This window comes from Ostrea edulis, chromosome 4 (assembly GCF_947568905.1).
Source record: "Ostrea edulis chromosome 4, xbOstEdul1.1, whole genome shotgun sequence".
In the NCBI taxonomy this organism is placed as follows: domain Eukaryota; kingdom Metazoa; phylum Mollusca; class Bivalvia; order Ostreida; family Ostreidae; genus Ostrea; species Ostrea edulis.
Genome location: NC_079167.1, coordinates 23,269,274 through 23,413,452, shown reverse-complemented (window position 1 = coordinate 23,413,452; position 144,179 = coordinate 23,269,274). Strand labels below are relative to the sequence as shown.

Below are 144,179 nucleotides of genomic sequence, written 5' to 3'. Positions count from 1 at the left end.
GGCAGTAGATACCAGGAGAGACTCTGTTGAGAGTTCGGGAGTGAATTCTACTCTGATGTGTTTAATGGAAAAATTACAATTTCATATAGTGCTTTCTGGATTTCTTGAAAACAGAATTGTTGTGCAGTAAAATGGAAACTTTAGTGCATAAACTATCCATGTGTGGTGTAAAGGTTTCTAGAACCGTACTTGCAGGAATGATGAATATATGATATTCTATTTACAAAATGAAAACGTATCCAACAGTTTCAAGTATCAATATATATAAATAACCTTCACAGGGAACATTCGATATCACATAGTTATACATTAAGCCAGAGGTCGAATGGTACTAGTATTCAGATATTTTTGCTCGGAGTAATGAACAGATATTTTAAGAAGTGTTTCATTAGCATTTCTACATTAAAAACGAACACCGTTAGATTGTATGTAAATATTTCGGAGATATTCCGGACGAGTTCAAAGGCAAAGCCACTCACAAAAGCTAGAGTCAATGGAAAATAAAAATAGATTCTCCATGCTTACATTGTAAGCTGGACACATTAACTAAATGAACAAGTGATGATAATGAACAATGATCATCAATCCTCTATAGAATACAGCATTCAAAGAAGGGCAAATACGGACCCATGGATATACCAGAGGTGTGGTCAGGTGTTAAGGGAGAGTAAGTATCCCCTGTTGACCGGTCACACCCGCCGTCATCCCGATATCTTGATAAGGTCAACAGAGTTATCCGTAGTCAAAATCATTGTGCATAGAACGATCTAGCTATTGATCAGATAGTGTCGTTAGTAGATCTTATAACGATCATAGAATGTGCGTAATGTAATTTTAAAAGAAACTGTTGAAACTCTTTTAACATAAACATATTTATCAGTAGCCTGCCTCGATTTTAAAATTGATCATATACAGAACATGCTCTAGCGTTTTGCATCAGTTGAACGACATAAACACCATATTCAAGTGATATTGGAATATTAATACACACATAACTCATCTTGTTTGTCATATAGTTGTGTATTATGATTTATTTCCCCTCCCTAAATTTTCATAAGTCAATGATTCATAGTTAAGATGCTTATTTTGAGGTTTCCATAGAGTAAACTCTCAAGATAAAGGTGTATTCAGATGTTGTAAAACTATCGCTGATTGTATTAATCCGCCTGTTCACTTACTACAATACAACGAAAAGAAAGCTAAGTATAGTGGATTGTTAGTTCGTGTATTTAAAGACCACTCTAAAGAATTTTAAAGGCATGTTTTGATATACTGGGGGGGGGGGGGGGGGAACTTTGGCTAAAATTTTAATGCTACATTATTACTAACAAAATAGTTACTGTGTGCTTCATTAAGGAAATATAGCATACCCACACCTTCACAGCTCAGTGGTATAATGTAAAAAATAATTGATGCACGATTATTATTTTCAGACTATGCGTTTTCACAATTTTAAACTTCGAAGCAATTATGATATTTCTTATTCTTACTCGTAATTTCTTATACATCCCAATTTCTTATCTATCTACAGTTTCATGATATTCCCGAATGCCAAACAGAGCAGTTATGTAATTAAAATAATCATTTATTATTCATACAGTTTCAGTGATTAATGCCTTTGTTAAGAAGAATTGCAGTAATTTTCACTGCCCATTAATCCGCAGAATAAGGTCACAAACTGATTAATCGGATCAGCAAATTCCCTATAACAATTATCGAATAGCAAGGATTAAGAATGTGAATTTAGGCCCATTATTGTGCACTGAATAAATGGTCCCAATTTCAAATATGGATTTATATTCTCGTGAACTTTAATTTAAAAGTAAGTATTGTTTGATTAAACTTTCATATATATCTTTTTTAAATTTAGTTTTATTTTGAACTTGATGGTCTATTGTATGTTTATTTTCAAAGTGGCAATTTCAATTTCATTGACTTAAACACTGGATTAAAACCCTGCATTATGAACTGTAAAAAAGTCTTACTTTCAGCGATTTGTTGTTTTGTAATTACCGAAAAAAGTTGAGTTTGTTTCCCACCCAGTACACGATTATCTGTCAAGGTTGCAGCTGCCTGAGCGAGAATACCGCCAAGCATGCCAAAGAAGGAAAAGTCTAGTTCTTCCAAACCGGTAAGTTTTAATCCACCCACGTAATGATTAAAAAGATGGCATAAAGTCAGGATACATCTATACAAAGAAGGTCTATCGCAGACAATGTGTTATGTTTGGTATAATGAAAGGCAAGCTTACGAGTCCAGACCTCTTTCTTTCATTAATACGCCATATCTTGGAATATGGAAATAGACATGCATTGATAGTATTGTATGTACATTGTAATGATAAAAAGTTTTGTATATGTTTGTAAAACTAAATAAAAAGACTTCCAAGACTGTGGTAAGAGGATCTGCTTCATTCTCCACACATGATGTCTTCAGACAACCCCGACACATTCATGTGTCACCTGCCAATCAAATTCGTGTTCCTCTTTTATTTACCCTAAATGTATTACTTCATTTAGAACATATAAACGCCCCCTGCCCTCTAGCTGTTATCAAATATTAAATGAAATTGAATAAATCACTTAAGCAGCATTCTATCCGTACTACAAGCACTTTGCATCATTGTTGTACTATTTGATCCCCAAGCCCATACCATCCTAACAGAAAACCCATATCGTGTGTAAACTGTGATATTCTGACCTTGCTAATCAATGAATCCATTCTTTAATATGACAGAATTTCCCGTCAGTATTGTTCTTTGATGTTAGCAAATGTTTTATTGGGGAAAAATCTCTTGTTTCAATGTATCATATAAAGTATTGACCTTTTTTCTGATTTACAAATTATACTATCTCCCATTGTGTTTAAATAACCCCATAACACAAAAACCTCGACATCTAATGCAATGATGTGAAACTCTGTAATACATGATAGAAATCAAACATCTATTTTCAAAATTTAAAAAAAAGATTGTTTTATAATAACCATTAATTTATCACTGTATCAAAATAGGAATCGGCGGATGGCCCAGAGAAGACGGTAAGTATACGACCCACCCCCATTCCCCATCTCCCCTCCGTAACAAAACTGTTCATAACACCGTCTGTCATGTTTACAATGGAGTTTATATGCAGCAAAACAAAACAAAAAACAAAACAAAACAAAAAAAACAACCCAAAAACCAACAACAACAAAAACCCAGAGCTCTTCGTATTGTAAAGGATAACAACAAACTTTGAATACTTTATGTAACCTAACTTTGTAATACCCGTGTATGTTATAAAATTGCTGATGTCATCTAATACATGTACACCATCTTATGTACCTTACATCTACAAACATTACATTATCCCTAATAAAACTAATTTTTGTTTATATACTGTACATAAACATTTATGTGATGTATATCATTCCATATGTAATAAAAAATATGATTGATCAATATCACGCGTTTACTTGTATATAATGATTAAAGCAATACAAGCTGTAACTGACGGTATTTTTTCAACTATCCAATTATTCACCAAATAACACCTACCGGTATAACTAATATAATCCCCGAGATCTGAAAGATAATTCTGCAAAATAAACAAGGGAGTATTGTTTGAGAGCACACCTACAATGAGCGTTTCGTATAAACCGCCATTGTGTAGTATACGCGGACATGGGAATTATGATTGCCGAACATAATCGTGTTGCTGAGAACGAGGCCATATACAAAGACGAAAACTGACGCGAGTAACTACACGTGTCGTTTCTTTTAAAATATTATGTTGTTTCATGAATGACTAGAAATACTATGTAAGTGTAAAAAGGTAATAATTACGCAAATGTGCCACTCAAATGAAATTTTGATTGTGAATTTTCTATAAAATTGGCATGTTAAATTGTTTACAAATCTAACACATGCTCAGTGCCTCTCTTTCGCTTTTTCCGAACTGGTGACCTCCAAGGTCAATGCACATCGGAGGTTACGAGCAGGAATTACTGACAGGATGACAATGATTCATGAATTAACATTTTTTGCTAATTTGACGGGTTTATTGCTTCAGATTCATTCTGATTCTATTAAGTTATATATATATTCAATCACATACATGTTGACTATTTGTTCTTTTATTTTTTGATTTATTTACCGACAGTTACAGCTTGTATTGCTTTAATGATATAATATTTATGATGTACACGTTTTAAATTGCAGGAAGAGGAGGGTATACCGGAAGTGAAAACCCCTCAAACGTCAAAGAAGGAACTTTTAAAGGACGTGGATTTCTCGGTCATAGATGACCATGCTCTGAAAGTAAGGAACTAAATAGAAACACAATTGATATGATAATCATACCTAGTTTTACACCATTGACACTACCGCGACCTTGGCCAAGCGCCCGGATGCTTCGCTATATGCTACCATGCAAAACTATTTTGTTCAATGATATCATTTCATTTGTGGTTTCTTATGTGATAAATAAAATTCATTCGTCTAGAAAATATCAACAACTTCTTTCCAATTTTTCGAACAAATTCTGCAACTTTAAGATTTCAGAAATTTTAATGTGTTCATCTGTGCGAGATTTTATCTTAATTCCAGTATTGACTATTACCAATATGTTAATTCAAGTACATTGTACAAACTATTACCAAATTTACACCTGTACGTGTATGTAGAGGGTTTTCCCCCCACTGAAACTAAGCATGTGCAGCTGAAACTGAGCATGTGCAGACAATCCAGCAGAGTTTGTCTTTTTGAATTTCTACTGTTTAGCTTTGGTGATACAAATAATTTTTTACATGGATAAGTGAATATTTTGTTACGTGGATAAGTGAATATTTTGTTACGTGGATAAGTAAATATTTTGTTACATGGATAAGTGAATATTTTGTTACGTGGATAAGTAAATATTTTGTTACATGGATAAGTAAATATTTTGTTACATGGATAAGTGAATATTTTGTTACGTGGATAAGTGAATATTTTGTTACGTGGATAAGTAAATATTTTGTTACATGGATAAGTAAATATTTTGTTACATGGATAAGTGAATATTTTCTTACGTGGATAAGTAAATATTTTGTTTCATGGATAAGTGAATATTTTGTTACGTGGATAAGTAAATATTTTGTTACATTGATAGATAAATATTTTGTTATACGAATAAAGAAATATTTTGTTTCATGGATAGATAAATATTTCCTGGTGATTTGGGGTTACCATATTATGAAAAACATATGTTGATATCTTACATGTACAGAAACGTAAAAAAAAAAAAACAAAAAAAACCCAAAAAAAACAAAAAAACCATAGGATGGTATTTTCTCGGTTTTTGTTATTTTTCTCCTTCAAAACTGGATATAAACTTTTCTTGTAATTGTGGTCGCGATTCACTTTTTTCCCCGCAGTTTAAAGATATTTTTTGTGATGATAATTTCCTATTCAATAATAACATGCAGGAGTGTATTTTGATCTCAGCATGCGCCGGTCTATATTGATCTTAAATCCTTGTTTATTCTAGGCCTCCAACTCCCTGCTGAAGGAGTCGTTCTGGGATCTTACTAAATACCTATCTGATGATGACGCCTGGAATGACGACCTCGTCAAAGTTCGCGTTATTTTCCGCTGGATTACGTCATACAATGTCAAGAAAATGAAGATAACAGAAACCCCGCCCCCTAACACGCCCTTGGAGTACATCAGCAAAATCCAGAGTGGGTTCGGGAACCACGCCCAGCTGTTCTTTATCATGTGCCAGTAAGGGGCATACATTGTCTTTTCTATTCTTTCTGTCATTTTGAAATGTTGAAAATACAAAGATGAGCGGTATGACTGGGTATGATTTTGATCCAACGAGTTGTGTGTTTTCTATCCCCGAATTTGGATTTTCACATATGTGCAACACGTTATGTATCACCTATCCCTAAACCTCTCCTAATATATGTTTAAGTCCCTTCACAAACGTATGGAATATTGATTCACCCAGTTTTCATACTTCGACTTCAGTTAGACTACCCCACTCTTAAATTCATTGCGGCAATCTTTACCCGGCATGAACTATCTTCATTAATAGTACGCCGCTACTGGACAGAGATACACATGTATTTTTCTTTAAAAGAACGATATTTGTATTTTTAGATTGCTAGACATCCCATGTGTGGTTGTGGATGGAATGACAAAAAGCAAAGTGTACACGGTGGGGGATCCGATAAACAGAGAGGAAATGGGCGCTCAGTGGAATGCGGTGTACTTAAAGGACGAGTGGCGCTTGATCGATCTGTTTTGGGCCACTGAATGTGTGGAGGTGGACTCGGGGAAAGACGAAGAATACGACGAAAACGGAGATTTCCTGGAGCAAGAGTCAGTCGACGAGCGCAACGACGAAAGCGCTGATACCATATCGAAGGCCTCTTTTATTCGGTACCAACACAATGAGGAAGTGGACGAGCAATATTTCTTGCCGGATCCCCGCCAGCTGATCTGGACGCACTTTCCAGACGACCCCAAATGGCAACTGATGAGAACCCCAATGTCTGAGAAGGATTGGGAGGATCAGTTGTATGTCAGAGAACGCACTCACGAGCTGGAGCTCAGCATTAAGCGCAATATGTACGGGAAATGTATCGTAGACGCCAAGGAAGGCAAAGCTGACATCACCATCTGGTTTCCAGAGAAAAAAGGACAAGGGTATGAATTCAAACATTCCTTCAAACGCATAGATAAGTCAGAGGGACGAAGATCTATTGATAAAATTCTAAACAGATTTACTATTTTCGAACAACACAAAGACAGAATCCATTTTAAAGGCATGTTACCGGTGGCCGGCAGATTCTACTTGGACTTTTACGGAAGGGACACACATAGTAAAGACCTCAGTGTATTTGATTTGCTTTGCACCTACATCATAGTCAGCACTACTCCAGATAAAGAACCGGAACCACTCCCGGACTATCCTCGTATTGGCTGGGGAGAATGTCCACGCTCAAGAAAACTTAATTTGATCCCCATCTCCCATAAGGAAGCTTTCATCATCACAGAAGATGGAATCCTCGACATAAGAATGCAGGGGAGTGATAGATTACGACTGAAAATCAAAGCGAAGAGTACAATAATCGACGAGGCAAACCTGGTGAAATATGTCATGATGCACTGGCACGCTGGAGAATATCTGATCCAGACCAGACTTCCCAGACCGGGTAAATACGCCCTCAAATTGTACGGCCTCATGGATCCTAACGCTACAGAGATGGTCAATGTTTATAACTACATGATAACGTGTACCGGTCGTAGTGTAAAGAATTACCCCTTTCCATGCTTTGCACAGGACAAGCTTGGTGAAGACTCAAATGCGTACAAAATATGGGTGCGAGGATTTCAAACAGAAACAAGTTTCATAGAAGCTAAGGAAGGGCACAAAAAATTAGAATTCGAAGCAAAGGATGGTATTTTGCTACAGTGTGAACTGAATACAAACAACCCTATAGCAGCAGAGCGCATGCGTGTCATTACCCGAGAAGAAAAAAATCACCAGTGTTATTATTTAGATCTTCCGGTGGAAGGGGAGTATTCATTCAATTTGTACGCCCACAAGAGAAGCAACAACCAAAGACTGCATAATGCCTTTTCTTACCTCGTTCATTCAAATGGACGACCTATTGAGAAGGGACAAACAAATACCACCAAAGGAAACACTATCAGGAATTTCTGGAAAGATTGCAATGAAATAACAACAGAAACCATAGTGACAAAAGAAAACGAAGTCCTTCTTCCAGTTCCGAGATGCATTGATAACCTCTTAGCCTTTCTCGGAAAACGAAAATCGGAGGAAGCACCGAGTACTAAGTCAATAGAACGCACAATAGAGAAAGAAATAGAACTGTATAGAGTGAAGGTCCCCGAGGTGGGGGAATACGTCTTCACTATTTATGAGAAAAAGGAGGCAGGCTTCATGAAGAGCAGGGCTAGATACCTGATCCGCAAGGTTGAAGAAGACGACGAGGTTAATGAGGACCACGACTTCCTGGAGGTGCTGAGTATCATCCGTGACGAGCGGAAGAAAGACGGGAAGAGAGTGACGGAAGCGGAAATACAACTGCAAAACAACAAGAGGATGATGCTAGAGCAACCTACAGGTCAGTAAAGGATACTTAAGGTCGATCGATCCTCATGTGATGTCATATAGGTTTTTGCAAAAATCTTTATTAAACTGTTTGCATGATAGAAATATATCTTTCAAGAATTTTATTCACTGTATAAGATAAAAATATTGGTAAACTATTGATTCTGAATTTTATTTTTATTTTTCATAGATAATCAATTATTTATAATTTAAAAAATGTTGTCATGGGCAATAACTCCTATGCTGTGGTATTTCTTCTACGGCAAGTCTATTATACAATGATTTCCCTAATATCTACAATTAATTCATACATTTATGTACTAGCAGTTTTTTTTCTAAACTGTTTACATCTAAAATTTGTCATTTCCAATTTTTATCTATTCTTATTATTCTGTATAACGAAAATGTGTGATTTTCTGATTTTCTGATGTTCATGTACCGGTATACTTTTGTTTTCGTATGTCTGAAATCTTTAGAAAGGTGACAACATACATATTTTCTTTGGTTATTAAATAAATTTAACTATATTGAGTGGAAATTATTAAAGTTTTTCCACTCTCAACCATTAATATTGATAAGTCACATGAGGATAGAGCTACCTTAAGCTTTAGATAAAGAAACCTGCTAGTCAATGGATATTACAAAACAAAGAGTCGTGCTCCAGTGTTCGTAATTCAATGATGAAAGAGTATTAAGAAATAAGGAGTGTTTAGTTTGGCTACAGCAACACCTAAACAACAGATCAGTGTATTTCATAGAACAATGAATTATAAGCTATAATTCGATTTACTCCGGAGCCGTAGTTAGACTAATACATGGATCAGTTAATGTTTAAAAATAAGTACAAATCCAATAGTCAGTCTATGAAAACAAAACTAAATTCATTAGTCACAGAGTTAGAAAAGAATAGCGTGATTTTAGAAATTCATTCGGAAATAAACTTGGCATCGAAGTGACTTTTTCTAACCTTGCTATCTCTTTTTTACTGATACTTTATAATTCAATGAATAGAAAGATAGACTAATGTGTGTGAAGAATTAGCGCAATAAACGAATAGTTTTAAGTTCTCATCTTTTGAAATATTCACATGAAAATGAAGATATCGTTATTCTTTGTTTCTGGTTTGTTTACATAACAAAACCTTCTGTATACTAACGAAGGCAAGCTTTGACCATCCGAAGTCAGTCCACTGTGTTCCCTAGCCGAGGGTTTCTGTTGCGATGTTTTCACACCCTAGATACGAAGGGTATGGCAAGCCCTTTTACTATTCATACGAAAAAAAGATAACTCCTTAAATTAAAAAGATATCTCTTATTTTAAAGAGGTGTCTCTTTAAAATGAGAGACATCGCTTAATTTTAAGAGATATCTCTCTAAAAAAAGAGATATATCTCTTTCACTTAGAGAGCCGTCTCTTTCACTTAGAGAGATATCTCTTTCATATAGATATATATATATATTTTTACTTTAAGAGATATTTCTTTCAATTAGAGAGATATCTCTTTCGTTTTGAGAGATACATCTTTTACTTAACGATATACTAAAGGAATTCTCCATAAATCGGAAGCCCGCCAAACAAATCTTACCATGATAGCGAAGATTTTGCGTTTACCGCATGTGAAGTGTATACAGGTAACAAAACAAAAATTAAAAAACAACACAACAATGAATTGATAAAATATGTGAGCTAAACTGGATTTACATTTATGTTACCTCAACCACCTCTTCAACCTTTTCCGCCATGTTGACACTAGAAGTATTTTCATTGGTTAAAACAATAGGGTTACATCATATCAATGGTGATGCAACAGGGAGAAGTCATTATGATCACTGGGGAGATCTGTTTGATTTAAAAGGATATCTCTTTAAGTTAAAGAGATATTTCATTTTGATAATTTAAAGAGATGTTTCGCAAACTTAAAGAGATTACATTGATAGAGAAAGATCTCTTTACGCTAGAGAGATATTTCTTTCTCTTTGATAGATATCTCTTTAGCTTTAAGAGATATCTCTCAAAGAGAAAGAGATATCTCCCTAGCGTTAAGAGATATCTCTTTAAACAAAAGAGATATCTCCCTAGCGTAAAACGATATATCTCTAACTTACAGAAATATCTCTATAACCAATAGAGATATATATATAGTGTAAAAAGATATCTCTCTTATTCAAAGAGATATCTTATTTTACAAATAAATAGTAAAAGGGCTTGTCATAGAAAGGATTGTCGTAGAGAACTGAACCTTTGGCTTGTGAAGTCTTACCTTCACCTAACTGAATATCTTTTTTTTTTTGACTCCAACTTTGTGTCAAGTAGAAAGCTGATAATTCATTAAACGGTCAAAATCAACAAGTGATTGCTTCTTTAACATGAATATTCGTTTTCGTTACTTCGATCAATATAGCATGACACCTTTTTAAATTCTCAGAACAAAATGGCAACAGAAATAATTAAATTATCAATATCGTGAGAAAGTCAAGGTCGGTGATTTTATTTGAATGTTTGTAAATCGCTACAAGTTTATTATAAAACCCATGACACTTGGAAAATCTTTGAGATTTTCTGTTTTTCTTCAGACTTAATCGGGAGATCTATCTCCAATGACTGTAATTTATACATAGTATTTAAATATCTACCTGAGATCATAAGCTAACAAATTCAGGGACGCTTGTGGCAGAAATTGAAAAGCAAACACACACTAAAAAGTAATTGCCCCAATGTAAACTTTAAAATTACACCATGTTTAACAGGGCTCTACCTTGAAAACAAATTAAGAATCCGTTGAGAGAAAAAAACACAATCAATAAATACAAGATAAATTTTTGCTCTTGCAGTACACGAGCGAATCGCTCTTTCTCAAAGGCTGAAGTCGGCCATCAATGCTCGGAGACCCGCCCAGTTGAGGAAAGCTCTTAACGAGTATAAATACATTAAACCGGCCCACGGGGACGACCTGTTGGTGGACGGAAGTAGACTCCTCCGAAAACTTGAGGCCCAGGAAGGTAAGTAACCGTGTTTATGTTTTGTTACCTTGATAATCAAGTTGAAAGGTGCGTGTACAAAAAAAGTACCTATATAGCACGGTATTTATTACCTCAAGTGTTAATTCGATTTGTATTCCAATATTTAGAGAGTCATATATATATATGTGTGTGTGTGTGTGTGTGTGTGTGTGTGTGTGTGTGTGTGTGTATACTAGATATTGATGGAAGTTAGATAACAGTTGCTATACACCTTATCACTATGTGAAGGCGGACTAGGTAAAATGGAGGGGATGGGGAAGAAAATGAGGAGGAAGGGGAGAGAGGGAAGAGACCGGCGGGAGAGTAGATATAGGGGAGGGGGATGAGAAAAATGGCGAGAGATCCGGAGAGATTTCCCCACTCCGAGATTTTATAGCTCGAGAAAGTGGAGTTGCAATCTTGTCATGACCCCACTAGAAGAATTTAAAGCTGTTTTAACACCTTAGGATTTTAAAATGAGTATTTAGGTTAAAGATTTAAATCAATGTTTTCTTATATCTTCAACAATTTACTGTTCAAAATCCAGCAACTTAAACATGACATATGAATAAAGAATGCAGCATACATGTATATAGATACAATAAACAGCATATCATGTAATAAAAACATCTCCCACTCACAGGTTTGATCAAGGCGTACGAAGATCAAAATCTAGAGGAACTAGAGAAAGCAATCATCAAGGCCCGGGCAGTAAATGACCCGTCTATGAAACAGCCCCTCAATTTGGCCTCAAGATTAAAGGATCGCCTGGCTGCTAAAAATAACCTAAGAGACATGCTTCTCAACGCAGACGTCAGAACCATATACGAACTCCGAAAGTTGGTTCATCCGCCAGATGGCGTGCATCAGGCCATCAAAGCTGCATTGATTCTTTTGGATTCCCCGCGCAATGAAGTTGAGGTATTCATATTTGTTTAAAATGCTGTCGTATATGGTTGGAGGGACTTTCCAGTCTATCTAATGCGCAAAACAAGATACAAAAGTTGATCTCTATATCTCACAATGAATCATGTCTATTTTATTTTTGCACATCACAAATTCTATCTATCGCCGTGTGATTCATTGTCCATTCGTCCTTACATTTTGGTTCTACAAGACCTTTAAGATATCGCTGCGATTATCAGGTACACGAAAATTGTTATTCTCTTCTACATGTATACATTACTTGATTGTAAAATAGATATTGCACGCTATAGGAAAAGACGCTAATTATCAGAGTAGTTTAACATCACATTGAACAGTCAATAGATCAGGAACTCCCTTCATAAAGAAATTCCGTGTAAAAATAATTTTCAATATTGATGCAAATTAGTTTTGTTTTCATTTTCAATAAAGTATTGCCCTCTTAGGTCGTCACAACGTTTATTCCGTTGAAATAGTGTTTGCTTCATGAAGGGTAGGTTGCAGGTTCAAGTCCAAAACACAAAATAATTTTGAGTCGTTGGAATAGGTAGAATTACCTTTTAGCACGATGAAGATCCCTTGCTGCATTAGCTTGGGTAATTTTATAACACAGATCTTAAGGAATAGGTGCGCCAAGCCCCTATTTTATTCCCATATTTGTCAACATTTCAAAATCCATTAATTCCCAAAGGTTGCTTTACATCCTGACCAGAACAACGTGTATTGATTTCATGAAAGTGTACGTGTATGCTATTTCTGAACTCCTGTTTACGTAATTACATGTGGATTTCCTCAATTTGATTTGGATGGCAGCAAAAACTACAAGTAATCGATAGTTTTTAACGTTATAAATGTAAAAACAGCTCTCTGAAAATAAAGCAATAAATATTTCAAAATGAATTGCTTTTCATGTCTTTAATAGAATTGACTTTAACAATAAATATTCCAAATTCGACGAATTTTAATATTTTCATGACCTGAATATTCTCTCTACCAAAAACTTTAATACATCAACAGATATAAAATATCATGAAATAAAGAACTAAAATATTGAGGGGGGGGGGGATAACGATATTTTGTCTTTCTTAAACATCAATTTAAAAAAATCTAACAAATCGAGAACTATTTCTGATACAAATATTGATGAACAAATTATAAGAATGTATTGATCATATAACGGTAAAAATTGATTGAAAATGCTCAGATACACAAAATACAGAAGATTATGCTTATGTAAAGAACTTCTGAATGTGCTTTGCAGTTTGGTGAATATTTGACAACTAGTCTAAATCATATTGAAAATCAATAATGTAGCTTTGTTTAATGAAATATTTAGCAGCCCTGTGGCATAGATAACCAGGTGATTTTTCTTTGACGGTTTATGTTTAATGCAACACGAGAGTTACCCTGTATAACGCTGAGATGGAATCAGGTATAACTGTAAAACACGAGATTGAAAATATTACATGATCCCCCCCCCCCCCCCCGAAATGAAGTACGTCTGTCATGGGTTTAATCTTTGATGAAATAGCTATTACCCAAGAGACGGCAGACACGTTCATTTATTTGTTTCAGATTTGATAATAATTATTAAAAAAAACATATACATGATAGTGTGATGCCTTTAGAAAGACATTGCTATTTAGTTGAATAAATTAATTGTAATAATTTTCATCTTTTGAAGGACTGGAAGAGATGCATGGCCCTGCTTGGCGACAGAAGTCAGGACGGGTTGCGGTACAAGATGGCGGAACTCAGTCCTAATGACGTCACCAGGAAAAACGCACTGGACGCCAAAATTACAATAGAACCATACACGGCGGAACAACTCAGATATATAAGTCCCGGAGCCGCAGCCTTCTATCTCTGGGTACGGATTAATTTGTAATTCATTATGCCCATTCAGAAATTCTTTCCTATGTTGACTTTAAATAAACAACCTACGAGTACTGTTATTATAGTAACTCATGCCTTTTAACCGCCCCCACTCTGTAGATAACGTTTTCATTTTAAGGGACATAACTCTAATGCTTATGAAATGGACAAAACTACATAGACGTTTCAACGTAAAGAGGCATAACTCGTTTTAAAAGCTGAACAACACGTTTGATATCAATATAAATGTAGAATAAAATGTGGAAAACGAAGTGAAACAGACAGAGCGATGGGCAGTCGTTATCGATAGAACATTGTATTTCCGATTTCACCGTTATGGAATTAAGAATCATAAAAAAGAAATTGGAAAAACCTTAGGTGTATGGATACCAGCAACTGAAATTTACAGGAATCTCTCCTTATGGTTCAGTCGGCGTTTTCAACAACTTTACAGTGTTTTGAATCAATACACACATAATTCACTGTCTCGTACATATCCTACAAATTTTATTTTTCAGAGCGATCAAATGATAAAGGAAGTGGAAGCAAACAGTGGTGTATTGAAGAAAAAGCCTCCAAAGCCCAAAACGCCGCCTCCACCCCCGCCCCCTAAACCATCACCCCCGCCAGAGCCGCCCAAGAAAAAGGAACCATCAAAAAAGTTTGTGACATTAGATAAACTAATGAAAGAGAAATTTCCCATGGATCCGGACCCTAACGCAAAACCGAAACCAAAACCGAAACCCATCACTCCAGCGCCATCGCCCACAAAGACCGACGATGCGACGAGCTCAAATAATTCGTACGTCGGTCGACATCAACAACGAAGTAATTACTATGCTAAGAAAAACAAAACTCCAAGGACAAATTTGAACGGAGTCCAAAGTGACAGTCCAGTTTCCAAAACTCCCGCGAATCCTGCCTCCCCAATTGATAACCAAAACAATCCCAGCAAGTCCGTATCACCGGATAGAAGGCGACCTAAAGATAATAACCGAAAAGATCCGAAAGGATCACGGCCATCAGAAAACCCTGAGGATAACAAACTGAACAAGCCTAAAGAACATAAGAATGCGCAGAATAAACCTGCACCAAATAAAACTGCAACAAATACTCAAAACAAAGGGAAACCGACAAAGCACCCACCTGATGTAAGTCCTGAGAAAGCTGAGCCGCAGGGTATCCAGCAACCCGAATCTCCCGCCAAAAAACCACAAAAAGACGACAGAATCGACAGTCGTGGTTATTACAAAAATTTCAAAGCAGAACAAATTTTGAATCAGACCTTCGAACCCCCGGATATTCTACAGATAAATCACGACACGGATCCGGTGGATGATCCGCCAGAGTCCCCTGATCCAAAAGGATACCAATCTATTTATCAAAAAAGAAAACATTTTAATGAATTCAAAACTTTACCAAAGCAGACGGTGTGATCATGTTGTGGTCTGTATTGTTTTATTGTGTTTGTATTTAAGTGTTCGAATAAAGTGAAACTACGTCTTGTTCTTATTCTAAATTCAATGAAACTTGAAATCGGCCATACAACAATAGCAGAAGATTTAGAACGCCGGATAGACACATGGGAATATACCGTCATTCTTCTCCTGTGTGAGAAATAAATGGAAGGGATTATCACATGCTTGTTTTATTTAAAGTTTTACAACCTCAATATCTATTTTACATAATATATTTTCTGGTGTTACAACATTATTTCAAGACTCGAGTGAAAAATATTTTCATAACGGATAGATATTAATCGCTTTAAATAGTTAGAAAACGAATCATCGTTTTCATGCATAATCTCTGTTTCTATGGCCACAGTGCAAAGGATATATGTTGATATGTATTTCATTGTAATATGATTACAAAGGGGCCGGGCCCTCTCCCGATATACATGACAATAACATAAATACCTGCATTTCATAATGTTTATATAGTGACGTTAAGATCAGAATAGATACGAATGCACGGACTCATTCAATGAACTTTAGATGTAATTTCATATATTCCTATATATTGAGACAGTAGATGACATTCTTAGATCACTTTGTTTAATTGAATGATTGAACATGAAAATTCCTATACCGAGAGAGGTATCACTTCACAACAGAACATGCACGTATACAATATACTCTATTGTCCATTGTATTCTCAACTCAGAACAACTTTGTTTGAAAACACGGGATTTGATCAAATGTCAATGTCAGATGTAGAGGTTCTTCGAATGTTAATTACAAACTACCCAAGACAATTAGCAAAATACTTGTACTCCTCCTTTTCTCTTAGATAATCTATTACATTTGGAAAAATCAACAACTGAGCTATTTATACATTATATACTTATTATACATGTATACACATGCATGTATATATAATTATAGAAAATGTTATTATGCGCAATTATTTGCATTATATATTATTATATCAACGTTTAAAGTGGCATATAGGCCCGACGGGCCGGGTGTTTATTGATTTGTATATTGTGATGAAATTGGATGTATGAATATATGTACACATGCCACTATAATAAATAAAATTACTTACTTACTTACTTATACAATATGATTTGTTTGTTTCACGTCTCTTTGAGAAATTTCAGTTGTAATGAGACGTCACCAGCTGTAAGTGAAATACCACATAGGGCTTAACTGTGAGGGTTCTTTATCATGCCAACGCCTGCCGTGATAGGGTACCTCTGTTCTTAATCAATCATCCAAAAGACCCGCGACTCTCACTTTTTTATAAAAATGCCGACCTTATGGCAAAGGAACAAAATCGTTACCTAATTTTTACATTTTAAATTTAATGTGGCAAAGACACAAGAGTGACTTGAACCTACGACCTCTCAGTCACGCTCTAACCACTAAGCCATCGCAAAAAGTTTGTTCATCGACAATTTTAAAATGGCAACGATATACAAATACTGTACCACTGGTTGGGGGGAAATCCTTGTAGAAACATGAGAAATAACCGTACGCCTCACGCGGAGCGAAAAATAAGGAGTGGATGAAAGGTAAAGATAACGAACAGTGATCAATCTCATAACTCCTATATAAGCAGTACAAAATAGAGAGTTTGGCAAACACCAGAGGTGGGATCAGGTGCCTAGAGGAGTGAGCATTCCCTGTCAACCAGTCACACCCGCCGTGAGCCCTACATCATATATAATACTGCTACTGAAGCAGATTTTAAATGGAGATGAAAGTTAAAAACCCTTTTTCTTGAGGAGTAAAGAGTTCATACATGAATAGTAGTTAGAACTTCTGTAGTGTATAATTTTGAATGCTACATGTACATGTATAGTGTAATCTATAGAATTTCTTGTCGCGTAATTTGATTAGCAGGACTAAGAACTTGTAGATATATTTGAAAGATAATGTGAAGTTAAAATACTAACTAATTTTACAATGCAAATTTTATTTTCTTGTTTTGTAACAAATATGGGCGTTTTTTTTTTTTTTTAATCATAAAACGTATTTTCTCGTTAAATAGGCGTAGTTCAATAAATGTTAAGAAATTCTTATTGTAAGTAATAGAAGGATGACAATGGAAACAATTTGAATTTATGTGCATTATAATCAATCTGGTAAATTGATATGTGAGAGATATGATTTTCCTTATTGATTAAGGAATTCACAATTAGTATTAGGATCCCAATATTCCGTATCATATCCCCTCTCAAGAAGACAGGGATGAGAGGTGAGCCGTCACCAGTGATTATTCTATTTTCATGTACGAGCATTCCTTCTCTGGAAATATTCTTAAAAACAGCCGTGGTACTAATCAAACAGAACCAACAATTGAAGCGGACAATGGAGCGCATTGTGTGTTCTTGTTTTGTTTTCTTTATACATGTTTATCTAATCGAAGTTGATTAATTGGAATTACTTAAATCTGTAAATTCCTTAATAATTGCATAATGTATAATTCTAATTAAACCACTATCCTATCATTTGATTTCCCAAAGAATACAGTAGGAATCAATAATTATCGATAATGATATTAAAAAGCAGCACAGCAATACAGACACCTTTAATCGTCCTTTGCTAAAACAGCGTTGGTGGAAACTATCGAGCATCTCAAAATAAACTGGCAAAAATCTACATATACCGTGCATTTCAACGTGTACAGCTTTTGGTTTTGCCGATTCTATACTGCCTAGCTTAACCGAAAGACAAAAATACCCGAACGTATAACTGACACAATCGCATTCTTACGATTAGAATTATTAACCTAGCTCGGCCTTAACAGAAATAATTGTTCACAGATTATCTTAAGAAAGTATTAGCCCACTTTTTTGTTGCCACTTAATCCTCTCTAAACTTTAAACTTAAAAAGCAATATTTACAATTAAAATACCCTAACAAGAGACTCAATATATGTATTAGATTATATTTTAAATTAAAGAGAATGTAACAAGGGCTTTAACATACCGAATTTGAGTTTGTTAGCAAAAGATAATGTAGATCATTTTCAGATGTCAATTTCGTTACGTGTATGTTTCTTTATGAATATTTCGCTCTCACACAAAAGGAGGCTTTGAAATTTGGACTTTTTCACTGTGTTTTGAGGATTGCCTGTGGACGTTTCAATCTTTTTTTTTAATATGGGGTCCGGCGTCTCGCAACTAGAGGAAGATGAAGACATTGTGGAGGAATTAGATCGACCTAAAAAGAAACAGGAACCTAAGAATGTAGGTATCTAGAATCGTAATGAGATAGCCTTTTCTATTCATTGGCTATGAGGGAGAATTGTAACGGTTTTTTTTTTAAATTATACATCGAATAAATAAATAGCGATATTTTATATTTTTATCATTCACAACAAAGAAATAGTAATATAAAAATAATTTGGCCCTTTCTCCTCATTTTTGCTCAGATATATCGAACCATGGTGTATTTTGTTCCTGTTTGAATTGTTCGGTATATTATTCCGTCAGAAAACCAAACGAAAAAATAGAAAAGGCAATCAGAATCCTAGCACTGAAGTTCCCAAGACAACAAAGGATGAATTTCTAGCGAAAGTAGACTTCAAGTATATTGACGATCACGCCTTTAAGGTAAGCTGTCAATTTCGCACGAGTACAGTACCTGGCCATAAGTATGTTTCCAAAGAAAATTTCCACTTCATATTTCATACAAATCCATATATTTTCAATTAATTTTCCTGAACTCATTTGTTGATCAATTTTGATGAAATAAAAGGCACTGATCTCAGACTTATTTACAGTATCATCTAATAATTTCAGAATTATTATATCATAATATATTGTAAAGATATGACAATTCTAATATAAGTTTCATTTGAGAGTACTTACTCTGTATACATGTATAAGTTTGTGTAATTTTGGAATAAAAAAATCAACATTATGAATAAAATGTTATCTCTCTGCAATATTACATCGTTTTTTTTAAATGATGACAGTTACTTCTGATATTTCTAAACAAAATATTTTCTATTTCATTCAAATAGAGGAAAAATTGGCTACAAGCGAAAATTTTGAAAATATTAATTATTTTTTTTGTATGAAATATATATATAGTGGAAAGTTTCTTCGGGAACATACTTATGGCCAAGTACTGTACATTACAGAATGCAATTTGATTGCGGAGACTAGTAGTCTTTATAATTCTAAGATACAGACTAAAACCGTGAACGATCAGACACATACGACAGTTATAGTGAAATATTATTACATTATGAATGTTCGCAGACAGAAAAATCCAGAAGGCCTCGCTTTCCGAGAATCACAGAGGGGTATTATATTGATAGAGCGGGGATATTTTCTTAGAGAAACTGTTGGATTGATTGATTGAATATTGTTTAACGTCCCTCTCGAGAATATTTCACTCATATGGAGACGTCACTATTGCCGGTGAAGGACTGCAAAATTTCGGCCTATGCTCGGCGCTTATGGCCTTTGAGCAGAGAGGGATCTTTATCGTGACACACCTGCTGTGACACGGGACCTCCGTTTTTGCGGTCTCATCCGAAGGACCGCTTCATTTAGTCGCCTTCTACGACAAGCAAGGGATACTGAGGACCTATTCTAACCCAGATCCCCACTGCTTAAGAAATGTAGTCTGATGCCATGAACCATAATTTATAAGAAATTAGACATTTTTAAAGCAAAAGTTAACTGTATCATAGTTTTGATTTAAATACATGTGTGCTATTCAGTTTGGTTTCGCTGTTTTCACAAAATGTGGTCCGACTTTTCGGATAATCACAATGCACTCTTCTAAATCAGCAAAAATATTCTCAAAAATTGAAATGCCACAGTATGTTAGTTAAACTTAGCTATTCAGGTGCTCTAACAACTGAGCCTTTGTATCTAGTTTGAGATTACCAATCCGCATTGAGCAATACCAACACTCCGATTTCGATCCATCAATGTATGTTGTTTTACATAGCACGCGATAGTTCTTCACTCATGTACTGACGTCACTTGCTATTATAGCTGAACCTATGATAATTATCCCGCATTCGTTCATGTAAGCATATGCGCCTTGAAATATGATTAATCAGATTTTAATCGGAGGCATACTTTTCCATATCATCATTGAAAAGAAAAGATGGAAGCATGGCTCTTTACATATATACTAAATTATTGCTCATCTACAGTAGATTTTCCTGATAAGGAAACACTTTATTCACAAAGAAAAGGGTCAATAATTGTTCAATTTCTTATTACCGAACTCTTCAGGCTCCTCATGAACTTCTGTACATGTCCTTCGTGGAGCTGGCGGACTATCTGACAGACGAGGGTGCCTGGGAGGACGACCTAGTCAAGGTCAGATCAGTGTTCCGTTGGATTACGTCATATAACTTGAAGAAGATGCAGATTGACCCTAACCCTCCTAAGGATACGGTCCTGGAGTACCTCAGCAAGATCCAGTGCAACATCGGAAACCATGCCAACCTCTTCTACATACTTTGTCAGTAAGTAGTGGTGTTGCACGCTGTTCCACTGCGTCTCGGGGTCCACACCCCGCATCTACCTTTCGTCACTAGATTTTCCGTAACTTGTTCAAGAAATATGAACAAAATCTAAACATTTCTTGACACATATAACCTTATAAAATGTAACATTATAGTAATATATCATAGGGGCAAATCCACATTTAGATTAAGCATTGTAATGAAAAGAGTGGAAAATAGATAGCAAGCATTATTTGGAATCAATATGGGTGAGGTCCGATGTCATTTTATTTTAGGATGGTGGACGTACCATGTGTCATAGTGGACGGGATAACGAAGAGTTCTGCCTACAAAATCGGAGAACCAATAAATAAAAAAGCCATCAAAGCCCAATGGAATGCCGTGTACATTAAAGACGAATGGCGCCTGCTTGACGTGTACTGGGCGACTACCTGTGTTGAAATCAACAGCGGAGACTCTCCGGGGATAGTGCAAGTCAAGAAGTACGCCAAGAAAAAGGTGGATAAAAGAATTAAGATGGAGCACAAGGAGCCTGTGGATGAGTGTTACTTCTTCACGGACCCCTACCACCTGGTATGGACACACTTACCCGATGACGAGCAATGGCAGTTGCTGCCCCATCCTCTTAAATGTGCAGAGTTTGAGAAACTCGTTTATGTACGAGAGCGCATGCATGAACTTGAAATAGACTTTCCCGCCAAAAGGAATCGACGAGTGAACGTATTTTTGAAACAAGGTGTTGGACACATTGAACTGGAACTTCCTCCAAAACGAAGTAAGTTTTTGCGATTCAAATTCGCGTTTTACAGATCCAGAGGGTCAATGGACGATGACAAGGACATTGATGTTATGCTTAATAATTGTGTCAAGATGAAGCAGACGGGGACACACTTGTTATTTGACTTTGACGTTCCGGTATGTGGAATTTTCAACTTTGAAATATATGGAAAGGACGCTAACCATCCAGATTTACAAGAATTTGACCTCATGTGTACATACAGCATCAGAGCACCTGCTCCAGAAAGGAAACCACTTCCATTACCGGACAATCCGGAGATTGGTTGGGGTCCAAACATGACGACGCTCAAAAGTGGAATAAAACCAACCACTCACAAAAAGTCGAAGATCATCACTGACGATGGTGTACTGGAAATAAAGATTCAAGCTCCAAAAGAGTCCAATTTAACAATGGAGATAAGGTCTGGAGTAGTTGATGATGCTGCAATTACAAAATACGCCATATTAAGATGGGAAGATGGGCACTACATCATAAATACGAGGCTTCCTAGAGCTGGACATTATATTATGAAAATAAATGCATGCAACCCAAAAAAGGAAAAGAAAGATGTTGAAAATGTGTTAAATTATATCATTAAACATAACGGGAAAGAAGAGATTGATAACCCATATCCACACATTGAGAACGGTGTCATAGGACCAACGGAGAGTGCTGAAAATCTGGGTGTTCGTGCTGTGTTCTCTGAACACATCATCAAAACCAAGAAAGGCAAAACAGTGGTAGAAATAGAAGCCGACGAAGAGAGCAAAATCATGCATGAAATCGACTGCACAAACGAGGATGGTAGGAATACAATTGTGGCTAATGTGTCTCAGGAGGGTCGTATCCACACTTACAGTTTGGATTTACCTGTTGCTGGTGAATACTCACTTAATATCTATAAAAAGCAGGAATCTGGTGTGACCCCTCTGTATGCATTTTTAATTATCTCCTCGGGAAAACTAAAGAAAACCCCTGGAAACAAAAGTGAAAGAACCAAATCGCGAGGTTCATTGTCGAACAAGTCAATTTCTGCATCTATAGATTATTCAAATGCTCCTGTTGCTAATAAATCAAACACACCAAGACTGATCACCAAAACTCTTCGAACAAAAGAAGTTGAGTTATATGTTCCGGCGCCAGATGACGCCAACAATGTAATCGCAATTTTGGCACCAAAGGAAACGCCCAACGATACAATTAACGTAACAGCCCTCCGTAAAGACGGTAGTAACTGGTATAACGTGCCGCTGACGTCAGTAGGAGAGTACAACTTCGACGTCATGTCACAGAACCCTGACTGTTCCATCACCTACATCGCCAAATACAGGATCCGCCGGCTAGATATCAATTCGTCAGAGGCCAACCAACCAGAGCAGCCGTCTTTTGACCCGGATGCACACTTCAAGTTACGAGGTAAGCATGAATTAAGGCTCATGGCGATGAAAAGCGGTTTCTTTGCAGAATTACGTTAAAGTTTGATATAATGAAGATAAGTTTCACTTTTTCATGTTACACTTGTGGTGAGTAAATCTAAGTTAACTTTGCAGCAAAGAAGAAAGAAGAAATAACACTGAATCTAGAGGACGCCATTGAATCGAAAAATGTCGGAAGAATTGAGGGGGCAATGATTACCTACGCCGGGAATGTGAGCAATAATAACCAAGATCGGCTAATGGAGAACGCTGAAAACACACTGAAGGCGTTGTCTGTTCGCCAAGGTAGCAAAGATGATGCACCCACGAGTGACCACTAATCTGCACCTGTGTAACTCTGTTGTACTTTTCGTAACCTCATGTACTATCAAAATATACAGATTGACATTAAGCACATCTATACGTGTATTTTGTTTCTTGTCAATGTAATTTAATGAAGCAGCATACCATTATCCACTACATGTCTAATTCTCTGTACGATAGCTTGGATTTTCTCTGTATGATAGCTTGGATTTTCTCTGTACGATAGCTTGGATTTTCTCTGTACGATAGCTTAGATTTGTCTTTAACTATCTTTGTGTTGTTACTTTTTCACGTTTTGTTGTGGCTCTTCTATTTGCTAATTCGATTTACATGTCAGCGAAACAGATTTAAATATACATATGTACCGTATAAGTTTTACATTATGTATTTCATGAAATCTTTTCCTCATACAAAACGCCTAATAGGAAATTTCCTTACTTAATTGTTTGTAATTTATTAAAATATGCCTATCAATAGATAGGCATAGAAATAGTAACTTTATTTTTATTTTACTCTATTAATAGTAGTAAGTTCTTTGATAATCATTGATAACAACGGTGGAATCAGTGTATTTTCACAAAGCCTGTGATGTGTGAGAAATGAAGCTTGTAGAATATTTGTGATATATTTTCTTCATATATTCTTTAACTAGTATGATGATGGTCGATAAAGATATAGCGATTAGATAGTACTATTCATACCCTTTTAGTTATCGCATTGTGTTGTATGTCACATTTGGTGATGAAACGTTGTAGATTTACTGAGTGCCTACGAAAAAAGACACATCCCGACACTAGAGCGCATGCTAAACAGGGCGAGAGCCAACAATTTCAACAACATCCTAGACTCGGAGATAGTGCTGGCAAACCGTCTGTTAGAACGACTTAACAATCTGAAGAACTTGAGAAAGGAGGTGATGATGACGGATTCAAAAGCCTTAACGGAACTAAAACGCTACGCTAAGCCACCGGCGGGCGTTCATGAAGTCATGTCCTGTACTCTGTTGCTGCTGGGGCATCGACCATGGGATATTGACGTAAGTCGATGAAATTAATTATTTAAAAAAATGAAAATATCGCCTTTAACAAGACTAGGAATCGTATGATATTTTTATTCGTTCAGACGTGGCCAAAATGCAGGGCAATTATCAGTCGAACTGGAAAAGATTCCATCAAATTCAAAATGGCCGACTTTGACCCACGTGACGTTCCACTAGATGTCGCCTTGGATGGTAGAGACCTGATAGAGCCGTATACAGAGAAGCAGATTCATGACGTCAGTCCCACAGCTGCAGCCTTTCACTACTGGGTAACAGCTTATTTTAGATTGCTTTTCATTACAGAGAGAGATGGTATTTCGCTATACTTATGACCAACAGTGTATATGTACACTATGTACTAGAGCAATCAAATTATGACGTTGACAACGACTAGAGGTTGTATGGAAATAGAAGTAAACAGCATTGCAAAGTTACAAAATATTAGATTTTTTTGCGTCTTTTGATTCTGATGTTCATGCGGTCAATACGAAGATTTAACTACCCTCGATGAACAACATTCTCTCTCTGTTGGCTCCGGAAAACTGTCTTTTTGGGGTAGATGATTCTTCACAAACATATCATAAATGTTACAAAAATATTTCCTTTCTTTAATATATAAGTTTTTTTTCAATACCATTAAAAGGTCATCCTTAGCGAGATACCATATGGAATCTTGTACATTTCAACCTTTGGATCACGTGCACAAAATCATAATTATCTAATGACGTCATTTATAGGTGAAAGAGCAAATTTCAGAAATCAGATATTCTGCCGGTAGTCTAGGATACACGTATCTGAGGTTGATATTTTGGCTATTCTGAGTGACTGTCAACTATCTGCACTCTCTGTTCTGATTGTAATACCATTTGGCGCGCCACAGTTTTTAAAATTTTGATCGAATTTTGCCATGGCTTCGTCACCATCAGTGATAGATTTTGTTCTCCACACTTTACACTGAACAATTACGCACACGGCATTGCATGTTTGTCTCCATACATTATATATGAAATACATGATGATCCTATGCACAATTCACACCTTCACATTGTGTATAAACGTGCAAATGTGTAGCAAACTGTAGTATATCGTTAATTTCCACGTCATTATATGTAAATCTGTTACTAAAAAGAACGAAGAATTTAACATTCTTAAAATTCATTCTTAATTAAAGCACAAAATAAAGTCGTAATTTTGGATTTCTTTACCAGATACAAGCCTCATATATATCCTGTGTATTTCTTTACAGGGAACTCGACAGTTAAAGGAGGCAGAATCTACAGCATTGTCTCTGGGTGGAAAGAACTTTGCACCTGACGAGGCACAGGAACTCGAGACTATCGCCGAGAGCGAGAACTCGGAAACCAACAGTAACGAAGTTCTTCCGCTGACAGAGGATAACCTCAATGAATTCGACAAATCTTCCAAACAGAACGGACACGTCCAGTTCGATACTCCTCCAAAAACAAATGGTCACGGTCCGCCTCCTACATTATATAACCTTAGCGACACACATTCACATAAACCAAGCACGGGGTCACGCCCACTGTCTGATAAAACCGCCATGTCTAATGGATACTCCAGAACATCGCCCCTCCCCCCAATCACGCCTCGGGGAACCCATACCAACGGTTCTACAACTCCTTCATCGCTCACGCCACGAGGAAGAAAAATATTTGAATATCGAACTTCCAGAAGAGATGGTTTCAAAAATCGGAGAAAACTCGGAATAATTCCGGACTGGAAAGGATAAATCAAGAGAGAATATTATGTGCACATCAGATCCAAGTGAAAGAAACAAAACCTTCCTTAAAAATTAATGTTATGTATCTATTTTCATATTCAACATAGTCATGTAAATAATCATTTTCATATAATTATTCTGTAAAATCGTTAGTACGTTACAGATTTAATGGAATGTTATACATGTAATGCTGCATATCAAAAATAAGTCAGCTTCCTTGAAAGAGATTTCATATTAGTTTCAATTATCGTTGTGTTATATTTTGGAACTACATGTACTTACCATGCAGAGGCATAAGTGATCTTGTACTCTTCCGGTATCGTGACGTCATATTGTAATTTTCACCTTCTGCATTATTTTACAATGTCGATTCTATCAGAAATGTCATTTTGAAAACAATGTCATTATTTGAATGTTGAAACGTCCCCCACATAAGTCCCTATAGTATTGAAAAGTAAGCAACAAGAGTTTTTAGCTCACCTGAGCTGAAAGCTCAAGTGAGCTTTTCTGGTCGCTTTTTGTCCGTCGTCTGTCTGTCTGTCTGTCCGTCTGTCTGTTAAACATTTACATTTTCAACTTCTTCTCCAAAACCACTTGGCCAATTTTAACCAATGTTGGCACAAATCATCCTTGAGTGAAGGAGATTCAAAATTTTTCAAATGAGGGCTAACCCCCTTATCCAAGGGGAGATAATAGCAAATCAGTAAAAATACACTGACTTTTTTTTTTTAATCTTCTTCTCCAGAACCAGTTAGCCAATTTCATTCAAACTTAATGCAAATCATCCTTAGTTAAAGGGAATTCAAAATTGTTCAAATTAAGGGCCAGGTTCTCTTCAAAGGGGAGATAATCACAAAAGTGTAAAAATAGGGTGGGGTCATTTAAAAATCTTCTTCTCATGAACCACTGTACTAGTATAGTTGAAATTTACGTGGAAGTTTGCTGACATAATGGAAATTTAAGTTTGTTCATATCATGGCCCCCAGGGGTCGGATGGCGCCACAATAGGGGAAACCATATTTTATATGTATTTATATAGGAAAAATCTTTAAAAACTTCTTCTCAAGAACCATTGAGCCAGATGAGTTCAAATTTACATGGAAGCTTCCTGACATAATGCAGATTCAAGTTTGTTCATATCATGGCCCCCGGGGGTCGGGTGGGGCCACACTAGGGGAAACCATATTTTATATGTGTGTATATAGGAAAAATATTTAAAAATCTTCTTCTCAAGAACCATTGAGCCAGAAGAGTTCAAATTTACATGAAAGCTTTATGACATAATGCAGATTCAGATTTGTTCATATCATGGCCCCCAGGGGTCGGGTGGGGCCACACTAAGTGAAATCATATTTTATATGTGTTTATATAGAAAAAATCTTCTTCTCAAGAACCATTGAGCCAGAAGAGTTCAAATTTACATGGAAGCTTTCTGACATAATGCAGATTCAAGTTTGTTCATATCATAGCCCCCGGGGGTCGGGTGGGGCCACAATAGGGGAAACCATATTTTATATGTATTTATATAGGAAAAATCTTTAAAAATCTTCTTCTCAAGAACCATTGAGCCAGAAGAGTTCAAATTTACATGGAAGCTTCCTGACATAATGCAGATTCAAGTTGTTCATATCATGGCCCCCAGGGGTCGGGTGGGGCCACAATCGGGGAAACCATATTTTATATGTGTTTATATAGGAAAAATCTTTTAAAATCTTTTTCTCAAGAACCATTGAGCCAGAAGAGTTCAACTGACATGGATTATTATAAGTTTAGTATGGAATAAGATGGTTTCAGTGGAATTTGCTTGCAGGACAAACATACATGTTTTAGGATGATTCATTTGATATGTAGCCTGAAATAAAATCAAATCTTAGGGCCACTGAACTCTGAGAACTTTCCCATCATGTCATATAGCGCGTGACCAGAAATGAAAGACCAAATATAAATAAGCCTTTTCGTTTCCACAGAAACTAAACTGGAGGATCCAATTATTTTTCTTCAAGTTGTGGTGAATCGAAGAATGATGGAGGGTGTCAAATACCTTGTGCTCTTTTCTCCAAGATGGCAAATTAAAGAGACTTTAAACTTTTTACAATACTTCATTATCATTTGTAGATTTACATATTATCATGACAGGATGATCCAATTATTTTTCTATGAGTTATGGTGGATGTAAAAGGAACGGTAAATGTAAAACTATTTGTGAACGCTTCTCCTACAAATGGCTCATGGAATACTGCATAAATTTGAAACTTTTTATATACAATCATGATTATTCAACAAGCCATATTATTATGACATTGGTCATTAAATCTTCCTGTACGCACAAAGTGCAGTTCATAATGTCTTTGTTACAGCTGTAAGTTTTCTCCAGTTATGCTGTGCATTAAGGGTATGAGACTTAACTTGAGCACGTTCAATTTGTAAAGTTGGGAAGACATTTGTTTTTATTAAAAACACTCTAATTAATTACAACATCGGTCTGTGAACTTGTTGACATGTGTAATACCCAATTACCTGTCGTCATCTCTGTCTGTTACACTTTTAAATTCAAGAAACACTGGACTAAACTTGAATAAAAATCTTGGGTAAAGGGGATTTAAAAATTGTTAAAATGCTCCTTATACAATGGAAGATAACGCAAATCGGAGAAAATACAAAATAAAGTTAGTTAAATCATGAAATGGGGATACAGAGCGGAAAAAACCCATTTAATTTACATGGAAGCTTTCTGATATAGAGCACAATGAAGTTTGTGAAAATGATGGCCATAAAAGTGTGGTCACAATAGGGCAAACCATATTTACATGTCTTTGAATAGAAAATAATCTTTAAAGTTTAATTTTTGTATCAAGAACCACTGGGCCACAAAGTTTGAACTTGCATAGAAGATACCTGACATAATGCAAAATCACGTGTGTAACAGTCATGACACCTGGAGCTCAGATGCAGACATTATCAAAGAAACTATTTTTACATTGGTTTTAACTGTATTATGAAAACCTTTTTTTCTTAAGAACCTCTGAGCCAGAAGTATTTCAATGTACCTGAACCTCCCCAACATAGTGCAGAATCAAGTTTCTTAAAATCTGACATGGCTCCTGAAAAGTCAATGGAATAACAATGGGAAATTCATTTTCCATGTGTTAAAGTGACTCAGGTGAGCAATGTGGCCCATGGGCCTCTTGTTATTCTTAATCTTTATAATCTCAATTTCAAGAATTGAATCTAGTGAATCTTGATATGCGTCGCTTCCGTGCTTTTGTATGGTATAGTGATGCCAAATTGTGTTTACAGGCAAGAAATGTAAACTAGTAACCTACTTTGTTTACATGAATGATGCAAAACAATCTTCAGAGAATTTCCTTGAAACTGAGAAAATGTGAATACTTGTGCCCACATGCAACTTGTGAACATGCGATTTATCTTTGTCAACAAGAGATTTATCTTTGTCAACATGCGTAACTAATTTATGTCAATGTGCAACTTATTTACGTTCACTTGCAAGTTCATTATGTCAATATGTAACCTAATTGATAGAATGACAATACGCAACGTATTGTGAGGACAACACGCATGCTATCATGGGTAAAATACAATATGCTTTCTTAAACAAATCACGTCAAGAGCAAGATGCATGTTGATATGAATAAGTCGCATATCAGCGTAAACAAGATGCATGCAAATATTCATACATAGTATACATTGTATAATCGACATAAATAAATTGCGTTTGCATGTTGAGATAAATGATTAGCATGTGTACATACTCGCTTGTGGACATTTCAATTAGCAATTTTTATAAACAGTGAAAACTGCCTCATCCGATGATATGTGCAACCGGTTTCACTGGGAATTCCGCCCTTATTTTCATTCTCAATTTCATATTTTCATGGGTTTTTCACTGTTTATTCCGACAAATTTTGTATTCTAACAAAACTTGTCTCCCAGTGTATGTCGGATTAAGCAGGTTTCACTGTATTTACAATTACTTTGCATGTTAAAAGATGCATAACAAAAAATGCATTAGTACATATCTACCTTGCATGTAGACATGAATTAGTATATGCAGGATTGATTTTTTTCATCATCAAATAAATCAAATCTTTAAAACAAATAAATCTAAAGAATGAGAAGAATTACATAAACACATTCTGCTATAAAGTCTTCACATTTTCAAAAAAAAATTAAATATGCAAGAACATTAAAGGAAAGGAAAATTTCAGAAATAGTGGGTTTTTTGGGGGGTGGTGGTGGTGCTGTAAATACCATACTCCACCAGCCCCACCCCACTTTGGAATGATGGTCAATTGTACGGGAAATACCAGGGCACAAATAGTACCCGTGTGGGCCCATCTAAAGCTTTTTATACTCTTCGCTCAGATTAGCAGACTATATGTCGAACCCAACCAAGACATGAAACATCCATTCCCCGCTATACAGAAGATCCAGCAGCTAGGAGGTGTTAGGATTACATTCTGCTTTCATTTGTGCCGCCTTCCCAGCCGTTAAAATAGACGTCCTGTATTTATCAATATTCATACGCGCATTGTTTACAACTGCACTGCGTTCATGAGGAAATGGTTATCACTGCAATTTGTAAAGATATCGAAGACAAATATTGTGAAAATGAAAATATGTTTCCGGTCTATATTGCATGGTGAAAGCCATATTACATTGATCATAAGGGTTGTAACGAAAAGTGTAATTTTAATGAGACACAAACTTAGCGATTTTTCCATAATAAATGGGTATATATATTTAGCGAGACCTAATTTTAGCGACTTTATAATTCCAGGAAAGATAACTATTATCTCCGATATGGAATAAATTGTAAGCGATATTCAATTTCAGCGATCTCATCACTCTCGCTAATAATGCCAAAATTAAATCCTCGCTACAAATTCTGCTTGTACCGTATATCACACCTTTGCGCCCTCCCTTGGGGATTTCATCATTTTCCTCACTAGAACCAATAACAGCCCCGTCACAATAATGGACTCTCGGGTTGATAAAGGTTCAATGCGGGGAAAATAATGTGGTGTGATTAGACCACTTTCGCATTTCTTATAATTAAAACAAGGAATGGCCACCACGTGTCGTCCAATTTCTTTTTCATTTATTGCGTAAAAGAAGATCAGAAAACAAGATCACGCTTCTCCATTTATCACACGTACAGAGACGAACACTATTAGAGTAACATATGTAAATATTTATTCCTCGATGTTATAAAAAATCACAGATCTCTTTATCAGTGGGAAAATCAAGTGTTGAAATTCCAGGCTAATTCACAGTCTCATTGATAACGTCCATCCCCATGATAAGTCGGCTCGATATATTCCTTATCCTACCATACAAAAGTATCAAATGTCCGCGCTTTCGGATTTAGCAGCAGACGATCTCATCTTTGAGCTCGGCGATGTATGTTTCCTCATGGATCTTGAACGTACTTTATCTGTGTGGATTAATATTCCTCCTCTCCTTCTGTAGTGTATTGTCTGCCCAGGACGACGATGACAATGACGACATTAGCAACGAATCAGTATACAGACGGACAGACGAGCAAATCGCTTCAAAGAGTAAAGTGGACAAATTGGGCCCAGTGTTGAAGCGACACATCCAGGCTTTACGCCAAGTTAGCAACAAAAAGGTGGACATCGTATTCCTAGTGGACAGTTCAGCCAGTGTGGGACCACGTGATTTCGAATACGAGATCAAATTCGTCCGGAAGCTGCTGGCAGACTTCACGGTCGACTCTAATCACACGAGAGTTTGTGTGATCACATTTTCCTCCAAAAAGCGTGTGCTAAGGCAAATTGATTACGTGGGTCAGCCCTTAGTAGACAAAAACAAGTGCACTTTACTGGAGGAAGATGTTCCTAATATCAGATATGTAGGGGGTGGGACATACACTCTGGGTGCCTTCCTAGAAGCCAAGGTAAATATTTGATGTTTTGGTAATGGTGTGTACAGTTTTGATTACAATTACTATGTACATATATATATATATATATCGCTTTAATCGTTCATAGAATTGATTCTGAATTTATTTGTCATTGCATACTCATCATACATATTTGAGGGGCAATGTACGCTTTGGACCAAATCAGCCCACCCCCTAATGTAACTTCGAAGTTTTTGAAGTAGATTTTATTTAATTTTGTAGAAGAGAATATTCAAAACTTTCTGATTTATGTTAGTCATGATAATGCTGGTGATCAAAAGATATGCCATCATAAATATACAATATTTTCCGAATGAAAACTTGAGATGAAAAACTGCACATTATGATTTGTATCGTTACTACAAACTGAAGTCAATGGGGGAAACATCAGTGTGCTAAAAAAAAAATTGAGATCCAAAACAAAAATAAAAGAAATACTTGAATCATATTTTCCTGAAAATGAAACCTAATTTTTATGCATCATGACGCCACTTTTGACATGACAAACATATTCAGCATATGTGGGGTCGACTTCTCACGAAATTCCTCGCGCACAGATTACACTATTTACCAGAAAGATAACATCAGAAGAAGTAGGTATAAACAAAAGCTGACTTCATACACTTAAAACATCTCGTGCTGCGTGTTCCTCCAAATGTATGGAAATTTTTTGCAAGGAATATTTAAATATCTTAACCTTTTTGATATTTATTTTACATGAAATTAAAAAAGATTGATTTTTTTTTTATAATAGTACTACTTTCTGCTCAATCTAATTAAAATTATACGTTAGATCCGCTCACAGGATCTAACATCTAATTTTAATTAGATTGACTTTCTGCTACATTGCTTATTCATATTTCTTCTCAAACATTTTAGGAATGAAACCTTGCACAAAGATCCGGGTCGTTTTGGTTTTTGATTGTGAAATGCTAAAGTTACTAGTATTTGATGCATGCATTTTGTATTTGATTCCAAATACACTTACATGTACAAGGATGCGATCGTATAAACAGACCTTGGTTTCTAATGGTCTTCAAGTTTTTATTAAAAGTCAAAGTGACCGGAATCAAAATTCCAAAATTTCTCGTCTTTCATATTTCACTTGCAGGAATGGCATCATATGATCGATCTATGTGTTATATTGTGAGAAAATGTCCCACTTTGCGAAACTCGTCTTCACTTCAATATGCTGGTCCTATTAGTTTACACGTATTTGTCCCTTCCCGATGAAACCAAGGAGTCTATAGGATTTCCTCTTCGTTTGTCTGTCGGTCCGTCCGTCTGTCAGTCTGTCTCACTTGCTTTTCCGCACTTTTTGTCACCGTGCTTTGATTTAGGAAGCCGACACTTAGACTCTACTGCATATTTACAGATCAAATTTAAGTTTTGTCACATTTGAGCGATTTTTTTTTTTTTTTTTTTTTTTTTTTTTAGATATATGGGACTTCGTGCCAAATATAGTTTTTCAAACTTTTCCTCCACTGTGCTTTAACTTAGGAATCAGAATTTTGATTTATGGTTACCTAATAAGAAGAAATAAGACAAGTTTCACTTTTATTACGGTTGACCTATTCTAATGAAAATTGTAAGACTTTGTGTAATTGTAAGAGGTAGTTTCATGATTTAATGAACTTATTCATATTTTGTTTCGGGGACTTTTTTCACTATTTTGAAAGTTGTAATTCGGTATGTGATTTACTATTGTATGTATGCAGATCAAGTTTAAATTTCATCACAGTGGGCTGATTTTACGAGATTTATGGGACTTTGTGCTGAGTGTAGTTTTCCAGACTTTTCTCTACAATTTACTTCGGAATCTGAAATATGATACTTAGTTATCAAATGAGTAGACACACATTGAATTTTACTTTCGCTACATTTGAAATATTGTGGCAAAAATTGCAAAGCTTAGTCTCATGGTTAACTGAATTAATTCTTGATTTAGGAAGCTGAAATTTTATATGTATTTTACTACACATGTTTACAAATTATATTTAAGTTTTGTATTGCTTGTAGGAGTTATGAGATTGATCACTGTTCGTTATCTTCACCTTTCATTTGAGTGATTTTTACGAAATATACGGGTTGTAATCAAGTTCGTTTGATTCCCTCCTACATTTATTTACAAGATAATTTCTGTTGTTCGCCCGCTCGACCAAATACATCCAATTGTGACAGAGACAAAGGTAGAAAGTTATGAATGTTGAATATTGTAGATAGAAGCTAACATACCGATCTTTATATGCTTTATTGTTTGGAATATTGGAGAAGAGATTGTTCCTAACACATCAATAGAAATCGGGGCCGAGGATACGATCTAATCGTTAAAATGAAAGAAAATGCAAAAAAGCAATACACTTGAAATTTTAAGACAAGACATAGTCCCGGGACTATTTATAGACAAGTCAAATTCTATTTCCTTATATCTTTTATTATTATTATTTTTACTTTATCGTGCATGAACTGTTGACGTACATGTAAGATTATTCACGCAGAATATCAAACACACTTACACTGTATGAACTTGGGACCGTTATAGAGAGAATATTTAGCTATGTTCTAATTCGTTACACTCAACCGAACATAAATACTTTATAATATAAATAAACACAGTGTGTAGGTACAGAAGCGCTCTCAAGAGTGCAGTTTATTGACGTCTATAATAACATCTTAGGGGGAAAATACATCTTCTGTTCTCTACAATGAGAAAATGAGATCAGTAATAAAACAATTCATAAATGCTTTGTGGGTGGGTGGGTGGGTGCCATGTCAAAACGCACAGGAAGAGAGCCTTCGAATGGGGCCAATTCCTTACTTGCAAAATCACGAGAAGCCGTGCTTCTCTAATTTAAATACCTGTATAACAGGTAACAGAAACTTAAATAGAAACCAATGAAATTTAGTTTCCAGTATAAATATATAAACAAAACACGTGTTCGATAGACACCCAGGTAACTATAACTACAATAAATACATTGATATGCAATACATATAGAATGCTTGTTTCAGTAAATGTTTACTTTGGTTTGTTATTGATGTCTTCTTCCATAGGATGTGTTGAGAACCTCCAGAAAAGATTCAGAAAAAGCCGTTTTCTTGGTAACAGATGGATTTTCTAATGGTGGGGATCCGAGACCGGAAGCCAAGTACCTGCGTGATCAAGGCGTTAAAGTTTTTACATTTGGCATACGCAATGGCAATGTTCGGGAGTTGTTGGATATGTCGTCAGAACCTAAAAACGAGACCTGTTACGTACTGGACAGCTTCGAGGAATTCGAAGCGCTTGCGCGACGAGCCCTTCATGAAGGCAAGTAAAATTGATACAAAAGAGGGGAGTGTCAATATTCATTTATTTGTATATCATCCAAAGGAGAGAAAGATCTAACGTTTAGAAGGTGCAACCAATCCTTTTGTCTAATTAGCAATAAAATATGTTGAAATCCACTAAGAATGCATTGAACACCATCTCTCTCTCTCTCTCTCTCTCTCTCCCTCTCTCTCTCTCTCTCTCTCTCTCTCTCTCTCTCTCTCTCTCTGATACATGTATCTTCGACAGATTTAGGAACAGGGTCGTATGTGACGCAGCCGTCAGACAAATGTCGACATCTCTGCATTAATCGGTCGCCATGCTGTGACAAGAAAGCAAGCTGTCGCTGTGGAACCCATTCGGGTAACTTTGAGTGCGTCTGTCGGGAGGGGTATTACGGCACAGGGCTTCATGGAGAATGCTATCGTAAGTTGATTCAACTTTAAGCTTACAGTGATGATGTATGGTAATCATAATTTGCATTTAAACAAAAGTTGAATAAATCATAATCATTTTTGTTCCAATGAGGTTAAACGTTTGATTTGTGTTTGTTTGCTAACAGGATAACAAAAGCACAATCAGAATTAAAAAAAAAAAAAAAATCAACAATGATATGTACATGTACATATAGGTACTGCATGAAGGTAAAGATAACAATCAGTGATCAATCTCATAACTTCAATAAAGGTAAAGATAACAATCAGTGATCAATCTCATAACTCCTATAAAGGTAAAGATAACGAACAGTGATCAATCTCATAACTCCTATAAAGGTGAAGATAACGAACAGTGATCAATCTCATAACTTCAATAAAGGTGTAGATAACGATCAGTGATCAATCTCATAACTTCAATAAAGGTAAAGATAACGAACAGTGATCAATCTCATAACTTCAATAAAGGTGAAGATACGATCAGTGATCAATCTCATAACTTCAATAAAGGTGAAGATAACGATCAGTGATCAATCTCATAACTTCAATAAAGGTGAAGATAACGAACAGTGATCAATCTCATAACTTCAATAAAGGTGAAGATAACGATCAGTGATCAATCTCATAACTCCTATAAAGGTGAAGAAAACGAACAGTGATCAATATCATAACTCCTATAAGCTATACAAAGTAGAGAGTTGGGCAATCACGGACGCATGTGTTTTAGTGGCAACACGCATGAATGAAGTTTTTGGAGAAATCTGGTAAATGAATCAAGAAGTTTTTGAGGCGGGCAGATTCCTCGATACCCGATGGCGAACCTTGAGTTAAAATTATTAATTTAATGCCCGCAGGGAAAATATCAGGGGACAATAGTATTTATCGTCCAATGAAATGGATTAATATAAGTTTTGTAAAACATTAATGTTTTGTCATTTTATTTAGTTTCATTTTGCATAATGCTTTGTTAATTTCATGCCGACTTGGAATTAGAAAAATACTGAACATTATGCCATTTAAGGTATGGAAAGATCGTAGCAAATTTCATTTTTATTTTCCACCAAATTTGGGAAAGTGATATTTTTTTCTGTTATGGATAAATTTATTTCATGTGGCATTCAGAAAAATAAGTTTATAAAGAAAATCATATACATTTTTAGTTAAATTGCATATTGCTAGCTAATTCAACATTGAAAACGCTAATCTGCTATAATATGTAATATCTACAATCTGTATTTTAATTATAATATATTGCACTTTGATTTATTTTTCAAAAGAGAAGTACGTTGATTTTATTAAATTTTCGTCTGAAAAATTGATTCAGAATATTTGTAATTTAGGATCTTTTCTATGTTTTGTTCAATATGTTCCTACATGTACTTCTGAATTGGCTGGACTACATTTTTTCAATATATTCCTACTCCTGAATTAGTTGTACTACATAGAGAGACGTATATAGTCTCTGAATGCTACTTTTCAGTTTTCAGAAATATATACATGGTTATGAAAATACGCGTTCGGAGGCAGGAGTGGGGGTGAAATAATTCATAGAAATTAATTGAATGAATTAGGTATACTTAATGATTGATAAATAAATATTAATACTATAAAACTCGATATAGGGTTATGTATGTTCATGATAGTTTTAAAACTGTAGCTTGTCCATCTGGAACATATAAAGATGAACGTATCCTTGGCGACGAATCCACGTGCAAGAAATGCCCTGATGAGAATCAGTCAACGGACCTCGGATCTACTCACTTGAGCCAGTGCTCGTGTAAAAAAGGATTCAGGACCTTCAACGGGACGGGATGCTCTGGTGAGTTGAGTATCACTGAAATAAAATACGAACGGAAGGTTTTGAATTCATATTTTTCCTATCTCCATCAAAGGGCTCTAGTAAAATAATCCTGAAAAAATTCAGGTTTACCACGAATTAGCCCAGGTTACCTTGTACTTAGTAATATTCTTTGCATCAGTCTCGCCCATGTACACCATTTGTGATTTCCTCGGGTGGGCGTTACTGGGTACGTGGGCCTCGTGTTGTTTTGGTGTCCATTTCATCTTCTTGATCACTCAGGTCCTCAAGTGTCCCAACGTTCGTCTGAGGGACCAGGATGAAATTTGTAATAGTTACGCAGGTTTTGTGTTTGTCTTTCATTTTTTCTTTTTATATATATATATATATATATATATATATATATATATATATATATATATAGTAATCATTTATCAGTGAAAAAATGTGGTTCATGATATATATTGTAGACAAGCCAGGTAATATGGCCTAGTTTTTCATATCTAAAAGATAGATTACGAAAATGTGTAACTTCAACATTGAAGGGGGGCTATTGCCCAATGCACGAGTGAGCATCAATTAAGAATATGTCATCTCTCAATGAATTTATGATTTTTTTAATAAAATACACTTCCTGGAGGAATGACAACCGTTTAATGACTTAAAGGAAGGACATTAACATGAGGTTGACGTGTCTGTTGCAGTTCTCCGCTGTCCTGAGCTTCAGAGACCGAATAACGGCTACTTTGTCAATGACTACTGTGATAGCGTGTTTAACGCAGCTTGTGGCATCAAGTGTAAACCTGGGTATGACCTGAGGGGCAACAGTCTGAGAATATGTCAGGAAAATGGACAGTGGTCAGGGGAGACAGCAGAGTGTGTCAGTAAGCACAAAGCACAGTTTTCTGCATGTTGTAAGAAAGGACAAAGCACCGTTTCCTGCATAATGTCAGTAAGGACAAAGCACAGTTTCCTGCATAATGTAAGAAAGGACAAAGCACAGTTTCCTGCATGATGTTAGTTAGCACAATGTAGTTTCCAGCACGTTGTAAGAAAGGAAAAACACAGTTTCCTGCATGCTGTAAGAAAGGACTAAGCACAGTTTCCTGCATGCTGTAAGAAAGGAAAAAGCAGTTTTCTGTATGATGTCAGTTAGCACAATATAGTGTCCAGCATGTTGTAAGAAAGGACAGAGCACAGTTTCCTGCATGATATCAATAGTCAAAAAGTGCAGTTTCTTTTAAGATACTCGTTTTACCGAGAGGTAATTTTTCAATGAACCTGTATTTGTTCAGCGTTAAATATGCTATGGAATGATAAGAATTTTTTGCACTTTTGAATAAAAGAATATTTTAGAATTACGTTTATTTAGCATAGTTTAGTTTTATGTGTCGGAAAAACACATTTCAACAATCAAAATATTTATATGCTAGCAAATGTCTACCAAAAACCATTACGCTATTTATTGTGATGGCATTTTCGGCAAAAAGTAACGGAAAAAGGAAAGTGGTACGTCTAACTACCAATATTAACAAATATGATGTTTGATATTATATATTCTATCTATGACAGATGATTTATTATTCTAATGCTCATGTAATCTAATATACCGATTATGTGAAGTAAAAAAGAATTGGCGAGTTTTGTAGGTTAGTGAATTTTCTGGGTCTTACAAATGTCTTGTTTCTGTAGATTAAACTTTCCCGACTGCAGGCAGAAAAATCACTACAACACATGCATGTATTTAGAACTGAAGAGTGACATTTGATATTTTCTTTTTACCAGCAAACTTTAAAGATAGTAAAATATTGTCGTTACATGACATGATATAATTGGCCTTTACCCACCGTGACTGTCATGTCTCGTCAAAATCAGTTTGGAATTCCCTATAGGTCATAACGAGTACTTTTTCTTTCTGTTGAGCTTGCTTTTCCCCACCATTTGCTAGGGGTCCACACCTCTGTGCTCGAATGAGTCTGTGTGAGGTTAAGATACTGTACCCGTGCTATAAACATTGCGAGATACACGAACACCTACAGCACGCTACAAAGCCTACCAAATAAAACTTCGCTACCTACAGCATGCTACAGAGCCTACCAAATAAAACTTCGCTACCTACAGCATGCTACAGAGCCTACCAAATAAAACTTCGCTACCTACAGCATGCTACAGAGCCTACCAAATAAAACTTCGCTACGTACAACATGCTACAGAGCCTACCAAATAAAACTTCGCTACGTACAACATGCTACAGAACTTCGCTACGTACAGCACGCTACAAAGCCTACCAAATAAAACTTCGCTACCTACAGCATGCTACTAAGCCTACTAAATAAAACTTCGCTACGTACAGCATGCTACTAAGCCTACTAAAAAAAACTTCGCTACCAAATGCAACTTATCATCGCACAATAATTGTTTTCCAGTGAAAACGTGTCCGCCGCTTCCTAAACCCAAACACGGGAACATGATCTGTGACCATGACGATTTTTCATTCTCCACCGTGTGTCGCTTCACGTGTGACACGGGATACAAACTGGTGGGGTCACGGAAGAGAGAATGTCTGGCCATAGCTTACTGGACAGGGATTCCCACGCGCTGTAAAGGCAAGTCTGCTGTAAAATCCAACAGTTCTTCTGTAGAAATCATCCACTGCATTAGAAGAAATCGGCTAATACAGTAAATACGACTAGATTCTGTAGAAATCAATGATGGGTCAGTAGTTTCTGTTTAAACTGGAAATACAGTCTACTCCATTTATACTGAAGTCACTTACATTGAACTATCTGTTATATTGAAGTAAAAATAATTCCCCAGTAACATTTTCTTTATAGTTCAACATCGGTTATATTGAACTTTGGATATAATGAAAAGTTGAGGTCTGTCCCGGAACTTCAATAAATCAGGGATACACTGTATGTTGTTGAACCGGAATACATTCTGTAGAAATGAATATTGGATCTGAAGTACCTGTAAAATTAAGAATAGGAAGTTGAAACTGGGTAATAATTTTGATCTTCAAATCAACACTCATTTATGATGATTTCTAGTAGTTGTCTTCATTTACAGAGATCACGTGTCAACCACTGCCACAAGTACGGGACGGGGTGGTCAAACCTTTGGCCTGCACCGCGGGGGAGGTGTCATTCGGAACCATCTGTCAGGTGGAGTGTCTCTCCGGATACTCTCTGGTGGGACCGGAGAGGAGACAGTGTACACCAGAGGGAATGTGGGCCCCGGAATCTTACGGAGAGATGAGCCGTTGTGAAGGTAGGGCATTAACTGTAACCAGGCATTGCTATTTAGGGGCGAATATAAATCACAGAGGTGTGGGGGCCATATTGCGTTTAGAATGAAAACCTTATAAATGTCCACCGACAGAAACCCCCTTGCAAGCTCCTGTGAATTATTTTTGTGCATCATCAGTGTGTGTGTGTGTGCTTATGGTTAGGGGAGAGGGGGTAATGACTGAGTTTGTCCATCTCTATATTTTAATTACAAAAGAATGAAATTTCTTATGAGTTTACATTGCGATATCGAATCCTTCTCTGGTCTTACATTGGGTGTAATATCATTAAACTGATAATAGTACCCTACTTTGGATAAAAATCATATTTCAATACAAACCTTTATTAATCTAATTGGCTTTTACCCTGATACAGACCCTCTATAAACTAATGTGATTATTCCTTGCAGATAAGTCCCCGCCCTACTTACTTTGTCCTCCAGATGTCCAGTTCATTGCTCCAGATGACGACAATACGGTAGAGGTCATGTGGCAGGTCCCACTGGCGCTAGATAATTCCGGATTGATACCGATCATGACGGTAGTGCCTGCAGTGGAGCCACCAAAACGTTTTCCTATAGGTCTGACGTACGTGAAGTACATGGCGGAGGATCTCAGTGGAAATAGGGAGAAGTGCAGATTCTCTGTCGTCATCACAGGTATATAAAGCTAGATTCACATTTCCTTTTCCTTAGATGTTTCTACAAATTGTAGTGACAGCCATTTCCTCATGAATGAGTTGCAGTTGTGAGCAATGCGCGTATGAATCTTGATAAATATAGTACGTCTGTTGTAACAGTCGAGAGTTACGATATAAATGAAAGTAGAATGTAAATATGAGAAATAAACTGAAATACATGAGGATATGAACTGCAACGCTTCACTGCAGCATACTTTTCATAAAGTATTCCTGGATTTTGAATTCAAAGTTGTGGGTCTTACTTCCTTATAGCAAATGTACCGAAACACCAACAGAATTACCACAGCATTCATTCAAACTAAATCCATAGCACGAGTCCAGATTAGATTATGTTAGCTATTATCTTTACCACCTGATTATAATTAACGTTTGATACTAGGATGTAAAATCTAAACAATCAATCAATCGATCAGGTTTGTTTTGGAGGAGGGACCATTTATTTATTTCTCTTGCAGACATAACACCACCCAGAGTAGACAGTTGCTTTTCTCCCAATCCATTTGTGTCCTCAACCTTCTATGCAGAAGTCATCTGGGATGAACCTCAGTTTAGCGATAACTCAGGAGAGACTCCGAGAATAGAGAGAACACATGCGCCGGGGCTGTTTCCTCGGGGTCTTACCATAGTGACATACATGGCCTTTGATGAGAGTGGAAATAATAATACGTGTGAATTAGAAGTACAAGTTATACGTAAGGCATCACTGTAAACCATGAAATAGAATAAAACCCAGCATTGTTTTAATTATATTGAGTCCCAAACTGAATTGTCTATTTTAGCTCATCCCTGTCAGTACCCACTGGAGCCAGTGAACGGACATCGTTATTGCTACGAGACTGCTGAGGGGGTTTACTGCAATATTTCCTGCAATGATGGGTTTGCGTTCGCTATTCCGCCCGCTGATGTGTACTTTTGTGCTTATGACAACATGTGGACTCCTACAAACAAATTGCCTATTCCTGACTGCTCAGGTTTACATATATGGAAACAATACAACACAATTTATGAACCTTTAGGATCACAAGAATGTGTAAATGTAATGTACATGGGTCATCTGTTTCATTGCAGTCCAAACGGCGACCAATAGCATAGAACTTCCGGCGTCCATTACTTATATTGCTAGTGTACCCTGTCGAGACCACTTGGTGTTGAACCAGATCCAAAACAACTTCCATATCAGAATTTCTGGTGTTGTAAGTATATTTTGTTTGAAACCTTACTTATCTTCGAGATGGGCTGTCATTGAGAACAATGTAGACTATCCAATAAATTTGATCACTTTTGTTTTAATTTGGCCGTGTGTATGTTGGATTCATTGGTCTCTTCTCTCTTACTGTGCAAACCATCCGTATTACTGGTGTATTCTTCAGATAAATGGTTTGTGCGCCGAAAACATGATCTGCGACGTGGATGAAATGGAGGCGACATGTGAAGAAGAGGTCGAAGGTCAAGGATGTTTCGGATTCTATTTCCGCTATAATTTTGTGTTTTACTTTGTTCAGTGTGAATTATCCCATGCCTAAATTCTTTTAGATTTCAACCGAATAAAGATTATTCTTGGACGAAAGCGTCGTGATATCGTTCGAATTGTCTCTCAAGATTCTGGAGAAGATGCAGCTATTTCTGAGAGAGAAGTAGACAGTTCTATCACATTTGAATTTGTGGTCAGAGGTAAAATTATTTCAAAACAATTTTCATGTAGTTTTTTTTTCGCTTTTAAAATCTTCATTGCAAAACAAAACAGAAACCTAAATTCACTGTGGTACAATCCATTGCCGTTTAAATAGCTCAGTCAGTAGAGCTTTCGATTCACAGCGAGGATTTACAAATCCTCGACATTCCGTATCCGGTCAGTTAAGACCTAATTCTATAAGGTAAGAGTATGTTCTTTTGCCTAGCTCTCGACTTCAGAAGTTAAAGACACGGTTCTTTGGAAAGAGATCCGTGATACCGAAGTCACAGTATAGGCGTCAGGCCCATTACTACATTAGGGAGAGGGCTTAAATAGAATGTGTCTGCTGCCCAATCCTATTAATTTTGAATAAAATATTGTTTAAATACTGTCGGATCTGAATGTGGCACCACAAACAAAGTTGATGCCCCTCTATATCAGTGAAATTATATTGTCCTTGATGGGACATAAAACAACATAGTCCATCATTCAATTATCCGTTATTTAGGTCAGTACAGACAACCCGTGACCCCCGGGGAGACCGTGAAACAGAGCCAGAAGAAGGTGACGGAACACCTTAATGGAATGCTGAATATAGTGAACAGCGAGGGAAGCGGGGGGACCCTAGACTTGGAGGTAGGGGGCAGCAATGCCAAGTTTGCCAATCTGACGGTCAGTAAATCCGGTCCACGGTACAAATGTAAGGAAGGAGGCGTTTTAGTCAACACGTCTTGTGGTAAGTATATACATTGTACAGTTAAACGCTTTTATAACAAATCCACGCTTAATGCGAAGTGAAATGTATTCCCCTATGAGGGGAAAATAACGAAAATGTTATTGAATATCACGAAATCTAGTTATAATGAACTGTTTTTCGCTTACTCTTGAGGTTCACTATAACTGTATTTTACCGTATAAGTATGAAGAACGGTTAGAGATTTGCATTCAAATGAAATTTTTTGAGGGAAACTACCTGTTATATATCTTTAGTGAAAATTTTATAGATTTTAAAAATCCTTTGCAAATCATGAAATTACTATATAAAATGGATATTGCAAGAATCGGAAATAGCTCGCCTGTTCATTTGTGTTTTCGTTTGTTTGACCTTGAGTACAAGGATTAAGCCAAGCCTCTTACCGGATTATTATCGAACTTGTAGTGTCATTGGTATAAGTATAGATCAAGGTCATTGGAGTGAGAATTGCTGAATTTACTCTTAGTTAAACTACATGTATCTATCCCAGTGTTTTATCAAACTGCCATCTTACACTACGGGCTGAATATCTTTGTTCTTACTGGGGTTTTTAATTGAAAAAATAATTATAAGGTTCCATGGAAGATACTACATATAACATTAATAGATAAAAATTCCGCAATTTCTTGTGTTTCTTTTATCAATAGCACTTGCAAGAATGCTGTCTTACGATATACAATGATGCGAGAAGATGCCTTGTTATTGAATGGATAATACAATATGTATGTATTTACTTTTTCAGTGAAGTGTCCCGTGGGAACTTTCTTTAATGTGGTGTCAGAGTCGTGTTCCGGATGTGCGATAGGAACCTATCAACCGCAAGAGGGCAGTGTTTCGTGTTTAGTTTGTCCTGTCAACACCACCACCGATCACAATAATTCCAAAACCGAAGACGAATGTAAAGGTAGTCCGATTTTCATCAGTATTCAGTATTTCCAAGTAATTTTGCACTTGAGAAAACCATTTCAGTGTAATGTCACTCAATGCAATCATGCCATGTTCTTAATTGTAATGAGGAATTCGAGCAATGAATCCAGGAAGAGGGAGATGGGGATCTGAACAACCTGTGGCAATTGAGAGAAATGTATAAATTGTAAATTCATGTGTACATTATAAAAGGCTAGAAAAACTGCAGTTTTGCATCCTCTCGGAAAGTCCCGTGACGATCCGGACTAAAATAGGTCTTCAGTGCCCCTTGCTTGTCGTAAATGGGGCAGTCCTTAGGTTAAAACCGCAATAACGGAGGCCCCATGTCACAGCAAGTGTAGCACGATAAAGAATCCTCCCTGCTCAAAGGCCTTAAACGCGGGACATAGGCCTAAATTTTGCAGCCCTTCGCCGACAATGGCGATGTCTCCATATGAGTGAAAAACCAACCTCACAGAAATATTTCTGGATATGCTCATGGAAAAGAATCGTAATAATATATTTTACTTTTTGATACACAGAGGTTTTTGCAGAAGTGAATACAAGTATCTCTCGATGGATCAAACTTCAATCTATCGAAATAATCGCCAGGTCTTTATTATTTGTGGTACATATGTACCATTTGCATCTGGTCGGGTCTTTCCGAGAAAATCTTGGAAAACGAAACAGGTGTAAAAACCGGACTATTTGAAAATAATAAACATGATATGATGAAGTGTTTTGAAAATTTCTGCCGGAATGAACCAAACTCATCTAAACTACGGGAACACGTCTTTTTAACTGGTACAAGTAATATCGACTAAACTACTTGGAATATTTTCATTTGGTAAAGTTTCCATCATCTACATATCCATGCCTTCCAGAAAGTTTTTAAAATAATGGAACATGATACAGATGAATATTAGAAAATCCTGCAGGAATTAAGAAAAGTGTAAATTTTAACAAAATATATGAGCAGCCGTTCTCGAATAAACTACAATATCTCATTTGTATTTATATATTTTTATTCGGGAAAGTGTTCATTCATCTGTGATTTATCTACTATATAGGTATATATAAGAATATATATAGTTTAGTTTATAGATTCTTTCTTAATCTATGGATAAAAACCCTGCAGGAATGGGAAAATTGGGCTAATTTTCGGTAAAATCATAGGATGTTCTGTACACGGGTAACATCCCCTAATTCTATAGATTAAATCTCGAAATTGTGAAAAGCAAGGTGAAAAGAGACTGAAACCCGGTGTGACATACGCCATATCTACCGATAGATAGGTTGATTGCACCTTGTTTAACGTCTCTCTCGAGAATTTTCACTCATATGGAGACGTCGCGAAGACCGGTGAAGGGCTTCAAATTTAGGCCAATACTCAGCGCTTACGGCCATTGAGCAGTGAGTGTTCTTAAGCGTGACATACCTCCTGGGACACGCGACATCCGTTTTTAAGGTCATCTCCGAGGACCCTTGACATTCACACCTGATGCCGAGCGTTTGGCGATGGAAGTGTCACTACCTGTTTTACGACTCTGGTCTGTCGCAGCCGGGATTCGAACCACGGCCTTCCGCATGCGGGGCGAACGCTCTAAACTCTAGACCACCGCGGTGGTTCAGCCGATAGAGTTAATTCGATTGACTCCCTTACAATAACACCAGCTTAACGATCTGAAACTTTTACAAATTTTAATTATACAAAATTAGTCACAAATATGATTATATAAAATAACACACAAGTACACTACACAGATCGATTCTACTCAGCTTGTTTACACCTCAGGTCCCTGTGTTTACATTTGTGTCAGTCCAATCCAGTTATCTTTGTCAACAATCACAATGCGCACACACGTTATACACACTGACGGAACGAATTACAGATGCGCGATCAATGATAATTTGGACAAGGTAGCAGGGGACAGTTTCGCACTATAGGCCCGGTCAACTTTTTCAAAAAATGGAATTACCCCGTATTTGAAGTGATATTACATGTGTAAAAATGTGTACAATAATTTTAGGATGCATGTCAAATGTAGCTGAGTGCTTAGTAAAAATGTTGATATACAACATGTAGGTGTCACCATGATTCCTAGCATATAGATGGGTGCAAATACGAAACTAAGACACGTGGTCAGTTGCTGAAGAAATTCCGGTGAAAACATGCAGGGTCTAGCAAAAGGTCTGTAGCTGTGAGGGAAGGTGGATGGCCCCATATGAGAGGTAGATTTTTGAGAAGGGCAGATAGGGTTCTTGATTGTGCACAGTGTCTAAATCCCCATGTTTGGTACTGTGATGGTGTGGGGGTGGTGCGGATTAGCCCAAATGAGGGAAAATCAAAGCAAAAAAGGGGAACCTGCTCAGAGCATGTTTTGTGCACCAGCACCAGTATTTATAGATTACATGTAAGTTAGGGTCATAATTTATTAACTACACTAATATGAAATACAAGTATGGACATAAAAGGGAAATATGATTTTTCATTAGTCTGTCATAATCTGACTTTGGTGTATACCCCCTATCCACATGTTTCAAAACCAAAGAAACTGTCCCCTGCCACCCAAGCACTTACACGGGCCAGCGGGTTACAAAGTGCCTCTATGTCAAAGTTCTCCAAACACCACATCACTACTGCAGACGATCACGTGCTCCTCGCCACGTTATCCAATCACACACGAAGTTTTCCAAGTGACGTCACAAATACACAAAACAAAAACAAAAACAGCCGATGCGACAACTCATTAATACAGACCCTGAAGCGTACTACTACACCAGTGGAACGGTGAACGAACACTGGATGGTTTGAGAACGAACGGTTTTATTTGGGGAACGAACACTGAACGGTTTGAACGAAATGGTTCTCAGTGAGAACGGAACGGTTCTTATCAGTTGATTGATTGATTGTTTGTTTTACGTCCCATCAAAAATTTTCCACTCATATTGAGACTTCACAAACTGTAAGTGAAGTACCTATGTTTAGCGCCCAGAGCCGTAGCGGTGAGGGTTATTTATTGTGCCAACGCCTGCCGTGACACGGGACCTCCGTTTTTAAGGTCATACCCAAAAGAACTGTGATTCTTACTTCTAAATGCCGGGCATTTGGCGAAGGAGCAATCACGACCTAGCGTCTTAGGTTTGTCGCGGCCTTGAAACGAGCAGGGCTCGAACTCACAACCTATCGGTTACGAAGTGAACGCTCTACCACTGAACTACGGCGACCAGTTAGTTCTTATCGGGAACGGGAGGCTTTGAGATTGGGAACGAACTGTTCTCATCGAGAACGGAACGGTTCTCATCGAGAAAGGAACGCTTTTATCCAAGATGGGAACGAACGGTTTGTCTTCAATTTCAAATTCTGCGTTTCAGACACTTTTGGTACATTTTATTCATACACATACATTGTGGGAAAGAGAGATATTACCGAAATAAAAGTAACAATCCAGTTACAAAATAATTCATTTTTGGCTTAATCCCGATAGGAGAATGCCCGCTGGTGAAGTATCATGTTGATTGATGGTTCAAGTAATGATACTCATTCGATACACGTACATTAAAAAGGTTTTGAAGACACCTGCCAAAATTTAAAGAGGGATATGAAGGAAGCCCACGTTACCTGAGACGGGGACCTATAATGTGTACCCCGTGTCCTCTCTCCCATAAACTAGTACATGTACACCGTTACTCTAGCAACTTTAAGTGTCTCGATCACTTCATACCATCTTTTGAAGATGACACCTCACCATTCGGCAGGATTGTCAACCATATCTTGTTTCTTAAATTCCATACGTACTAAGTTGTATATCTTATGAAAAATACAATATCAATGATTGGTGAAAGCTTTTCCAAATAAAGGGAAAGAAAACATACAAAAGAGATATCGTATCTTAGTTTTAGAAAAAAAAAACCATCTACTTATATTTCTTGTATACAGTCCTCTTTGTTTTCTTATACAAATTCGAAGAAAATCTCATAAATTTTCATAAATAGTTACTCAATTTTTTGGTCAATAGACGGGTGGAAACGTACGTTAGAATGATTGAGATCCATTGCATCATTCTAAATATTGTATACAGGGAAATACCCCCCTTTTGTTTTCTCCCTATTTGCCCTCGTTGTATAAGAGCAGCGAATTTGAGGTTGGACGAATTCAAAATCTCTGGGTTATAGTTTCTCAAGTTAGCCTTTTCATTTAGGAAAAATGAGGCAAAAATAGTCATATATACATTCCACTTTTTGAAAGGCCCGTCCAGTCCGACAAGGTTTATCAAATATGCTTTTTCAATCCATTTTAAATATTTTATACTTCCTGGTATCCCTAGTTCCGCAGATATGATAGAAGGTTTTCGGAATGAAATTCTAGGAAGTATTTTCGGAGATATTGTGGTTTTTTTTTTATTCATGCCACTACCTCCATTCCAGCCTTTACATCAACCCAGAGGAACTCGAATTTATTACGTTCATCGGATATACCAACTTTGTACAAAATGGATGCATCCAATCACTATGTTAGTCACTATTTAGTAACCATTAATATGTTTTAAACTTATTATGGAGAGAGTTCATCGTTACTAATTATCTTTATTGGAAAAATGCTGCGACAAAAAAGGGTAAGTTGATCCGATTGGTTAAATCTGCTAAGCGCAAAACTGATAGCCGATCGATGGAAGCGCCGATTTCCAGACTCACAAAAGTTTAATGGTCCTATGGAAATTTCTCGAGTCACTTGTACTCCCGTATTATAGGAGATTAACAGAACTTTATTTTCAAAACAGTGCAAAAACTAGTCACGATCAGATTATTACATTCAAAGTAGATTTACCATAAGAATTCACTTACAGCCCAGTGTTTACCGGGAACGTATTCTAAAGATGGTCTGGAAAGATGTGCCACCTGTGAAATTGGATTCTATCAGCCGAAGTATGGACAAACGTCATGCAGGAAATGTCCTCCGGGCACTACCACAAAACGACGGGGGTCAAGGATCATAGAGAAGTGTGAAGGTAAGAAAGTGTTCCACAATACCCGATTATGTAAAATGCCATGGAGAATTTAAACGAAGGTAAACTTAGATATCCTTCATTTTGGAAAGTTTATAACTGATATATTTACAGAGCCTTGTGAGCCCGGATACGTATCCTCATCCGGTCTGAAACCATGTTTTCCGTGTCCCAAGGGGACATACCAGTCAGATCCGGGCCAGACCGCGTGTTTTGAGTGCCCCAAGAAAACGTTAACCCCTTTCATAGCATCTACTAATGTCGTCGACTGCCAAGGTACGTCACATACTGACATTCATATAAATAAAAAAAAAACCCGAGTACGCGAATTTAGAGTCTTTGTCAAATATCTCTTCGTAATACCTCTGAGGATGTTATACCATATTGTATATTTTTAAATATATATACATGTATACTGTACATGTACATACATATATGTATATACATATAGATCCAATTAATAATCAGGGTGTATAGTACATACATACATACATATGTGATTTCTTGGTTCAGGTTCGCCAAGCGGGAAGCAGCGTCATGTTTTTGTTCTTTTTTGTTCAGGTTCGAAGGAGCCGAGTGGAAACCAGCTACAGGCGGACGAACCAGCTGACGTGCTTGTGTTCAATGAGTGTTTCGAGGACAAATGTCAGAACGGAGCCACTTGTCGCCCTAAACCAATTGGGTTCACGTGCGATTGTCTTCCGGGATATAAAGGTAGACATCTCAATTAGCACATGTTCTTTTGCAGTACATACTTATATTTAACATAGATATTCAGCAAACAAAGGTGTGTAGAAATTTTGTTTTCTGTTGATAATATTAGTTGTCCAGGTCCAGTCAAGGGCCAGGGGGTATATGGAATACAACCCGGGGGAAATCACTGTATACCCTTGATCGTTATTATAATTATGCTTCACATATAATAAGATATTGTATAAACAAACCCTTGACTTGATCTAGGTAGCTTTATTTCTTATGAAACCATTCCCGTGGGTATCCGGGTTAGAATAAGTCCTCAGTACCCCTTGTTTGTCGTAAAAGGCGACTAAATAGGGCGGTCCTTTGGATGAGACAGCAAGACCGAGGCTCCGTGTCACGGCAGGTGTGGCACAATGAAGATCCCTCCCTGCTCAAACCAAAGGTTACTGATAGCAATGGGTCATTTGGACAGTTTTTATTTAAATGCATTGCATTTTAAAGAGAAATTTAATACCTATTTCAAGCTGCTTTGAAGTATAAATGATAGGTTGCTGCTTTTGATTTCAAAAGTAACAATTTCAAATCTGAAAAGTGAAAGTATGAAATTTCATAGGGATCCACTGTGAATCCAGAATTGACCACTGCGAGGGTACGCCGTGCTTGAACGGAGGAACCTGCACCAATCACGTAACTAACTACAGTTGTACATGTCCCACGGGCTTCACAGGTGAGTGAATTGTTTCAGTGATGTGTTTTTGGGAGACACTTGAACAATAGGTAAGATCTCTGAAAATCTTGCAGGTGATAAGTGTGAGGTAAATGTAGATGACTGCGCCTATGAGCCGTGTGAAAACAACGGGACATGTCAAGATCTTGCGAATGCTTTCACCTGTAGCTGTCCAGAATACTTCAAAGGTCTGAAAACTTTAAAATTCTTTTCGTTCAAAACTATGAAGACTGTCGTAGTGTGTTGGTGCACGTACACGAAAAATATACTGTACATGTATGTGGACTGCACAAATAGTCATATCTGGATTTCATGCAAAGATTTTTTTTTCTGTTCCAGGAACAACGTGCAACGTAACTGTTGACTTTTGTAGAACTTCGCCCTGTCTCAATAATGGTACTTGCCATCAGGAATTAGGGGGATACAATTGTACCTGTCCTAGAGGTTTTCGGGGGACAAACTGTGAAATTAATCACGACGACTGCGACAGTGGTCCGTGTCAAAATGGTGGGTCGTGTGAAGACGGAATAGCGACATACAGGTAAACCCCATGAGACTTGGATAGGTACATGATCCATAATATTGTGACAGGTGACAGATGTGTTTGATCTACATGTATTTTCTAATTTACGAAAATCTTTCATTTGAAAAGATATGTATGACCTGTAACAGTTCCGTAATAATGTTTGATGTTTCTACAGATGTCAGTGTTTGGTTGGTTTTACCGGACACCAGTGTGACATTAACATAAATGACTGCGACCCGAATCCGTGTGTGAACGCCACCAGATGCGAAGACAGTGTCAACGGTTTCATTTGTCACTGCTCAAAGGGCTTTTCAGGAGAACGATGTGAAAGAGGTAATGAATGTTTCGAAATCGGCAAGATTTTCTTGAAAAACGTAATTCTAAAAAATATGTTCTTTCTTTGTAGAGCTTGAAATGAACTACTTGCTTGAGTTCCCGTATGCTGGGACGTTCAATTACACGGCAACTACGATTGAACGAGACCTATCTGCAGTGACCGTCTCCTTTTGGATGAAAACAAATGACACCATTAACCAAGGAACTCCGTTTTCCTACTCTTCCAGTTCCGATATGGACAATGCACTCACCATTACGAGCTACGACGGGTAATCACTAGAAACAGTAACTAAATATTTCATATTTCAACATTCTCTTGACACGTTTCTTTAATTAGGTCTTATATATATCAGAAGTATTAAGCGTTTTAACAACGTCTCGGAGCACTTTCTTTTAATGATAAACTGGTCGTGTTGTAGATTTGTTGTATACGTCAATAACCAACAAAAGACGACAGACGTTGTAGCAAATGACGGGAAGTGGCATCATATCCTATTCACATGGTCCTCTATTCGGGGAGCGTGGAAAATCTACATAGACGGCGTGTCGTTCGATACCGGTTACTGGCTAGCAAATGGACAAACCATCAAAGGTAGCGAGATCTTTGGTGTATTCATAGATAAAATTGAATCAATATACAATAATATCACTTGATCCGATATGTCAGGGGTAACACCATGGCTTTTTTTTTTTTTACTGAATTCAGTGTCGTTATTGCTAACCAGCTAAGTAATTAAATTAAAAACATTTTTGTTACGCAATCCTTAGTTTGTCTTTTTAGGCTTTTATATAGAAGAAAGTCCACTTGTAGTGAAAAGATTACCTGTAGGTGTCCAATAAGTTGATAATTACTGTCCATTATTTTTAAGAATGGACAGATACTGTCCGTTCTTCAAAATAATGGACAGTAATTGTCAACTTATTGGACAGTGCCAGGTAAACCCAATAACTTATTAGACATCTACAGGTAGACTGAAAATAAGAGAAAGACAATACATTTGTCAAAGAGATACAACTTTAATTTTAAATTCCCTACAAGTAAGAATCAACACAGATATCGGTAAAATCACTGAAACACTTAAAAAAACGATATTTCCCTTTAGTAGAATTCTCTGCTTCAACTCGTAAGATTCACAATTTTTTAAAATTCCATTGGCCATTACTATATCGCATCAAAACTTAAATTTGAAAGACATATTTCCATACTGTTTTGAATTTCGCAGGATTCAGAAGCACATTCCGAAACTTCTTCACAACGCTATTTTATGTTTTCTTTATTAGCATATCCTAATTCTGAATTATTATTTTCGCTTTCATGAATAATTTCATTTCACGAGATAGGCGTATTGGGCTCTTTTGGCTGGCGTTAATTATTTCTTCATCCAAATATTCGAAATAACAATGCTTTTCAGATCAAACTTTGGCTCCATAAATTTCTCACCCTCCATATCCAGAATACAACACATAATTGCAGTACTTTAACTAAAATCCTTAAATTTTGATTGTGCAATGAAAATTATCTCCCCATCAGAGGAAGACATGTTGATATGGCTCAGTACTATAGAAAGAGTGAATATAAAGCCTGCAGTAGAAGGCTACTATCCTGACACTGTCCAATAAGTGAACAAAAGAAACAGAATTCTACGCAAGACTGGTTATATTGTCAGACTATTCAAAATAGATTTATTCATAATTATCATTGTCATTGGGTTTACCTGAGTCTGCCCATTCTTAGAACAAAAGATGTGATGTTTTAAGTAGGATATAAGCCTCAAACTGTCCATTCTGCGAGAGAAAGAACTGATCTGGGCCCTACGGGCCTCGATCAGTTATTTCTCTCACAGAATGGAGTTTTTGGCTTATATCCTTTACATAGATAGATTGCTTGGTCACCTTTAGTCCACGTGCCGTCGATGTCTGATACCAATGCATATAATTTGTAAAACATATGTCAGCATACTACGTAAAATTTTCCTATAAAATACTTCTGAAATTTGATTTTATGTCTCCCAACTGATATGGTAATTAAGATATGGAAAACAAAAAAACCCAACAACAAAAAAGCCAGACACTTTCTAAGTAACATTTCAAGTGACCCAAAAGACAGTCATACTACAATGATTAAAGTGCAAGATACCTTTCCAGTTCACCTCTTCGCACGATCACTGTTTAATTATATATCTATCTGACCAGAGGGAAACTTTGCCTCAACAATGCATTAATATTTTTAAGGTGGCGGAAAGTTTGTGATCGGTCAAGAGCAGGATAAAGACGGGTCATACACCAGTGTAGAGTCCTTCGTTGGTCAAATCACCTACCTTAATGTCTGGGACCACGAGCTTACTTTCAACGAGATCGATGCCATGAAAACTTCTTGTGAGAGATTTGTAGGCAATGTGATTGCGTGGCCCGACATACAGAAAGGGCTACACGGCACCTTGAAACCGGAACCGTCTAATTTCTGTCGAGGTAACGGCTGACAGGGAGCGCTTCTTGTATACAATATACTGCTAACACTTTGCTTTGCAATCCCAGAAAGTGTATGATATCAATGTAATCAAACTGTAATATCATAACATTTCGCAACAATTAGCGGCCAGATCATGAGCGATGATGTATATCCATTTAACGCATTCATATATATTGCCCAAATGATTATACTTGTATATGGTGAGTGTAATTTATTGTAAGCATGATTAGTTATAAAAGCCATGATGTCAAATGGACATGTAGCATATATTTTTATTCATTCTTTGATACTTTTCTACGTGGCATAAGATAGAAATATTGTCCATTCTTCAGTGTTTCTCCCATCTGTTATTTATTGACTCATTGTTCAACGTACTCTATTTTAGGAAATGTGACTGTGATAATCAGAAATATCGGACGTCACAATATGTTTAGGAATTAGAGAAGCATTGTAAGTCATGTATCCCCAGATAATTAGAAGTGTTTTTTGACGTCAGTATAGGACAAAATAATTGGATACGTTCATGAGCAGTGTACGCTCATATTCTTAGAGAAACAGTCTAACTCATTGTATCACCTATAATTAGAGTTCTTTTATGACGTCAGTATATGAGGTGTTTGTGGTGTTAGCGTTGACCAGATAGAAATAACAATGTTCACGATGTCTCTTTATCATGAGTCATTGTTTTTTTATTTAGATAAACTGTATATACATATTTGGTGGTGAAAGAGTTACTCAGTTTCCTTTAACAAGATGTGTATATTAAATGTGAAAGATTCGTTTGTAATGTAATATTCATTGTGTATATTTAATGGCGATAATAATCGTTTTTCATCAGAAATAAATGTTGGGAAAATTATGGTTTATCAGGCTTAATAACAGTAAAGAATTGTTAGCTTAAATAAGAGAAGTATGCTTGACTCATAGAATGACGAGCATCTTTGTTGTGTATAACCAGCTACACTACAGGCTGCTAATAAAAATCCAATTAATGCTTCTAGCTTTAGCAGAGAACGTTTGTTATTAAACCAAAGGACACTGCAAACACGGTAAGAGTATCAACAATAAAATGGAATTGGCATTCGCTTGATTTAAATACCATTCTTCCTTAACGTAATGTTACTGTAGTTTTCTGGAAGGGCGATTATGTCCTCTGATTCATTGGATCCACTATTTTTCTTTAACACTCACAGGTTGTCCAGTGCCCGTGAGTCCTATTTATGGGCATGCCGAGTTCTCATCCACTGAGCCCGGGGCCACCGTCAAGTACTCTTGTCTGAAGGGATTTTCGTTCTTGGGTCGAGACGCCAGGCAGTGTCTGGTTACGGGAGAATGGAGTGGGGTGGAACTTCAGTGTCAACGTAAGCAAAACGCAGAAGAATTATTAAAGAAATAGTCTGAAGATATTTTCCATGAACAGTTACGCTTGAAGAAATTTCGACATTATATTTTGCTACAATTATTTGATTTAAATAAACATACACCATTAAATACAACTCAAAACATAAACATGCTTCCAAATAATTTAACATAAAAATAATTAGAAACCTGACTAAAAGTATTGTAAGAAATGAAGATAATGAGTGATCAGTTTTATGATCTTGTATGGCAGGTGTATACTGCGGTTTTCCAAACATGTTAACAAACGGCTACATAGACGGGAGGGACTATTACTACGAGAGTACCATCAGATACAGATGTGACAATAACTACAGACTCAAAGGGCTTGCAAGGCGCTACTGTAACGAAAACGGCACGTGGGAAGGGGACCCGCCAATTTGTGAAGGTATTATTACCTCAAAAGATTACCCATATAAGTTTGTGTATGAAAACTATTTTCTAATTCTCTGACTTTGTTTTTAGAGATCACATGCGAATTACCACAGCTTTCAGAGAACACTATTCCGTCCAAAAGTAAACAAAATTTTAGAACCAGGGAAGAAGTATCTTTCAGTTGTAACGTAGGATACAAGCTTTTAACGGATCATGACTTCGTGTCATGTCAGAAAGATGGCACATGGGATAGAAGTGTCCCCACGTGTGACCCAGAGACCTGCAAACATGTTCCCACAATAAACAACGGAATAGTGTCCGTCACACAAGAGGAGTACTCTGTCGGTTTCATCCTGACTTACACATGTGATCCTGGTTTCCGTCTGTCTGATACCAATCCTACAGGACAGGTAACTTGTTTACCTAATGGTCAGTGGGGAAACAACATTCCGCGGTGTGAAATCGTCACATGCCCACAACCACCAACAGTGCTGAATTCCGTCGCTGACGTGCAGGGTCTGACATATCTCAGTCCTGTTATTTACAGATGTGACACTGGTTATGAACTTGTTGGTCAGACAAATATAATAGAATGTATAGAAGACGGGACTTGGGACCCCTTGCCTCCCGAATGTCATCCAGTAGAATGTGGAGACCCTGGCCTAATTGACAACGGACTTATTAGTGTCCCAATGAATACATACAACAGTGTTGCTTCCTATAGGTGTAAGTCTGGTTACATCATTAGTGGAAACACCACACGAAGATGTCAGTCAAATAAGAAATGGAGCGGCAAAGCACCTACCTGTTATCCTGTATCCTGTGGTCAGCCAGACGATATTGAAAATGGTCTTTTTGAGCAAAATGGGAATGTGTTCGGTAGTATTGCTACATACGGATGTTTCTCTGGGTATGATATACAAGGAACGGCAGAACGCACTTGTGAAGCAAATGGTGCGTGGTCTGGTTCGCCTCCTGGATGTACCAAGAAGGAATGCGGTGCCCCTCCAATCGTTAGACACGGTCAGCAAAGTTCAAGCGGCGTGTACTACCAGGACACTGTTACTTACACATGTGAAATAGGGTACAGATTGAGCGGTTCTGGTACACTGCTGTGTGGAACAAGTGGACGATGGGAGCCATCTCCCCCAGTATGCGAGGCGATAACGTGCCCAGCACCATTGACTATACAAAATGGTAACTATACTATAACTGGCAACTTGTTTGGTTCCAGAGTTGAGTACTTTTGTACACAGGGTTATAAACTTGCAACGGAATCAACAAGAGTTTGTCAACCGGACGGCACATGGTCAAGTATATTGCCATCTTGCGTTGCTGACAAATGTCCTCTTCCATCACCGATTCAAAATGGAAAATTTGATTTCAAGGACAGATCACTTGGATCTGTAGTGCTTTATTCCTGTAATCCGGGATACAAATTAGTTGGCAGTGATGTTCGCCGTTGTGAAAATACATTATCATGGAGCGGTGATGAACCGGTATGTGCGCCGAAGTCTTGTGTGGAGGCAAATGATATTTCGAATGGTAGAAAAAATATTTCCGGTTTAATGTACAATTCCATTGTCTCATATGAATGTGAAATTGGATATGTCTTGAAGGGTTCTTCTCAACGCACGTGTCAGGCATCAGGAACGTGGTCAGGAACAGACCCCTCTTGTGATATAGTGGTTTGCAATACACCATCAAAAGTTATCTCCAATGGCAGGAGTTTTGGAAGCTTATCAACTTACCAATCCGTTGTATCATACGAATGCGACATCGGGTACAATTTGAATGGGGCTACGAAAAGACGATGTCTTGCGAACGGTCAGTGGGATTTCAAGATACCAATTTGCGAAGTAGTTCAATGTCCTCGCCCTCACCTTGCCAATGGAATATTTTCAAATTTCGAGACCGAGTACTTATCTAACGTTACATTTCGGTGCCGCAGACAATATGTATTATTTGGTGCTGCAGAAAGAACTTGTTTGGAAAGTGGTTTGTGGAGTGGGATGAATCCTATCTGTGTGAAATGGAAAGAACCACCAGCTGTGGAATATGCTTCAGTTTTAAGTAACGGTAACTCGGTCACTTATTCATGTCTGTATGGCTACAAATTAGTTGGAAACACGAGTCTAGAATTTCAATCAGATGGACATTGGCATGGAGTTAGGCCTAAATGTGTAGCAATAGAATGCGATACATCTGGCCTCAACATTGTTAATGGACATGTTGAAATCGGGAATGTTACTGTAGGAAGTTTGACGATCTTTCAATGTGATAGAGGATATACGCTACTTGGAGATGCAACACGCACTTGCCTGACAGATGGGATATGGAGTGGATCAAATCCCATCTGTAATATTGTCTTTTGTCCCGGTAACTTTGAAATACAACATGGAAATATTTCAGGAACAGCTAATCATTTCAACGCGTCTCTCCGATTTGCATGTGTGCCTGGATATCAGCTAATCGGTGACGAGATTATAACTTGTCTCGCAAACGCAACCTGGAGCGGCTCTAACCCGAGGTGTGAAAGAATAAATTGTCCAATACCTAAAGGAACAGGAGATCTTTCTGTCTCGTTCACCACACTTAATGTTGGAAGTAAAGTTGAATACAATTGCCCTGAAAAATACAAAATAATTGGAGAATCCTCTAGGACTTGTCTTTCATCCGGGGAATGGTCGGGAGATGAACCAACGTGTCAAGCGATGCAGTGCCAAATTCCATCTTTGTTGAATGGCCGAATAGATGTGAAATCAAATAATGTAGGAGGCGCTATTACATACATATGTGATGAAGGGTATCAACTGAACGGATATAGTTGGAGAATTTGTACCACCAACGAAACATGGACTGGAACAGACCCAAAATGTGTAGCCATCCAGTGTTCCCCTCCTGGAACCATAAGCAACGGGATAATTCTTGATAATGACCGGACTGAATTCTTTTACGGTGATATGGTGCGATATAAATGTAACAAGGGTTACTTGATGCAAGATGGAGACACAGACCACATCTGTCAAGGTTCCGGATCATGGTCTGGTCGTCTGCCTACATGTGTTTCTCTGGTATGTGGATCTTTATCAACAGTTCCTAATTCGAAAACTATACCGTTGAACCGCACCTTTACCTTCAATTCCGTCGTGCAGTATATATGTGCTGACGGATACCGTAATCAAAATAATGAGAAGGTCCTAAGCAGATGTCAGTCTAATGGTGTATGGTCAGCGGTGACAATAACATGTTCTATAATTGAATGTCCAGAATTCCCCACCATAGCACACGGAATCGTAGTAGGAAAGTCTGTGAATTTTGGAAGTCGTATATCGATCAGTTGTGAAAATGGATTTAAACTCATTGGTGATGCTCAAATTACCTGCCTTTCAAATGGAAATTGGAGTATGAGAGAGATACCTACCTGTCACCAAATTGTTTGTCCGACACCGGAATCGATTGTGAATGGAAACGTTTATTTCAATGATTTAGCTGCTGGTGTAAAGATACGCTACATATGTAATACCGGTTTTGAATTGATAGGCGACAGCGAGAGAGCGTGCTCTTTTTCTGGAGAATGGAGCGGAGTACCTCCTGTATGTCAGCAACAGTTATGCACAAACCCTCCCACCTACCCTAATGCTGTTATCTCCATTGACCGTACACAGTATACAGTGCAAGAACCTGCTCTCTACTCGTGTCTTCCTGGATACACAATGTCCATTCAAAGCACAGTTCGCTGCAATAATGTCGGCATTTGGGAAGGGTCAGGTCCAACATGCACAAAAATCAAATGTGAACAACCAAGGTTCCTAACGAATGGAAAAGCTGACTTTGACGACGTGTCTTATGGCGATAATGTAACCTTTACTTGTCTCGAAGGCTACATACTCTCTGGATCTAGAATTGTTACTTGTCTTGAAACAGGTTTTTGGAGTGGTACAACTCCAATTTGCAAACCGGTAAATTGTGGAAGTCCTGATTATGTGGAAAATGGTATGGTAATAGGAGATGTCCATACATATGGACATATGGTAACATACATTTGTAAGGAAGGATATGAGCAAATTGGATCAAAGAATTCAATATGTCAGTTGGACGGAACTTGGTCTGGCACTCCTCCTGAATGTCGCAAAGTTCGCTGTGGTCCACCCCCAGCCGTAACGGATGCTAGAGTAAATGGAAACGACTTTTCTTTCCAAGGCAGGGTCTCATACGAATGCCAGAAAGGGTACACTTTGATAGGCAATTCGACCCTCGAGTGTGGTTCTAATTCTCGTTGGTACGGTCTCATACCTCGTTGCGAAATTGTATCTTGTGGTGACCCACCTGAAATAGCACATGCGACAGTACAAAGTACTGGACGGACATACAATGAAATAGCGACTTACACCTGCGAGTATGGGTATTCAAGAATTGGAGATCACATTCTTACTTGCACCGAAAATGCGACGTGGACATTGAGTGTAGATTTGAGCTGCATTCCAGTTGACTGTGGGCTTCCTCCAAATGTTTCCAATGCAGTAGCTGATGTTACATCTACTACATTCCAATCATATGTCGTGTACCACTGCAATCAGGGATATTCTCTTCATGGAAACAGTCGTGTTCAGTGTGAGGGATTCGGATTATGGGATACATCACTTCCTGTGTGCACAATAGATCATTGTGACCCTCCAGTTATTTCTAATAATGTGAGCATAATCAGCGGGAGTTACCGTGTTGGAGATTCTGTGGTATTTGCCTGTCCTGATGGTTACATAATATCTGGAAGTGTTACTAGTACATGTACCGCCAGCGGTGTGTGGAGTTCCAGCGTGCCTGATTGCAACCGTATGTAATATAGCAAAGCTGATTAAACTCGATTCTTTTTATATCATTTTCAAATTGTTAGTTACATGTACATTAAATCACAGATGGGTTAAGGTGTCCCGAGTAATAGAACAAGTAATAACAGCATATTCAAATTAAAGTAAAATTATTTCAATCGACGCATATTTTTACTAAATATCGTTTATCAATACTTAAACATCGTGTCACATAGGGAAATCCATCATACAAATGACGTATACGCTAGACATTCCGTTGTGTATCACCTCGGCACATGTGAAAGATGCACTCAAATAATTTGCAGTTTGGGCTTCATATGTCGGCATTGATATGAAAAATTAAAAATTGTGATCCGGACCAGTACAATATCCTCGCATATTTAGCAATTTCCATAATCTCGACTCAAATGTTGGGCATTCCCACATTTACTGCCTAATCTTATGTAAACGAAGCAAAAACCCTACCATCCTATCAAAATCCTAAATCTGCAACTGGTTATCTTTAGGAATATGCCTGTATCGAAATAAACTAATGTCATCTTTCACCTGTGTCCAGTCGATATGTACACACTATTGGCTTTCTTTATTCTAAATGACTATGCATGGGGTAATTTAAAGATTACTTTAGTGCACAATATGTATAAACATCTGAGACTTATATTTTATCCAAAAAAACTTTGAAAAATCATCTGACAGTCAGACTTTCAACCCATACAGCTTGAACACTGGATAACGGTAGTAAATAGCGGGAAAATATTAGGCACCTGATCCCACCTCTGGTGTGTCCAGGGGTCCGTGTTTGCCCAACTATCTATTTTGTATTGCTTGTAGGAGTTATGAGATTGATCACTGTCGTTATCTTCACCTTGCATTATGACATTTTTCCTGCAATACAACTATAGACCTGTACGTCTTGACGTACTTTTATATTTTGACGTCATATAGTATGAAGTGTATTAAGGTGATTACTAGTTTTACCCCCACTGCGTTGTTTAAAGAATATATTTCTGTTATTTATTTTATGGGGACTTAATTGGGTAAATTGTCCAGTTAAGCCAATACAAATATTCCAACATGGTTCACTTATATGTATTAGTTCCTTACCGGTGAAACTAAAGGGCACTACGGGTTTCCTCGATGTCTTTTTCTTCCTCTGTCCTCAGTCAGTGTGACCACAGGCAAATGTCTCGCTTGCAGTCGAATAAACTATTAAAGAGTAAAGGTATATAACTCTAAATAAAGGATACCCAGTCAGCCGATGGATGTGATAAGTGAAAGTGCAGACTGTTTTAAAATTTTTACTCACTTGGAACTATGATGGACTTCTGTTTATGAATTGGGGTAAGAAATTCATTTTAGAAATGTTATCTTATGCTACACTTTCTATGTAAGCGCTTGTTGTAATACGCAAACATTCGTTTTAGTCGTATAGTGTCAGGGCCCAGGTAAAAGTCGACTAAAAATAATAGACATTTTTCCGAATCCATTTCTTCATATCCTGGGAAGTTTACGGAATTTCGGGATGAACTTTTGTAGTAATATAGATTGATTATGTATGAATATATTGGAATACAGAGTAGAATTTTATACCAATTGGTTTATTGTTTTCACATCAGCTTTTGAGTTCTATACCTTTAATAGTAAATTCGAACCCAAGTCATATACTTGCCTGTGAGTGTGACCCATTTCTTTTTCCGCACTTTTTAATATGTTTTGTTTTAGGAAGCTGAATTTGGTATTCGGCTTACCACTGTATATTTGCAGATCTTGTTTAAATTTGATAACAGTTGAGTGATTTTAAGAGATTTATGGGACATTATGCCGAAAGTAGTTTTCCGGACTTTTTCGACAATGCCTTAACTTAGGAATCTGGATTTTATGTTGTTATTAGATACTCATTAAGTGTAACTTTCGTTACAGTTGATTTATTCTAACAAGATTGTATAGTCGAAGGTCCTGAATTGTACGTTTCGTACATACACATTTCCTTTGTTCTCGCGAGAGCTGACATAATTTTGAAAGCAAATTGCACTAAGGTAAACTTGCAATCGTATCACTTGATTTCAATCAAAATGAACTTCAAACGGGTAAGCGACTTATTTTATAAAGTTTCAGCATGGAAAATGGTCTAATAACGTTAACTCGCTTTCTTATATATAATTGAAATCACATTATTGATTTAATCATGCCCCACATAACCCTACATGTCGTCTTTTTAGTCTGAAAGTTCATTGATGATGTTTTGGGGAAATCGGCCTTTCTCATTCTTTGTCTATCGATAGATGAGATAACCGTCGAAATTAGGACACGGTAATGGTGGCGCCCATTGTTTACATCGTCATTTTCAATGCATCGGTAATGTAAATAGAGAAATATCATGGGCTGAATTCCTATATTGAAAAGATTAAGCTTTGAATAAAAAGGTGAAGATAACGAACAGTGATCAATCCCATAACTCCTATATGGAATACAAAATTATGAGTTGGGCAAACACGGACCTCTGGACATACCAGATTTTCGATCAGGTGCCTAGGAGGAGTAAACATCCTCTGTCGACCATTCACACCCGTTGTGAGCGATATATATGGTCAACGATAGTTTTTTTTCCTCATGCATAAGGTTTTGTACGGTACAGCTATATGTTGTAAAGAATTGCTCAACTCATGCATAAAATTGATAGATGTTGATACACTGCCGAAATATGGGCACATGAGGATAGAAATTAGCCTCTTCTACTCTGTCTATTACTCTGAAGTTTGTATTATGCGAGACCTACACAATTTAAGGCATATCAATTTGTAATCGAATTCCTCAGGTTTGCCACATTTATTTACGAGAGATCAAAATCGTAGTATTGGTCGATTTTAGAAAATAATATCCGCCCGCTTGTTTAAATATTCATGGTCTGACATCCCTTAACTACATAGGGGTGCCAGTAGGGGACATGTATCGCTTTTGCAATACTCCCAGAATGGTTGCATTTTGTAGCATATAGCTTGTTGCGTTAAGTTCAAAGGTCAGTGCTTTCAATGAGAAATCAATAACGTCAATATAGCACAACGGTAGATTTATTACGGCCTAAACATTACAAAATGTTAATATTGTGATTTGCAGAGAGACATTGCCCTCCTTTGAATACATCGGATTTAGTGTTGATTCCCACTGTTGATAAAAACGACTTTGTGTTCGGTGATCACGTGTCATTCACATGTACAGAAGGATATGTTATTGTGGGAAGTACCAGGGTTAATTGTCGATCTGATGGTACCTGGAGCGGATCTATACCCACATGTTCTCTACAAGGTACACAATTATATGTTGCCTTACACCATGTATGTTATCCAGTGAATCCCTTACCTGCAATTTATAGTAATATGAAGCGAAAGAACACATTAATCAACAAATTCTTCTTGTAAATTTGCATATTAGTTTTCCTTCGAGTTTTGAGAATACTAGTCAGTATTTTAGATGTAAACACTTTAGTTTCTACTCATAGCTGCATTATCTTGTCCTACTGCAACCGGGATCTCCAACTCACAAGACTTCAATCAACAATTTCCCGTTGGTTTCACAAGAACTGCTGTATGCACACTTGGCTATGAAGCTGCGGGAAGTTTAGAGATCACGTGTCAGGCGAACCAAAAGTGGTCGTCTGCCAGTGGGTATTGTAGAAGTAAGTAGATCTTTTGTGTACTCCAGTATATATATATATATATAGTTTGTAAAAAAGAATTCAGTATTTGATACAGTAAATACATGCAATAATAAAAGTCAAGAAACACAAAACTCGAATACATTTCACTGTTAGCGCTATCGGCTTTAATGCCTCTTCAGACAGTTATAAAATGAAATAATATTGCTAAGTAACGTCAACATATCACGACGTAAGTAATTGTCCTTTGTGACGTCATAATAAATTACACTGGTAGCGATATAATACACACAATATTAGACAATACTTGGAGATCAATTACAGAGTTCAGTTCAATGTAGTTTCAATTTTACACAGTTATTTTCTATTAAGTTTGGGATTAAACAATTTTATAAAGTATTCCTCCTTTGTAACTCTGGAAATTTCGCAGTCATTATACATTTCATAAAATGGAAATATGTTGAAATCTCCATGACCACAATTGGCAAAATGTTCGGAATATGGCGAATTTCTGATACTTGGATCGCGAATTTCCTGCTTGTGGACGCGCACACGGGCGTTCAGTTTATTGGTTTGTCCGATGTAGTTTTCATTACAGGTACCATATATATATATATATATAAACTCTAAACACTTTTTGTACCTATGTATAGGCCTGGTGCAATATACAAACCCAATATCCGCATTTCAACCCAAATCAAAGTCTCTTGTGTCACAAAAAGACTTGACATCTGCTCAGTATTTATTCATTTATGTATATTTTTGTAACGGTAGTCGAAACCATACTTTATTTGAGCATACGTACCATTTTACAAAAACCTTGTAAAACCCTCGAGACGTTGACAGAGGTGTATGTGAGAGCAAGGAAATACAACTCTGGGTAGCGATTGCCTCTTAAATGTACATCAAATAACTGTATCCCATTTCCATTCTCAATGTATAACATTGTCAATGACCGTATAGCATGTGACAGCATAGCGAGAATTCCATCGTCATCGAAAGAAACTTTTCTAACTTGTCTAGATGGTCGAGCGGTCTAGCGCGCTGTTTTCATGCTGATAGGAGATTTGGTTCCGCAGGTTGTGAGTTCAACCGCAAGGTAGGGGCGGAAGTGGGTATCCAAATAAAGTGACATTTTCTGTGCTTTATATTAAATATTTCAAATGCAATGTGTATATTTTATGATCCTCTTAAATGTACATCGAATACCTGGGTTTTTGACTTGATCCAGCAGAGGACTGATTAGTTCAGTTTAGTCTTGACGCTCGATGGGAACAAACTTCTCTGTTGCCACATATTGCACTCAATAATTTTAATATGTAGACGTTTTGTTTGTTATAAGCCTTTGTAGTTTAGTTGTAGTTTTAGTTTCCTTACTTTTCTAAGTAAATATCCTGTCGTCCCGAAGAAGGGACAGGTCGTCCCAAAAATTTGACAACTCACAGTTGTTCGTGTCGTTGGTCATTTTTAGTGCTTTTTATATCCTTTTTTCTTTGACCTCGTATCTACTATTAGATCCGACACCTTGAATGTTCAGTGTTGTTGGATTTTAGTGATATATATATATATATATATATATATATATATATATATATATTATATATATTTGTAAATCAGTAATGAAAATCAGAATGATACATTCCATAAAAAGCAATCATTTACTGCTAGCGCTTTCCCCATGTATACATGGTTCATCAAGCAGTTCAAATATACAAAAATTGTTTAGAAACGTCTTTGTTATGACGTCAATTAAACGAGCCATGTTATGGAATTACCCTCTTCTATGTGTTCGTACGTCTCGCAGGGTGGGTCACCACATTTTTTACGCATTGGACCTTATTTTCTTTTTATCAATAAGAGCCAGTCATATATTACAATAAGTCTGTAAACCAACTTCTATTCGCGACATTATTTCGCAATTTACCAGTAATTGACTGGTTCTCGACGAATAGTTTTCACGACATTATCGTAAACATAAAAGAAATATTAAAGGACTGGTTTCCGACAAGAAATGTTCGCCATGAAAGGTTCTCGCGAACCTTGCAACATTTTCTTGCACACAAATAAAAGTTGGTGTACAGTATTCGTATATTATCTTCCAATATATTTGCAGTAAACCTCTTCATGGCTATTATTCTTTTTAGAGTTATTCTGTGGGAAACCTCGTGTGACAGATATGGTTAATGTTATCAGAATTCAAGGAGGGTCGTACTTTTATAAAGATCAAATCCGATATCAATGCAGAGCTGGCATTCCTCCAATGAAGAATCCCCCAGTCATCACGTGTAATGCAACAGGCCAATGGGATGACGCAATAGCCTGTAACAGTATGTAAAATGAACCTTACATGGTGTTTTCTGGAACTTTTTCTCGTTGGTACTATTTTCGTAAAACCGTAACCGATACACTATAACTTTACATCGAATCTGACGTGAAATGAGATTTAAATCGGCATATATTGATTCTTAAAGAGGTTCGCACCTGACATTTGGAGTAATGTCAATTTTTTGGGAACTGTATTTTTAATTTCTACGTTGAAGGAGGATTAGGAAATTGAAAAGAAAAACTGGGGTCGCAATGCTTGTTATTGAACTACAGTGTTCTAAACATGACCTTTTTGCCCTAAAATTCATTCAATTAAATTTAATTTATCTGTTGGTGTCAACAACATTAAAGCAACACAAATCAATTATTACATAAAATAGATACATAATCATGTCTTCTAACAATATAGATTTTAAAATGTTTAATACAAGTAAAGGAAATAAATAATAACCTTTTTGCACTTGATATACAAAAAATTCATGATATCAAATTTGAGAGTTTAAAAAGGCATATAAGGAGTAATGTAAATTTCTAAAATTTCACATAAGTTTAAAGGTCCTGTCTTAACATTTAGAATGCACCTTTAAAAGGGGGGGGGGGACTAAAGTTTTAAATCATTGTCGAAAATCCTTAATTTTTATACGAAATTTCGAGTAGATTATTTTAACTTTTTTAAGAATCGGTGTTCTGTTTGGAAAACTAAGTCAACCAAATTAATAAATGTCAACATTTGATCTAGTTCCAAGTATCAACTACATGTATCATAAATTATAAAACTGAAATACACGTATAGGAGTATAAAAATACAAGATATATTAGATGAAACAGAAACTGCAATATCACGCAGATTTAGAACTTTTTGATTACTATAGTAATCAATCCTTCCGCCACAAAATATAGTCCCTGCAAAACCCCATCAAAATTTGAATTAACACATTTTTTTCAACTCGATAAGGTTCAGTAATGTGTTGTATGTTTGCACCAATGGGATCAGTATTGAACCAGTAAATACTTAGTTGTAGCATCCTGCGCAATTGTGCTCAAAAGCCTAGGAGCCAACTTTCTTAGATACATTATTTAAACTCCATATCTGAACTCCAATGTCAATTATCGAATATAAAGTCAATTAAATTATCTAAACATTGAGATATTGCATGATTTCGGACAGTGCCATGTAAAGGCGGGTGCAGGAACGGGGGAATATGCCTTGGATACCTTGGATGTAAGTGTCCCCCAGGATATGGCGGGAAAAGGTGTGAAAGAGGTATGTTCTCTCATTTCTTAATGAAACACTATCTACACTATCTAAATTTCCTGCATATTCTATGAACCATATACAGAAATCTGTATGCATGTTTATATGTTTCGTAGCAATCTGCATTTTGCCATGTCTTCACCGTGGCCGCTGCATTGCTCCGTACCAGTGTGCCTGCACAACTGGATACACAGGATCCCGATGTCAGTCTGGTGAGAACTATTAATACTGTTATACCATAACTGGGATCAGTGCTGTTGTATGTATTGTACATACAGTAAGAACTTATAAGGCAATTACATCCTGGTTGAAATATCGTAGAAGAAGGTCCCACTTGGATGGTAATAAATATTGAACTTGAATAGGTGCAGAGAATACGCTTATAAATTAAGATCTTCCAACGGTCCATGTCACAGTAGACATTGTCACGCTCAATGAATGTTTGTCTGAGTGCTATAGTACTGGCACTACAAATAAAAACCGGAAACACCAGAGGTAGAATCACGTGTCTAGAAGTAAGTATCCGCTGATGAACGGTCACACACACACTGTGAGCCTATATCTTAATCAGGTAAACGGAGTAACCCGTGGAAAAGAACGGTCTAACATTAGTATGAAACACGTACAGCAACACTCAACGAATGATAGGTTGTATTTGCAAATACGATCGTTATAACGACTATATGGTTTGAAAATATGAAAGGGATAACTTTTGTTAAGAGATTTAAGGACATATGCGATGTTTCTCAATGCTATATAATATTTTTCTTGACATTTCACTTACAATTCACTTGCATTCTATCTCTTTTCTACAAAACACTTATATTACCACGTCTGTTTTAGAGCTCTTTTGATAGTTTCTGGTTGTTGCAAGTGAAATGTAGAGTCAGCTCTCACGTATTACAGTAAGTTGCATAAATGAGCATTACTGTAGCAAAGAAGGAGAGAAAAATTTATAGAACGTTAAGGGTTTCAAACCCGGAGCCCTTGTACTACTGGTAAGGTGAGCTAACCACTGAGATACCCAGGTCGATATAAAAATTATGGTAATATCACTACAATATGAATTGAAACCTATTTCGAAAATCATACAAGAACTCTTTATAACGAGATGAAAAAAATACTTTTAGAGAAAATGTCAGACACGGTATGTCCTTAACCATATGGAATGAACCATAGTCATTTTATCACAATATTTGCTATGAATGGTTACAATGTTATAAAATTGTTATATCAATAGCTGTATGTGACCCACCTTGTGAAAACAGAGGCATATGTGAAAAACCAAACGTCTGTCATTGTCAGCATGGATTTAAGGGTCATCTTTGTGAAAGGTATTTATGATTTATTACCTTGTACAGGAAATATACCTGTGTTAATTTGTTATTAATTTGGTATTTTAGTTTCCATGGTAGTTATGTGAAACTTCTTTTTTCTAGCTCTGATCTTCGGACGTTTGAGCGGGCAGAACGAGCACGAGAATCTACCACCAGTTCTACAACTGTGTCTCCGGGCTGGTCCTGGAGTTAAAGCGACATTTAGTGATGTCATGCAACAGTTACCCGGGGCTGGTCTCGGAAGTAAAGCGTCTACAATTACATACGTATAAAACTCTTAAATGTATGATCTTACAACACTGGCATGCTGTGACTGAATTTTAGAAAGAAGTGAACTCTTTCAAGAAAGCTTGGATAATCATGATTTGTAACAACCAGTCCGCGTTGATGTGTGTTCTACCTGTAAATCAATATATGCTTGATATGCAGAGGAATGATGTTACAAATAAACGTTGTCTTTATAAAGGTTTAGAATTCCATGTTGGTTAGAATAAGGGATCAAATTTCTTTTTCCCATAAGTTATGCATGTTCAATAAAATTGCATTTATCGTTTTAATTCATTTTAGCTCGATCTACAACAAATGGTATGCTATTTGCGTGAAAACTTAAAACTGGTTGTGCAAATGCTGCGATTGAATGTCAGACACAAGTTGTTTTCATGATTCCTAGTATATAAATTGGTGCAAACTATTATCCACCCATGTCTTTCAGAGCCCAAAAAACCTGTCCCCTGCCACCGTAGTCCAACGCATCTAATAAACAACACTGTATGGAGAAGATATTAAAGACTACGGATTCCGGCCTCCAGCACGTTAGTGAAATTGTCCTTATGGACTAACATATTATTTCTCACAATTTCATCATGTTTCACGGGGAAATATGACCGTATGTCGGGTCAGGGATGACCTGTATGTTGGTTTCTTTCTTTGTGACGTCATATAGAGATTCATCTTTGTCACCATCTCGCTGCGTGGAATGATCATAAATGTTTTCTGATTGATGATCGGACGCAACGACCTCCCTAAGATGACTATATATGTCGTCTCTGACAGTTAATTTTATTTCAGTCGTTTCTACTCCGTCCTCCTGTTCCAAAATCCTTCTTCCGACATCAGCTTTGTCCGTGTTGATGCTTTCAGCCACAGAATACAACAGGATCATTTTCGAGTTATCAGCAAGTTCATAAATGTCAGTTTTAGCCACAAGGTTTGCGTGACACGTGTTGGATGGATCTGCATTCCCTCCTATAGTTTCTTTTCCCTGGCGTTTCTTCCTATTTGAAATATATAGTGTGAAATATCTTTGTAGTATTCATATTAATGTGAAAATAGATAAAACTTCAAACCGAACAATTTTACATCATTTTTAAAACGCATCTGCAACAATACCCGCCTATACCTCTCACATCCAAATGGTTGCTACAATTTATAGATAGAAAACGGTTTCAATAAATCAAAAAAGCAAGCGAAAAGGACGAAAAGTGGAGATCCATACTTGAAGTAAATGCATGATGAAAACATTACTATCACAATGGCTACCAGCACTGCTGATGTAATGTAAATGATCGTTGTATGTTTATTTCCAAATAGATCTACAATTATAATGCATGAAAATCATTGAAATTTCTCGTTAACATTTCTTAAACACGATGGTTAAGTTGTGACGTGTGTGTATCTTTATCTTACCTTTGGATGTATTGCCTTCAGTGATTTTCGTTGCTATAGACGTATAGTGTGGATCAGTGCGTGGCGAATTACTCTCCTCAGTTGTAGACCGATAACGGCTGTCAGTACTAGGGGTCAGGGAATTCTTTTTGTTAGTTGGTTTTGTCTTAGGTGTGCTTTGGGGTTTTGTTGGAACGTTTGACATCGTGCTTTGGTAGTTTGTACTGACAAGAAGATTTGTATTGTCTGTTACACGTTTCGATAGTTTCTACAATAAAATTAAACAAACAATGAACATAATCACTAAAGAGCATTAAACTATTCTTTTGAGTCAAATAGGACATATTACACTATGAAATACAATTTGTTTGAATTTTTATTTACCCTCTTTATTAGATACTCACAGACTCGCATACAGCTAGTCTGAATTCACTGCATTTGATATAGTTGCACTCTTCTCCACAACTCAGACAACTTATTGCCTCTTTAATATCAAACATCTCTGGAAATGAGTGTACAGATTTGATGTATTTGTACTATTGCATAGTTAGTAATTATATTTCAAATGCAAAATTTCATCCAGATAAGAATATACATGTAACAGTATCGTTCAGAGAGGATCCTAATCACCTTCATTCTCATATTCAGCGTCATACTGAGAATTTCGAATACCTAGCCACACCGGTTGGTAGACTGAAATGTTATTGCTGGTACAGACATTCCATGGATTCGAGCTTAAATCGATGTCAGCTTTCAGAGTCTCAGCAGAAATTTTAGTTGATTCCTCCACACACTTTTTAAAAGCGGCCCCCCAAGTAAAGTCTCCTGGGATAACTTTGAATAAAAGGATAAGAACATTGAATGCAAAAGCGATGTTGCCTTCTCCATACCAATTAAAGAACACTATGTGCAAAAGCAATGATATCATTCCAAATGTAATCATACCAATCAAAGAAAACAATAAAAGAACCGATGTAATTATTCCTAATAAATATAAAGAATTTTACCGAGAACATTGCTAGAAAAAGCAATGCAGACATTTCAAATGTATGTGTTCCATTTAAAGAATACGCAATTTAATCTTTGAAAATGAATAGAAGTATAGTACCTCCATTTGTACACAGTGCATCTCCCTTGGATTTGCAGCTAACTTTACCGAATTTGGTTGTGTTGTGTTTGTCACAAAGAAGTTGAATACAGATATCCTCATCATTTTTCGCTGTGATCAAAACATTTTCACAAATATACCATGACGCCAGATTTCATGATAACAAAATTATTGAAATGAAGAAATCGATATCAATAGAATGAAAAACATACGATTTCCTGACTTTGAATGATCGACGTCGCCCTCTGAAATAGCACAATGTGGAAAAGAACGCAAATTAAGAAGCTTCACATGACTTCTAATAAAATCAAATGCCCTTCAAGATTCTGATTCTATAAAGTAGAGTTTTATCAAATATGCGTCACTTGCCATTTAGAACTACTTATAAAGTATTTTCCAGATTCTCTTTGCCTAGAGTATTTGTCTGTGATATGCCATTGGCCCTACAAGGTATCTTCAGGCCGTTTCGAAGTGCGTAAATGTACTGTAAATGTATTACATTTGGCTGTGTATTCTATTTAGCGCCTTTGGCGGAACGCAGCTTCCGCTAAATCAAGTACATCGCTAAATGCCATCCGTAAATCTAGATGTTTAAAGTAATTCAGGAATGCGCTAAATCAAATCTACGCTAACTTATTGAAAAAACGATTTCCGCCAAATATCGTACACGCCAAATATAATACGTTTACAGTATATATGGCAACCTATCTCTGACGTCTGTGGTTTGGACTATCATTTTCAAATGGCATGACTAACTTCATTATCACGATGTGTGGAGGAAATGCATATACGTGTATATTTACATTTTCAACGGTATTCTCCTACATAACACTATTACGAGCAATACGTATTTATCACTGCATAAATCCACTACGGGGTCAACAGAGGTTACGGCTGTGCGTATGAACATTTGTTAAAAGTAGGTAACAGGTACTACTTTTACTAAGGCAATACACATCTAGCAATCGCTCTCACTTACTACAGAAGTCTATCAATAGATGAAATCAACACCACAAAATGTATTTATGGTTTTATTTGTATTCCGAGCAGTGGACTTTCATCCATAATTGATAAAAGCATTTCTGTAAACAATGTCTTACTATTGCATGTCTAAATTTTGTCTGCTACAACTTCACCATGGTCATCGGTGATGCAGAATTGTACCTACTGCTAGACGATGGCATTAGGCTTTAGCAAAAAGGTCATTCACAGGATATATGGCCGATAAGTCGTCAAAGTGCATTAAGACCTACACATCGCACTGCCTCCGTGCCACAGCAGCCATAGGTGATTGATGTCGGTTTCCAAATTTATTTCTGGACATGGAAGCGAGGCGTCGTTAAAAACCTATTACAGAAATTTATCGGGTCAAAAGAAGCGTTCTGTGAGCTCAAGTTTGTCAACAATCACATATCCAAATCCAAACTGTCCCTTACCTTCGTGCAGTTCCACATTATCTGCGATGTTCAGCTCTTTCCGGAGATTCATCTGAGTTGCGTCCTATGTCCTGTCTATAAATGGTTTGCCTACACCTGACGACTGCCGCCCTGTTCTTCATGTTCCTCCACCTCAGTCTTCTGTTAACACCGTAATATCCACAGAATATCTTTCAAAGTCGGTCTTCAACGTCTTCAGTTTTCAAAAGTTTACAACTAAGTGTAACCTTGCGCACCTCCGTTTAAATCATAATTCCCCCACCCCCTAAAATTAGACATGTGGAAGAGTTTTCCATTATATACTCCCGAGTTAATGTATAAGTATATGTTGATATACTTGTTTTCTAGCGTCTTAGTAATTAAAACAGTTCTTCATTTGATGGAACTTTGTTTTGTGTTGTCGTCATTTTGAACATCTATGACGCTTCGTTGTGGACGTCAACAATTTGAAATGTATGGAAACGTGTTGTTAACACAATGTTACCGATCAAAAATGTAAATATAAGTAATAAGGTATCATTTTAAAATATTTATCGGGATATAAATACGGGTTGGTCACGTGATCAAATTCCATAAAGCCCTCTTCGGGCTTTATGGAATTTGATCACGTGACCAACCCGTATTTATATCCCGATAAATATTTTAAAATGATACCTTATTTCTTAAATATCCATTTAAGGGATAGACGGAGGAGAACATTGCAAGAAATAATTTATGATTAAAAATGATGGAGACTCTAAATAAAATGTATATTCTCATAGATGGTGTTGTTAAATATGATGTATTAGATGGAATAGTTTTATCTAATTTTAACATGAAAAACTGAAGATAACGAACAGTGACCAATCCCAATAAATGTATGATGCTGTAATAAGACAGTAATACCCGCAGTCGAGTGTTTGCCTTTAGATATACTATCCGTCGTATATGCGGAAGTAGTAAAGAAACCACAATAAGTTATTTTATAATTCACTTTAATATACATTTTGGAAACATTAAATCAGTGAAACTGTATGGAACATGATATGTAGATATTCCCGCAATTGATTGATTTAAAGATATTACCGGTAACATCTACATCCCCCCCACCCACACACACACCGAATTCTACATACAGGAAATGACGCTGTAACAAGTATGAATGGTTAATGGACATTCGTCTGTAGTTTGTCATCCTTATGGGTATAGTTTTACTGGACCGTTCGTTTGTATGTGAGTAACACTGAACTTGTAGACACTCTGGAAGCCAAATTTTTGCTCGACTTATTTGTTATTTCAGAAGTATTTTTCTCTTCAAGAGAGGAATAATCCTATCAATTTTGGAGTCCGAAAGTCAAGATCACTATGAGACTTCATTGCAAAGGCTTGTAGATACTCTTCAGCCCACATTTGTTTCTCGATTGATCTGATACCTCACACATATCTTTGAAATCAAGAGAGGATGGACCCTACTTAGTTTGGGATCCAAAGGGGAAGGTCAATATGGGACTTCATAAAAAAAAACCTTGTAGACTATCATTGCGAGGAATTATGCCCCTCTTGTGAAGCGCTTGTATAAAAATTTAGAATTACTTTAAGTATTCAGGCAAATCTGCTTTGCTTTCCACGATGGCCGATATCGGCCGACAGTTTACACCAATGTTTTGAGCATAGCGTGTACACCGTTTCCTGATAACTCGTTGACATGTTACATTCATAAATCAAGTGTAGAGTGTCAGGGAAAATAGTGTACTCTCTACACCAAAAAGTCGTTTGCAAAGCGTCCGAAGTGAAACTCATATACACTCTATACTAAAGTTTTAATCTACATCCTGATATCACTCCCGACACACACACACACACACACACACACACACACACACACATATGGTATCCGTATTTTTATTTGGAATTATTGTGTTTACGGAATGCAACAATAAAATCTGTCACAAATAGTTTGTTGCATATTTCATCTTGTAATGCTGACACTTGTCTTTTTCTCAAATCTTTTAAACAAGTGTTGAACTTGGTGATGAGGACATTGGGTACTGTTTTTCTAGGAAGTTTGGATCTATCAGCTGACATAGTTGCTCGTATGATAGGTTCAGTTTCAGATTCCTTATAACCTCTTTTTCTTCCTTCAAAATGTGCTGAAAGCTGTCGGTAGGTTTGATACGGAAGCAGATGTTTGATTTGTCATTTAAGAATGAAACAATTTACTTATATCGAACGATGCAGGGATGGTTGTTAAATGTTCAGCCGATGTAAGAAGCACTTCGAATAACGATTAACTGCGTTTCATTGCAAAACATCACCTTCTAGACTAAAAATTCCCCTTTGTTTACGAAGTATCAAATACAGAATGCGCATGCGCAGTCTGCAAGCATGTAAATAGGGATGCTATAAATACCACATAACAGTTCGGGCCATGTGCATAAACACAAGACAATAGATATAAATAATTTATTGACATAAATCATTTTTAAAATACCATCATTGTTACCAATACAGGGAAAAGGGGGAAATAAATCAATGTATTTCCAGTGAGATCTGATACCACTTTTAAATGTAGAACGTTCATGTAACTTTAACTGATGTTTTACACACATAACGTTGTTGAAAAGTGTACATTTAATATTGCAATGACACGATGACTTACTTATAGGTGTAAACTGTCAGGGAAATTTCAGTGAAATATTGTACACACTATACTTAAAACATTGTTGTAAACTGACGCCCGCAGTCGGCCATCGTAGCTTTCTCACATCGGTTCAAGCTTTAGAATCAAACTATGTAATTGTTTTCATTAACATAGAAAATAGTTTTTAGATAATAAAATAATATGTATAAAGTCAATACGCTTACCATCACTTGTCCAGTAAACGTAGAAGGATTGGTTAACACCACAAAAGCCTATCTTTTTAGTACAAAAATCACATTTGTAAATTGGTAGTCGTAGAGCAGAAACGGGAGGTCCGTCCAGACATGCGCACGTGTTCTCCTGGAGAAATGTACAGTATTCCAATATCTCAGTCAGTAATATTTTCTTTTGTATTAATGTTTGAATTTTGCTAATCTCTACTTGCATATGTAGTAGAATGTGCTGGAACTTGTTTTTCCGTCACTATGGATTTTCATTTAAAATATTGTAGTCCGATGTTATGACTGCACCATGTTTACCACTTGTTTAGCTACAGATCTGGTAAAAAATGATGTTATAATATACCTGTATGTACTAGAGTACAGTGAGTATTTATCCATTTTGTTAGACACATTATTATAGGTCATAAAGTGGATAATTATTTTAGGGACGGTCGCCGTGATATCAGTCACCTTGCATTGTCGCATAAGTATACCCTGTGTTTGATATGTACATTTCGTGGACAAGTGCAGTCCCAAGTAGGTATCAGTGTTTTTAATGATATTTAGTTATATTTCTATTTGTCAAATTGTGATGTATGGCTTGGTTCAGCTCTCCGAGCATCAAATTGAGTATTGTACAATCCGTAATGGTAGGTCCTAATGTTTAGTGTAGATCATGTTTCTCTAGTCTTCACAATCATATTTCCGTTCGCACACTCTCTACAATATAGAGCAGAATTGTGGGAAGGAGACCAGACTATTGTTTTTCATACCCTGCAAGGCACAGTATCAAATTCACACAGCGATAATTTGAGAATTTTTTGTACTAGCCATGGTAAGTTGTAAGCGAAAAAAAAATGTGGATTTCTAGTAAATATACTTGTTAGCAATAGTTACGAGTAAATTGCTACGTGTACATACATGTATAAAGTGACTGCATTTTGTAGTATAATATATCAATACTGTATTGGTAGAAATCAATACACAAAGGTCAGTAGTCTACTCAATGTACCATATGAAAGGTGAAGATAACGAACAGTGATCAATCTCATAACTACTATAAGCAATACAAAATAGATAGTTGGGCAAACATGGACCCCTGGACACACCAGAGGTGGGATCAGGTGCCTAGGAGGAGTAAGCATCCTCTGTAGACCGGTCACACCCGCCGTGAGCCATATATCCAATTGAAAGTCGGGTCTGTGGAGCGTCAAAAATATAAACTCAAGTAATTAAAGATATCCTTAATTATTTGAAGGTATATCACAAATTCTATGGTCGTCATACCTGTCCTGATAAGAAATGCAAAATATAAAGTTGGGCAAACACGGACCCCTTGACATACCAGAAGTGGTATCAAGTGTCTAAGAGGCGTAAGCATATCCGTCGACCGGTCACCCACCGTGAGCCCTATATCTTGATCAGGTAAACGGAGTTATCCGTAGTCAAAATCAATGTGCCAAGAACGGCCTAACAATCGGTATAGAACATATCAGACAGCATTTGCCCCAATAAGAAGGTTGCATTGGTAAACTAGATCATGATAACGACCACAGAATTTGCAAAATGCTGACTTTAAACAAGAATGTTGAAAACCCTTTAACATCCACTTGTTTGTCAGTAGCTTGCCTCGAATTAAAAACTGATAATGCGCAGAACAAGCTTTTGTCACGAGATATCTTCAATTCAACATATCAACAATTGAACTAATCATTTGATTGAATCGTTGCTCTATCTAAAAGAATTGATGCGTGCATTATAATTAATTCCTTGTACAAAATCGTTCTAAATGATTAAAAATATCTTCAACTGAATTGAAGAGATCATCAAATCATTCATATCGAGCTTCAAATTGAACTTTGCAAGCAGTATATACATTGTAATTTCACCACTTTGATGCACGCATCAAAATAATTCATGAAACCATCAGTGTAATTGATGCGTGCATCAATTTCAGTTGATGAGAGCAATAATTGATTTGATGCGCGGATAAATTAAAATATTGTGCATAATAACTGAATTAATGAAATCTTAATTATTTGCTTTTATGTTAATTTGGTGACCCATACAGGTCTTGCTTATGAACAGGTGAAGATAACGAACAGTGATCAATCTCAGTTCCTATAAGGAAGCCTAAATTAAGTGTTTGGCAAACACGGGCCCTTGGATATACCAGAAGTGGGATCAGGTGCCAAGATTGATTGTATCTTGCTTAACGTCTCGCTCGAGAATTTTTCACTCATATGGAGACGTCACCAAGACCGGTGAAGGGCTTCAAATTGAGGCCTATGCTCGGTGCTTATGGCCATTGAGCAGTGAGGGTTCTTTAGCGTGACACACCTACTGTGACACGGGTCATCCGTTTTTAAGGTCATCTCCGAGGACCCGTGACATTCACACTTGGTGCCGAGCGTTTGGCGATGGAACTGTCTCTACGTGTTTTAACGACTTCGGTCTGTCGCGGCCGGGATTCGAACCTCGGCCTTTCGCATGCGGGGCGAACGCTCTAACCTCTCGGCCACCGCGGCGGTCAGGTGCCGAGAAGGAGTAAATATTCCCTGTTGACCGGTCACACCTGCCGTGAGTCCTATATCTTGATCACGTAAACGGAGCAATCCGCAGTTAACACCTCAGTGTAAAACAAACGGTCTAACATGTACAATTGGTATGAAATACGTCATAGAGCAATTGACCCAATGACAGGCTGTGTTGGCAATCTAGATTGTTATGACGACCATAGAATATGCGAAATACTTACTTTATATGAGGTTGCTGAAGCACTTGTAACGTCAACTTGTCTGTCAGTAGTCTACCTCGATTTAAAAGCTGATCATACGCAGTACAAGCTCTGCAGTATAGAATCAGTTGAGTGACATAAACACCATATACAGGTGATAATGGAATATTGCTACATAAATATGGGAACTTGACTATGGAGAAGCTGAAGTCATCCCGTTTGTCAAAAAGTAGGAAGCAGATATGGAAGACTGTGTGGTGTCTTTTATTTCGAGTTCACTGGGATATATCGAATCGACATATGGATGAAAATTAATATTACATTAAACAAATAAAATCTCAGTAAATCATATGGAGGCGTCATCATTGCCGGTGAAGGGGCTGTAAAAAGGTATTTGCTCCACTCTTACGGTATTTGAGCAAGGAGGGATCTTTATCGCGCCACATCTGCTATGACACGGGACCTCGGGTTTTGTGGTTTCATCCGGAGGACCGCCCCCATTTAGTCATTTTTACGACAAGCGAGGGGTGTGGGAACCTATTCTAACTAGGATCCCCACGAGATCCTTCTCATGAAGACGCTTTTGAATAGATTAAACATATTTTAAGATTATGTATGTTTCAAGTCTGTTATACATGTATATGTAATTGGATTTTTAAGTCATATATGCATTTTAGTACCTGGTAGCACCCGTATTGTATTTCTCTAGATTTTCATAATTCTCAACTTGTTCAACATGTTTGTACATTTCATCGCATTCTTATTTCACAGACTTTCATCTTCACTGCCAACTTTTTTGATACGACATAAAACATTAAATTGGTCCAATTTCCCTTGTCTACACATCAGTTGTAAAAAAAAAATTAAAATTTTTCCTCTGCAATTTATGTATGTATCAATAACTATCTTTACTGTAGAGATAGCCTAGGCACCTGATACCACCTCTGGTGTGTCCAGGGGTCCGTGTTTGCCCAACTATCTATTTTGTATTGCTTGTAGGAGTTATGAGATTGATCACTGTTCGTTATATTCACCTTGCATATGCGAAGTATCTAATCTAGTCATTTCAACTAAGAAAGTGATTCGCGTTGTGCATAAAATATCTATTCTAGTCATTTACCTCTGTTGTGTATAGAATACATTCAAAATATCAAAATGCAATGCATGATTATCGTAATTGACAAAACGCGATTCTAATTGATGTAACGAAGTGTGAAAACTTCGATATCGATATCACAAAACATTAAATTTATGCTAGATCAATTCTTAACTGTGTCTGCTATGAAAATTGCCTCACCCATGCAATATTACTAGGTGCATGTGGCTTAATGATAAAATAGCTAAATTGAAAACAAATCGTAAATTTCAGCAATACAATTTTTGAATAAAATACATTCTATTAGGTAGGCTCCCAGCTAGCCAAGATTTTAGAGTGGTGCACCAGACACTTTCACAAAGATGGTTAACTGCTGGTTTACGGATGTAAAACTTATAAGGTACCAATTTTGATGCACCAGATGCGCATTTCGACAAATAATGTATCTTCAGTGATGCTCAAGCCGAAATTATATGTAAATGCTGTAACATTTGGATTTTATTCCAAGTCCAGTATGTTTGTTTACTCCTTTCCCATCCCCAAACGTAACGTATGGGTTTTCATGGTCAAAACACTTTTTTAATTTCATTCCCAAGTCAGTACAAATAGCTTCAGCAGAAAGAAAGCATTTACCCAGATGAAAACACTAACACATCAATGATATTTTTTCAATCCATCTAGATTTACAAAAACATAAAAAATAGTAAACTGTATCAATGGTTCCTTGGTTTGAACTTTTCGGCTCCTGTATTTATCTCTCAGGTACAATCAACGTATATTGAAATAAAGCAACACAAACTATCATTGTTATATACCTTCATTTTTTCCTGTATAAAACTAACGCAATCGAGAGCCAACATTTTAACTGTTAAATCAACTCTCACACCAATGGTTTATTGACTGGTCAACAGTTGTGAGTTTGTGAACTGTTGAGCGGGCAATAGTCTGTTCCAGTTCTATTGGCTACGCAAATCACGTGATCTTGTCGATCTGCTGCTTTGTTTACGTAATGGTGAGACTGATTAATTTGACAGATGATGATTTACAGAATTTATCAGATGTGACACAGAACAGCAACACAAAAAATGTAGCTATTGTTTATTAATTATGATATTAGGTATGTTTTCTTTTCAACTAGTAGATACGTTGATAATTTTTTCTCAATCACTCTGAATCATTTCAAAAGTTCAAAGTCAACAAACCATACATGTGTAATCATAGGTGGCTGGGTCAAGGATATTGCACTATAACCTACATTTGTATGCAAACAATGAAGGAAATTCGAACCATTAATAAATATTTCTCTCCGATCTGTGGTGTCTCTTCACATTTTTTCATGTTTCAGGAAGTTTAACTACATGTGTCATTACCACAGAACACTAATTCATCCACGTTCTAAAAAACGGAAAGGAATTTATTGAGTTGCAATCCTTACTACATGTATATGTAAAACTTATACGGTATCAATTTTGATGCACCAGATGCGCAAATCGACAAATAATGTCTCTTCAGTGATGCTCAACCGTAATTATATATATAGAATATCACACTCTAATGTTGATCTCGGACCTGGGATTGGCCCTCGAGTGATCTCGGCCCTCGCCAAGATAGGTGTATCAGCCATCAGGGATGATACACTACTAGGTATATGAAATATTATGAATCAGTGGGATGAAACATTTTTTGAAATTTGGATAAATTAGTATAAGCTTTTTGAAACATAAGAAAGTTAAAAGAGACACCATAGATCGGAGAGAAATATTTATTCATGGTTCGAATGTCCTCCATTGTTTACATATAGGTTATAGTGCAATATCCTTGACCCAGGCGCCTATGAAAACAACCTGAAAATAAAGGTGTATAACACAACAGTTTTAAACTGTGTCCTCGGACAACACTTAATTTGTTTGACCCTCGAACGGACCTGTTGCCCTCAGCCTACGGCTTCTGGAAAAATATCTTTTCTCGGGTCAAACAAAACAGATGTCGTCCTCGGACGTAGTGAATAATTGTATACTATTGTATTGCTAGCATTTCCACTTTTACAGCACAGGGCGGTCCTTTTAATGACGGTAATAATGGGAACTGGTGCGTTAAGATAATCAATCATCACTATAACATAGTTTGTGTACTTACCTGTATTGCAAATGTATCATATCCGGCTGTTTCATCCAGACAAATATCTTGACATTTGCCTAGTGATATTTTTTCCGTTGTTTGATTAACGATAGTAAGATTTTTCACTGCGTCTTCATGAAAACATCCTAAAATATATATATATATATAAGGTGCATTGGATAATAGTTCTTAATCTTAACTACAGAAACCTGAACAAAGTGTGGGTCAATTTACTATTTGTAATGAAGATAGCCTTTCTATTTGGACGATTTGTACAAATTATATGAATATAAGATTACCCCGCGTCAAATCTAAGACGTAAAAATAGACAGCGGCGGTTCGTTCCTTGGCAATAAGGAGTGATATTTTACGGTATTTCAGACGAGACGTTAGAACAGAGGTATCGCGTTGCGACAGGCTTTGACATGATACAGAACCCTTACTGTTACAACCGTGAGCAGCATGCATCGTCAAAATTTGTGTCGCCTCAGCTACAGCTAGCAACGTCTTAATGTGAGTGAAAATCTCAAATGGACTTAAAACAAATAAAAAAGCATACAAAACAACGACAAAAATTATTTATGAAACTTCAAATTCGTACAAAGTGTTGAATGTAACGTTTTCTCGCATACCAAAGACTACATCTACCAACCGATTGTCGAAAGTGAACGTGGAAGCTTACGTACTGTGATGTCATTTATTTTTAGAGGATAGTATCACAGACACAAATAGTGTGGTGTGTTGATTTCAATGCACGTAAACAATAGTGTAGTCGTCCATTTCACTGTTAGTCAACACTGGATGCACAATCACAACGATAACTTTATATACATACATGTAATCAACAATTTGCCTGGGAATATATTTCAAAGTGCAGGATCAGAAACACACAAGCGAGATATTTTGAGATATAACCTAAGTTCTATCAATATGATCAAGGAAATGACATGAAAAAGGAAGACCTCGTAAATTTATTTTTAGTTCACAAATGTTGCTTTCTCGTGTAACCTTTGTTATAAATTATCCTACGGTGTGCATTAAACGACCATGGGCAGATGTTTGTCATTAATTCAATTCGAAATTATCATGTTAATATCAAATTAAAGTAGACCTATACTATCAAATGTAAATGCGGAACTACGCGTGCGTTTTCCGAAATGTGGTATTTTAACGATATCGGTTTGATTTTTACATGGCGAAATGAAAGTCCGATATCGAGGTCCTTCCAGGGAGTTATCAGCTGCGTTCAAATTTTGTATTTAAAAGGGGGAGGACTAACGATGATTAAAGGTTTAGAAAAAAAATGGTTGGAGAACACAGATTTTGGCGGATGAGGGCGAGCCAATTGCATTGTACACAATTGCATTATACATGTCCGTGAGATACATTGTCTATTCATGTAGGTAAAAGTTTTACAATGATCCATGTTCAACATATGGAATTACGGGGGCATCAGAAAGTTGGGGAGACGGATGGGGAAAAGGGGACCAATTCATATTTCCACCAGCATCATAATAATAAATTTCTTTTATGAGGATCCGGGTTAAAAAAAAAAAGGTCCTCAGTGTCCCTTGCTTGTCGTAAGAGGCGACAAAATGGGGCGGTCCATTGGATGAGACTGCAAAAACCGAGACCCTGTGTCACAGCAGGTGTGGCACGATAAAGATCCCTACTCAAAGACCGTCATCGTCGAGTATAGGCCTAAATTTTGCAGCCCTTCACCGGCAATGGTGACGTCTCCATATGAGTAAAATATTCTCGAGTGTAATAATTACTAATTTAAAAATACTACGCAACTGTTGAATCCAAATTATCATGAACAAATACATGGTAAGCTTGTGTAAAAATAAAAGTTCACACTTAGCTACTCCAGTGAACACATATATAATCGCTGCTCCAATGTTGCAGATATTGACGCAAGTTTCAAAGAACGGCTGCTAATAATTTGTTTTATTCCTTCATTAAATTAATCCAATGAAAGTACTAATTGTTTTAAAAGTCTCTCTCTCTCTCTCTCTCTCTCTCTCTCTCTCTCTCATTTCAGCCTGATTATATATAGACTACAAATTACAAAACCATATCAAAGAGGAAGGACGGATTAATTCATCAAATCAGGAAATGCAATAGAATAGACTTTTTCACAGATTCCGGTACCAGTATGGATTAAGGTTGATCGATCCTCATGTGATGTCATAGCTTTTTGCAAAACGTTTAATCAATCAAATTTTGCACATGGTAGAAATATATCTCTCAGCGGAATTTTGTTCACTGAACATAATAAAAAAAAAAGGTAAACTTTTGATACTGAAAAAGTTTTTTTTATTTTCCAAAGATAATCAATTATTTATAATTTTAAAAATGTTGTCAAGGGCAATAACTCCTATGCTGGAATTTCCTCTACTGCAGTCAATGACACAATGATTTCCCTAATATCCACAATTAATTTTGATATATCTATGAATTAGCAGTTTTCTTGAACTGTTGACATATAAAATAAGTAATTTCAACAAGTTTTAATCAATTTTCATTATTCTGTTTAACGAAAATGTGTGATTTTTTTATGTTGATATATACTTCTGTTTTTTGTATGTCTGACATCTTTAAAAAGGTGGCAACATACACATTTTCTTTGGTTATTGATTAAATTAAACTATATTGAGTGGAAATTAATACAGTTTTTCCACTTTCAACCATTAATATTGATAAGTCACATGAGGATCGATCCACCTTAACATTATTCTATGGCATTGGCTTTTACCCAAAGTTCGTTTCTAATAATTGATTGAATTATAAACAAACCATATGAGTGAATCAAACGACTTCTCTTTCTATACACTCGTGTCCAGTAGTTACCAGTAAAACTTCCCCCAGAGTGAAGTTTTGTGTTCCTTGATATCGTTCCTTTATCTTGACAAAATCTTTGAGCCTCTATCCAATTCATTGCGTCTTTGTACATTAGCTCGTCTGAATTTCCTAGAACACAAATCAATTCAAATACTTCTATTGATGAGAAAAAACTCTAATCATATTCTAAGCGTACAAAGCACTTTAAAATACTTATAAAAGGCTAATGTTCATAAGAATCATTGATAATATTTCCATACTGTTTTTGATTGATATGAGAAAAACAAGAAAACTGAATACTTTCATTTTTCTTGTTCCTCCCCTCCTGGTGCGAGGAATAGTTTAAATATCCAGCTATAACTATACTTATAGTATACGTGCTAAACAAGGAAGTCCAACATACGCTGTGTATTTAGTCCTTCTCGTGAATTGTACTACACATGATGTATAAACATTTTTTCAAATCAAAAACCCTTCACTTTGTGAACGCGACACAATGATTCTGCAAACGTTCATTATCAATTGGCGATAACGGAATTTACAAAACAAGTTTTCCTATTGGACATGAATCAGTGTGGTAAATCTATTTGGATATTTCAAATTAACGTATCATTATTTGAAAATGTTAATCCCTGAAAATGTATAAATTCATTTCACTTAATAATTATACTGGTTTTCTTGCGCTAATTTTGCTTTCAAAAGGCAGTAGATTTAACAGACTTTTTAAAAAATCTACAACCATCATGTCAAGGTGTACTATCATATTTTACATATGATATGGCATTTGTACTACAATTATCAAGAAAAAAATCTATTGGCAAGTTACACACATGTATACATAAAAACAGTTTATTCCTGTAATATATTGCCAATTTCACCGTCAAATTACCTCCCTTGAAAACTCTTAAGATTCAGGAGGTAAAAACGGTATTGTTTACATGATCTCAAAATTCAAAACTTCCTTCATATATTTGCATTTTTTCGTTTTATTACGGTGAATGGAAACTATTACAGATCATCTATATTCAGATATTGTTTTGACAATTGGTGAATTCATTCAATATACTTTTAGAATACAACTTAATTAATTAGGCCTAGTTTATTGTACAGTGACAGTCATGAGTTGTGAACAGATTGAAGTGAGCTAGTTAGTATTTTGCAATGAAAATTATCATGTAGACCTATTCTAAATGTATGCAAGATATATAGTGAATTCACATGCTGTAGTACATGAAAAGGATGCGTATTGGGGGGGGGGGGGGGTTACAATTTTAAACAATACTGCAGCTGACCTAAAACGGTGAGTGCATGTACATATACAATCTTTTCCTGGGGGAGGGGTAGGAGTTGTCACAACATGCAATTTTCTCATTCCATTCTTGCAAATAATGCTTAGTATCTTACATCTGAAAGTGTATAAGAATAGGTAAGTATACTTATTTCCTACCAAGGGGGAGGAGGAGGGTCGGACTCCTTCCCTGTGCGTCTAACATAGCCTCTTCCAATGAAATAAGGCTGCTTAAAAGAACAACAATGGGGAAATTTTGCACTTTTATGAAGATCGCACAATAGAATAAAAAAAATCTTCATATGCACAATGTCGGTAAGGTGGTAATATTCTTGATTTTATGTAGTAACCCCCATGTATTGTACGTAGCACTGACATTATTCATATATAGAGCAAATTAGAACAATATCATATTGTACAAAATCCCTGTATTTAACTAAGGATTAATATATCAGCGCCTTGTAAATAAAATATTTAATGTAGCAAGTTTGCTACACGTTACACACCTCCCCCCCCCCTTTTTTTAAAATCTAAATTGATAACTATACATTGCATGACATCCATTCAAAAGCTGATCATAATCATTTGATATCAAGCATACTACTGTATCTTTTCATAAACATAAGTACAATTTAACTGTCCTTGTGAGCAAAGTTGCATTAATTAGCTAGTTGATTTATTATACATTATATACTAAACTAACCCTAAAACGGGACAGGGGGTATCACCAGGATTCACATCACTGGGTGGGGTATATCAAGTACCTAGGAATGGAAACGTGGCTTTTTAAATTCCAAAAAACCAGAAGTTTGTACGCCACTGCTTCAGTTGTAGACTATGACATCAAACATAGACCGTGACGTCTTACATGTCATTTTTGTCATTTTAGAACAGGTACTTTCCAAAAATGCATTATAAACATGATACATGACAACATTTACAAGTTTTGTTTTGTGTTTTAACAAACGTTCAGTTGGGTGTTCTTACTTTTCGCTGAGCACAACGATTCAAGGAAGCTAAAAATCTTAATTTTCCAAATTTTGCTGTATTTTACCAAAGCACACAGGACACATAGCCTATACATGTATCTATACAACATCTTAATTGGTAAACATTTTAAGTGTCAAGCCATAATGACTTGCAATTATTCATCCTACTCCGTGAACATATGTGCAAAATATGTACCCGGTAGGCCGGGAAATTGCACACAATGTCGAATAAAGAAAAATGTCTTATTTGAAGTACACATTTTCATTATCGCTAAGATTCCAAGGACAGATTTTCTTTATACAAATATTGTAAATATGAGTGTTCTCTAATAATTGAAAACAAATTTGATTGAATTTTAAGTACAACGCTTAGACTGATTGATGTTTAGAAATCAGTGATTTTGCCAATTTCTTCAAATTCGGGAAATTTGTTACATCTATATATACTTTTTAAGACAGTTGTACAATGAGGGGGGGGGGGGGGGGTAACCAAATGAAAAACTAGTTGCTTCTTTAGCTGATTGAGAAATTTCCATTTCTTTTCCTTATTATAAAATAACAAATAGATTTTAGTAGGAAAATTGGTTGGTTATTTTCAATACGCAACATCATTTCAAAACACAAAAATTATACTTTAAGCTACACTGGAATTACCCTGAATACATTATCATCATAATATCTGAACAATACATCAAATGTCGGTGAATTTTCCAATTAACAATAAGTACAAAACAGATATGTAATTATCAGAACAAATATGAAATATAGGCTGTCCATTCTGTATGCCAACAAACGAATGGCTTGTGTTTTTAAGGAACCACCGATGGCATCCTTCAGACGCCCCAGAAACCTGAAGGGCATGATAGTAGGGGATAAACTGGATAACCCTTTACTCAATGGAGGTTTCAATACATGACCAGATCTCAGATGCCAATTATGCAAATATAGCTCAGACACTGAGTGTTTTAGCAGTCCTGTCACAGGTCGGAGTTATAAGATATTGGGAAACGTTTCCTACAAAATCAATAGCCACATCTATCTCATGAGGTGCGATGCTTGTCAGAAGCAGTATGTAGGAGAAACAACAGACCTTCGCAGACGGGTCAACAATCACCGGTCCTCTGTCAGAACCAATAAAGATTTGCCAGTAGCTACACATATCAATGGCAATAACCACCGATGAGAGGAAGTGACAGTAGTGGTTATTGATCATGACCCAAGTTGGTCAGATACCGAAAGAAAGCAGAAGGAAAAATTCTGAATGTACAAGTTGAAGTCTTTCGAACCGCATGATATCAACAGACCTACTGACTTCACCAGCATAAATACGGGCTAAACCCTTACTAGATATTAAGCTTCATCTAGGCCTACTCGTCTGATCATGTCCCTAACTGTGGTACTATAACCATTTTTAAACATTTTTTTAAAGATTTTTTTTTACTATTTTTTTTAATTCTCTGTTTACAGAATCACACCCCCCCCCCCCTTTGTTTTTTGCTATGAGCTTCGTAATCAATTGCTTATATGTAAAACCCATTTATCAGTTTCCGTGATTCTATGCTTTTTACACGTCTACCCTAGACGTGATCAGTACGGGAATGTCTGATGTTGATTCGATTTCCTAGGCTGCTTAATCTTGTTTTTCAGTTGGTCCACATTGTTTGATAATTTAAACTGGTTCTTTTTCTTTTAAATGTTTGTATACTTTATTTTTATAGTGTTAATTTATATTATCTTTATCATCAGTTGGTTTTGTTTTTTGTTTTTTTACTATTTATGAATTATTTATTCTTAATGCCGCCATTTTAGACTTCCAAAGCTTTTGATACTGTTTCACATACAAACTACCCCATAAGCTCTGCCAGTATGGTATACAAGATAATACTTTATCATGGTTAACCTCGTTCCTGACAAAAAGAACAATGCGGACAGTAGTGGAAGGTGAAAATTCAAAGGAAGTAGCAGTAGAATCTGGTGTACCGCAAAGGACAGTCCTCGGACCTCTGCTCTTTCTGTGCCACACCAACGACCTTCCTGGCTAAGTAACATCCCAAATCAGACTATTCGCAGACGACTGTCTCCTATACCGTCCCATCAATTGCTATGGAGACCAATATGTATTCTTTCAGCAAATAGAAACATGAAATGCAGTTATTATCGGTGACAGAGAATGGGTGTGTTTCATATATAAATCACTAGAACAGTTGCAGGCTATATCTTTTTACCATCAACAATTAAGTTATGGAACGATGTCTATAGATCAGAGAAAATGTTGGCGGGGGGGGTTACCAAAAATTAACACAATTTTAAAAAAAAAACACTAAAAGATCTAATTCAATTCATACTGACCTGACATCGTTGGTTTTCTCTTCAAGACTTTCTTCAGAAATGGGGTGTGAAGCCTTCATTGTGTATCAGGGGCTCTACATTATATTTTACAATTTACACATTCAATGGAGGGCCCATTTAAATTCCATTGTTATACACCCCCAAAAGATTTTCAATTATCGAAACGTCTTGGTGCCGAAACATCTTGCTGCCGAAACGTCTTAATAATAAGGTGCCGAAACGTCTTAATAATAAAGTGCCGAAACGTCTTGGTGCCGAAAAGTCCTGCACCCGTTTTATTATCTGATTCGATACGCAAGAGCTTGTTCTGCGTATAGTCAGCTTTTTAAATCGAGGCAAGCTACTGACAAACAAGTTGATGGTACAGGGGTTTCAACAGTCTCGATTGAAGTCAGCATTTCGCAAATTCTATGGTTGTTATAACGATCTAGTTCGTCAATACAACCTATCATTGGGTCAAATGCTGTCTGACATGTTTCATACCGATTGTTAGGCCGTTCTTGGCTCACTGATTTTGACTACGAATAACTCCGTTTACCTCATTAGGATATAGGGCTCACGACGGATGTGACCGGTCGACAGGGAATGCTTACTCCTCCTAGGCACCTGATCCCACCTCTGGTGTGTCCAGGGGTCCGTGTTTGTCCAACTATCTATTTTGTATTGCTTGCAGGAGTTATGAGATTGATCACTGTTCGTTATCTTCACCTTTCATTATTCTATAAAAAACGTATTCTTTTCTTTTCATCAGTTCTTTTCACGACAACTTTATTTCGCGATTTTCCAGTAATGAACTGGTTCGCGACGACGAGTTTTCACGACGTGACCGACATTATCTTAAGCATACACGAAACAATATTGGAACGGTTTGCAGTGAGAAATGTTCGCGATGATGAGGTTCGCAAATAAAAGTTGGTGTACGGTATTTGTATATTATCTTTCAATATATTTGCAGTAAACCTCTTCATGGCTATTATTCTTTTTAGAGTTATTCTGTGGAAAACCTCGTGTGACAGATATGGTTAATGTTATCATAATTCAAGGAGGGTCGTACTTTTATAAAGATCATGTCTGAACTCCAAACTCGATAATTCAATATCAAGTCAATTGTGTCCTCTATTCTAGAGGAGATAAAAAAGGAAATGAAAGAGGAAATCATTGCAGTTGTGACAGATATGGTTAATGTTATCATAATTCAAGGAGGGTCGTACTTTTATAAAGATCATGTCTGAACTCCAAACTCGATAATTCAATATCAAGTCAATTGTGTCCTCTATTCTAGAGGAGATAAAAAAATGGAAATGAAAGAGGAAATCATTGCAGTCGTGAAAAGTACAATTCTGACAGAAATGAAAGAAAACACCACAAAAGAAATCAAAGTATACTATCATCAATAGAAATCAAAGTCGATGTAAAGAAAGAATTTGAACAAAAACTAGAGAACAATACGAAAGAACTTAAAGGACACGTTAGAGAGATCTCAGACGGCTTCAACCTTGACTTTGAGACGCTACGTGAGAAGTTCTCTGACCAAGCACGGGAGCTACGAGGTATGAAATAAAATCTTAAACTACTGTAGAGTAGAGCAGACAGTGCGATTAGACTTGCAAATCAAAATCAGCAATACTCTCAAAAAAGTAACATAAAGTTCCTGCGGTGGGAGGAAAAACAGGGTGAAAACTTGCGTGAGGACTTGTACAAAAATCCTCAGAGAGTCGGTCAATATCGATTTGGCACCTGCAGATATTGTGGCCATTCATCGGGTACCAGGTGGAGTGAGGGACGGTCCAAGACCGGTAATAGCCAAATTTCGTGACCCAGAGACAAAAATAAGAGTGATAAAGAATCGGTCACAGGAAAGAGTAAAGAAACACTTCATTATGCACGACCATATTACACCCATGAACGCCAAACTCATACGCGACCTAAACGAAGACTCTAGGATTCATTCAGCATGGTACTTCAATGGTAAAGTGTTTGCCATCGATAGTAGCGGAAGCAGACATAAATTCGACATTTTGGATGATGTGAATGAGAAACTTAAACACCGGCGCTAGTGTGTTTATTCTTGCGGAGATAACCCTAAAATCCGCGCCTGTATTTTGTCATCGGGATCGGGACTCAAACTAAATACATTCGGGATCAATGTTAAGGTTTTGTTTACAAGTGTGGAAGATGTGTGAAAGTGGTCGAGAGTATTTTTTGTTTACAAATAAAGATGCTATTTTTTTTTTTATATGTATATGTCAGTAAATGTCTTCTTACAATATCCATTAGCAATTATGCAATGCTTTATGTTATATATTAGTCTTTTTACTTTAGAAAATGGTTGATTCCATAAAAATTGCTACTGTGAATTGCCAGGGCTTGGCTACATTATCAAAACGTCAAGATGTGTTAAATTTTTATAGATCGAAAGGTTATTCTATAATATGTTTTCAAGATACCCACTTCACTCCTGAAGCAGAACCATATATTGAAGCCATGTGGGGCTACAAATGTTTCTTCAACTCTTATAAATCAAATTCAAGAGGGGTAGCCTTATTTTTTAACAATAATATTGAATTCAAGGTACACCAAGAAAAGAGGGACAAAGAGGGAAATTTAATTCCCCTATACTTAACAATAGAGGATAATAGGGTCACTCTTATTAACATTTATGGTCCAAACATTGATAGTTCTGAGTTTTATGAATATGTTCGTGAGGTATGTTTAGAACTGGATAATGAGTATTATATACTTTTAGGAGATTTTAATCTTGCACTAAGCCCAGATATTGATACAAATAATTATACTTCAATAAATAACCCAAAAGCAAGGAAGAAATTATTAGAAATTATGGATGACTGACAACTTCTAGATTATTTTAGAATTTTGAATTCTGATAGACGGGTTTATACATGGCATAAAAAGACACCCTTAAAAGAGGGTCGTCTAGATTACATTTTAATCTCTGAAAGTTTGTCCAATTCTGTGGAAACATACTTAATTAAACCTGGTTATGGATCAGATCACTCCATAGTTGTTGTAGAATTAAAATTTAACTCTTTTAAAAGGGGATGTGGACTTTGGAAATTCAATGATAGTCTTCTTTCAGATAAAGAATATGTACAGAAAGTCAAAGAAACTATTCATAAAGTCTGTAGACAATATAGTAAAAGTGACACGGATAACACAAGATCTATTGATGATAGTATACTATTGGAGGTTTTACTTATGGAAATAAGGGGTGTTACTATTTCATACTCTTCCTACAAGAAAAAACAAAGGGAAAAGCAAGAAATATCTCTACTTGAAGAAATAGGTCACTTAGAAACTGAGGAAAAAATAGATTTGCATCTTATAGAACAAAAGAGGTTGATTTTAGAAAACTTCAGAAAAGAAAAAATGGAAGGTCATATCATAAGATCTAAAGCTAGATGGATAGAGGAAGGGGAAAACCCACAAGGTATTTCTGCAATCTGGAAAAACGCAATTATTTGAATAAAACTATTAAAAAATTAGAAGTTGAAGGAAATGGTATGATCTATGAACAGGCGGATATACTTAATGAAGTTAAATGTTTTTACCAAACTCTATATACAAATAAAGATTCAGAACTTTTAGATTTAGATCTTAACAAAATTATTCAAAATTGTGTTCCAAAGTTGGACAAAAATATTTCAGTCTTTGGAAAGAACAATATCTGAAAAAGAAGTGTCTGAAGTATTAAAAAATATGAAAAACAATAAATCTCCAGGTAGTGATGGATATAGTGTAGAATTTTTCAATTTTTTTTGGACAGATCTGAAAGAACTCATATTAAAGTCTGTTAACTGTATTTTCTCCAAAAAAGAGCTTCCCATCTCTCAGCAATTGGGGATTATTTCATGTTTGCCTAAAGGTGATAAATCTAGACAATTTTTAAAAAAACTGGCGACCTATTACATTGTTAAATGTCTTGTATAAACTTATTTCAGGTTGTCTTAGTAACAGAATCAAGTCTACTTTAGATCATCTTATTTCAGACACCGAGTCTGGATTTATAAAGGAAAGATACATTGGAGAAAATACCAGATTTATCTATGATCTTATGCATTATACAGAAAGTAAAAATATACCAGGACTATTGGTTTTAATTGATTTTGAAAAAGCTTTTGACTCCATTTCATGGTCATTTATATATAAAGTATTAAGATATTTCGGTTTTGGTGAATACATTATTGAATGAGTGAAGATTCTTAATACAAATTTTAGGACTGCAGTGTTACAGAGTGGGTTTTTATCTACTCAATTCAATATTGAGAGGGGCTGTAGACAAGGCGACCCTGTTGCACCTTATTTGTTCCTCCTTTGTGCAGAAATTCTTGCAATTTTAATTAAACAAAATAAGGATATAAAAGGTATTGTGATATGTGATAAGGAACACAAATTAAGTCAATATGCAGATGACACATCACTTGCTCTTGATGGGACACCTAAGTCACTTTTTACAGCATTAGATACCTTAGATTTTTTCTCTAAACTTTCTGGTTTAAAGGTAAACAACTCAAAAACTAAAATTGTTTGGATCGGATCTAAAAAGTTTTCAAATCAGGTCTTTCATCACACTAGATGGAAACTTGACTGGGGTTCAACAACTTTCAATTTATTAGGTATTAACTTTTCAGTAGACTTACAACAAATTACAGATTTAAACTACAACATACAGATTCCTAAAACAAAGAGCATGCTACAACATTGGAAAAGGCGAGTTCTAACACCAATTGGTCGGGTTACAGTGGTTAAAACATTAATTATTCCAAAAATAAACCATTTATTTCTATCACTACCAACACCGAAAAAGGAGATAATTAATTCATTGAGTAAAGATATTTTTGAATTTATTGGAATGGAAAATGTAACAAAGTAAAACGTTCTATTGTAACTCAAGACCACCATCATGGGGGTCTAAAAAGGGTGGACATCAACAATTTTATCATGTCTTTAAAATGTTCATGGTTGAAAAGGTTATTGATGGGAAATAAATCCTGGGTAGATATTTTTGAAGCAATTAATGGTAATGATTTTGTTCACAAATTACTTGATTTTGGAGATGCATTTATCTCTGAATGTGTTATTCCAGCAAACAATGTTTTTTGGCAAGATGTTTTTAATTCTATGTTCCATGTAATAAAATCCTTTGACAAAAATTTCTACAAGGAATCCAATCCCAGCATTCCTGTGTGGTATAATTCAAATATTAGAGTGGGTATGAAAACACTGTTTATCAAAAGCTGGTATAAAAAAGTTGTAAAACTCATAGACGATTTCCTAGATGACAAAGGGAATCTTTTATCACATAACCTTTTTCAACATAAATTTGATATCCAAGTTTGTATATTACAATATAACAGTGTATTGAGTGCAATATCAACTCATCTGAAATTGTTTGAAAACAAAGGTTTATTCAATAGATCTTTTACACCTTATATTCCATTATATTATAAACCTTTGATTTTGCAAACTAAATGTACTAAATCTGTTTACAAACAGTTAAATGTAAACCATGATATACCTACTTCTGTTTCAAAGTGGAATTTAGATCTGGTAGCTTATAGAATAGAAATATGTGTTAAGGATGCTTTTACTGTATGTTTTAAGACTACCAAGGACTCTACTATCCAATGGTTACAATATAGATTACTTCATAGAATTCTGCCTGTCAATTATTATCTTTAAAAAATCAATGTTGTGAATTTTGATTGTTGTACCTTTTGTAATGGTGAAGTTGAGACAATTCAACACGTGTTCATTGGCTTTGAAAAAGTATCTATATTATGGAGCAATCTGATCATGCACATTTATAAAACAACTTCCAAAAGAATAGGCTTTAATGTACTTAATATTTTATTAGGTGAACTCCCATTGTCGAAAGGCAACAGAATTGTAAACTTCCTTATCCTTTATACAAAAGAATATATTTTTTCTTGTTTGAAAAAAACCAAATTGCCAAGATTCTTGGAATTATTGTTCTATCTATACAACAAATATAAGGTTGAAAAATGTATTGCGTATCAGAATTTAGAAATACAAAAATTTGAAAATACCTGGCATGTGTGGAAAACACTTTTTGACAACATAAAAAAAATCATAATTTTACTATTTCAAGCAATGTTTTTTTCCCCTACTTTTGAAGCCACGTGTACTTTTATCTATTTACTCGAGCTCTGTATTGTCTTTTCTCTTACAATTATATTAAAAATGCAAGCACTTACCAACAAATGTATGAGTGTGAGTATGAAAGTGTGTGAAAGTGGTTAGAAAAAAATGGCAAATGTTCTTCTGTCTTATGTCAATATTTGTGAAATAAAAAATTAATAAATAAAAAAAAAGTCAATTGAATTATCTAAACATTGAGATATTGCATGATTTCGGACAGTGTCATGTAAAGGCGGGTGCAGGAACAGGGGAATATGCCTTGGATACATTGGATGTAAGTGTTCCCCAGGATATGGCGGGTAAAGGTGTGAAAGAGGTATGTTCTCTCATTTCTAAATGAAACACTATCTAAATTTCCTGCATATTCTATGAACCATATGCGGAAATCTGTGTGCATGTTTATATGTTTCGTAGCAATCTGTATTTTGCCATGTCTTCACCGTGGGCGCTGCATTGCTCTGTACCAGTGTGCCTGCACACGTGGATACACGGGATCCCGATGTCAATCTGGTGGGAACTATTAATACTGTTATACCATAACTGGGATCCGTGCTGTTGTATGTATTGTACATACAGTAAGAACTTATAAGGTAATTACTTCCTGGTTGAAATATCGTAGAAGAAGGTCCAACTTGGATGGTAATATATATTGAAATTGAATAGGTGAAGAGAATACGCTTATAAATTCAGATCTTCCAACGGCCCATGTCACAGTAGACATTGTCACGCTCAATGAATGTTTGTCTGAGTGCTATAGTACTGGCACAACAAATAAAAACCGGAAACACCAGAGGTAGAATCAGGTGTCTAGGAGTAAGTATCCGCTGATGAACGGTCACACACACACTGTGAGCCTATATCTTAATCAGGTAAACGGAGTAACCCGTGGAAAAGAACGGTCTAACATTAGTATAAAACACGTACAGCAACACTCAACGAATGATAGGTTGTATTTGCATATACGATCGTTATAACGACCATATGTTTTGAAAATATCAAAGGGATAACTTTTGTTAAGAGATTTAAGGACATATGCGATGTTTCTCAATGCTATATAATATTTTTCTTGACATTTCACGTACGATTCACTTGCATTCTATCTCTTTTCTACAAAAAATCTTATATTACCACGTCTGTTTTAGAGCTATTTTGATAGTTTCTGGTTGTTGCAAGTAAAATGTAGAGTCAGCTCTCACGTATTACAGCAACTTGCATAAATGAGCATTACCGTAGCAAAGAAAGAAAAATCTATAGAACGTTAAGAGTTTCAAACCCGGAACCCTTGTACTACTGGTTAGGTGAGCTAACCACTGAGATACCCAGGTGAATATAAACATCATGGTAATATCACTACAATATGAATTGAAACCTATTTCGAAAATCATACAAGAACTCTTTATAACGAGATAATAAAATACTTTTACAGAAAATGTCAGACACGTTATGTCCTTAACCATATGGAATGAACCATAGTCATTTTATCACAATATTTGCTATGAATGGTTACAATGGTATACAATTGTTATATCAATAGCTGTATGTGACCCACCTTGTGAAAACAGAGGCATATGTGAAAAACCAAACGTCTGTCATTGTCAGCATGGATTCAAGGGTAATCTTTGTGAAAGGTATTTATGATTTATTACCTTGTACAGGAAATATACCTGTGTTAATTTGTTACTGGACTTTTGCGAGAAGGGCTAACTTTCACAATCAACGCTGACTTGGACATTTAAACCTGCATATGGTATGGAAGCACGATATCGTTAAATATATGTAATATCGACTTGTTGGCATTTATACAGGGACCTTCTACTGCCTCGATCTTGAATTAGCTTTTTTGGTGATTTTTCTTGATCACGCAAAAGCAAAGGCGTGCATGTTCAAACCGCTGCACGTTACAAAATCGTGGCAGGGTAGTGCCTGATGTTGGTGGGAGGCCTGCTTCTGATCTGATAGAGTATCTTTGGGACTTTGTGTCCATGTACGGACGGGTTTTCGTCCCGGGACGACGGCAGTTGTCGTCGTGAACGGCGGACGCCTTTGCCGAAGAGGTGCTAAACAATCAGAGAAGATCCATGCTAAGCTTCGGAACGAAGCTTCCCTGAGCGTAGGAAGTGTAGCGAACAGTATGTAGGGAATTTCTACTGCTTCGCTAGAGAGCTACATGTAGCCTTTTTAGTGATATGGTAGTATTTCTCTAAGCAACGGTGAGCGTGTTCGGATCACTGTACGTTACAATATTATTATAGTACGACTGTTAGGTTTTAAACCACATGAACTTCTTTCATTTATCTGACAATTATTAAAAAATAAAAACAATTCAATTCATTTTTGCATACATACATTGTAGATGTAAAATCTTAACTCGAATATATACTTTGATTCATGTTCAAACTTTACAAAAAGTCATCGCAACATGATGAATCGGATGTACATGTAAGTGTATTATGCAGGAGGTTTGCGTTTTCTTTTATCATAAACTGTGAAGTTGTTATACAGGTTTATTCAATCAAACACAGATACAACACAGTGCGTGCTAAGCGTATCGACAATTTGGAATTACATGTGCATCTGCACCAATGCAGATCTGTAGCTCTCTTGGAAAATAGTTGGTCATACCAGAGAGCTACAGATCCACCCCTTATAGAAACCTTCGATTTACGGTGCAGGTCGCTGTATTCTGGCATCATAATATCAAAAAATTCCTTGCATATTTTCCTAGTATGTTTTTGTCCAAACATTTATCAAATTCCCATGTGAACTGAATTGTCGCAACTTCAAATGATTTCGTTTTTAAAGATAGCCATGTTATGTAGCAGTCAATTCGAACCCCGTTGATTTTTATATCTATTCACTCTATCCAATATGAAGTACGTATTCGGTCTTCATTCATAATAAACACGAATATTGGACGTAAATATTGAAAAGTAATCCTAGTACGTTATGAAAGACATCAGTCTGGCCCCTGTCGCCGATGAATTTTTTTTTCAATACTGACATATAAAAACAGAACTTAGCGGAGATGGATCCGGAATTATTTCATCTAAAGTATTTAACTAACAAGAGGCCAACGGCATACCATTAAAGAAGATCTATGCTATCAATAACATTTTAAAAGACATTCAGAAATGGTTTACACATGAACATATATATATATACCAAGTTTGGCCCCGCCCTGGAGTCAGTACGTTTACCCCAGAGATCATTTTCAATTTACAATTTCGGTAGAGGCCTAGATCTTTATTACAGATGTGAGGTTGTAGGGAAGATGATTTAACATTGATCAATTTTTGTTCCATCCTTAAAGGGAAAGGCAACCCTAACCACATAGTTACTTTTATGAATAAAGTATTACTTACTGATATCGTAATTAACAGTCTTTAACAACAAAAATCCTTGCTTAACAATTAAATCAATATTGATATATCATGTATTTTGAATTACCCGCCGCTAAGAGAGTGGCCATTGAAGTTTAATTTATGACGTCACATCGTCTATTCCGGTTTATTTCATCAGTAGTGCGAACTGTAAACATGACAAGTCACGAACAGGTAAGTTTGGAGCCGTATAGATTTGAGCCCACTCTTTCGCAAGAAGAAATTAAGGAAAGAAGACATTCAGTCAAGTCGTAGAGCGGGCAGACGGTTAACGTTTCTTCATACAAATGTCGTCATTACGCAAATGATGGATCCACAGTTTACGTAGTCTTTTCAATTCAAATGACTTGGTTGAGTCGGGAATTTCGAAAAAAAAAACCTTTTTTTCCACATCTACCTTTCGCATTAGTGTAATTAATTGCTTGCCAGGAAGGCATCATCCTATTTATTCGTAAGATCTACCACATGCACATCTTTGATGATCTCACAGGTTCTTGGGTTCAGGACCCCCCCCCCCCCCCCCTCCGAATAAGCTACATGAGTTGATTTAATTAATTTTTTGTTGGAAATATTTCTAATGCATGTCAACAACGTCTTGCATACCCATAAAGTCCAAAATACATGTAATTTAAAAGAAACCCTTTCAAAAAATACCCTCACTGGTTATTATAAGTTCTGTTATAATAACCAGTGAGGGTATTTTTTAAAGAAAAGGGGGGGGGGGCTTATTTTGAATTATTTTGGACTTTATGGGTCTGCAAGACGTTGTCGATATGCATTAGAAATATTTTCAACAAAAAAATAATTAAATCAACTCAGGTAGCTTATTCGGAGAGGGGTGGGGGGGGGGGGGGGGGGGGGAGTCCTGAACCTAATCACCTGTGGATGATCTTAGAATCTCATCAAAACCGGAACAGACGGTGTGACGTCAAACTTATTGATTTTTGTGGTCTTGAATACAAAATAATTACACATCATGGCAGCCTCTTTAGATTGCGGGAATTTCAATTTTTGACGTTTTCAAATTAGTCCTGAAGCTTATCTAGGCCATATATCAACAGAATTGTATAACAAATCTTTATCATATGATTAATCCTATCATTTATCATGTAAAAATATTTTGGGTTGCCTTTCGTTTAAGGCTCCGGGAGTGCAGGATTGATTGATTGAATATTGTTTTACGTCCCTCGAGAGAAAACGTCACCATTGCCGGTGAAGGGCTGCGAAATTTAGGCCTATGCTCGGCGCTTATGGCCTTTGAGCAGGGACGGATATTTCTCGTGCCACACCTGCTGCGACATGGGACCTCGGTTTTTGCGGTCTCATCCAAAGGACCGCCCTATTTAATCGCCTTCTACGACAAGCAAGGGGTACTGAGGACCTATTGAAACCCTGATCCCCATGGGAGCGGGGGTACAGGAGGAATATATGGGGATATTAGGTCACATAGACTTTACTGTAACAGAAATAGCACAGACACGCGACGTTTTAATTAAATATTTATAATTTAAAAAATTGTCTTCCTGTAAACATAATATTCACAAGGTATATCACGTCGCCATCTTGGTTTTCTGTTTTGCCAGCTGCATCGTTTGAAAATTTCGGCGAAAAGTTCGATTTAATATGATAATTAGACCCCTACCATTTAGATGCAACTATGTCAAGGTCCTTACTCGCATCGTCATTGTGAACTGGAAATAAAGTCCATTTATCAGCTATAATCAACCGTCAAATATCGTCTACTGGTTCCAAAATGCCTGCGAGAAATAGTACGAGCATGGAAAGGAACCGGAACAACCCGATACTCTATGGACAACTAACATTTCTGTACATTGCCTCAGTTCATCGCTTATTCATGTATGTACAAATTTGTCACGAAAAGGTTTCCGTATATTAAGCATGTGTCAAAGTCAGCCGTAAATTGTAAAAGTCAGCCCTTCTCGCAAAAGTCCATTAGCCGAGTTGCAACGAAGTTGAACTCGGCTATTGGTTTGGTGATGCGGGCGGACGGGTGGTGATAACTCAAAAAGTTTACAATCTAATCAAATGAAACTTTGATATATTGTTGGGTACCAGGGAAGGAAGATCCCTATTGATTTTGGAGAAAATAGATCAAAGGTCAAGGTCACAGTGACCGAATATAGAATGAAAATTTCAGAAAATTTTTCTTTCCGAATGATAACTCAGAAAGTTTAAATCTGAATCAAATGAAACTTTGATATATTGTTGGGTACTAGGTAAGGAAGACCCTTATTGATTTTGGAGAACAAAGGTCAAAGGTCAAGGTCACAGTGACCGAATATAGAATGAAAATTTCAGAAATATTTGGTTTCCGGATGATAACTCAGAAAGTTTGAATCCGAATCAAACGATACTTAAAGATATTGTTATGTACCATGTAAGGATGACCCCTATTGATTTTGGAGAAAAAAGGTCAAAGGGCAATGTCATAGTGACCGAAAATAGATTTAAAATTCAAAAAAAAAATTGGTTTCCGGAGGATAACTCGAAATTTTTTAATTTGAATCAAATGAAACTTGAATATATTGTTAAAGGTCAAGGTCCAAGTGACCGAAAATAGATTGAAAACTTCAGACAAATATGGTTCCTGGACGGTAACTCGAAAAGTTTAAAACTGAAATTAGTTCTTCACAATTACAAATATGCCACATCATTCTTGACTTTACAATGTATCCCATGCAACTCGGCTCATGCACCCCTGGGTGCATACATTGATTTTTAATTTGTTACTTTAGTTACCATGGTAGTTATGTGAAACTTCTTTTTTCTAACTCTGATCTTCGGACGTTTGAGCGGGCAGAACGAGCACGAGAATCTACCACCAGTTCTACAACTGTGTCTCCGGGCTGGTCCTGGAGTTGAAGCGACATTTAGTGATGTCATACAACAGTTACCCGGGGCTAGTCTCGGAAGTAAAGCGTCTACAATTACATACGTATAAAACTCTTAAATGTATGATCTTACAACACTGGCATGCAGTGACTGAATTTTAGAAAGAAATGAACCCTTTCAAGAAATCTTGGATAATTATGATTTGTAACAACCAGTCCGCGTTGATGTGTGTTCTACCTGTAAATCAATATATGCTTGATATGCAGAGGAATGATGTTACAAATAAACGTTGTCTTTATAAAGGTATAGAATTCCATGTTGGTTGGAATAAGGGATCAAATTTCTTTTTCCCACAAGTTATATATGTTCAATGAAATTGCATTTATCGTTTTAATTCATTTTAGCTCGATCTGTTCTCTACAACAAATGATATGCTATTTGCATGAAAACTTAAATCTGGTTGTGCAAATGCTGCAATTTAATGTCAGACACAAGTTCTTTTCATGATTCCTAGTATATAGATTGGTGCAAACTATTATCCACCCATGTCTTTCAGAGCCCAAAAACCTGTCCCCTGTCACCGTAGTCAAACACATCTAATAAACAACACTGTATGGAGAAGATATTAAAGACTACGGATTCCGGCCTCCAGCACGTTAGTGAAATTGTCCTTATGAACTAACATGTTATTTCTCACAATTTCGTCATGTTTCACGGGGAAATATGACCGTATGTCGGGTCAGGGATGACCTGTATGTTGGTTTCTTTCTTTGTGACGTCATAGAGAGATTCATCTCTGTCAACATCTCGCTGCGTGGAATGATCATAAATGTTTTCTGATTGATGATCGGACGTAGCGACCTCCCCAAGATGATTATATATGTCGTCTCTGACAGTTAATTTTATTTCAGTCGTTTCTACTCCGTCCTCCTGTTCCAAAATTCTTCTTCCGACATCAGCTTTGCCCGTGTTGATGCTTTCAGCCACAGAATACAACGGGATCATTTTCGAGTTATCAGCAAGTTCATAAATGTCAGTTTTAGCCACAAGGTTTGCGTGACACGTGTTGGATGGATCTGCATTCCCTCCCATAGTTTCTTTTCCCTGGCGTTTCTTCCTTATTGAAATATATAGTATGAAATATCTCTGTAGTATTCATATTAATGTGAAAATAGATAAACTTCAAACCGAACAATTTTACACCAGTTTTAAAAAATCTGCAACAATACCCGCCTATACCCCTCACATGCAAATGGTCGATACAATCTATAGATAGAAAACTTCCAAATTTTATTCAAAATTAGATACGGTTGCAATAAATCAAAAAAGCAAGCAAAAAGACGAAAAGTGAAGAGATCCATACCTGAAGTAAATGCATGATGAACACATTACTATCGCAATGGCTACCAGCACTGCTGATATAATGTAAATGATCGTTGTATATTTATTTCCAAATAGATCTACAATTAAATGTACGAAAATCATTGAAATTTCTCCTTAACATTTCTTAAACACGACGGTTAAGTCGTGACATGTGTGTTTTTTTTATCTTACCTTTGAAGGCATTGGCTTCAGTGATTTCCGTAGCTATAGACGTATAGTGTGGATCAGTGCGTGGCGAATTACTCTCCTCAGTTGTAGACCGATAACGGCTGTCAGTACTAGGGGTCAGGGAATTCTTTTTGTGAGTTGGTTTTGTCTTAGGTGTGCTTTGGGGTTTTGTTGGAACGTTGGAACGAGTTGGTTTTGTCTTAGGTGTGCTTTGGGGTTTTGTTGGAACGTTGGAACGAGTTGGGTTTGTCTTAGGTGTGCTTTGGGGTTTTGTTGGAACGTTGGAACGAGTTGGTTTTGTCTTAGGTGTGCTTTGGGGTTTTGTTGGAACGTTGGAACGAGTTGGGTTTGTCTTAGGTGTGCTTTGGGGTTTTGTTGGAACGTTGGAACGAGTTGGTTTTGTCTTAGGTGTGCTTTGGGGTTTTGTTGGAACATTTGACATCTTGCTTTGGTAGTTTGCACTGACTGGAACATTTGTATTGTCCGTTACACGTTTCAATAACTTCTACGATAAAATTAAACAAAAGGAATGAACATAATCACTAAAGAGCATCTAAAGATTCTTTTGAGTCATATAGGACATATTACACAATGAAATACAACTTGTTCGAATTTTATTTACCCGTTTTTAATTAGATACTCACAGGTTCACATGCAGCTAGTCGAAATTCACCGCAGTTTTCAAATTTGCAATCATTTTTGCAACTTTGACAACGTGTTGCCTCTTCTATATCAGACTCCTCTGAAAATGAGTCCAGAGTTTTATTGAATTGGTACTATTGCATGATCGATAATAATGTTTCAAATGCAAAAGTTTAACTAAATAAATATTCAAAGTATCGTTCAAACAGGATCATTGTCACCTTCATTTTCATATTCAGCGTCATACTCGATAGTTCGAATACCAAGCCACACCGCTTGGTTGACTGAAATGTTATTGCTGGTACAGACATTCCATGGATTCGAGCTTAAATCGATGTCAGCTTTCAGAGTCTCAGCAGAAGTGTTAGTTGATTCCTCCACACACTTTTTAAAAGCGGCTTCCCATGTCAAGTTTCCTTTGATAACTTCAAATGAAAGGATAAGAACATCGAATGCAAAAACGATATTGTCTTTCCCAATCAATATAATTTTACCTATCAAAGAACAGTGTATGGAAGAAGAGATGTAATTATTCCTAATGAATATCTATAGTTATGTCACTCGAGAAACAGAATTGAAAAGTAATTATACCAAGAACATTGCAAGAAAAATCAATGTTGTCATTCCAAATACGTGTATGTCATTTAAAGAATGCGAAATGTAATCTTTGAAAATGAATATAATTATAGAAAAAAAACTTTGAAAATTTAGGGTGTTGCAATTGTGAAACTAAAATTTTCTTTACAGGACAGGCACCAATAATGAAAATATTTTTATCATTCTAACACTGGTCGCGGTGCCGTAATGTTGAGGGTGCTCACGATTTGCGATCCAGAGCCGCATAATCTTCAAATGTTTAACTTTGGAGGTGATTGTTCCTTCGCGAAGTGTTCGGCTTTATAAGTGAAAGTTGCGGTGTTTTGAATATGGCCCTAAAAACGAAGGTCCCGTGCCATGATAGGAGAAGCTATGATAAATATATCACTGATATGCCTTTTAAGTGGTATGCATAGGTTAAAGTTTGTTGCACGTCACCTAAAGCTGGGGATATATCTAGACATCTAATTTTCATCGTTTTTGCCTTTGATACCTTTACCAATTCTAATATGTGATAGATATTTCCTCATGAATGCAATGCAGGTATGAACAATGTGTGTATGAATCTTGATACATTTTTACATTTATATTTTAATGGCTGGGAATTCCAACAGAAATGAAAGTATATTGTAAATATAAAATGCTAACACCCTTTATGAAGTGTGCTGGTGTTAAGCGTCGCAGTTAATGTCCTCATGTATTTTCAAAAATGAAATCATTTGTTATATATCTTACGAAATTCTTGATTGGCACGTTTTAGCTATTGCAACGGACGTAATTTTGCGACATGTAATACAGATGATATATCACAGATGAACATAATTATACTACCTCTATTTGTACAGAGTGCATGTCCCATGGATTCACAGCTAACTCTACTAAATCTGGTTGTATTGTGTTTGTCACAAAGAAGTTGAACACATACATCCTCATCGTTTTTCGATATGCCTACATTATGATCAAAATACTTTCATAAAAATACTATGATAGCAGATATCATAATAGCAGAATTATGGAAATGATGGAATCGATTTTTAAAAAATGAAATACGTACGATGTTCTGACTTTGATTGATAGAAGTCACCGTCTAAAATAAACAGAATATGGAAGAAACGCAAATTATGTAGGTTCACATGCCACAGAATAATATTATATGCACTTCCAGATTCTGATTTTATGTCAGATTCTTTTGTATTCTCTTTATTCGTTTGAGCCAATTGACTCATCGGTGTAATGATTAAGTACAATAATTACATACAGGTAATTCGGAGAGAGAGAGAGAGAGAGAGAGAGAGAGAATGTACAATGCAAACAAGTAGATATGTAAAAATTAAACATCAATATGACTTTTATCCCGTAGGGACCCATGTTATAATATGTCCTCAGTACCCCTTGCTTGTTGTAAGAGACGACAAAATGGGGCAGTCCTTCGGATGAGACCGCATAAACCGAGTAACAATGTCACAGCAGGTTTGGCACGATAAAAATCCCTCCCTGTTCAAAGGCCGTAAGCGCCGAGCATAGGCCTAAATTTCGCACTTTTCACTGGAAATGGTAACGTTTCTATATGAGTGAAAGATTCTCGAGAGGGACGTTAAACAATATTCAATCTTTCATTCAATGTGACTTTTTCTTAACAGAAAGAGTAAAGTTTTCTTAAATATGCACCATTTGCCCTTGAAATCTACATATCAGATATTTTCCAGATTTTCGTCCCTGAAATAAATCTTTTTGATCTGCTATTGGTCCTACAATGTATCTTCAGGCCGTTTGGAAATGCTTAATTCATGACTATCATTTTCAAAGGGCATGACTAACTTCATTATTACGATGAGTTGAGGAAATGCATGTATATCCATTTAAGAAATAGATGAAGGAGAACATTGCAAGAAATAATTAATGATTCGATACTTTGGTGATGCTAAACAAAATGTCTATTCTCAATGATGGTGTTGTTAAATATAATTTTTTTTTTTTTTTTTTTTTTTTTACATATAATAGTTTATTTCATTTTAACAAATATGTTGATCACGTCATTTCTATTAATCAATATATTCCAGCCTTTTAGTATTTGATTTGTTCTTGGTTTATGTTTGAAACATTAAATCAGTGAAACTCCATGAAATATGATATAAATATAGGCCTAAATTGCAATGATTAAAAGATGTAGGAAATGAGACTGTAAAGATATGAATGATTATTGGACATTCGTCGTTATCCTAATGGGTACATGTATATAGCTTTAATAATCTTTCTTCGATCATAATCCCCTCGCAATTAATTGCAAATAAAAGTAAAGGGACCGGTTGTGCGCACGCGCGCGCGCGTGCGTGCGTGCGTGCGTGCGTGTGTGTGTGTGTGTGTGTGTGACACTGAACTTGTAGACACTCTACAGGCCATATTTTGCTTGATTGATTTGATACTAATGATAATTTTCATTCATCTGTTGATTCGATATATCCCTGTGAACTCGAAATAAAAGACACCACAGAGTAATCCACTTCTGCTTCATACTGAGATATTTTATTGAAAAAAGATATTAACGGCAAACTAACAACTCAACTTTATGATAGACGGGATGATCTCAGCTTCTCCATCATAATTACTATAAGTATTCTGGCAAATCTATTTTGCTTTCTATGATGGCTGATAGCGGGCAAAGGTTTACACACGTTTTGCTCATAGCGTGTACACCGTTTCCTGATAAATCGTTGACATCTTGCAGTCATAACTCAAGTATAGAATGGTTGAGCAAAATGTTGTTTGTAAAGTGTCCGAAGTAAACATGTGTTTACTGTATGCGACAATAAAAGCTGTCGTAAATAGTTTCTTGCATATTTCATTTTGTTGTAATGCAAATACCTGAGGAGTAATTTCAAGCCTTTCAAACAACGGTTGAACTTGGTAGTGAGGACAATGGTATCCATGGCTTTGATTATAGGTGGTTTTTCCGCATTTCCAAGAAGATTTTATCTATTAACTGACATAGTTACTAATTTCACATTCCATATACCTCTATTTCTTCCTTTCCTGGAATTTGGTGGTAGGTTTGATACAGGAACAGACATATATTTGTGCACTTTAGAGAATTTGTTCTCTTTGCAGACGGTAGTGTATAAGAAGGTAATTGAAGTGTAAGATATATCATAGGTGAACCACGGCAACTTGTGGCAAAAATTACCAATATCAACAAATTTCTTATTTGAGCTGGAGATTTTTTAAATGATAAGAAGATATCATCTCTAAATCTACAGCTATAAGATATTTGAGTAGAGGTAATTTCATCAGTATTACCAAGAAAGGGGAAGAAAAGGGAGAATGAAACAAAAAAATTCTATATTGAAATCTGATACCACTTTTAAAAGTAGAATGTAAATGAAGCTTTCACGAACGTTTTACACTGATAGTTTTGTTGTAAAGTGTACATGGAATTTTGCAATGACACGAAGACTTTACTTATACATGTAAATTGTCAGGACATTTTCAATGTAATATTGTACACGCTACACTTAAAACATTGATGTAAACTGACGGCCGCTATCGGCCATCGTAGCTTTTTCATATCGATTAAAGCTTTGCCATCAAAATATGTAACCGTTTTCAATAATATAAAAAGAAAAAGTTTCAATTCACCTGGTGTCCCCTTAGCAACATTTCTAACTTCAGAACATAAAAGTATTTAAAGATAAAATATATGCATGAAGTCATTTAGCTTACCATCAGTTCGGTAAACGTAGAAGGATTGCTTATAATCACAGAATCTCTTCTTTGTAACATCGGGTAATCGTTTAGTGGTAAAAGCCGGAGGTTCAGACAGACATGCACACGTCTTCTCCTGGACAAATAGGCAAGTATGATATTCAAGTATGAAAGGTAAAGATAACGAACAATGATCAATCTCATAACTCCTATAAGCAATACAAAATACAGAGTTGGGCAAACACGGACCCCTGGATATATCAGAAGTGGGATCAGGTGCCTAGGAGGAGGAAGCATTCCCTGTCGACCATTCACACCCGCCATGAGCCCTATACCTTGATCAGGTAAATATGGTTATCCGTAGTACATGTAAGTATCAAAATATATTTCTGATAATTAGACATTGTTTATCAATGTGCCAAGAACGGCCTGACAATCGGTATGAAACACGTCAGACAGCCTTTCACCCAATGATAGGTTGTATTGGCAAACTAGATCGTTATAACGACCATATAATTTGCGAAATACTGATTTTAAACGAGACTGTTCAAACCCCTGCACCATCATCGTGTTTGTCAGTAGCCTGCTTCGATTTAGAAACTGACCATAAGCAGAACAAGATCTTGTGTATCGAATCAGTTGAGACATATAAAAACCAAATGCAGCTGATTATGGAATATTGCTACATAAATATGGGAAGTTGATGATGGAGAAGCTTAAGGCCACAACAAAAATAAATTTCTTCTGCAGTTGATGTTTTTGAATAAATTCTGCTTCATAGGAATATAAAAATAAGTCAGCTAACAAAGGAGCATAATTCGTGTCCATGGGAATTCCAGCAGACTGTTGGAAGAGCGGATCACCAAAGAAAGGTGAAGATAACCAACAGTGATCAATGTAAAACTTATACGGTACCAATTTTGATGCACCAGATGCACATTTCGACAAATAATGTCTCTTCAGTGATGCTCAACCGAAATGTTTGAAATCCGAAATAACAATGAATTTTTAGAGCTATAATAGGGAAAAACAGTGTTGCAAAAAAGTGGAGTCATATTCGTCTGAGAATAAGAGCTATGCGTGAGGGAAATAATCCCTAATTTTGAAATGAACTTCTAAATTTTATCACGGCAATTAAATATGCATCCGTATTTTCAAGCTAGTAACGAAGTACTTAGCTACTGGGCTGTAGAGACCCTCGGAGACTAACAGTCCACCAGCAGAGGCCTCGACGCAGGGGTCATAATCTCACAAATATATTGACCACGAATATATTGGCAATGAGGAACTCCAGCATATTTTTACTTCAGCTTCAGAGTACTTGTGTGTGGAATCAGATTGGCATTTAACAAAGTAAATTTTGGATGACTAATCTCTAGATAGGAATATTTGCGTTTTCCATTTTTTGTTGAAGAAGCAGCTGTATATGATGTCAAAAAGTCTAGTCTTTAATTCATCGTGAGGAATGGTGTTGAAAAGTCATACGTTTTGATGTTGTTGATTTGAGAACAGTTTTGTGATTTCAAATTTACTAAAAGTTCTTAAGAATCGACATTTGATTTACACCACTTCTGGCAGAAGTAGTAGCACAGTACGTTTGAAGTTTCGCCTTCACCGCTGTTGATATTTTCGTGAGGATCAAAGATAACGTTTTGGTAGAACATTTACTGGATCCAGTAATGTATCTTTGTGAGGGTATTTATGAAGTTTAGGAATCCAGTATAGGTACGGTAACTCATATTCATTCGACCCATTGACTAGGATATTAAATGTGTCTAAAGCTGAAGTATGTAAGTGAAATTATCGTTATTTAAAAAATGTGTTTATACTTCACGCATAAAGAAATGGGATGATTTTGATATCGATATAAAAACGCAGAGGAAATTTATGCTACATCAAGTCTTAACTGTGTAAGCTATGAAGATTGCCTCACCAGCGTATCGTTATTAAGTGCAATTACTTAATGATAGAATAGCTAAAATATAAAGAAGTTCATAAATTCAGTAATACACCTTCTCAATCGAATACATTTATCAGGTAGACTCCCGGCTAGCAATGATTTTATGCAAAGAGTGGTTTATAATATATTTAGATATATCGACGACGTTTTGTCTATCAATAATAACTTTCATTCATATGTCGATTCGATATATCCCTGTGAGTTCGAAATAAAAGACACCACAAAGTCGTCAACTTCTGCTTCATACTTAAATATTTTATAAAAAATAGACAATAACGGCAAACTGACAACTCAACTGTCTGACAAACGGGATGATTTCAGCTTCTCCATCGTCTACTTCCCATATTTATGTAGCAATATTCCATTATCACCTGCCTATGGTGTTTATATCTCTCAACTGATTCGATACGCAAGAGCTTCTTCTGCGTATGGTTAGGTTTTAAATCGAGCCAAGCTACTGCCACACAAGTTGAAGGTACAAGGGTTTCAACAAACTCGATTGAAGTCAGCATTTCGCAAATTCCATGGTCGTTATAACGATCTAGTTCGTCAATACAACCTATCATTGGTTCACATGCTGTCTGAAGCTATGCCCCTGATGCCACCTCTGGTGTGTCCAGGGGTCTGTGTTTGCCCAACTATGTATTTTCTATTTCTTCTAGGAGTTATGAGATTGATCACTGTTCGTTATCTTCACTTTTCATATACTCGTACCTTGACAAAGATGGTAAACTGCTGGTTTCCAGAAATTATATTAATTAAGAGCTTGTTCTGCGTATGGTAGGTTATTAAATCGAAGCAGGCTACTGACAAACACGATGATGGTGCAGGGGTTTCAACAGTCTCGTTTAAAATCAGCATTTCGTAAATTATATGGTCGTTATAACCATCTAGTTTGCCAATACAACCTATTATTGGGTGAAATGCTATCTGACGTGTTTCATGCAGATTGTTAGGCCGTTCTTGACACCCTGATTTTGACTACGGACTACTCCGTTTACCTGATTAAGCTATAGGGCTCACGGCGGGTGTGACCGTTCGACAGGGTATACTTACTCATCCTAGGCACCTGATCCCACATCTGGTATATACAGGGGTCCGTGTTTGCCCAACTCTCTATTTTGTATTGCTTTTAGGAGTTTATCACTGTTCGTTATCTTCACCTTTCTTTCATGCAAATGAAAAAAGTGAAGATAAAGAACAGTGATCAATCTCATAACTCCTGTAAGAAATACAAAATTAAGAGTTGGGCAAACACGGACCTCTGGACACATGCAAATGCTATGATATACGGAATTCAATCCAAGTCTAGTAGTTTTGCTTACCCCTTTCCCCTTTCCCATCTCCAAACGTAACCTATGGATTTCTATGGTCAAAACACTTTTTATTTCAGTACAAGTTGCTTCAGAAAAAAGGCATATTCTTCCCGATGAAAACAATAAAACAGCAATAATGATACATTTTTCAATCCATCTACATTGATAAAAACCTAAATCAAATATGATCTCAGTAAACATTCGAGTAAACAGTATCATTCCTTCTCTCTACCATCAACGTGTATTGAAATAAATCAACATAACTACTATGATATAGTTAGCATTTTTCAGCACATGGTGGTCCTTACAATGACGGTAATAATGGGAACTGGTGCGTTAAGATAATCATTCTTAACTATAACATAGTTTGTGTACTTACCTTTATTGCAAATGTATCATATCCGACTGTTTCACCCAGACAAATATCTTGACATTTGCCTGGTGATATTTTTTCTTTCGTTGTTTGATTAAGCTTAGTAAGATTTTTCACCGCTTCTTCGTGAAAACATCCTAAAATATACATTAGGTGTATTGGATGATATTTCTTATTCATAACTACAGAAACCTAAACAAAGTTTGGGTCAATTTGCTATTGTAATGAAGATAGACTTTCTTATTTAGACGATTTGTAAAAGTTATATAAATATAAGCTTACATTTTAATTGTGACCGGGGCGGGGGCTAGAGGTCCCATCGTACCTTGACCGCGTCAAATCCAAGATGGAAAAATAGACAGCGGCGACTCCTTCGCCGAACGTTTGGCATTAAGAAGTGATAGTCGTTGTATTTCAAACGAGACGTTTAGACAGAGGTCTCGTGTTGCGATTGGCTTTGACATGATACAGAACTCTTACTGTTACAACCGTGAGCATCATGCATGGTCAGAATTTGTGTCGCTTTACCTACAGCTGGTAACGTCTTGATATGAGTGAAAATTCTTAAATGGACGTTAAACAAATAAAGAAGCATACAAAACATAAATAAAAAAATTATTTATGAAACTTCAAATTCGTACAAAATGTAAAACATAGCATTTTCTAAGATCCTAAGGTCTTCATCTACAGTTTACCAACCGACTGTTGAAACTGAACTTGAAAGCTTACGTAGTGTGATTTTACTGTAAGTCAAGACTAGATGCACGATCACAACAATAACTTTATATACATAATCAACTTTTTTCCTGAGAATATCTTTTAAAATAAAGTGAGAGATTTGTTAGTTCCATCAAGGAAGGAAGACCTCGCTTTATTTTTAGTTCACGAAGTTTGTTTCCTGGTGTACCCATTGTTATACAGTATTCCACCGTGTACATTAACGACCATAGACATATTTTTGTCATAAATTCAATTCGTAATTATCATGTTAAAGAGGTTCACACCTGACTTTGGAGTAATGTCAATTGTTTGGGAAATGTATTTTTTATTTCTACATTGAAGGAGAATTACGAAATTAAAAAGAAAAACTGGGGTCGCAACGCTTGTTATTGAGCTATAGTGTTCTGAATATGACCTTTTTGCACTTAAAATTTATTCAATTAAACTTGATTTTTCTGTTAATGTCAACACAACATAAGCAACACAAATCAATCATTACATAAGATAGATACATAATCATGTCCTCTAACAGCACAGATGAAATAAGAAATTAATGCTAGTAAAGGATATAAATAATGACCTTTTTGCACTTGATATACGAAAAACTTCATGATATCAAAATTGAGAGTTTAAAAGGACATATTAGGAGTAATGTCAATTTCTAAAATTTTACACAATTTTCAAGGTCTGATCTTCCAATTTAAATTGCAACTCTAAAAAGTGGGGGTTGGAGATCAAATTTTTGAATTATTGGCGAAAATACTGAATTTGTATACAAAATTTTGAGTAAATTAATTACAACTTTTTTAAGAATCGGTGTTCTGTTTGGAAAAATATATCAACCAAGTTAATAAATTCCAATATTTCAATAGTTCCAAGTCTCAACTACCTGTATCATGAATTATAAAACTGAAATACACGTATAGGGGTATAAAAATAGACGATACATTGGATGAAAAAAAAACTGTAATATCATGGAGAATTAGAAAGTTTTGATTAGTGAATCTTTCCGCCATAAAATATAGTCCTTGTCAAACTCTTTCAAAATTTGAATTGACACAAAATTTTTCAACTGGATAGGGTTCAGCAATAGATGTGTAATATATTTGCACCAATGGTATCAGTATTGAACCAGTGCATACTTAGCTGTAGCATCCTGCGCAGTTATACTCAAAAGCTTAGGAGCTAACTTCCTTAATATGAAATTAGATTATACAACATAACATAACGAATTTATAGACGTTTACTCCTTCATTGAATTAATTTCCATATATACCACTAATTGTTTAAAAAGTCCATCTCTCTCATCTTTTTCGTTAGTCTTAACATTCCTTATTTCGTCACGTGAGTAAAAAAAAGTGTTTCCCCCTGATTATATATAGACTACAGAGTACAAAACCATATCAAAGAGGAAGGATGGATTAATTCATCAAATCAGGAAATCCAATACAATAGACTTTTTTCTCAGATTCCGGTACCAGTATGAATTAACATTATTCTACAGATCTGACAGTTACCCAACGTTTCTTATAATTGATAGAATTATAACCAAACCATATGAGTGAATCAAGCGACTTCTCTTTGTATACACTCGAGTCCAGTATTTGCCGGTTTTACTGGCGGTTGGACGTTCATTTAAGTCCAGTTTTGTCTTCCTTGATATCGTTCCTTTATCTTGACAAAACCTTTGAGCCTCAATCCAGTTCATTGTAGCATTAGACATTAACTTGTCTGGATTTCCTAGAAAACAAATGTTGATTTAGATACTCCCATTGATGAAAAAACCTTTATTTGTATTCTAAACGTACAAAACACTTTAAAATACTTACAAAAGGTTAATTTTCGTAACAATTATTGATAATATTTTCATACCTTTTTTTATTGCCATGAGAAAAACAAGATAACTGAATAATTTCATTTTTCTTGTTCCTTCCTTCCTTGTTAACGATTAGTTTAAATATCCTGCTCTAAATACGAAGTCCAACATACGCTATATACACTACGAAAGTCCATTATACATGCTTTTAGTCATTCTCATGTCTTGTAATTCACATAATGTTTAAATATTATTTCAAATCAAAAACTCTCGAGATTATTTGATTTTATATCAAATAGTCCGTATTAATTATCGTGCGAGGCATTTTTCTCTCACTTTACCTTGACCTGTTGTTATGTCTGTGTGGAGTAATGGCTGTTTTTGATCTAATTTTACTCTTCTCCTTACTTACTGTATTTCATCCAATCAAATATAACGTATTCGTCACGTGGTCATTTTCTGTTTGTTTACTCAAACTTCCGCCAGAGTTCGTTTGCTTACAAACCAAACTTTTCCACTTAGGCATTATGGGATAGCGATTTCTTAGGCCGCGTATACTGTGACGTCACTGTAGAATGACGAGAAAACATAACGTCAAACGTAAACAACTTTCAAAACAAGAACGTAAACATCAAGTTCATTACTTTACACAATAATTTGAACAGAGTCTCCCTACTTTTTAATGATATTGTGATCATTTTATGATTAAAATAAAATCCATACTTTTATATTAATGCTCTTAATATTAATATCTTCAAACTTTTAACTGCGAACTACTTCTTTAGTGTTATTTGACTGCGTGATAATCGCGGGCTCACAATATACAAATCTGTATATTGTGCTGCGTCACATAGGAGAGGTCTATTCGAGGTGACGTAATGAGGCCTCGACGGGGAGTTTGTTTGTTTACTATGTACCAGGAGCCACGCTAGTTCAGAGCAGCAATTTTTGTAGTAAAACATTCCGTATAGCTAGAATTCATTGTCACAGTTTGAGGATTGACTTACGGAAGGATTATTTTTGTTTGCAGAATATTCCATTCTCACTCAACGGTGAGTGTTTGTGTATCTTTGATGGGATTTTTGCTCTGATCTTATGGTACACAGATAGCGTGGGTTGAGAAAATCCGGTTCTAACTAGTATGGAGATGGACCGCAACATGGACAGCTCGAATTTGTTCAGTGTTTGTTTGATTGAACATTCTTTTATTACACGTCTACATCACTACATGCAATCGAATGGAACATTACGGAATTTAAACTTAGATGTGGAGAAATTTCGCGTATCTGTGCGCGCTCGAGGAGGGTTGCATGTGTCACAGCTGGGGTCTTCGAACTTTTTGAACTTCTCTAACATACCTTGTATGTGTTTTATTCAAATAGGATAAAATGACATTGCGCAATCCGACTGCACCACTTTGGTCCGTGATATTCTATCGTTAGCTGCTTTTATGCACGAGGGACTTCGAATATCGGTGGTGGTTATTGGTCAACTACTGCGCCGTCAGCCGTGGGCATCTTCGAGGGTTTTCAATCACAAGATTGTCATTACCAATCAGCTGTTGAAGGAGGGATGTTCCAATCAAAATGGAGTACATTTCTGGCATCACAGAGGGTTTTAGTCTGACCTCAATTTTTTAAGTCGTCATGGTGATCATCTCCAATGTCCACTCCAATCAGTCCATGTTGTGTCGTCCTCTCCAATGCACAGATATTGGCGAAGCATTCGTTCGGCCATTCTTCATTACCACAATTTACTCAGGCCAGTATAAGTGCATTTGTTCCTTTATATGTTATACATGTACATGTTATCTGGTTGTTACTATTATACCAGGTGTCAGTTTACAGTCTTTGTTTAGTTCATGTACAGTGTATATCTTTAAACACCATTTCCTTGTCTATGGTTGATATCAGAACCATGTATAGAGATCTCTCTCATATTTGTTAACCACCTTTGACATGTGATACTTGTTTTTGATTTTGACAATTTTTTGTATATTTGCTTTGGTAGAAGGTGTATTTATACTGCACTTTTCATAATGAACAAGGGATTATGTCCCAGTTCATACATGTGACTTCTTGTGGAAGTTGTTTGCAAACGAACAGTGGATTATGTCCTGGTTCATTCTTTACGCTGTTTTTGTGGTGTTTGCACAGGCTTGTCACTTACAGCCTGTTTTCTGATCATGAGGAGCAAAATTGCATTATTGTGTCAATACTTTTGACTGACCATGTCGCTCATTTGTGAGTCGATGGTCATACTTGTCTTACATATGCAGCATATGTACCTACTTCATGTGATAGTATCTATTTGCTTGTTGGTGGAGCTTTGCACACCTTGATTTTATATTTTACAGAAAAGGAAAGTTGCTCTGTTTATATGATATGGAGATGTTAATATTGGGTGCTTTCTTGCCAATGTTGGTAGTATATGATGTAACAATTTGATGGATGCAAGGTGAAGATAACGAACAGTGATCAATCTTATAACTCCTACAAGCAATACAAAATAGATAGTTGGGCAAACACGGATCCCTTGACACACCAGAGGTGGACCAGGTGCCTAGGAGGAGTAAGCATCCCCTGTTGACCGGTCACACCCGCCCTGAGCCCTATATCCTGATCAGGTAAGCGGAGTTATCCGCAGTCAAAATTAGTGTGCCAAGAACGGCTTAACAATCGGTATGAAACACGTCAGACAGCATTTGACCCAATGCGAGGTTGTATTGACGAACTAGATCGTTATAACGACCATAGAATTTGCGAAATGCTGACTTCAATCGAGACTGTTGACATCCCTGTACCATCAACTTGTTTGTCAGTAGCTTACCTCGATTTAAAAACTGACTATACCCAGAACAAACTCTTGAATATCGAATCAATTGAGATATATAAACACCATATGCAGGTGATAATGGGATATTGCTACACAAATATGGGAAGTTGACGATGGAGAAGCTGAAATCATCCCGTTTGTCATACAGTTGAGTTGTCAGTTTGCCGTTAATGTCTACTTTCAATAAAATATCTAAGTATGAAGCAGAAGTGTACGACTCTGTGGTGTCCTTTATTTCGAGCTCACAGGGATATATCAAATCGACATATGAATGAAAGCTATCATTGTTAATAGACAAAACGTCATCGATATATCTTAAATCCGAATTGAAGGTCACAGCGAGAAATTTTTTCTTCTCACGTAGAAGTTTTTGAATAAATACTAGATATAGATAGTACTACATCAATACATTAAATATGTTTTCAAGTAATATAACTCTATTTTTCGTAGATCATGCCTCCCAAAAGGAAGGCAGTGGGCACAAGATCGGCCTCGAAAAAATAAAGGCCTCCGGGAGTTTCCTCGACAGTGGTTGACACGAACACCACCATTTCATCTTCCGAGAGCCCGAGTCAGAGTCTCCCTCAGCAACTACGATCAGCTGGCGGCGGCCATCATTAGGCAATCAAGGCCTATTGAAACACCACAGACTTGCATGGAGAATCCACAGTTTCCTTCTGTCAGTCCAACAGTAGCAGCAGATCAACAACAGACAGGTTACTTTTCTGTACCCGGTGGTCAACAATCCACCAGTGCTACAGGAATCGGGGCGTTGTTGGACCAGGGTTTTTTTTAGGTGAGCCAGCAAGGTCAGTCCAACCTGTAGTTGATCTTAAGGAGTGCATCGCTTTAGGGGCCTCTGTTTCATCCAAATTAAAAACAAAAATTTGGAACAATGAATTTATTGATCTTAAATCATTGCTTGACACTACAGAGGAACCTCTGTCGGTAATCATTTCTACGGGTGTAATCAATTTACACCAGGGTCAGAAAACTAAATACCCCATTTCCCTCAGTCAATGGACTGATTCATTTCTAACCTTCTCCGCCATATATATGGAAAAGTTACACCATGAGGGTCCAAATTCATTAAAGTATTGTCATATGATTAGAGAAATGCAATACTTGCATGGGAACAATGCTTTCCGTTTGTATGACGAGCAATTCAGAAAGTTCAAAAAATCCATCAACATCCCTTGGCAAAATCCAGTTAAGGAGTTGCGCCTTAAAGCAGCAACATCAAAATTCCACAGCCCGAAACCCCAACAAACCCAGCCCTTTCGGGCTAGAATATGTTATCAATTCAACAAAGGGGAAAGATGTAACAGAAGCCCATGCCCCTTCAAACACTGTTGCCTGCAATGTAGGGCAAATCATCCTAAGGCCAAATGCCCAGACATGCAAAAATATCAGTCCACCAAACCTGCCCACTCCAGTCAACCCGGTAAAGCTTAATAATATTTTGTTAGGATACGATCCATAAAAACTTTCACATCTCATTCAGGGTTTTCAACAAGTTTTTCGATTAGGTTACGCAGCCGCCCCCCCCCCCTTTATTTTTGTTCATCTATTTCCAAAAACCACAAAAGTACAGTCGATTTTGCATCAGTCATTGACGATTTTATATCTGATGGCATCATAAGCAATCGCATAGCAGGTCCATTCCCTTCTTCCCCCTTTTAACATTTTGTTTCATCTCCCTTAGGAGTTGTTCCAAAATCAGAACAAGGAAAGTACAAGGTCATTCATGATCTTTCCTTTCCAAAACATCATTCTGTCAATGATCTCATCCCTAAGGAGAATTCAACAGTTCAGTATGAATCTATTGATAATGTCACAGCTCTTTTGAACCAATTTGGAAAAGAGTCTCTCATGGCTAAGACCGATATTAAGGATGCATTTCGCATTATCCCTATACATCCTGAGGATTATAAACTTTTAGGTTTTCCATGGCAGGGTTCTTTTTACCATGATAGATGTCTCCCCATGGGAGCTAGCAGTTCCTGTAAAATTTTTGAATCGCTTAGCCAAAGTCTTCAGTGGGCCATGTACACCAATTTTAATGCGGCAGGTATGTCTCACATGCTTGATGACTTCTTCTTTATCGGGCCAAGGCATTCAAATAAATGTTTGCAGGATTTAAATCAGTTTATAGTCATATGTCAGGATAGTGGTATTCCCATCAAGATGGAAAAAACTCATTTTCCAACAACTGTATTAAGCATGTATGGTATTGAGGTGGATTCTAATGCCATGATATGCAGGTTACCAGAACCAAAGCTTGTCAAAATACGTGCCAAGTTACATGAAGTTAAGCATAAGAAAAAAGCAACTCCAATCTCTCATAGGCCTTTTGAATTATGCTTGTTCAGTGGTTGTTCCAGGTAGGGCTTTTCTTCGACGCATTATAGATCTTACTTGTGGCATGTCAAATCCATCTCATTTTATTCGTCTTACATGCGAAGCTAGGGCGGACTTGCAAATGTGGGCTCATTTTATTGAACATTACAATGGTAGGTCAGTAATCTTGCCAGAGTTCTTCACTTCATCTAATCAAACAATGTTGTTTACGGATGCATCGGGCTCCATTGGTTTTGCGGGGGTTCTTGGCACAGAATGGTTTGCTTTATGTTGGGACACAGTACCAGACTTAGACCAATGTCAAATTGCCATTAAAGAATTGTTTCCAATTGTGCTAGCACTTGAAATTAGGGGAGCAAATCTTGCAAATAGAAAAAATTTGTTTATGTCAGATAATGAAGCTGTTGTTTATGTGGTCAATAAGCAATCCTGTAAGGAAAAAACTCTTATGAAACCTGTCCAGCGTCTTGTGCTCACATCTTTGACATATAATATATTTTTAAGGCTAAACATATTCTGGACAAGAACAATATCTTGGCAGATAAACTATCTCGTTTTCAATTACAGGACGCCTTCAGGGTAGCCCCTCACTTGAATCAAAACCAAACTGTGGTCCCGGTGGAACTGTTGAGAATTTAAGCCCAGTTTCCAGACATTTACTATCTTCAGCATTATCTCAATTTTCAGTTCAAGCCTATAGGCATACATGAGATATGCTCAGAACATGGAAACCCACCCTCTCCTTGCCTGTTTCAGTGGTAGATGTGTGCAATTTCATTGGTCATCTGTTTCTGAATAATTATTCACCTAGCAGCATAGCTTCTCATATATCAGCGATTAGTTATGTTCACAAAGTTCTGGATCTGTATGACCCAACTCAAGCTTTTATTACAAAGAAGATTCTAAGAGGATGTCAAGCTTCATCTCCTACAAGAGACCCACGTCTACCTATTACGCCTAACATATTACGGCAATTACTTAATGCACTTGTTCACACTGTACCTCAATATTCCCTTCGAATTCTTTCTTATTAGCTTTTCATGCATTCTTGAGATTAGGAGAAATTGCAGTAAAATTCTTCCAAAAGCCTCATCAGGTTCCCCAGCCCCCAGATGTCACTTTGGAATATAATGACTCACAGTTGTCAGCAGTTCAAATAATTATGCGGGAATACAAAACCAACAAACACCATTCCCCTTTGGTTATCTCACTTCGGGCTATTCCTAGTTCCCCATATTGTCCAGTCAATGCCCTGTTCGAATATTTGAATTAATCTAAACACACAAGTGGTCCTTTATTTCAGACACTTGATTCTCTGCCAATTTCATATTCAAAAGTCTCAGCTCATTTAAAAGCTGCAGTTCAGTTTATTGGTCTTGATCCCAACAATTTTAAGGGCCATAGTTTTCGAAATGGTGCTGCTACCTATGCAGCCTCCCTGGGTTTCTCAGACAATCTTATTCAAAAGTTAGGAAGATGGAATTCTGATGCATTCCGTCGTTATATCCGTATAAACTCTTAGGTTTTAGGGATTTTCATGACAGGTCAGCATATGGCTGCTGTTCATGTAATCTCAATTTTTTGATGCTGCAATTTTCACCCATCCATTTTTAGATGTGTTTCAATTTTCTGCTTCTTTTTATTAGGCAAATATGTAATGACAGGTCAGATGTTGTCTGCTGTCATTTCTGTTCAAAAACCATTGTTATGTTTTGCATACATTATTGTTCTGGTTTCCGCACTTCATTTTGTTTTCTTAACAGTTCAGAAGTTGTCTGCTGTTGATATCTGCATAACCAGAACTGTGTGTCTGTAATTTATATATATATATATATATATATATATATATATATATATATATATAATATGTCTTCCGGCGTGACCGTGTTTGAGGGCTAAGCAAACAATATTGGGATTAGTATCTAGATCCATAACAGGGCAAAAATATCTCGAAATATTAGCAGCTAATATGTGAGGACAGAGCTCAATCAAAGTATTCTAACTTTAGACATTTTTGATCCGCCTATTCATTGAACGCGGGAAACGCTATGCAACTGATGTAAACAGTGCATTATGACGTCATATTCAGCGTCGGTGTTTAGCAAATACACAAACATAGGAGACATTGCATTGTACAATCTCGTTTTAAATCGAAGAGTGATTATATATGTTTAAGAAAATAAGATTTACATGTTTTTACGAATTTCATGTAACATCTCAGAACGACGTTAACTTGGGTACACGAGATTCAAAATGGAGAAATACATGTCCACGCGCTAGTATTCGAATCGACGCCATTGGGACAAAACTTTTCAAGTTCCATAGGTATGGTTTAATTTTTCATTGGTTTTTTATATTTTTCTTTTAAACATATATATACGTGTTACCTATAGATAGAGTTCCGCTCTCATGGACCTTCGGGCCATGAGAGGGTTTCGTCCTCTATTATAGACTAGCTATGTAAATAAGATTAAAAGTTCTGAAAGCGTAAATTTTGTTTATATCATCCGTTGGTATACATTAAATTGACCATATGAAGAATAATATTATTTTGAATTAGGTCATTAAATTAATTATTAATTCAATTTTTATTTCCTCTTCTGCATGAGTCATACTTTAAATCAAAGAAAGATGGTAATTATCGACTTTTGTTTGAGCTATTTTATTATCAAATAATCATAAACTTACTAAAATTGTAAGGCAGTATATAAAGGCAGCGATAAGCATTTGTACCCACCTGATAGGACACAGACTACCAATTATTTTGCTATACATTCCTTTATAACATGAAAATTGATATGAAAAATTTATCCGCCTCAACTTACCTGAAACTTGGTACAGACTTAGAGCAATTCAAGTCCAAAAATATTTGTGAATCTCAGGAAAATCCACAGCACACAAGTCCTGTTATGACACCGCAAGTAACCCCTACCCTGCATATTTCCCTTTCCCTTTGAGAAGCAGGTAAACAATAGCCTATTTACACCCTTCCTACTACACACTTAAGAGCAGAATTTCCCATTGTTATAAGTTTTTAATTTTTTTCAGACCCTCTTCTTTCCATCTATGCCCTATAATAACACAAATCCACCCCACATACATCCCCAAGAATTTTTAAGAAAAAACCTCTATTTATAAACAGGCACTACTTGCGTGGTCAATGAAATAGGGGTCAAATTAGTAGTCTGTAACCTAATAAAGACACAAACCTTGTTTGATTTTCATGAAACTCGGCACAGAAACTCCTGCAGTCATACTAAACATCCCTATGAAGTTTCATTGGATTGGTACTCTCAACAGCAGAGTTATGGCCCTTTGAAGTGATGAGCTGGATCTCCTAAAACAGAGGATGGAATAAGCATGAGACACACAATACACCATTTTGAAATGCTCACATATGACATATTCTGCAATATGTTTCTTACCAATTATTTTTATATATTGTATACATATCCCCTTTACTTAATTAGGATAACATCTTTGATCGATAATGTAGATAAATATTATTAAGATATTTTTGAAAAGTCAACCCCAAATATGGTAAAGTTCCTTAAAAAATGTCTAAAATAAAATATTTAACGGTGAAAATTTACATAAGAAAAAATATTTAGAAAATCTGCATTATATTGGCTGTAAAAAACAACAGTAAAGGTCAATGAAAATACAGTAAAATATCTCTATCTCGAAGTCCGAGGGACCTCGAAAAACTTCGAAATATCCGGGGGTTCGAGATATCCAAAATCGATCTTGAATTTTTTTTTTTTGAAGGAGGATATTTGATGCATAGTATGAGATTTGCTGTTTCTTATAGTTTAATGCAAGTTGATAAATTGATATGGCGGAATTTCGAAGACAAATATTTCGGTTTTTTGAAATATATCTAGGGCTCTCGGCGGGTGTGACCGGTCATGGGGGATGCTTACTCCTCCTAGGCACCTGATCCCACTTCTGGTGTGTCCAGGGGTCCGTGCTTGCCCAACTATCTATTTTGTATTGCTTATAGGACAACAGAGCGTCTAGCTGACCCCGTCCACCTTGGGCAGTCACAGTTCCGTGCCAGCAACCGAGCAGTCTATAGCGAAGCAATGTTCCATACCAAGATAAAGAACAGAAGAAAGAGCTACAGAGAGTATTCAGCAATGTTCTTAAGTCAAGATGTGCTTTCATAGTCAAGAAACTGTTTACCAAGTTTGACAGAGACCTGCAGAAGATGAGTGATTTCTTACCTAAAGTCCTTGAGGCCACTGTTCTGTACCATACTGGAGACTGTTCAATGTGTGCAACATATTCTCTTGTTTGTGATGGAGAACTTGTTTCCAAATGGTGGAACTTCAGTCGTAATCTTGCTGCATATAAGAACAAAGAGGAACTTCCGACTACTGCAAAGACCAATTTGACTTTAACTCAGTTGCCGCCCATGATCACCCATACCATAAGAGGGGAGGATTGTGGTATCATCTCAGGCCACGTCATTGAAGAGAGTGACTGATTGAGTTGCTACGAACTCTAATTAGCAATTAATAGGATAATAACTTAATCTAACTTTATGAGGAGTGACACATGCCTCTCCCATCTTCAGAGGTGTAACATAGTAATAAATGTGATAAACTTACCAAGATTGTTGTTATCCATATGTAGTTCCAGGCGACAGATATGATAAGGAGGTGGGTGCCCCAGACAGGTGCCCCCGAATTTGCAGGTCTATCACTGGTTATTGATACCGTGCGGCTCCATAGCAATATGCTCTGGCACAACACACAGTGTGTTGTGGCACAAGTGGGATGCAACAATTGCATCTAAATCATGGTGACGATGATGTAACATGACACTGAGTCTATGCTATGTACGTGCATTGTCTTCCAGCTGTCCTTGTAGTACACAACACCATACTTGTTGTTGCTGCTTAGAACTAGCCCCCGCCCAAATACGACAATGGCCATTCAAACCAGGAGCAGAGACCAAGTGCACCTTCTCCAAATACTTGACAAGAAAAGCTTCCATGTTCAGAAAATGAAAGTAAACCGCTGACGAAAATACACTAGACCAAGCCTAAACCTTACGTCAACTTTTGAACGACCTATCTCATTTGCATAAATCAGGTCAAACAGTTTGTGTATTGAAAACAGTACCTACCCCCCCCCCCTCCTTTTTTCTTAACTTTTCTCCTAGGTATTGTTCAAAATTAATTTTTTAGACTTGAAATTCTCATCGTTAATCCTTATTAGTCCCCTCCTATACAAAAATGTTCGAAAAGTTGATTAATGCGAGTTTTGACCTTTGACCTGATAGGACACAGACTACCAATTATTTTGCTATACATTCCTTTATAACATAAAAATTAATATAAAAAATTCCACCGCCTCAACTTACCTGAAACTTGGTACAGACTTAGAGCAATTCAAGTCCAAAAATATTTGTGAATCTCAGGAAAATCCACAGCACACAAGTCCTGTTATGACACCGCAAGTAACCCCTACCCTGCATATTTCCCTTTCCCTTTGAGAAGCAGGTAAACAATAGCCTATTTACACCCTTCCTACTACACACTTAAGAGCAGAATTTCCCATTATTATAAGTTTTTAACTTTTTTCAGACCCTCTTCTTTCCATCTATGCCCTATAATAACACAAATCCACCCCACATACATCCCCAAGAATTTTTAAGAAAAAACCTCTATTTATAAACAGGCACTACTTGCGTGGTCAATGAAATAGGGGTCAAATTAGTAGTCTGTAACCAAATATCGTGTGGACGAAAGTATGTTTTGTGTCTCACTGTGCGTAAGAGTTCCACAAAGGGAAATAACTATTGGGGAACTCGGAAATTGCGTATTGACTGTATTATTCTGAAGGATATTAATAAACTTTACCAGTCTGTATCGTGCGTTCCATTCTTCGCGCTGAAGGCGACAATTGCGATATTGCTAGGTAAACGGAAAGAATCCTAAATGTAGGTACATTACTTCGATTTGATATGAACCAAGCGTGCTAAGGTATCGTGTGAATACATAAAGGAAGATGACTCCAAACTATATATGAGCCATGCGAAGTCACCTGTTGGACGATTCAAATTGAAAACGACAATACATTTATCATAATTGAGATTCTTACATATGTAGTTATCGAAATTCTGTGGCGTTCGGGCTGGTCAGAAATTGTTATGAAATTCCTCTGTGAAAATTAAACTGATGATTATCAGCATGTCATTCAATTGGAATTTTGTTGATGAAAACAGATCAACCTTTTTTTCTTATTTTAAATAATCAAAAATAAGTACCTTAAATCTTGCTCATAAATTCTTAACTGTACTGTGAGCTTTCTAATTCACAGATGTCGTTTTATGATATGTAATATAAGTCTAACTCGTTAACAATTTGATTTCGCTGGGAACGAATTCTGAGGTTTTGAATTTATAGGCAAATATCTGTAATTAGAAGTTAGAAACATCAAATTATTTTCCAGAGCAGCTGGTGTTGTCATTCTTTATCATATTATCGAATGATTCCGAACTTTCCGATTGACTGACATCCAATAACCTTTGAAAAACAGAAGGTTATGATACACCATGCAACGAAGTTGCGGAGGGTATAATGTTTTTGACCCGTCCGTTGATCTGTGAGTTATGCCCCTTTTGAACTTAGAATTTCGAGCCCGTCTGTCCTGTTCTTATCAACGCAACTCCTCTGAGACCGCTCAACAGAATTTCGGGAAACTTTGTAGATAATATGGGCCCACTGTGTATATGTGCATATTCCCAGAAAATTCTGATTCAATCATTTTTCTGGGAGTTATGCCCGTTTTGAACTTAAAATCCTGTTCTTGCAGTAATACATGTACATAGCATTACCATTCATTATGTGAGGCATTGTCAGGCAATATTGGAGCGTGGGGTATGTTTTGCTTTCTTTCATGTTCGCCTGCATGTGTCCTTGAGGTGAATATAATATTTGATTTTTCCAACATTGGGTCAAACATAAATTGTGAATTTCAAAACTGATGTAATTGATTATTATTTCTTTGAGTAGTTAGAAGAGGTTATGATTTTTTAAATTGGCCACTTACCAAAGCAACCATACGTTTTAGTCCTTCTGCTCCTTGCTGTGGAGTCATTAATTTCAGGTCGTTGGTAGAATAATGCATGCCGACAAAATCTGGAGTTTTCTCGTGTATTTATATGTAGTGTGTAGTATTTCCTGAGGTGTGTCGCACTACCTTGTTGATATGGTTCAATTATTTCTTCAGGTTTTCATGAATGAAATTGTTTAGTGTTTAAAATGTCAAATGAGTGTGTCCTGTGTTTTCTCAGGGTTTTTTCACAATTGTTTACCGTATAATGATGAGCAGCAGACCACTAGAGCGACGATGTGAAGTTTGAGTTCAACTTTTTTCATTCCTAGGTAGTCTTAGTTGTCAAAATGACTGTGATGAATTACGTCTAGATTTCATCATCCTAGGTTTATAATTTCTCAAGATGATATTTCAATTCAACTTCAGCGATTGTTGTTGTACTGTTGAATGTCTAATGATGATTTCTCCATCAGTGCTTCAATGTTTAGCTTGAATGGAGGTTTCCATTGCAGACAAAATTGTGGCGAATTATCATTTATTTGAAGTGTTTGGAGGCAAAGTAATCCCTAGCATATTAAGTTCTTATCTTCTGATTTTTATTATTACATGTATTGTTGTTTTACATTTATATAGCGCCTTATAGAATCAATACAATTACCCTTAAACGCTTTACATGTCAAACAAACACTAAATGCCAAAAGACATGAAATAATACTAAACGGAGGTTAACATAGTAACTAAGAAAAGGCTAAACTATAAAAGATTATCTAACGCAAGCTAAAACTTTATGAGAATGAGATATCTTTTATATTTTAACCTGTAAAAACAACTGTTTACATTGATACAGAATTACAAATTAAATGCAAGTTTAAAAAGATATACTTTAAGCTGATGAACTTTTGAATCGAAGATCCGGAGGGAAGAATGAGCATAAAGTATTTGATCTTGATGTTTTAGATTTTCAATGAAGTTAATGAGTTGTTTGGAGTAACGATGAAATCAGATGCAAGTATTTCTTCATCATTTCAACAAGGAAGCACTCAGTCACCATACTTGATTTGTAATCCCTAATGTTTGAGCATTAAGGTAAATGACAAATGTTCACAAAAATCAGTATTTTTTCTAATACACAGTCTTGTTTTATTATAATACAAAATACTTGAAATGTATCAGGCATAACATGGAGGAATCACATCGTAATAAAAAAATAATTTCTCTAACCTGTTACCATAACATAGATGTGCGCATTATTGTGTGTGCATGCGTGTGTTGTGTGCGTGCATGCGCGTGTTGTGTTCGTGTGTGTGTTTTCCATAGCTTGCGAAATATCAATATCACATTTTTTATCAAATTCGCTGTTTTCAGTGAGCAAAACGCTCTAAAATATTTTTAGTGATTAGAAACAATTGAAACCAAATAATACTATCAAAAACTCGGTAATATTTCGATATTAGAAATGCAGCTTCCTAGATGAAATCTACAAAAATTAAGAAGTCCTCCACTCTTGACCATTTTTAAAGGAAATCCGTTAAAATCAAAACCATCGATATTTATTCAATATTCGCCAAGATAAATATGGACGTAACTACTTATAAAGAACACACATTCACTGTGGTGAGAGGGTAGACGGGGGAGTGGTCAGGTACTGATCAAGAGATGTGGGATGTCAAGGAAAAGTCAGGGGTAATACTCCGTCAATACTTTCTTTTTTCAGCTGATCATAGTATCCAGTTCAAAAAAAAATAAAACAGAGTTATTTTTCTTTGTTTTTAAATATAGTCGCATTCAAATATTTTCATTTCATTATTCACTATGGGTTTAATTTCGCGGAAAAAAGATAAATCGTGAACATAGTGAAATTAAAACCACCGTGACTATTTCCCAATCTACAGTATCAAAGAACTTTTTAATGTATAGGGAAAAGTAGCCAGGTAGAGATATTGATAGATGGTATCGGTATCATAAAATCAACACACTCACTATGTGTGAAGTCTAGACTGATCACGGCTGGTAATTTCCTGAACATCTCCATGAGAGTGTACCGAGTGTTAATATTCTTTTGCGTTACATGCAAACTTCATATACATGTACATGTGATTACACTTCCCTGAAATCGTTGTCCATGCGCGTGTTAAGTGAGTTATCATTTGTATGTACATCGTGTAAATCGTAGTTCCTTGCCATTGATAGCTGTATAGATAAGATAATCATTGTAGTACTGATCATATGTTACAATCAACGCCATGAGTGTAGCTATGTTTTTCGTCATTGTTTGCGCAATTTTCTCCTCTTTGTTTCAAACGACATTGTCTTCTGATGAAGAGGAAAAGAAACGAATTCTTTTAAATGACCCAACCTTGATGGACCAACGTCTTGCTCATTTAGAACAGTTCACACAAGAACAGGCCGCAGAAAACAAGCGTCTAAAAGGTTTAGTGCAAGACCTGGAATTGAAGATAACAACTATGCAACAAGGGTTTAAAGGTGAGAGAGAAGGGGAACATTTAATCATATGCATTGTACATGCTAATCCAATTTACCTACACTTTCTCTGAAGACTAAAACGTTATATATCTAATGTTTCTGTGTTTGGAACTTTTAGGAAATGGAGCTACCTTTACGCGCTGGGGAAAAGAGTCGTGTCCATCTAATACATCATTAGTTTATTCAGGTATATGTAATTCATACTGCAATTCTGCGTCTGTTCAACCTGTCAATTAATTATTTACAATCTTCTATTTTGATAGACATACAGTTGAGGATGGTTTAAAATTTCGAAATAGATTTAGCCATCTTCGCAAACCAAGTATCCGATACATTTACTCTCATCTTCCCCTTAGCGGATTTAGTTGCTACTGAACTGCCATCTAACAGATCGAGCAAGTTATCGTTCTTGACGAAAACAAAATCTATAAACAATCAGATAACGCATTATAATTTCTGTTACATAAATGGAGTTGACAAATGAAAACAATAGAATGGTGTGGGTTTTTTTCATATTTATGTGTGCATAGTTGCTGTGCGCCTGTGTCACCTTTGTGTTTAACGCGTAAATCACGTATCAAGGCATGCAGTTCATATTTCAACGTTTCTACTTTTGTTTTGACATCATAATCAATTTTGCTAAGTTTGTTCAGTTTATTCTAAAACATGCCGTCCTTTATCGTCATTCTGGTGATTTACATGATCAATTGTTTCTAATAGTTGATCGTAAACCCAACCTGTTGATGAATAGTTCTGCAATGGTTACCACTGGTCACCCATTGATATAATGGTCATACAAGGGCTACCTCTGGTCATCCATTGACGTAATGGTCATAAAAGATTACTTTTAATCACCATAGATATGATATTTATATAAGGGTAACCGTTGATCACCCATAGAAGCAGTGGTTATAAGAGGGTTTCCTTTGGTCACCAATGCAAGGTGAAGATAACGAACAGTGATCAATCTCATAACTTCTATAAGCAATACAAAATAGATAGTTGGGCAAACACAGACCCCTGGACACACCAGAGGTGGGATCAGGTGCCTAGGAGGAGTAAGCATCCCCTGTTGACCGGTCACACCCGCCCTGAGCCCTATATCCTGATCAGGTAAACGGAGTTATCCGCAGTCAAAATCAGTGTGCCAAGAACGGCTTAACAATCGGTATGAAACACGTCAGACAGCATTTGACCCAATGCGAGGTTGTATTGACGAACTAGATCGTTATAACGACCATAGAATTTGCGAAATGCTGACTTCGATCGAGACTGTTGAAGCCCCTGTACCATCAACTTGTTTGTCAGTAGCTTACCTTGATTTAAAAACTGACTATACGCAGAACAAGCTCTTGCATATCGAATCAGTTGAGATATATAAACACCATAGTAGCAATGGTTATAAAAGTGCTGACTCTGGCCACCCTTTGATGCAATGGTCATATAAGGATTTCCTCTGGCCATCCATTGATGTAAATGTCATATAAGGGTTTCCTCTGGTCACTCGTTGATATAATGGTCATATACAGGTCACCCATTGATCTAATGGTCCTACCCGGGTTACTTCTGGTCACCATAGATATGATAATCATATAAGGGTAACTGTTAATCACCCATAGAAGCAGTGGTTATAAGAGGGTTACCTCTGGTCACCCTTTGATTTAAATGTCATTTAAGGATTTCCTCTGGTCACCTGTTGATATAATGGTCATTAAGGGTCACCTCTTGTCACCCATTGATCTAATGGTCCTACAGGGGTTACTTCTGGTCATCATAGATATGATAATCATATAAGGGTAACCGTTAATCACCCATAGAAGCAATGGTTATAAGAGGGCTACCTTTGGTCACCAATAAAAGGAGTGGTTATAAAAGGGTTACCTCTGGTCACCCTTTGATGTAAATGTCATTTAAGGATTTCCTCTGGTCACCCGTTGATGTAATAGTCATGCAAGGGTTACCTCTGGTCACCCATTGATGTAAATGCCATATAAGGGTTACCTCTGGTCTCCATTGCATGTAATGTATATTTTCACATCATAGAAAGATGTCCTAAGGTAACCGACATTTCAGTATATGGATGACCTTAGGTCACTCTTGTTTATATTTCTACATCTATTTCAAATACATAGCCAAGTAACAGGTAGAGTGACCACATGACCTCCTGCTACATTTTGTATATCCGAAATTCATACTTCCCTTTCTCTCTTATACATATCTTACAGACACGCCTTATATATGTTATATCTTCTATTTACAACAATTCTAATGAACATAGTAAAAAAAACATAACATAATTTAGACAAAATAACCATAAAACAGCTGAAAATAGATTTGGACAATCCTTACTTAGGTTTGGTGAAATATTCCCGATCAATAAAAAAGATTACAAACGGATAGACAACTGATCAAAAATGCTAATTTTATGCTTTGGTTCTAATGAGCTAAACTTTTCACCTTGACACTGTTGCAGCATCCTAAAATATAATCCATAGTAACATGATTTTACTGTCTGAAATCATTAAGTGACCAGAGTTTATCCCCAGGTGCAACATTATTTTATAATTATCTGTAAATAAATTGCAAATAAATAAAAGGATGATATTCCAAATTCAATTTCACTGCATTGTATTTATCATAAGCTAGGTTCATATCACATTCTCGTATTTTGAAAAATCCGAGTCTGGGGGATGCAGATAACAGTGAATTATCATTTTCAAAATTCCGCTATTTTTTGCTTAGAAATGATCTAAATGGTAAAAAATTACTAGCTCAATATTCATTTTCCTTTGATAGTGTGTAATATACATTATGTGCATTGTACTTTCACTTTTATGTGGTACTATTTTTATAGCGTAGTAAGCTGTGTAAAAAAAAAAAAAAGGGTGACCTGGGGTCATACTAAAATGGGGTGACCCTGGGTCCTACTTGAGGTTACTAATTACCTTCTGTGCTACACATGGGGGCCGCCATTACTCAAACTTAATTGTATGTAAGGCGGGATTTGATTGGATGCCTATGAAAGTCAAAGCGCGATATTTAAGGAAAGGCCGTACTTTTACGTATCCGGTTTTAAATTTTTAACACCGACTAGGAAGTTCCGGTGATAACTTCGACTTTCGAAATGATACATACATGTAGTAGAGTGGAATTCAGACTGTTTTAGTGAGTCTGTGTCTGGTTCAGAGAAACCCAGAATTACAAAGTCTCAGAGAATCATCAGCAAAGTTGTTGAATATTTGAACTCAACAGCTGTTAAATTCTTCATGAGTACTTCAAGAAACAAAATTATTTCTACATGAGCTGTAGTTGCTAGAATCTACATGTAACAGTATGTTACACTACATTCATTTTTTTTTTATAAGTATGAGATAGATAGCATGCATGTATTTTTATGTATGATATGATTGATAGCACACAAAAAATAGACTAACCAAAAAAAATTGTGAGAAAAAGGAAGGGATGGGGTGCCCTCCCCCCTCCTTGTGTTCTAATTGTCTGGTAGGAAAAATATTCAGTATGTTTTATATATCATATTGTTATATTCTGTTAATCTTGATTTTAAGACTGTATTTGCTGTTACATTCTACTATTTTCAAAGTGTGCAAAGAATAATTGTAAAACTTGAAATTACCAAAATGGGGGTTTACGTATTTAAGAGATCATTTCGCAAAATATCTCTGGTCAACTATGGTAAAATATGGGGGTGTTTTTTTTGTTTTTTGTTTTTGTTAACCTTAGATATAATTCTAAATATTTTTAAAGAAAAACTGGCATATATTCAAAATTGCGATATTTTGTGATTTTTTCCTGAAGGATGTGAGCAGATTAAACAGCAATTGTGTATGTTTTCAATTGAATATCTTTAAAAATTATTTCAGTAAATGAATATCTATTGTTTTTTGTTTTTGTTTTTTTTTTTATAAATTATAGCTTAATATGATGTGCTTTGGTGTATAAATTAATAAAACATGAGATCATGCATCCTTGTGTTAAAATTTGGCTTTTGCATTTGGGGGTATATGTGCTCTGTAGCACATAATATATGAAAATAAACCTGCAAAGGTATGTCTAATATGGGTTTTTTAGTTACTTCATGAGTTGTTAAAGGTATATAAATGGGAAAAAAATGATTGACAGAAATTTCTAATAGTATTTACCTACCTTAAATGCGACTAAATCCACCAAAGAGGAAATGAGAGTAAGCGAATCGGAAACTTGGCTTGCGAAGCGTATTTTAGGATCTGAATTTTTAATTAGATTAATATTTTACACTACCATTCCTCACGATAGATTAAAGACTAAGCTTTTTGACATTATAAACAGCTGTTTCTTTAATAAGGAAGAGTGAAGATAACGAACAGTGATCAATCTCATAAATCCCACTAGCAATACAAAATAGATAGTTGGGCAAAAACGGATCCCTGGACACACCAGAAGTGCCTAGGAGGAGTAAGCATTCCCTGTCGACCGGTCACACCGGCCGTGAGCCATATATAATAAAAATGGAAAAGGGAAATATATATATATATATATATATATATATATATATATATATATATATATATATATCTGGTGATTAGTCATAAAAATAATTTCATTAAACACCACTCTGAATCTAATCTTGAGTCGATTCAAGTCTTGTAATTAAGGGAGGCCTATGCCTGTGGTATTCCTACATTTCTCACAATTCTTATTCAATGTAAAGACAAAAAATAAAGTCTTATCAGGGTAATCCATATTCACATTATTTTGGATTTAAAGTGGAAAAAACTGTATTGATTTCCACTTCAAGTAGTTTAATTCAATCAATAAGCAAGGGCAATGTATATGTTGCCACATTTCTAAGCTCTCAGACATACATGTAAAGTGAAGATAACGAACAGTGATCAATCTCACAACTCCTACAAGCAATACAAAATAGATAGTTGGGCAAACACGGACCCCTGGACACACCAGAGGTGGGATCAGGTGCCTAGGAGGAGTAAGCATCCCCTGTTGACCGGTCACACCCGCCGTGAGCCCCATATCCTGATCAGGTAAACGGAGTTATCCGCAGTCAAATCAGTGTGCCAAGAACGGCTTAACAATCGGTATGAAACACGTATATACTTAAACAGAAGTATGCGTCAGCTTAAAAAATCGCATAGTTTTTTGCTAAACAGCACAATAAAATTACATAAAACTGGTTAATATGAAAACAATAATTTAACAGTTCAAAAAACCTGCTACTTTATAAATCTTCATAAATAAATTGTGATAGAGAAAATATCAGTACAGGAGTTATTGCGTTTGTAAATATGTTTGTGAATACAGATAAATTTTTTTAAAAAACAAAGTATATAAACTTTTTCAGCATCAGATGGTTTACAAGATTTCTTATTGTACCTAATGAATAAAACTACCACAAAAGTATACTCAAATTAATTGAAGATTTTTCAGAAACCTATGATGTCACATGAGGTTGGATTTACCTTAACGTGAAAAATTGCAGTGGTGTCGTGACGTGAAAAAATGAGTGGTTGTATATTGGCTACGTGACAAAAAGAAGGAGGATGAAGACAGATTCGTCTTAATCTTTGCATGTTTAACCTTACTGAGTCCCAAGCCTTTAGTAATCAATTCAATATTGCAGAGGCATAAGACTTACGTCCACTTTTGGTCTCTTGTAACACCGTGACTAGGCTCCCCTGTTTAAGGATGGTACAGTGTATAAACACGTGTGTAAGGAATTGTTTTGGGGAAATCCTGTATTTTACCGTAATACAAAGATACTATCGCACAATGTATGAGCTTTTGTGTTCCCAAACCGATAGTGATGTTTTCATATTCAATGTTAACATAATTGCACTATGCTTCCACCGTTGTGGTATAGGTGTGTTTAAAGGTTTGTATCTTTAATCCCATCACGGTTATTGCAAAGATCAAAAGAATACCGCGGTCATTATTCTGCGATATACCTTCATACGTAATGTCCGATTTTGAGAAAATTGATACCCATCTCGCTTCCACTTCGTGTTTTGCTCATACAACATTAAAGTAGATAACTGATAATTCAATTTTATAATCATTAGAATTAATCAATATGTGTATAAATGACTGAAGAACATTTGCCATTCAGTATAAATCTGCATTCCAAGATCGATAGACATGTAAACAAGCATGTCGATGAACACAGTTTTCTTAGACTTTGTATTCAAAGCAGTTGATAGAATCCATCAACATCAAACTAAATACTTCAAATATTTATCAAAATAGATCTAGTATATCCTACGATCTCACCTTTTTTCACATGCTACCTGAAAAAAAATCTTATTTTTTTAACAAACATTCTGTATATATTTCATAGGGTTTCTTTATATGATATAGAATTACATAAGTGTTTAGTTATTGCACACACACACACACAGAGAGAGAGAGAGAGAGAGAGAGCCATGAAAAATTTTGTACCATCTGTTCCAATGGACATCAAATTTTTCAGTACTACCATTTTTGTAAGAAATGAATTTTTGTGTCTCATAAAAGAACTTTACAAATGATATTGATCTCACCTTTTTCGTCTACAAACGGTCCGTTTCAGAAAATGTTATGACGTCAAAGTGACCTAATTCGTAGCTGTATAGGTGAACGATTGGCTGTATAGTTTTGGCGGTAATAGAAATAAAGTTCTTGTTTTCGTGTATATTTTAAAGCCTCGGCTTTTATATTTCAAAAGGATATTCCTCGACCTCAGAGGTTATCCTGCATTATACGCGAAAACGCGATCTTTATTTCTTAATTATTTGATTTAAGCAGTGCCCCTTATCCATAGTTTTTCCAACAATTGCATACCCTTTCTTTATAAAATGCACTCTGGTGAAGGTTTTTTTTGGGGGGGGGGGGGGTCTGGCATCAATCAAAAGAATAATGCTGAAATATCGTTCATTAACACGTTCCAGGGTACTCGGGTGGAGGCTGGTTTAATACCAAAGGAAGCGCTACTAACTACCTATGTATGCCCCAATCACTCATACACTCTACCAAGACAGGAAGCTATGGAAATCATATCTGGGGAGTAGAGTACTAGGACAATGTGTGGAAAGATCACTCACATAATGAAGACGCCCCGTGTGCTGTATGCGAAAGTACCGGAAGCACAAGCGTTCTAATGATCCCCGGAAGAGATGTATGTTTCCCAGGCTGGAATAAACAGTATGATGGATATATAGCAACGGGATACTCTGGTCATGATTCTGCAAAGGAATATGTCTGCGTGGATAGTGACGCCGATTTTGTATATGGGGGACATCGTGATACGGACGGCGCCCTGTTTTACTCTGTGTCATACACCTGTGGTGCTTTGTTATGTCCGCCATATATTGACGGAAAAATCGCCAACTGTGTTGTTTGCACGAAATAAAAAAGAATAATCCTCAGTTGATTTCGTTTAAAAAAAATAAATAATGATTGTTTTGTTTTCACCACAATGTTCTGAACATACATGCCTGTCAGACTCTTTAATAATTCCATTAAACATTTTGTAGACCATTCATAGTAGGTGTTCATATGAGAAGTAGGACTTCACAAATTAGGTGTTCATAGGTTAGGAATTCACATACAAGGTGTTCACAGATAACGAGTTCACATGTATATTATAATTGATACAATTGGTATTACCATAGATTATCTAATGAAAACACATAATTACTTAAAGACCAGGTCTCACACTCTAGCTGTATACAAAGATGGCTGATCAGGTATCGTTCGATAAACTCTAGTCGGCAGTTTTAGTATTTTAGATTACTCAATCATATAGTGCACAAAAAAATCGTGTTTCTAATCACTTTCGATTAGGTCAAACTTTATACTTGTAAACAAATGTGTTTTGAATTATTCAATCATAAACTAAAACAATTGTTGATATTTTCTCGGTCAGTACGATGCTTTATAGTTAGCTTTGCTTACAATATTCAACTCTTTCTCCGTGGATGTGATTGTGAATTTTTAAAAGCACTGTGCAATTCGAAATGCCGTACTTACCGGGTAGGTCATGGTTCTTGACATTGATTTAATGTGATTTGTTGGGGGGATACTGAACCATACATTATAACAGTGGAAAGCATACTATGATCAAAAGATTTTGTGTGAATGTCTTAGTGATGTTTTTAGCGAATATTGGGTGTAACAAAGTAACTGCATGATTTGTTTTATTGCAAGGGAGACAAATACACACATGCAATTGAAAATAATGTGCTATATCTTCCTTTTATTGATAAACTTATCAAAATAACGAATGTCAGACACTTCGACCCAAAGGAATTTCGGCCCAATGACACTTCGGCCCAGATGATTCGGCCCAAAAAGTTGGACCCTTCGGCCCATTTTTTCCGTTCTCAAGCCCATGGTGACCATTTAAAAATAGGTTTTTCTATCCTTATCTTCCAATATCCCAGGGAAAAGGACTGTACACTTACGGGAGAAACATCAGTGTTTGATATCTACATAAAAGTATAATAGATAAATTAATTTTTCTTTGAAAAGAGGGGTGGTAAAAGGGGATTGCAAGCTACAGCTAAAATGGGAAGGTCCTTTACATTAGAGTGCGAAGACGAAATTGGTTTCTATGTGTGTTTTGACACTCTACAGCATTAATTATTGGTTATCTAATGGAAGTATCATATTTCGGTCTCCCTTGGGAACGAATTGTGCTCCTTTGTCAGCTGACCTGTTTTTATATTCTTGGGGCAGAATTTACTCAAAAGCCCCGACATGAGAAAATCTCTTGTAGTGGTCTTCAACTCGATGGCGTTTTATCTTTAAAAAATACTCATTTCCATTCATATGTCGATTTATATCCCACTGAACTCGATATAAAAGACACCACAGAGTTTCCACATCTGCTTCATACTTCGATATTTTATTGAAAATATATGCTGGTGGACTGTTAGTCCCCGAGGGTCTCTACAGCCCAGTAGCTAAGTACTTCGTTACTAGCTTGAAAATACGGATGTATATTTAATTGCTGTTATAAAATTTAGAAATTCATTTCAAAATTAAGGATTATCTCCCTCATGCATAGCTCTTATCCTTGGACGAATTTGGCTCCACTTTTTCGGCACGCTGGTTTTGGCTATATTTAGCTCTAAAACTTCAAAGTTATTTCGGATTTCAAACATTTCGGTTGAGCATCACTGAAGAGACATTATTTGTCGAAATGCGCATCTGGTGCATCAAAATTGGTACCGTATAAGTTTTACATGCTAACGACAAACTAATAACTCAATTTTATGACAAACGGAATGATTTCAGCTTCTTCATCATCAACTTCCCATCCATATGTAGTAATATTCCATTATCACCTGCATATCTCAACCGATTCGATACGCGAGAGCTTGTTCTGCGTATGGTCAGTTTTTAAATTGAAGCAGGCTAGTGAAAAACAAATTGATGTTACATGGATTTCAACAGTCTCGTTTAAAGTCAGCACTTCGCAAATTCTATGGTCGTTATAACGATCTAGTTTTTCACAAGCTCAGAATCAGTTGATGAAGTACCAATCATTGATTATCCCCAACAAATACAATACAAAGCTGACATTAACACGTTAACCGAACCTCCATCTTGAATTAAACTGGCAAGATAAATACTAACAGTTATTGGTTTCATTGATGTTTTCTAAACCGTTCTTTTTTAACCAATCACTCCATTTCTTGAAGTTTCTGTAATAAATTTTCACTGTAGAACTTGCTCTCTTTCCGGACAATAATTCCAGAATACCCCTGATTTTCTTGCAAAAATACATTTGTAAGGAAAATGAATGTATAAAAATATCTACATTACTGTCAGATTATATAGAATTAATGACGGTCAATATTCAGTCCCAACATGGAAAAATTCATATCAATATTTCGAAATATTGATCCAAAACTTCTTCCACACAAGAAAAAGGTTTTTCCTGTTTGAAGATATATCACACTCTTCATAAATGCATTCAAATGTACTCCATCTGGATAAAGATTCGGCCAAACATTTGTAGATTTCTACATAGGAATAATTAAACATCCAAATGCTTTATCTTCTCTAATTTTAGCTAACATTCTAGCTACTAAATAAATTGGAAGACAAACAATCTTTTTTACCAGTGAATTTTTTTTTCTTGTGAAATCGTCAATGCCAAAACATTTTATGTTCCAATATCTAGACTAATATTTTAAAACTTAGTGATTACTATCAATTGCAAACCAATCTACTTCAAAGGGTCCCCATAAACTATTCAAGTAATCAAAAATCTTATAAGACAACCCTACTCATCTGCATCATGGGGATTATCAATAAAATCTGCCCTATTGTTGTGAGATCTCGGTATCCATTCCATTTCCAACGAAATTCCATTTACCAGACAACTTTTATAAATATCCAATGCTATGATATGTAAATCTTCCTTCATACTACGAAGTACCCTTTTTAACAATACTAACAATATTTCAATTATCAGTAAGCCATTCAACCCTCTGTCCTGCAAGATCATGGTTCAAACACAGTAACACTCCAAAACTGTAACTACATGTAACTCTCTCCAAGTTGAACTCTTACAGGGTTCATCAGAATTCCACATACCATGTGCTATACTCTGTCTACTCTCAACACAGTAACCACCAAAAGCATATCCACTTGCATCTGAGTAAACTATCCTTTCACAAACGGGATGATTCCAGCTTCTCCATCGTCAACTTCCCATATTTATATAGCAATATTCCATCATCACCTGCATGTGGTCTTTATATATCTCAACTGATTTGATTCGCAATAGCTTGTTCTGTGTATGATCAGTTTTTAAATTGAGGCAGGCTACTGACAAACAAGTTGATGTTACAGGGATTTCAACATTCTCGTTTAAAGTCAGCATTTCGCAATTTCTATGGTCGATATAACAATCTAGTTTGCCAATACAACCTATCATTGGATTAAATGCTCTCTGACATGTTTCATACCGATTGTTAGGCCGTTCTTGGTACATTTACGTTGACTACGGATTACTCCGTTTACCTAATCAAGACATAGGGTTCACGGTGGGTGTAACCGGATTACAGGGGATGCTTACTCCTCCAAGGCATCTCACATCTGGTTGTCGAGGGGTCCGTGTTTGCCCATCTTTTATTTGTATTCTTTTTAGGAGTTAAGTGATTGATCATTGTTCGTTATCTTCACCTTTTATTCCTCTATTAACCAGTCTACTCTGTTTACCTGGTCAGGATATAGGGCTCACGGTGGATATGACCGGTCGACAGAGCATGCTTACTCCTCCTAGGCACCTGATTCCACCTCGGGTGTGTCCAAGGCACCCGCCGTGAGCCCTATATCTTGATCAGGTAAACGGAGTTTTCCGTAGTCAAAATCAGTGTGCCAAGACAATCGGTATGAAATACGTCAGACCTTCACTATCATAACATTCAGGGCCATAGCAAAAGTATTCGCGATTTTTCAAAATGGCGGCCGTAAACAAGGATGCACTTTAAAATAAGCAAACAATAAAAAAGTTAGAAAAACTTACTTACTATTGTTAATAATTTGTGAGTTTATCTTTGGATCTTATTACAGCCTGAATCCGATAGGGAATTGATAGGTATAGGTTTTTACATATTCATGGGTGATGATTTGCCATATGTCAAGTATACCGTTAAAAAGTCGATCTCGGTTGGGATGTCTCTGGCTATGTTTTCAACAAACTTTTTTCAGTTATATTAATGTCCGGAGACTGTGACGGCCATGTAATCGAAGGAATGTTGTTATTTTGTTTATTTTCACAAGTAATCCTGGCCCAGTGCACTGGTGCGTTGTCCTCTTAAAATAGATGAGGTTTATTGAGAAAATGTCTCGCTATAACTTGCCACAAATGTTCGTCATGTATGTCAATATACTTATGAGCAGTTATGTTGCCATCAACTAGACACACAAAGTCCCTACACCATCATAAATGAAGCATCCCTAAACCATAACCACAATCCGACGTTTACGTGGGGGGACATGCATTGCTTTTCTCCAGACATAAACCTTATGATTATCTCCAATAACCAGTGACGACTTATTGTTAACAAGTACATTCTAACGTTCAGGCGGCTGTCTTTTTGAATAACTTCATTATGTGTCCTCTGGTTCTGTTTGTATTGGACATCATCAGCAGCTTCTCTCTGTCGACTCGGTCTTTCCCAGCCAATATCCTGTACACTTGGATCATATCACTATAGCTGACAGAATTTATTCAAAAACTTATACGTGAGAAGTCAGTTTTTAAATCGAGGCAGGCTACTGACGAACAAGTTGATGGTGCAGGGGTTTCAACAGTCTCGTTTTAAAGTTAGCATTTCGCAAATTCTATGGTCGTTATAACGATCTAGTTTGCCAATACAACCGATTGTTAGACCGTTCTCGGCACACTAATTTTGGCTACGCATAATTCCGTTAACCTGATCAAGATATAGGGCTCACGGCGGGTGTGACCGGTCGACAGGGGATGCTTACTCCTCGCAGGCACCTGATCCGACCTCTGGTATATCCAAGGGTCTGTGTTTGCCCAACTCTCTATTTTGTATTGCTTATAGGATTATGAAATTAATCACTGTTCGTTATCTTCACCTTTCATATGTACATAAAGTAGACGGAATTAGGATATTCTTTGTTATTAACTTATCAGCAGCATTTACCATATGTACCAGTCGAAAACGACGAAAAAGTAGACAACACAATGTAAAATCAGTCCAGGTACACACGGTGAGTTGGCATTATAAAACACTTTGGAAAATGATTTTGTGAATTCTTTCTGTTTTTGGAAATTGACTAGAAACTTCGTTTCTATGCACAAAAAATTGGTCATTTCGTTGATAAAACTTAAGAGCTTCTGGGGGCTTCGCCCCCTGGGCCCCCACCAGGGCTTTCCCATACTTTGCGTACACTTCATTTTCTTTCTGGCTACGCGCCTGCCAACCTAGACCAAAAGGATCTCAACAAAACTGAAAAAGAATTCACATAACACAGAGATGCTTCAACCGTGGACACCAATATGGCTAACATGATCTTACTGTTCTGGTTAAAACCAAGGTCACAAGGTTATTGATCATGGTATGATATGAATACCTTGCCATAAAAAGCCTATATACAGAATATGAAGGTTTTATCTTAAATAGTTCAGTAGACATTAAATAGGTAAGATTTTTATTAAAAGTAGGTCAAACTTCCAGGTCAAGGTCACAAGGTCAAGCTTAAAAAGATAATAAGGTCTTGCCATAAAGATTATATCTACAAAGTATGAAAACCCTACCTTAAATAGTTCAGGAGATATTGAACAAGTCAGGATTTTTTTTTCAAAAAGTAGGTCTAACTCCAAGATGAAAAGATCAAACATCATTGTGTACAAAGTCTTGCCATAAAGAATCTGTATTCAAAATATGAAAGCCCCATCTAAAATAGTTCCATATATATTTGATTGGTTGTGTTTTCTTTAAAGTAGGCCAAACTCAGAGTTCAAATTCACAAGGTCAAAGATCATGATCTGAAATGAAAGGTCTTGCCATAAGAAATATAAATAAAAGATATGAAAAATGTACTTTAAATATTCAGGACATATAGTATAGGTCATATTTGTTTATTAAAAGTAGGTCAAACTTCCAGGTCAAAAACTGACCATACGCAGAACAAGCTCTTGAGTATCGAATCAGTTGAGAGATATAAACACCATATGCAGGTGATAATGGAATATTGCTACATAAATATGGGAAGCTGACGATGGAGAACCTGAAACCATCCCGTTTATCATAAAAATTAGTTGTTAGTTTACCGTTAATATCTATTTTCAAAAAAATATCTTAGTATGAAGCAGAAGTGGACGACTCTGTGGTTTCTTTTATTTCGAGTTCACTGGAATACATGTATATCGAATCGACATATGAATGAAAATTATTATTGTTGATAGATAGATAGAACGTCGATGATAAATCTGAATATCGCATTGAAG

At 36.3% G+C, this 144,179-nt stretch overlaps 5 protein-coding genes across 12 annotated transcripts; 4 read left to right on the top strand and 1 right to left on the bottom strand.

The window, feature by feature from the left end:
• The first annotated feature begins 5,517 nt into the window (after positions 1 to 5,517).
• LOC125670288 (uncharacterized) lies at positions 5,518 to 15,411 on the top strand. Its single transcript, XM_048905379.2, has 6 exons — positions 5,518 to 5,746; positions 6,128 to 8,121; positions 10,940 to 11,107; positions 11,751 to 12,028; positions 13,716 to 13,901; positions 14,425 to 15,411. Exons 1-6 carry the CDS (start codon positions 5,643 to 5,645, stop codon positions 15,340 to 15,342), a joined length of 3,648 nt encoding a protein of 1,215 aa, XP_048761336.2. The 5' UTR covers positions 5,518 to 5,642; the 3' UTR covers positions 15,343 to 15,411.
• A 3,104-nt stretch (positions 15,412 to 18,515) lies between these two features.
• Positions 18,516 to 26,157, top strand: LOC125670287 (uncharacterized). Its single transcript, XM_048905378.2, has 8 exons — positions 18,516 to 18,602; positions 18,849 to 18,968; positions 20,616 to 20,851; positions 21,127 to 23,045; positions 23,180 to 23,350; positions 24,124 to 24,404; positions 24,491 to 24,676; positions 25,654 to 26,157. Exons 1-8 carry the CDS (start codon positions 18,516 to 18,518, stop codon positions 26,155 to 26,157), a joined length of 3,504 nt encoding a protein of 1,167 aa, XP_048761335.2.
• A 5,093-nt stretch (positions 26,158 to 31,250) lies between these two features.
• On the top strand, positions 31,251 to 71,237 carry LOC125670285 (sushi, von Willebrand factor type A, EGF and pentraxin domain-containing protein 1-like). The gene is made up of 35 exons (XM_048905376.2): positions 31,251 to 32,086; positions 35,147 to 35,402; positions 35,652 to 35,828; positions 37,494 to 37,655; positions 38,339 to 38,518; positions 40,061 to 40,240; positions 40,704 to 40,904; positions 41,331 to 41,579; positions 42,076 to 42,312; positions 42,400 to 42,591; positions 42,689 to 42,813; positions 42,991 to 43,066; positions 43,154 to 43,291; positions 43,801 to 44,028; positions 44,789 to 44,950; positions 49,800 to 49,961; positions 50,073 to 50,234; positions 50,520 to 50,672; positions 51,271 to 51,384; positions 51,459 to 51,572; positions 51,724 to 51,925; positions 52,086 to 52,243; positions 52,317 to 52,515; positions 52,666 to 52,838; positions 54,479 to 54,715; positions 55,910 to 56,077; positions 56,329 to 56,502; positions 56,580 to 61,322; positions 64,433 to 64,621; positions 64,815 to 64,991; positions 67,115 to 67,297; positions 68,464 to 68,559; positions 68,667 to 68,762; positions 69,791 to 69,884; positions 69,990 to 71,237. Exons 1-35 carry the CDS (start codon positions 31,568 to 31,570, stop codon positions 70,078 to 70,080), a joined length of 10,767 nt encoding a protein of 3,588 aa, XP_048761333.2. The 5' UTR covers positions 31,251 to 31,567; the 3' UTR covers positions 70,081 to 71,237.
• Positions 70,056 to 115,802, bottom strand: LOC125670291 (uncharacterized). 6 transcript variants are annotated; one of them, XM_056162283.1, is made up of 12 exons: positions 115,502 to 115,797; positions 113,192 to 115,369; positions 112,916 to 113,046; positions 112,546 to 112,642; positions 109,279 to 109,396; positions 106,616 to 106,648; positions 106,393 to 106,509; positions 105,186 to 105,389; positions 104,967 to 105,064; positions 104,326 to 104,827; positions 104,135 to 104,231; positions 103,143 to 103,888 (listed from the first exon to the last, which is right to left on the bottom strand). In XM_056162283.1, exons 4-12 carry the CDS (start codon positions 112,561 to 112,563, stop codon positions 103,483 to 103,485), a joined length of 1,593 nt encoding a protein of 530 aa, XP_056018258.1. In that variant the 5' UTR covers positions 112,564 to 112,642; positions 112,916 to 113,046; positions 113,192 to 115,369; positions 115,502 to 115,797; the 3' UTR covers positions 103,143 to 103,482. The 6 variants fall into 6 exon arrangements, with proteins under 6 accessions (XP_056018257.1, XP_056018258.1, XP_056018259.1 ...); XM_056162284.1 differs by having other exon boundaries at positions 112,546 to 112,586; XM_056162282.1 differs by lacking the exons at positions 103,143 to 103,888; positions 112,546 to 112,642 and adding an exon at positions 70,056 to 71,161 and having other exon boundaries at positions 115,184 to 115,369.
• Positions 115,803 to 116,333: 531 nt separating this feature from the next.
• LOC125670295 (uncharacterized) lies at positions 116,334 to 137,607 on the top strand. 3 transcript variants are annotated; one of them, XR_008802309.1, is made up of 5 exons: positions 116,334 to 116,497; positions 118,731 to 119,089; positions 128,666 to 130,192; positions 130,311 to 130,379; positions 137,131 to 137,607. XR_008802309.1 is itself a non-coding variant. In XM_056162293.1 (4 exons), exons 2-4 carry the CDS (start codon positions 129,952 to 129,954, stop codon positions 137,256 to 137,258), a joined length of 438 nt encoding a protein of 145 aa, XP_056018268.1. In that variant the 5' UTR covers positions 118,340 to 119,076; positions 128,666 to 129,951; the 3' UTR covers positions 137,259 to 137,607. The 3 variants fall into 3 exon arrangements, 2 of the variants coding, with proteins under 2 accessions (XP_056018268.1, XP_056018267.1); XM_056162293.1 differs by lacking the exon at positions 116,334 to 116,497 and having other exon boundaries at positions 118,340 to 119,076; XM_056162292.1 differs by lacking the exon at positions 116,334 to 116,497 and having other exon boundaries at positions 118,340 to 119,089.
• The last annotated feature ends 6,572 nt before the right edge of the window (positions 137,608 to 144,179 follow it).

Excerpts from the sequence above, each read along its gene's own strand:
- LOC125670288 (XM_048905379.2), top strand. The coding sequence starts at position 5,643 with ATGAAGATAACAGAAACCCCGCCCCCTAACACGCCCTTGGAGTACATC. Across the intron at positions 8,122-10,939 it reads GATGCTAGAGCAACCTACAG|TACACGAGCGAATCGCTCTT; the intron begins GTCAGTAAAGGA and ends TTGCTCTTGCAG. Across the intron at positions 11,108-11,750 it reads AAAACTTGAGGCCCAGGAAG|GTTTGATCAAGGCGTACGAA; the intron begins GTAAGTAACCGT and ends TCCCACTCACAG.
- LOC125670295 (XM_056162293.1), top strand. The coding sequence starts at position 129,952 with ATGAGTGTAGCTATGTTTTTCGTCATTGTTTGCGCAATTTTCTCCTCT. Across the intron at positions 130,193-130,310 it reads TATGCAACAAGGGTTTAAAG|GAAATGGAGCTACCTTTACG; the intron begins GTGAGAGAGAAG and ends TGGAACTTTTAG. Across the intron at positions 130,380-137,130 it reads TACATCATTAGTTTATTCAG|GGTACTCGGGTGGAGGCTGG; the intron begins GTATATGTAATT and ends AACACGTTCCAG.
- LOC125670291 (XM_056162282.1), bottom strand. The coding sequence starts at position 115,547 with ATGAAATTATTCAGTTATCTTGTTTTTCTCATGGCAATAAAAAAAG. Across the intron at positions 113,047-115,183 it reads TCGCTTGATTCACTCATATG|GATGTTTTCACGAAGAAGCG; the intron begins GTTTGGTTATAA and ends TGTATATTTTAG. Across the intron at positions 109,397-112,915 it reads ATGATACATTTGCAATAAAG|GAGAAGACGTGTGCATGTCT; the intron begins GTAAGTACACAA and ends CTATTTGTCCAG.
- LOC125670287 (XM_048905378.2), top strand. The coding sequence starts at position 18,516 with ATGGGGTCCGGCGTCTCGCAACTAGAGGAAGATGAAGACATTGTGGAG. Across the intron at positions 18,969-20,615 it reads TTGACGATCACGCCTTTAAG|GCTCCTCATGAACTTCTGTA; the intron begins GTAAGCTGTCAA and ends CGAACTCTTCAG. Across the intron at positions 24,405-24,490 it reads ATCGACCATGGGATATTGAC|ACGTGGCCAAAATGCAGGGC; the intron begins GTAAGTCGATGA and ends TTATTCGTTCAG.
- LOC125670285 (XM_048905376.2), top strand. The coding sequence starts at position 31,568 with ATGTATGTTTCCTCATGGATCTTGAACGTACTTTATCTGTGTGGATTA. Across the intron at positions 44,951-49,799 it reads AACCGAAGACGAATGTAAAG|CCCAGTGTTTACCGGGAACG; the intron begins GTAGTCCGATTT and ends ATTCACTTACAG. Across the intron at positions 56,078-56,328 it reads GGTGGAACTTCAGTGTCAAC|GTGTATACTGCGGTTTTCCA; the intron begins GTAAGCAAAACG and ends CTTGTATGGCAG.